Genomic DNA, 144,179 nt, shown 5'->3' with positions numbered 1-144,179 from the left:
ATAGGATATAATTATACAGATGTTATGATGATTAGGGTCATCCAAGTTGGTAGATGGATTTGCAAATCCAGGAAGTTTTGCTCCAGTGACAACAATTTCTTCCCCCTCCATCTTGCCTCCTAGACAGCACAGCCCTCAGAGCGCCTAGAGGGAGACGACCTTGGAAGTCCCTGTGCTCCTCCTAATGATAAGAGGGGTTGTACCAGCACTGATGCAACTTGTTTGGATGCTCAGGGCAGGCTCAGCCCCCAACAGCACTCAGGCAGTCTGAAGGGAGGCTGCTTTTCCAGGGGTGGGGAGTGGGGAGCAGGAGAGATGTTATTTATGGAGGGGGCTGGCACTGATCCACTGATCCAGAGGTTTGCAAGTAGAAGTTTCTATCACCCACTCTCTATGCAAAGAGACTTGTACCACCATCAGTGGCAGTCTGGCTGAACAAAGGCCCAAGGGCTGGGCTGGTGGAGGGAACATGTTGTTCAGTAGTGTGAAATGAATGTGGAGCTGAAAAAGTTGGTTTTGGGTGGAGCTGGGGTGGTCATGCTTCCAGTGGCTGTGGGTGATGCAGGCAGAGCCCTTCCCTCAAGCCCCACAAAAGCAAAACTGCAACACCGGGAGCTGAACTGGGAAAATTCATTTGTTTAACCCTTAAAATGCAGCTTCTAACTGGCTGCAGTTGCTCATAATCATCTCAGCTGAAGTGAATAATGACAAATTGTCCCATTTTTTATCTCCCCAGGACCAAACCTGTTTTCAGTACTTACAAGTGCTTTGGGGGATTGTGGTGTCAGGTGTTGACATTTCCCATACAAACATTTACCTCAGCAACCATAATTCTCAGTCAACCCAATACGACCTGAAATCCTAACACGAACACAGTCCTAGAGAGGAGACTAGTTCACATCCATCCAACAGCAGTGGAGGAGGAGGAAAAGGTCAGAAGACAGAGGCAGGCCAGGTTACTAAAACAGAAGGGAACTGAAAGAGTCTCACAAAACAAGGGCCAAGGAACGTGCCTGCTCTCCTCCTTCAAGCAACTGCACAGCAAGGTACTGACTGTAAAAACAAATACAGCGTTACAATGCAGAGGCAGGAAAAACCAAATCCCAATCACACAGAGGCAGAGAAGAAAAAAATTAATAAAGTAATGCCAAACCTAATAATAACATAGTCCTCACCATTAGCCTCCCCAAAAGAGAGGAAAGGAAAACAAAGGCGCTGACACATTAAACACAGGAATTAATGGAAAATATCAAGCAAATGTAAGAATAACAAGGAGTGCAAGACTGCACACTGGCCTCCATTTCCCTTTCCCCCATTATGCATACAGAGACAGAAAGGGAAAGCAAGCACCATTCCCAGCCATGGTAATCCTGAAGTTTGTAGTTAGGAAAATTATTTGTAAGCCAATTGAACTAATATAGCTGAATTTTCTTCTGAATGCTCTTGACTTGGTAGAGTCATTCTACTGAATTAGGTATGAAGTCAATGTGATTGTACTTGAATCCTGCTCTGAACCCTTGCAGAGAAGGACCTGCATTGCTGGAGCTCAGGAGCTCTCAGGGAAAAGCCTGAAGTGGAGCATGTTCCTCCCTGAATGGCATCCTCCAGCCAGGCATGGGGACAGCCTTGTGCAAAGCCAGGCTGTTGGGTCTGCTGTGTTTCATCCCACCCAGCACAGTGCTCAGGCTCAGGGCAACATTTTGCCATGTCTTTGGCACCAGTCCTGACTGAGAGATGGAATGCATTTCACCCAGCTGTGAATCTCTACAGGGGAGACATTTCCAGATGAAATTGTCACCTGAGGGATGCTCTTGGCATACAGTGCAGAGAAACAAGCCTTTATAAGGTGAGATTCATCTCACCTTAAACAAGGTGTCTAAAATAAATCAGGTGAGTCAGTCTCAACAAGTGCCAATTGCCCTCCACTGCCTATTAAGGGACCATAGGTGTCTAGTTCAGGTGAAGGTATATAGTTGTATGAGACTAATTCCATCTCTAGTTTATTTCCTATGCGCATATTCAGGGATGTATTTATTTATATTTAATTATATTTTCTTTCATAAGAGCAAGAGCACAGGAGTAAGCACATTCTCCTCAAGCAATGAGAACCACAACTCACATTTGCTTTCCCTTCTAGCTCCCAAGCCTCTTTCTGTGATATTTTTTTCCAACTTCAGCCACCCCACAACCCCATCATCCTTTTAGTCATGCAGTGATTCCTCCTAAATGGTCATTTTCCTCTTCAGTCCCTTCCCACTGGCTGTCCAGCCCACCCAGCCCAAGTTTCCCCAACCAGACCTCTCACTCAGCAATTCCAAAGCTTATCTTTGTTCCCCTTTGCAAGAGCATTGAGACTGCAAGAGAAGTCCTATCCCAATGTCTGTGTTTGGACATGGACATGATAGAGGAGGCAGTGGTCAGGCTGGGGGAAAACCCCTGTTCACTCAGTCGCTTCCCTCAGTTGCTCCTGCCATGCAGGAAGGAGCAAAGCTTTTATGGATGTAAGTCACAAAGCCAGTTATTTATAAAGGAATGAGAGTTTTACAAGGACTGGCAGATTTCCACACCGATACCAAGGTACATCCCTGATGCAAGACCACCATCCTGCCAAATTTTGAATCAGTGTCGCAGCGTGGGGGACACAAAAATTCTCAGAGAAAAGGCCAACAGAGCTTTTTAATACTGGTATTTATTTCCCCACTGTTCCTCTTGGAAATGGATGAGTCTGGCTGGGTTTTTTTTTCCCTTTCTCACATTCCTCACATCAATGTAAAACACTTGAGACAGGTGAGGAAATTCTGACATGGTTATGAAGCCTGTCTCCAGCAACTTCTGTAACAGTGGGGCTGTTCCCACTGGCTGTTCCCAACTAATAAAACACAGCATCATTTACTCACAAACTTCATTCAGCTCTTCAGCTCATATGACTGCTTCTAAAACTTCCCATGCCTGCTTTCCAATAGAAAAATTCTGCTCTCACAAAGAGATGGACTTTATAGACAGCCATGCCAAATCTTATATAAACAAGGTAAAAAATTTACCCACACTGGATCTTCATCTGGTTTATTCCTGGCCCTGATTCAGTAGATGTGAGTAAGCTGAAACACTGAGTCTATACAACCCATACCTTAAGGAAGTTCAGCTCAGTACTCACACACAGTGGTTTGTAACATGCCTTTCTCAAAGAAACCACAGCAATGTTCCTAAAACTTGTTCAGAGTACAAGGATGGCATGTAGAAAAAGGCTTTGAAAAGCTGGGGGGATAGCCTCATATACTTTTATGTTCTTCTTGTATGTGAGCATGTGAATGGGCTCCCTGTGTTCTGGTCCTCCACTATGGTCCAGATTCTGTTCACTTCCTATGCCTATAACTCTACACTCAGTGTCACATCAGCTATTTTTCTCACACAGAATCATTAAGCCAGTTATTAAGTTTCTCCAAAGCAAGCTCATCCCTATCTGCATACTTCTCTGTGTCCAACTTATACCAGAATTTGGGGATTCAGCTTTCCCCACACAATTTTCTCACTCTCCCCACCACGGAACTCACCGTGAATTTCCTTGCTTCTCTTTCAACCAAACCTTTCCCCATCATGGATGTGGAAAGCAGATGGTTTCCTTCCATTATACAACAGTCTTACAAATATCTGAAGGCCGTTATCATAGTCCCTAATTCCCAACCCACTTTCCATTAAATCAGGCCTCTCTTTCAGATTTTCTTCACAGCACAGGATTTCCAGATCATTGACCACTGGCATGGATCTCTTCTGAACTACCTTCCACAGGTTTATTCTTGCCATGGAGCCCAATTCCCACAGCCAGATATGTCATAGCTGAGGATCCACAAACAGTGGGCAGGATGGACAACTGATGGTGTGTGTCAGGCAAGACTTCTCCATGCACGTAGAATCATAGAATGGCTTGGGATGGAAGGGATCTTAAGGATCATCTAGTTCTAACTCCCCTGCCACAGGGACACCTTCCACTACACCAGGTTGCTCAGAGCTCCATCTTACCTGGCCTTGAACACCTTCTGGGATGAGGCACCCACAACTCTTCTGGACAATTTGTTCCAATGCCTCACCACCCTCACAGTAAAGAATTTCTTCCTAATATCTAATGTAAACCTACCCTCTTTCAGTTTGAACCCATTCCCCTTGTTGTGTCACTACGTGCCCTCATAAATCATCTCTCCAGCCTTTCTTACAGGCTCCCTTCAGGTACTGGAAAGCCACAGATGGATCACAGAGCATAGTTCATAGCAGGGGCCTTGCCATGAAGTTTGCATTGTTACCATGGTCCTTACAGCTCTATCAAGGCTGTATGGCAGAAATAGAGTTAGAATATTGACTGAGGCACTAAAATTAGCCTGCCCAGGTGGAAAAAGAAACAAGACATGCCATTCAGGAGGGGATGAATAGAATAGGCAGAGTGCATCCTGGAACAATGTCAGAAAGAGCTGACAAAGAGGCCCAAGGGTAGGACTTGTGATTAAATAGTGGGAGGACATTACTTTTGGCATGTAGAGTCAGTGCCCAGCAGACAGGACACCCCCTAGACTTCTCCTGGGAGCTGGTAATCCGCACCCAATGGCACCAGTCAGGCTCCTGCATCAGTACCACAAACCATAGAAGGGCACCTTGCCAAGTGTTTTTTTCAGGGTATCCATACACTTGGCATGGCTACACTCACCAGTTTTCAGCAGGCTTCGAGCCTTTCCTCGCATCATCCTCTCAAACCACAGAGCCTGGAATATCTCTACTTCTGCTTATATAATACTCCCAAATTGGCTTTCACATTCTCTGCGAACCACACACAAAACCTTTGCCTTAAAGTAAAACACCCTTCTCAAGCAACAAGGAACCAGAACAGGCACTGGGGTTACAGGACTGGATTCCCACTGCTCAGCGAAGGGCAGCCCCATGCCACATCATCCCCTGTGTGCAGGCCTTGGAGAGGTGTGTGAGAGGAAGCAGCTTTTCCCAAAACACCTGCTGCCCCCCAAAACTCCCCCGCCTCAACCTCAGCATGCATATAAATTGTTGCAACTATGTCAGAAGACCAGGAATGCATCACAGAAACCCTTCCCCTGTAACCATAGCTGGATTTAATGTTTGCAAGTGTAAAGCACTTATGTTTGTGCAACAGCGTTTCCGTACACTGTGTTCCACCTGGACCACGGGAAGAGGAGCTCGCCTTGACCCCGTCACAGCATCATATTTAGGCACGATCACACTCTGCTGCCATGAAGGAGGTGAGGGAGGGAGCGGGGAGCTGAAAACTCTCATTTAGTGCCAGCTGAAGCAGTAAGTGTAAGTGACAAAATTCAGGTTTCCACCCACTTTCTTCTAAATTTGACATTTTGCAGCTATCATTTTCCACAAATCTGAGGAAAACGTACTTTTAGGAATAGCAGCATGACTCCAGTCCATAAAACTCTTAGAATTCAAGTCACTTTACTGATAAATGTGCCAAACAGCAATGTAGGCAGTTAAGAGAGGACATCAGTAAGAGTACCGTAGAGGTCAGTGCAACAGGACTGCAGGAGGGACCACACAGCGACTGCCAGGTTGTCAACAAAAATACTCAGATGCACCTCAAAGTCTTTGTTTGAGGGTGAATTGGTTATCATTCCAAAAAAATATGCAATAAACTCCATTTCAGTAAGGGATATATATACCTCTATTTAATCTCCCCTTAAGCAGAGAGAAAGAATGCTTTTATTAGCTTGACTGTCTCTTTAGTGTAGCTACTACCTGGCACATGGCAAAGCAAATGGAGAAGAGACCAAGCAGCAAACAAGGCTGAGAACTTACCTGCCATTTGTCAATTTTGTAACACTCATGGAGGGCTTTTGAATAGAAAAAATGCAGTGGCAGAAAGGCAGGGAGTTAATGAAACTAATGAAAATGCTGCACAGATGGAGTGACCTGCAGTCAGGTGTTGTGTGGGGTTTGAGGCCAAGACATGCTCCACAGCCCTGGGGTCCTGGAAGAGCTATGAGGAGGTGTCCCCCAGTCTCCCACTGAACTGTGAAACGCTGGGTGCTCCATGGAAGGAAACAGGGCCTAGGGACTGACCATACAGCAGATCATTTAAGCTGGGGTAGAGGGATAAAGACAACATTTCACTGCTCCAGTTAATCACTCTGTGCAAAGGGCATCAGCCTAATCATAAGAAAAAGGGAAGAAACCATCTCAAAATGTTCAACAACCTGGAGACTGAAGGAACATTCAGGTCCCATAAGAAACCAAAGGAAGGTGTATCCAAATCTACTAGATGAAGAGTTGCATATTGCTTCCCCATCATTTTGTGTATCTTTCAAGGGAAAGTTTCCCATCACATCTGTTCCACTAATTTAAGTTAAATTTAAAGAATATTGGAGTCAACTCAAAACTACATTTCTCAATTATATTTTTTTTTCCACAAAAAAATAATACAAACAAGAAGGCGAAGGGAGAGGAAATGTGCAATCCCAACCTGCAGCTGCTGGAAACAGATGGAGCTGAAGATGGCTTCAAGGAGCAGAATCAGACCCTTCTGCTCTTGGGGAGCTCAGAAAAGTAGAGGCATTGTGGTAGTGTTCTACAATTGTTGCTTCACATGGCAGCAAGAGCTCATGGTCCCCCTGCTCTGCTGCAGCCCCAGCTGCAAAGGTGGGTGATACGGGACACATCTGCCAGGGCTCCATCAATGCTACCACAACTAATGATTGTGGGAAACACTTCCCATCCTTGCCAGAAGTAATTTTGGAAAGGTGTAGTTTGGAGTTTTGTCCTCCACTTGGCATTTATCCTGCCTCAAATGTAGTAAGATGTTTTTTAAATGTAAATATGTTTCCTCAGTTGACAAAAAAAAAAAATTAGAGGCTTTTACAAGCTTGTAGATGTTGCCAAACAAAGCCTTATAAAGATCACAAGATTTGTGTAGAATTTGTTGTTTGACTGCCCTGTGCTGTGGCCCCAATATATCTGGGGCCTCCAGATGCTCTGAAAATAAAATAATATACTTAAAATAGCAATATGTTTCAATAAAGTTACCAGTGTTACTAATTATATTGCTATTCTATCAATACTCCAACTAAATATCAGTACCATTAATTATGAAAGTAAAGTAATAATAAGCCCAACTGAAATAAAACTGAATTTTTTAAGTGGGGATTCCTGAAATCTCTTGCATTTTAAGCAGTTTGCTGAACAAATTAATGTTAGTCTGTGAAGAAGCAGCTCATTTGCTAACAAGTCATCAGAAAGGCTGACAAAAGTCAGTACACTGAGCATTATTATATTTGTAATCGTTCCAAAGGACAGTATCTGGATAAATATCTTTAAGCCTATCCTTGTAGTACCTTTTTACTGAAAAATAGATCAAAACTATCTCCTTCAGTAGCTAAAAGTAGGTGCTTTCTAGGGTTTAAAAATCGTAGTATTGACATAGACAGTCCAAATGTGAGTTAAAGTCAACACTGAGAGGGGCCCAAAGCAAAACCTCGGACCTAAATAACTCCAGTTTTAAGGAAGTTGTAAGTCTGGTTCATATAGATGCTTCACATAAGAGGGAGGTGCTCTCTGAGCTTCCCTTGTCCTGAGGACTTCCACAGTCCTGCCAATAGTGACATGCAGGTTGCATCTATATATCAGGGAACTCTCCCCATCACCTACACCACAAGGATGGTTCCTGGCTTGCTTTTGACTCTCAGCCACCAGCACTCAGGGCTGGCTCAAGAGCTGTGTCTGTGGTGTGCCTTGCATGGCAGGCACCTGTGTGTGTCCCCTGTGTCCCCCACCCATCTGTCACTGCAGAAATGAGCTCCATGATGTGAAGACCTGCTCAGACCTTCCCATCACTTGCAGCCCCAATGCTCACTTCAGCCTCCATCAGTCTTCTGTTTCTATTGTTGTTGCTTCTTTGGAGGAGTGTGGGAGAAGTCAACACTCATGTATGAAAACAGAACTCACTTTATGTTACATCAGTAGCCTATTGACATGGAACAGCACAGTAAGCTTTCTTGCTGATAAATAAAAATGATTAGTTTAACTGACGTTTGTATATTCATCATTCCTGATACCTGGCAAACATTCTGGTTGTCAAGCAGGTAATATCTGACACATCTGCCCCGTTGTTTGTCTCTCAGGCTACATTAACTCAAGCACCTCATTCTTGTCTTCATTCTTTGTGCACCCCCTCAAAAGGTCTGATGGATAGTACAGCTATATTTTCATATTTGTAATGTATTTTTTTGAATTCCGACAGTACTAGTCTAAGAGTGGATTTCTGAAAACTTATAAAATCTGCAGCTTACACTTAGTACCATTGTTAATTCTGACCATTTGCTACCTGCTAATATGATAAACACATGCTTAGGGTTATATTCAGACTACCTAAAATAGCCTTAATGCTCCAGCTTTGGAGCCAAAGTTCAGGGAGACAGGAGCAGTTTGGCTTGGCTCCCCACAGAGCCTTTGGAGACAAATGGTCACAGTGTCCACATTAGGCACTTTATAAGTACTGGTTAGAAAACACAGCCCCTATATCTCTGTTGGCTGGACAAAAAGCCAGCTGTGTAGCCCTGCAGAGCCAGTGGCTTTTTCAGCTCCCCATTCCCTTGAATTTACGATTTTTAACTGGCATGTAAGCACAACTCTAAGTTGAGGCTCTCTAAAAGGCTTAAAGAGTCCCATTCAGAAGGAGTAGAATTTTAGCTAAGTTTGTATCTAGAATCATTAAAGCCTGTCAGGCACTAATAAAACCTTTTCAGAGCAATTTAGAGAACTTACTCAAGGTACCAAGTGCCATCTTGCTATGTTATTGGCATAGATTCAGAAGCCAAACAGTTCTTATGTGATCATGACAATTTCTGATTAATTAAACTATGTTCTTTACATCCAAAGATGTCACATTTTTTGTCACTTTTACATGAAATCTGACTCTAATCCCAGCTTTCAGCTTTCACAATCAACAAGTACAAAATGGTGTTTCTTAACTCTTCCACCAAGATTTAATGAACTTCCTTTTGGAACTGTTAGAAACAAGAGCAGCAACTGAAATATCAACCTTATAATAAGATTGGTTTACACACTCATTACTTTAGCAAAAACTGGAAGGAACACATGCAAAAATAAAGAAGATTTTCTCTGCTGGGTCTCACTTGCAACTAGATCTCAGATTCCCAAAATTGATTCAATGCCATACACTTTGTGGTGGAATCATTATTTTTCTCAATTCTCCCCTCAAAATTGCCACAAGGTTATAACATTGCCCCAACCTAAACATGGAAAACAAAACACAGAGGAGAACACTGGCACTTTTGGGTGATGAGAGGACAACCAGTTGCACCAGTTCACAAGCAGCAGGGCTGCTGGGTAGACAGGAATAGACAAGGTTGTAGAGCCAAGAGGAGATAGATGGTCCCCACTGCTCCCCACAGAGGGGAGCACTGCAGGAGGAAGAGCACCATAATTGGCTGAGCTTTTTCATTTCATAAGTAGCAACTCTCATGTTATGTGATGCTTCACTGACCACGCAGCCCCTGCCTCTGACATGAGTGATTTCTACAAGTTGAAAATATGCAGATATGCACCCCTGTGGCTGAGCTCATGTCAGGCAGCTGCTCTGCACAAACCCCATGCTAGACCAGGACCCTGGGCCCTTGCTTACAGCTTGCCTACGTGGGTTCAGATCTCAAAGAAGCCAGGGAGTCTGAGTAGCATTGGAACCCATGTGTGGTGGGAAACCTTGCCCCCTCAAGCAAAGGGGAGGATGGAATTTTTTTTAATTCACTTATTGTTTTCTCACTGTAAAAAGTCCTGCCATTTCCTTTCCAAGGTTCTATCAAAAGTTCCCATGTCTTGATAACTGGACAGAATCAAGAGACAGTAATTGAAATGTGTAGAAAAATAGGAAGGACAACTGGGAATGAGAGAATTACAAAAAAGCCTGAGACTGGAGAAAGAGATGAGGGAAGTCCCTCACATCCCATGATTGACTACAAGATAGACAGCTGAGGGAAAGGGAATGGACAACCTGACAAAGGGCCATGTTGTACATGAGAACTGGGCAGATTCATCCTGTGCAAAACTTTGACATGAGACAAGCTGCCCCAGAAGGAGTTTGGCCCATGGAGCTAATCTGGAGAGATGACCAGGAGCACAAGTGAAGATGGGGAATAGCAAAAGAGAAGAACCCCTCAGCAAAGAGAAACGGATGACAAAATGAAAGTGATGCAGTGCCAAGTGGGAATCATAGAATGGTTTGGGTTGGAAGGGACCTTAAAAACAATTTAGTTCCAACCCCTCTGCCATGAACAGGGATATCTTCCACTAAACCTGGTTAGTTACAGTCAACTAGGGAATTTGCATTGGGAGGTCATTAGAGCACCTGCTGAATGAGGAAGCGGGAATTTAACAGGAGAGCTTATAGTGAGGAAAGGAAGCTGGCTGGTCATGGAGAAAAAGATTGGAACAAGCAGCCAGATTTGGCACAGAATGAGGCAGAAGTATGTGTTTATCCTGTACACTGAAGTAAGCAGTGCTTCTGAGCCCTTCATCAGACAGTTAAAGACTGTGCCAGGAAATAGACATAGAAAATTATTATTAAAGTAAAAATCCAAAAGGAGCCTTCACACTTGGCCTAATTTGGAAGAGCTGAATTTTGCAGCCTTGGAGTTCTTGTAACATACTTGGTGCATGTATATGTTTGTACTTAGAGCACCAGAGGGGTTCAATCTATTCCATGCTAGAAGCCAAGAGTGCAAAACCAGGGCTTTCCTTCTTTGTGATTTACGGCTTCTGACTCTTCAGCTGGAAAAGTTCATTGGCCTGTCTTGTTTGTGCTCCACATTACAGTACCTAATCTCACATCTGATCAGTTGTCAGACAAGGTTCATCAGAGCTGTCTCATCTCCATTACCTGCCCCCCATCCCAGTTTTTCAAGCTTACTAATGCACCAGTCTCTTGTTTCTGTGGGAGGAGACCTTGCATCACCTCTAAAGGACTGGCTTATTTTTACCTACATTGAATTTCATTGTGGTGTGTTTTCTACATATTTTAAACATTGATATATCTCTTACTTATTGTTTTTCTTTACCCAGTGGTACTCAGATAATCAGTTTGATTTCCTTGGGACATTTCACCATCATTCATGAGTCACCATTCAGCAGAGTCCTTAGCAGGCCACTCCTTGGGGGTGCAGCTCTGGGAGGCCACCAGATAGCCAGGTGTCACTGAAGTGGCAGGAGAACAGACCTGACAGCAGTACTGAGAGGAGGGCAACAGTACGTACAGCCCCGGCTTTCAGTCCTGCTTCACAAGCAACACCAAATTTCTTGTACAGCACCCAGTGGTGTGCAGACACATCCCAGCCTGAGCAGAGCACTTTCCCTAGGGCTCCAAGAAATTCCACATATATTAGGGGCAGCCAAGAAGGCTCATTGTTAACACCAAAACGTTCATGGCATAACAACCTTTTCCTCTCTCTTGCCTGATCTGGTGGAAGCCCTCTTCCTACCCTTCTTCAAAACCCACCTCCCCAAGACAAGACCCCCAGCCCATATGTAATAGGATTTCTGATTCCCCTATTTTCCAAACCCCATACAGCTTCACACACAACCTCAGTGCCTAAATTTCTTCTTCCCAGCTCTTCCTACAATTACTTCATAGATGAAGCACTCACTGCTGACTTCTTTCACAGCCCTTTTTCCTTACTTTCTGAGCCCATCCCTCTTCATCTTCATCTGAAAACATTGACTCCAACATTTTCTAAATTCTTCACCAGTGTGCTTCAGAGATGGCCGTAGAACAGATATCAGAGCCAAACTTGCCCTGTTACACAAGACCAAGTTACCACGTGTGAGTTGGTCCTTGCTCAGCTGTTACAGCTCCTTTGCTCACCCATATCATTGCTGCACAAGAATTTCTTCTCTATCACTACCTTCGTGTTCCTTAAGTCCACGTAGTCCTAAGAGACTAGGCAGGAGTAGCTGATATCTCCCAGCCACCTCAAAACTAAAACATATGGAGAGAATTGCTGATGCATTTTGAGACGTATTATGTGACAGGTGCTCTTGGCTCTGGTTATCTGAAATGAGGGGGAAGAGGTGGAAAGGGTCTCAGATGCAGAGTTTTCTAGTGGAGGTTTAAATATGCCTCGCCATGAATCATTCTTGTCTATGCTGACCACAGAGCATCACATCTGTTGTTTTTGTGGTCAAGAAAAATAAAAAAAGAAAATGACTAATACATCCTTATATAGACAAGCCACTTGAGTCAAGCCTAAAGCAGAGTCTGCTAATTGGACAAAACCATGGCTCATAATAGCATTTTAACATTTCTCCAGCTTACTGTTTGTCTTTTGGTTAGTTACTGAAGGGTGTTAACCTAGAAGTGGTCACCATGAGGGTTTGAAGTTACAGTAACACCCCATTAAGCAGTACGTGGCAAATTTACTTCACACCTGGCTTGTCAGTGGCAGCATTTCACACTCCAAAGGCTGCCAGCCAAGCCAAACAGCAGCACAGGCATCCATGCAGTGACTGGCAGTTTTACGGCCAGGAAAGCAGGCAACATTGTTCCATCTCTTGAAAAAAGCATAGGGGGTTTCAGGCACAGACTGTGGAGCAGACACATCCGTATCTACAGCTCAGATAGGTCTTCTCTGTCAGCACCCCTTGTACAGAAATATGTACACATGTGCTCCATCGTGGGCAAAGCTACCCACTGCGTGTGACAAGAACAACATCCTCATACACTGTCTGAAGTTCAGCACACAGAGTCATATCCCAGCAGGGATAAAAACACATAATAAAAGCACACAAAACACTGGAGCTGTGGAAATAGATCAAGTATTGGCTTGTAGAACTCAACCTCACCTTCCTTTGCTGTCACTAAGTTAGAGCCTATGAGGTTTCAATCATGCTCTGGGTAATACTTCTGTGCACCCCAGAGCAATCTTCATGGCTGGGTCTGTAGCTTTCGGTCCTCTTTGCCCTTATTCCCTACTGATACACTTAACAGATTACACTACTGTGGCCTCAAATCTCCTCTGCCACCGTTAGACCAGTGAACATACAGTAAAGGGAAAAAATATTTCTGTATTCCTGTAGTTCCCCAGTCTTAGTTCCCAAACTTCTTATGAAATTATGCCAGCTGCTTTACATAGGTGCTATTCATATTTTTATTTATGTATGAAAATGTATTTAACCTACAGGGTGGGGTTTGCTTCTTGTCCACCAAACAGTGCCATCTTCAAACATGCAAATTTGATCTGTTTGCAGCATCTAAAATAGAAGCATTGCACTAACAGTAATTAGATCAGAGTTTAAAAGGACCAGATCCTCATTAAGGCTTTTTCTTAAAGATTTTACAAGCTTAGAGCTTGAATCTAATCTTCAGTGTCAGCTGAAAGGGAAGCCAGAGGGGTTGATAGAGGGGAACAACAACCGTAGCTGGCATTGGTTGCTGTCAATGAAAAGTGCTGCAAATAGTTAAATCCATAAGATCTTTGAGGGACAGCCACATCCTGGAGGCTCTCCTAAGAATCCCTGCTTTCAACAAGACTTTGGTGTATTGTAAAGAAAAAAGCTGAAGTGCTGAGTGCCCTGACTTTCCCACGCTTCCTCTCCCTCCAAAGCAGATGTCACTGAAGGCAGCCACATTGAGTATGTGGAACATCTTTGGAGAAAAAATTAAAAATGAGAGTGCTGAACTAGCCAGATTTCCTCTGGCCTGCCATAATTCACTGTTCATGGAGCTTCATCCTCTCTTTTTTTTTCCTCTCTGTTTAATCTTGTTTGTTTCTCCCCTTCTTCCTGCCATACTGGTGTTCCTTCTTCCACATCCCGCTTCTAAATAGCACAAATGAGTCACAATAAAAACCTGGTGAGTTTGCAATGGTTTTATCATCCATGTTTTATAGAGAGAAAAGTGAGGGACAGAAATATTAGGTACCTGACCGAATCTGTTCTAAGAACTGTGTGTGTCAGGGCACAGACCCAAGCTACAAAATCATCTTTCCTGTCTCTATCCATTCATTCACACACAATACTTGCACAATGTGTTTCTTGTTTACTGTCCTTGCAACCAGCTTTCTTTTCTTGCTTCCTGCTGAAATCTTTAGTTTCATTACTCCTCTGCTCCTTAATGTTTTTATTTACTTCTTGATCTTTTGCTACTGTCCTCACTTCCATAGGTCTCTATTTGTTCCCCAAAACATCCCCTTAGCAGGGTTCAGTAGATTGTATCAAAGCTTTCCACACCCCAGGAAAACTTTACATGTAAAAAGTATGAAAGGCAGCAAAAAACTTAATAGACAATGGCAGATTTATTTCAAATATAGGGATGGATTTAAGATACAACTGATTGTTAGGGCCTGGGATTTAATATGGAAGACGAGATGGAAGAAATAATCCAATTGACCTAAGTCTTAAATGTGGCCCAGGTCTACTTGTAAATTAAAAGTAATTATTATGCATAACCTGTAAAAGAGTTTGATTTAATTTTAATGGCCTTTGCAAATTGCATTACTAGATAATTTGTTTACAAGATCAACAGACTAAAAAAATCTATTACCTCTTATCCTTCTTATCACATTGATTACGACAAGTTGTACAGGATATAAAACTGAGTGGAAATGCATCCACACATTTGACAATGATGAACTTCAAATTTCTGTCGTATAAAAAGAATACATTTCCTCTTCTAAAACCCAAGATCCTCTGGTCTAAATCTTACAGTTTTAAGAATTGTATTTGATGAATGATGTCAAAATGCTGGTACACAAATGAACGGATTATAAAGATTCATGAGACAAACTGCAGTCTATAGCCAGAGGATGCTGATCTACTATGAAGCCAGGATCAGAGCACTGTGCTCATGAGCTGCTATGTGTGATATTACCCATTGTCTTATCTCTTGACACTCCTCAAATAAGAAGGAAGAATCTAAAATATTTTTTCAGTGTTGCAACAGTGCTTCCACTGCATTGCATTTCACTTCCATTTATTAAGATGGATTATCCACTTCATGCTAAACCCTGACATCTTTTTAGTCACTAATTAGCTAAATTCCCATCAGACCTGCTGCTACACAGTTCTGAGATTTGTGTAGTCAGTTAGGCCTAGCCTAATCAGGGTGGTTTCATTGTACAATTAGACCTCAGAGGTATAAAAGTAAATCAAAAGGAAAAGAAAGAAAAAACAGAGTGTTACCTCATATTGATTTCAGTGAGCCAATGGGAGGTCTGAATAAAGACTGGGAAAGAGCCAAGGAAAGAACCTGAGATATAAGCACAATATAGATGACACTGTCACTTTATAGAAATGCTATTCCAGTAAATAAAAAGAGGGTCACCAACACTTTGGAGAGATATTTTAAGTGCCTCCAACTTGAAGAGAAGCAACAAATAAAAAGATTAAGTATTCTGTACAGAAGACCAAGGATCTAAGTTTTCAAAGCAAAATAACCACAGTGAAGAATTCTCTTGTTCAGTGGTCCTCATAATGGAGAAGGAGGGACTATCAAGACTTCACCCCTCACCCCTTTTTCCCTCTCTCTAACAGCCCTCTGAGGAGCAATCACAGAATCACAGAATATCATGAGCTAGAAGGCACCCACAAGGATCATTGAGTCCATCTCCTGGCCCTGCACAGGACCATCCCCAAGAGTCACACTCTGTGCCTGAGAGCAGTGTCCAAACACTTCCTGAACTCTGTCAGGATGGTGCTGTGACTTCCCTGGGGAGCCTGTTCCAGTGCTTGACAACTCGACAACTCTCTGGGTGAAGAACCTTTTCCTAATATCAAACCTAAACCTCCCCTGACACAACTTTAGGTCATTCCTGAAGGTCCTGTCACTGGTCACCACACAGAAGAGATCAATGCCTGCCCCTCCTCTTCCTCCCATGAGGAAGTTGCAGACTGCAACGAGGTCTCCCCTCAGTCTCCTTTTCTCCAGGCTGAACAGACCAAGTGACCTCAGCCACACCTCATACAGCTTTCACTCAAGGACCTTCACCATCTTGGTTGCCCTTTGGACACTCTCTAGTAGCTTCATATCTTTCTTATATTTCGGTGCACAGAACTGCACTCAAGGTGAGGCTGCCCCAGTGCAGAGCAGAGCGGGACAATCCCCTCCTGTCTTGGTTTGAAAGACAGGTGTCTGCCAAGGAAGGCAGGAATCTCCCTTGAAATGGAAAATGCAACCCCCTTCCCTCCAAATTATTATAATTTTGAAATTAAGGGGCTTTCAGGCAAAGATATGAGGAATAGGAATAACAGTTCTTTACTATTATATATTTATATGTGTATAACCAGTCAAACAAACAACAATATCTATGGCAGTAACAGCAAACAATCACAAACCTTCTCGGCTGTCTGGCCCTTTCCCCTCGGGTGCAGTTCCGCTCGCAGCCGGCAGGGGCGCTGGCGGCTCCCGGTGAGCAGGGCAGGTGCGATGGTTCCCCCGCGGCTGCAGGGGGCGCTCCGGAGCGAGCTCGGGGAGCATGCGGCACTGGCGGCCTGGGATCCTGGGAAGGGATGGAACAAAGGCTCCACAAACCCCTGGGCAGCCAATCCCGGTGTCCGGCCGGACCCTCGGGAACAGCAGGCTGGAACAGCAGGGACAAGCACAAATCCTGGGTGGCAGAGGAGATGTAACGAACTCCAGGGCTGCAGCGGGAACCCCCGGAGGTCTGGGCTGGCAGGACATGCGGAGCTACAGAGTAGCGAAGGCTTGAAGCAACAGCAGGGGCAGGGCGGCCGCAGCCCGGCTCCCAGCGGGACAGGGAAAGGTGGGCTTGGGAATCCCGGGGTTTCTTCCTGAGGCACCTGAGCAGATGGTGAACAGGTCCCTCTTTTAGTAAGGTGGGGTGTTAGGGTCCTGGTGCAACAGCTGCTCCAGCAACCAGGCTCCACTCACAGTAGAAGGAAGGCAGCCAAAAGCAGAAGCCTGAAGCGCTGACAAATTCCCTCCACAACAATGGGAGCCCTCCTCTCCCTCCGAACGCCAAGAACACCAGCCAGCCAGGGGCTGTACCCAACCCCCCTTTTTCCCAGTTCAAATCTCACGGCATCCCCTGCCCTACACAAGAAAACCTCAGGTGAAAGAGAGTAGCCAGTTGGAGCCCTCCTGCTATGGCCAGGTCTTTTGTTTTGCTTAAGCATCCAGTAATTTGTCCCCCTGGCAACATATATGGGAAAAATTCTTTTAAGAGAAAAAGAAAATAGAAGGAGAGCTCCTAAAACCCCAACACCTCCCTTGTCCAGCTGGTGATGCTGTGCCTGATGCCCCCCAGGACATGGTTGGTCCTCCTGGCTGCCAGGGCACTGCTGATTCATGTTCAACTTGCCATCAACCAGCACCCCCAGGTCCCTTTTCTCAGCGCTGCTTTCCAGCCCCTCATTCCCCAGTCCGTCCATACATCCAGGGCTGCCCCATCCCAGGTGCAGAATACAGCACTTTTCCATATTAAACTTGACATGATTGGTGATTGCCCAGCCCTCTAATTTGTCAGGGTTTCTCTGCAGGGCCTTTCTGTCTTTGAGGGAGTCAGCAGCTCCTCCCAGTTTATTGCCATTGGGAGTAGCTGAGCCTTGGGGAGCCAGAGGCAAGCACAGTGTGGATGCTGCACCCAGACCACGTACAAGTCCAGTCTCCCACCTTTCTGTGGGATCTGGGGCCAGGCCCACATAAGGATCTGCCAGGATCACTGCAGCAGGAGAAGGCAGTGTGTATAGACATTACTCACTGCTGGACTCAGAGGAAGGTAGAAAGTTTGGAGGAGGGGTTAGTGAGGCAGAGTAGAGGTTATGTCTCTGGGAACATGGGGTCTGGAGGTGGGTAAGAGAAAGGAAGACAAATTATTGAAATGGAAATTGTTATCCAATTAAACTATTACTGAATTTAAATAAATTCAGGTTTGTTTCTTTTTTATAATTGAAAGCTATGGAGAGGTAAAAAGAAAATCTGACTGAGAATTGCTGTACTGCTTTATAGATGTGACATTATACCTGCTGAGTGAAACCAAAAGGAATAGGACCATCACCTTATTCAAGATAAAAAATTCACCTGCTAAGTTAAACAGATGTCCTGTTCACACAGGCCAGCCAGGGCTCTGGGCCCAGATCCAACACATAACAGAAATAATAATGTCTTTTTGCTTCTTCTTCTTCTTATTTCACTTTTAAATTATGAACAAAAGTTTATACCTTTAGTTTGATCATTAATCTGGCCCCTTCAAATTAGGCCTTTTAGATTTAAAAAATCTGATATTTATACCCAAAAAAAGAAAGCAGTGATGTGAAAAAGAATAAAGAATCTGTGCAGTGAGACATTCTAATCTCAGAAATGCTGAGAGATTTTTGTCCCTGCTAATGAAACCATGCCCCTATCTGAACTACAATCCGGTACTTTGTTCAAATCCTTTCTGCTTGTCAAAAAAAAAGTCAATAGCAGTAAGGAGAGAGAGGTAGAGAAGTCTCATAGTCCAATATCTGCTTTCTAAAACAAGCGATGGCTCATCTGGACTTCTATCTGACTCGTAAGGAATGTCTTAGCTCAGGCTGTGGTTGCAAGTGAGCAGACACTGTAGCCAACATAAATATATCATCCAGTCAGAATGAGAAAGAAACCTTTCTGCATGCCAAAAATTATTTAGTAACTGAACAGAAACATACAGGTATCATGGACTACCTTGCATTAACCATGCAGATCCCCTCAGTGAGCATGTGAACATATTTGAAAGGAGTCAGATTTTGCCTTTCTCTCCTCATGAAGTTTTGCCACCTTCCTCCCCCAGCCACAGACATTGAATTTCATGCCTATTCCGGTTTGCTTGGGTGCAGCCACCCTGTCACCCATACATCTCTTCAGCATTCTGTGGCCTTCACACAAAACAAGCAACAGCAGCAACTACATAAAATTAAAAATTGAAGAAAATCTCCTCCTGAGCTGTGAAGACACATGTATTACACACATAACACAAACTGTGGTGTTTACTAAATGACTGTCCTTCACTTTGTCTTGTCTTTACATTATTTACACCCATATGTCCCAACCCTGATGCCAGATTACTTCAAATGCCACATAAACAGTCTCTGCTCTATTATTTCAAGATCACACTTTGGTGCCCTTTAGTTGTCAGAACCTGCTGGGATGCCACATAATGTTTTCTTTCTTTCACATATTTTGAATAAGGGGCTCCTGTATAGGAAGGTGTGAAATAAATTTCTGTCTCCATCATGCTGTATCTTAAATCATGGGTCTAAGGCTCTGGAACACAAAGTCCTCTATATCTGTAAGGTCTGGGTAAGAGGTGAAGGGCAGGTACTCCTGTGTAACTTAAATATACTTCAACAGACTATCTCAAAACACATTCTCCAATGCATATCTCTCCCTTAAGCACTATAAATGAAATCTCTAGACAGTAACTAGGCTTTCTCTAGTTGGTTTTTTTGGTTGCTTTTTCTGGAATTAGGATCCTTCACATTCACACCTAACTTCCTAGGTCTGTATCTTTGTACATGTCTCTCTAATGATTCAGATTTTTTTTTTAAATGAAGCATCATATATAAAGAATGCTTTTTATTTTACTTGTTCTTTTAATGTTACACAAACTATTGTTTCCAATTCTCTGGTTGTAATTTCTTGTTGATTGATTAATTGTTCAGCTACAAGCTCAGTGATCAAAATATTTAGAAGGCTTTCAGGAGGTCATCTAGTAGTGCCCAAAGGCAGAATTGACTATACATCAACTGTTCTTGGCAGCTGCTTGTCTAACCGGTTCTTAAAAACCTCCAGTGATGGAGATTTCATCATTTCCCTAGGCAACCTGTGCCAGAGCATAACTATCCTTATCATTAGAAAGTTTTTCTTCCCAGAAAGTAGGATCATCTACTGGAAGACATATCAGTCACTGAGAAATGCTTTGAGATAACGCTGTGCTGTCATCCAAATCCACCAGGTGCTTACTCAGGCTTAACATTTGGTAAGGAATATACCATCCTTGAAAGATATAGAAATGTTTTTGAGCCACTCCCAAGACAACAACTGATAGCAACTGATTCAGATTCGATTAGCCATTGGCTCCTTAGTGGCAATAAATATCTCAGTGGCTGCTCCTGGGTATCTTCCACACAATGAATAAGAAAGAAATGGGAACTACACTTCTCCAAAATACTTATTTCTTGAAGAATAGACATTAAAAGGGGGAAAATTGCCTGGATCAAATACTGAAAGCACCCAGCCTGTAATGAGATCCAGATGGCATTGTGAAACAGATCAGATTAGGCTGGATTAGGCCAAATATATATTCCAAGTTGTTTTGCCAATGAGCAAAAAGAAGAAGCTTCCAAGAGGGCCTACTGACTTTGCAATTTAAACTGGCACTCCCTGCAACATAATCAAACCACTTTAGCAATAGGCAGACTGGTGGATGTGTGCTTATTTCATGCATGGCTGTTCTAAAGCAAAAAAAAAAAAAAAAAAAAAAAAAAAAAAAAAAAAAAAAAAAAAAAAAAAGAGAGAGAGAGCAGTAAAAAAGAGAGAGCAGTTGTTTAATGACACAAGAGAAAGGGCATTTTCAATGGTGTTCTGGCTAGCAGCTCTTATTTGCTCTCCACATTTCAAGAAGGAAAATGGAGTCCAGGAGAAACCAATCCATTTTGGCTAGTCCAATTTTCAGTGCCTGAGATTCTTGACTTTAAAAGGAAAGAGACAGAGATGAATCTTATTTCTTCATTAAATTTTTTAAGAAAAATATTGAAGCTGTTCTCCTGTTCTATTGAAAAGGCTTTCCATGGAAACCAGATAATGAGAGTTAAAAACTAAAAAGAAATAGAAAAAAAGCCAAGCAGAATCTCCAAGTCTCAATCACAAACCCTCCATTAAAATTTTATTCTATTCAGATCCTATCATTCACTTGGTCCCCATCCAAATGATGGCTAAGCCACCTCCTTTTTTTACTTCCATTATCTGGCAAGAATATCTGCAAGCTTTGTGCTTGTGTGGAGGCTCAAACACGTGCAGAGGCTATGATGTAGAAGAAAATCCTACAACCCCTAGAATGAACCAGATGGCACATGAAACACTACAGATGTGAGAGCAGATGAACACTGGAGTAGTTTTCAGTGGTCCCACTCTGGACTTCCAGGGGGCTTGTACATGAATTCACCCCCTCTGGCTCAGGCACATAATTGAAGTGCCTCTTCACCCTTGGTCACCTCATTAGTCAGTGGAAGGAGACAAATGTTTCCAGCCCACTCAGGCCCTGTGTTGCTCTCAGAGATCTCACTCTTCCACCATTGTTGATGGCAGAAATTTGAAGCATTCAGGTTCCTGTATTAGATGCTTCCTTTAAGCGGCAAAAATTAGATAAGAATGTCATCAGAGTTTACAGTTCAGTGGAATGCCAATGGGGCATCTTATCCAGGCAACTTCATGCCTTGTGCAGTATGTGCGGGCATCTGAGGGACATGGGAACCTATGAAAGAGCAGGGAGGCCTGTAAGTTTTTCTAAAAAATAACCTCTGAGAAAATTTAGAGCTTGACTCCACAGTGCAGAAAGGGCTTTTCATCCCTTTGAGATGCTCCATGACATGGACAACATGGCAGTTCTGTCTCCTTGAGACTCAGTTGGAGAAAGGCAGTTCAAGAAACTAGAGTACTCCCTGTGGACACCAGAACCACATAGCAAGCCCTCCTCCAGTCTGAGGGCATTTCAGACCACTTCACCTACAAGACAGCTGTAATCACAAAGGCACGGAGCATCCAGAGGAACTTTGTATGATTTTGGTCATAAAGTCCCCATCTCGGCAGGCCAAGGGATCAGTTCATTTCTGTAGCTGTGATTAGAATATGTCAACAGCACAGGTCCTAGAGCAAAACTGAATATACCAAGCTGAAGGTCTGCTTTCTGGGTCTCTCTGTGTTTGTGCATATAGGCATGTGTGCATGTGACTTTCCCTGTGGATTCCTCACCAAGAACCAAGGGCCTAAAAAGCTGAAATCAAGATTGTCCAAAAATAATGCATCCGAGGTTTTAAATCAAGCATCTCATTTTCTGGCAGTAGGAACTTAGTATATTGTTAGGGTTTGCACATTGCAGACATGATCATTAAAAAAGGCTTAGGGTTTTCTGCAGCCCAGACTCCCTGTAAGACCCCTTCATTTTGCAGCACTGAGGCTGTGTCCTGGAGAGGCTGTGGCAGCATCCCCTAATCCTTTAAACTCAACCCTTCCGGACTACCAACAACAAGCAGGGTTGGTTATGGTTCAGCCTGTGGTTTTTCAGTGGCATGTTAGGCTACCTCTTGCTCACTGTGCCCAGCCTGAGGCTGGTATTTTTGGCTGCAGCATCTCTGGTGTTTACCTCACAGAAGGGCTGCCAGAAGGGCAGCGCTCCTCCTGCCCTGGAGCACTGTGGCCTGGGAGGAAGCAGGAGATCCACTTGCTCCTGCAGCCCTGAAGGAGCTGCCCCTGCCTGACTGGGGAGCAAGCACCTGACTGAGACAAAGGGCTTTCCCCACTCAGGCCCCCTAAGTCTGGGAGCACCTTACCTTTCATCTCCATCCTTTATCCCACAACAGTCACCTCTCCGAAGCATAAAAAGGAGCAGAAACTAGATGTGAATGTAGGGAAAGCAGGGTGTCCTCACCTCTCCACAGATAGATTTGCCAAAACTATTAAGTCTGTAAAAAGAAAAAAAAATATAAGAATTCTTTAATCCTAGTTTGGGCATGACTAGTAATTAAGTGTTTTATTACCTATCTGTACAGTGTCATGAGATTCAGTTTCTCAGTGAAGAACTAGAAATTATGCTTTGACAGAGATATTTAAATTTTATTGATTGAAAAATCTAGCTAAATATAACATAACTAATACATAAGCCTAGAGCTACCAATTGCTCTGTTTTCCATGCAACAGAAAAAATTGCCCTGGTACTAATGGCTGTGAAAAGAAGAAAAATAAATCACTCAAGTCATCTCTCTTTTCCCTTTCCACCATGAGGTCATGAAGAGCCATGCATTATTCTAATATGGGCTAGTTAATAACTCAGTTTAGAAATAATAAGTATGCACACTTTCATGTTGTGCCATGATTACTTGCTAATGATAAAAATAAATCTGATCAGGCAGGAACTTTGGAGGGTTCAGAGTGGCCAAAAAAAGTCATAATTTCCCAAAAGGGTATGTTGAACAACTAACATTAAGTTATTTTCCTAAGTTCTTGGTGAAAACTAGCCCAGCTGCTGGTCTGACACTTTGAGGTAGGTCAGAGCTCTATGGTCCCTTATGAATTAAGATATATCCAAATTATAAAATGTACATCCAAAGGGAAGCCTGACAAGTGGGAATTCAAAGATTAATTTATGGGTCTGGTAACTCTCAGCCTCCAGATTCCTCTCCTGCAGATACAAAATCTGTACAAATCAAAAATCCACTTCAGTATTCCATCCTCCCTTTGCTTCTCAATGAACACAGGTCAGATAAGCTTGTTCCATGTCAGACTACTTTGCTGTTTGATGTAAGGGGCTTATTTTGGTACCCCTGAATCAGGGATTCAAATTAAGCATTCATTGCCATCACAATCTTGACTCAACCAAAACTGTAGGGGTAGTTTTTCTTTACCATTAAAATTACAAATAGAGATGGTTTTATCCTTCTGGAAAGGACTTATCAGCAATGAAATACAAAAAACCAAACCTTTGATGTGTCAGCATCTTCCACCATTCCCTGCTGTGAAGCTTGAAAGGCCAGTAGGTTCCTGACAAAATGATATTCAAGCTTAGATTGGCTTTCAGGTGCTATAAAAAGTTTTATTCCTCAGTGATCAAACTGCTGTTGTGATTGGCTGGAATTTGTGTGTTTCCAAAATAAATGACTGACTATAGGGGGTGGTCTAATGGGTGGAGGCTGGTATCCAGTCATAAAGGAGTATCCATTTTAAAATAAAATTATATACTTGTAATTGTACTTTGGCTATTATTCACAATGGACCAAATCACAATAATTCTCAATAAGATATTCAGCCATCAACTACTGAGCCCTAAACAACTTTGGACCTCTGACTGAATTTGCCCTGAAGAATTAAGGTCACAAAATCACTTCTGCTAAGATGGGATGTTATGAAAATGTTTCGAAATACAAGCACTGGGACATAAGGTCAGCTTTGGGGCAATCTGCCAAGCAGGTTCTGCTTCCAAAGCCTTGCTTCCCACTCACCAAGCCAGGGAGGGTCCGATTTGGTGTAGATGTCACAGTTTATGCAATATCACCCAAAAATGCACGTGTCCCACACTGACTCAGAAGAGCAGGGCTACACGGATGTGGTCTGATGAGGAACGATCATGCACAAGCTCAGGTCACTGGCTCCCCTTTCACGGCCTTTCTCCTCCTAGGCAAACAGTCAGCAAGCTGGCAGCTACTCAGGATGTCATGTAGCCTACAGACAGGGCAGCACAGCAGATTTGGGAGCACCCAGTCACTACTGACCCCAAAGTGCACCTGTGGACATGGGGCCAACAGCCCAGACACCAGAGACCTCTTTGTGAGCTCAGGGATGCTGATGCATGTGAATCATATAATCCTCCTTCCCTCTTTCTGGGTTATTCCTTCCCTCCCCTAAACCCACTGTCCCCCTGCCTTCCCCCTGCACCCTGCTCTCACGAGACCCACATCACAAGAGGCATTTCTTAATCCTTTCTCATAGCCCCACTTCCTGCAGCTCCCAGCTATGATCTGTAATGTGTGAGTGCCAATTTTGACATTTCTGGTTTGTTATGAATTCATGCTCCTCTCTTCTTGAACTTGAGCTCAAAACTCAGCTGGTGGGAACAGCTGTCCTCTCTTTTTTCTTTTCAGTTACTTGCTGAGGGACCACCCTTCACATCTGACTCACCACCTCACAGGCAGACCCAGAAGGAGTTAACTTCCTTGTCACCCTGCTTTGAGGTTTCCTGCTTTGATACTGCAAAGAATGAAAAAGAAAAGGCAGACGGGGGGAAGCCCCTCTTGTTGTAACACCTGGCCACGATCTGCTTGCATGAATAGAAATTACACTCCTCTTTCTCTTGTGTGATCAGGACTATTTCCCTGCAACCAGAACTAAATAAGGATCCAGCCGGGCTGAGTGGGGAATGGCAAACTGCAGTTCAGTGTCTGACATGCAAGCTGCTATTGGCTTCAGCAGCTCTGCCTGTACACTGCAGGTGTGGGATGTACCAACCAGCCCACAGCCACAATGCTTTGGGACTAGCCCTCGATGGCAGAGGCACTCTATATTTAACAGCACATAGCCCTGGATCTCTTCCACTGTGGTCCATCATAACAGTATCAAACCCATAGAATCATAGAATATTTCGACTTTGAGTGGACCCATAAGGATCCAAATCCTTGATCCTCACAGGACTACCTAAAGCTAAATCATGTGACTAAAAGCATTTTCCAGATGGTCCTTGAACTCTTCACAGGCTTGGTGCCATGATGACTTCCCTGGGGAGCCTGCTCCAGTGATTGAGTATTATTAATTTTCATGCATTTCTTAAATGAAAATTTCTGAAGTAATGAGGATTTGGCTCTAGCCCAAGATATAGTGTCATGGCACTATGAGAGGGCCCATGTTGCATACTCCTGGGGTGACAAGAGGTCTGTGGGCACGGCTGAGGACACACAGCCCTCTGAAAGCACCGGTTGACTGTGCAGGGTGAAGGCACACACACCTGCTGCCCTCCTGGGGGACAACAGCAGCTGTTGTCAGAGCTCTGCTGGGACTGTGTCTTGGACTCAGCTCACTGAAAGATCTCAAAAGAGAGCCAGGGAATGAGTCAAGCTGAAGAGTCAATCATGGCTCCAGTGCCCACGATCCTTTCGTGGCCTTTTCTGTTTAACACTATGGACATACCCTGTGTGGCCAAGGGCATGGAGTGCCATGCAGACACACAGCCTGTCTGGGAATATCCACAGTGACCTGCGTGCAAGGCTTTTCTCACTGGGAAAGAGAAGCCAGCAAGGATGTAGGATCCACTTAACCCAAATGAGCTGATCCATGGCAGTTATGTATAAGTCTGTTTTCTGTCTGTAACAAATGCAAAGAGACCCTGTCTAAACCACAGTTACAGGGGGCTAAACTGTTCAGATTTCCTCCCATGTGCCAAAGGGCAGGAGCATGCACTCAGTTGCTGTGCCCCAGCTGATACTCAATATATTTATTGTGCTACAATATGCTGATCATATGTCTGAGCCTCGAGAAATGATTAACATTTCTGGTTTGATTAAGTGAAGGTCCCTTTTGAAGCTGCAAATGATGCCGCTACAATCTATCAAGCAAATATGTATTTATGAATATTTAAAAATGCTAGTTATGCAAATGTGCACTTAGGGAATTTAAAAATACATGTAATTAATCTCTTTGGGGTTGCTGTGATCTGTTGAGTGAATACATATCCAAGGAGAATAAGCAAGTCAATAAGCCAACAGTGACTGTTGCAGAAGGATACTCAGTTGTATCTCTCTTCTCCACAGATGATGGTAGTACACAGTGGTTCCAGAGCAGATGGTCATCTTGTTCTTCAGTCATTTCTCTATTAGGTTGCAATACCTCAGGCTGGCTGATGAAGCAATCAGTGCCACAGCCACACTTAATCAGGGTGTTAAGACTCATAACAAAATCATTGCTGAAAAAAAGAGAGTATGCAGCATCTTTTCTAGATTAAATGTTTGCGTTTATATCCTTCATTCCACCATTCACTTCAGACAAAGGTACTCAATTCTTATTTTTGTAATGTCTGACCCTACAGCTCCCCACTCCCTGGTGGAATCCTCATCCCCAAGTGCATGCAATTCCCAGGGAGCATGGATTATCTAAAGAAAGAGATCCTGGAAACCAGCCAGGCTGGGATTCACTTACGCTAGCAAAGACACAAAGGAAAGAGATGGTGCTTAAAGTATATAAGGGTTGTTTTCATTATCTAATAGCTCTGCTTCCATGCTTACTCTGTATCTTGGTCCTCTTGCACCCACACTGCATTTATATTTCTTCACACCAAAATCTCTTTTGTAGAATTCAACAAGATAAAACATCAACACAGTGATAGCAGGACAGGCATAGCCAAAATGCTGAATGGATCAGCAGCATGTGTCTCCTGGCCACTTAGCATTCCCACACTCTAGCTGCCCAGTTGCTCTCTCATGACTTCCACTAAGCCTGTAAGTCTGTCCTTGCGGAGCAAAAATGTGGCTCTAGGAGCCACACATGGTGTCCAGGCTATACAGTGTAAAGGACCATTGCAGAAATCTGGCATCCTTGAGATTTCTTTCCATTTGCTTAGTTTGATTGAAAATAGATAAAGGATTTAAAATTTATGGGGGGCTTGGGTGGGGAAAAGAGACAGCAAAAACATACATGATGCAGAATATATTCTCATAAGACTTTTGTATCATTTTCTCAGAAGACAGTATTTTAAAAACTATATTTGCACATAAATCTCCGTGGTTACTTACCTGGTGACTAAGTAGCAATCTAGAAATTGTTCTACCTGATTCATCTCCTCTTAAGCTTTCAGATATTCTGGGGTAGGCTTCTAGCTAGAGCTACATCACTTCTTCTTCCCTTATCCATGTCAGCTGGTAATTGGCTTCATAATCTGCTCAACAGGGCTTTCATTTGATGTACAAGAGATTGAGGATCAGATCCTCCTCATAACCCATTTGTACAGCAGTCAAAAACCAAGATTAAGAAAGCCTCACACCATAATTCTCCACAGATAACAGTTCACCTTGCTATCAAGGAGAATTTGAACCGAATGGAGGAAGCTTTTGACTGTCAGGGTTCCACTCTTTCTGCCTGTTGGACAAGTAGCCTTCACCAAGACATGGTCTGAGCACACACTTTAGGTTTGACTGGAGCCCATCTGCCACAATGACTGGAGCCAGTGCAGCACCCATCCTGTGTGCATGCTCATCATTTGATTTTCTGGATTCAGTCGCCATAATTGTCAAGACACCAAGAAAACTTTGTTGAAATACCTTTGGATTCAAGGCCTCATGCATAGTTGTGGTAATGGTGGGAAAGGCACACATCAAATACAGTTCTCTGACCTCCAGAGCTTTCATGCCATGCCTTACCTGCTTATTCAGTGACAGATCTCAGGTCCTTATAGGTCTCTTCCTTGAAATAGTCTCACATGGAAACATGCCCTTGCCACAAAGCTTGCAGAGGATTCAGTCTGCAGCAGGCACATATCCCTGGGGGCCACTGGCATCTACTGCTGGCCTGTCCATGAAGCCATCAGCCTGTACTGCCCACGTGCTCCAGCAAAGACACCCAAGAAACTGTACAACTATTTGGTCCTTACACTCAGACGATAACACTGAGCCCCAAATATTGCACACTGACAGCTCTATATAAGCAGCATAGCTAATTTTTATTTATTTCACGTATCAACTAAGACAAGCAGTCAATTTCCATCTGCAGACTTGCCATATAAAACAGAAAGCATAAAAAATCAGTTAAATTTTCAGTGACAAAATTGAGAATGCAGTACAGGTATTTAATTGCTTCAAAATCACAGGAGCTGGGTCCATTCTTTCTGGAAAGTGAAAAGTATATGAGAATCCTCCAAAAGGCATTGAACAGGCTACAGAGCTGAGATAGAGAGAGAGAGAAAGGGCAAAGTTGACTCTGTGGAGATGTCTACAGTAAATTTGGGCTGCTTTGAAGCCTACAGTCCACATAGTTCTGAGTACTGTCCATCACACGTATTGTAACACAAGCACTCTGCACTTATGGCAGCCACCCCACCCAGGAACAGTGCTGGTCCCAGGGCAGGCTCAGGAAAGGTAAGGGCAGCTGGGTACCAGTGCAGTGCAGCAGAGGAGAGTGGGGATGGTTACATTCACTCAGCAATTCTTTTCCAAAAGCATGTAAGCACAACACAGTCTTTCACAAAACTGATCATGAAATCTAGACCTAGGGCCAGGCTTGTGCAAAGAGGTGAAGCTCAGCCTTTAGGGAGCAGCATTAGCTTCACAGCTACCTTTATTAATTACATCTGAATCCATCACTACCACACTTGTGACTGCAGGAGCAGCACATGTACCTCTAAACCCTGCCTGGAAACCTGATCTGTGTGAACAGGACCAATGAACTGCAGCATAGTTCAGCAGAACTGACTAAAGCTTAGGAAATGGCAGCCTGTTTCTCATTTCAGACATCTGTGTGAAAAGACAAAATCAGAACCACCATGTTCAGCAATGCACTGACTGATACTTTCATATGCTAAGTTTCAGTAACAAAACCACATCTCTAGTGGAAATATTGACACAAATATGAACAGTGGCACTAAATACTTTTAGAAAAGCATTTTATTTCTGAGCTTAAGACTATTTCAAGTGGCCACAACTAGTAGTTCTCTTAAGCAAATTGGGTCCTATTATCTGATGTCTAAATTAGAATCCTCTCCCTCCTCAGCTCCATTTGCAGCAATTTTTAGCACAAGAGCAATAACAGTTAAACACACTTACCTAATTATAGATAATGATCTTTATAAAGAGCTGCTAGAATATGCTAAGCATCTTAGCATAAACATAGTCATTCATTCCTACAGCAAGATTATGGTAAAGCCTAGTGATCGTGGCAAATAGTACCCCTGTGGAAGCAGCCTGCTCAGTACAAGATACCATGTTAGTCAAATGACCTACCACCTCCCTTTCTTCCATCCCATCAGCTGCAGGTGTTCATTCTGAGCTCAGAGAGGAGATCTCAGCCCGTCCCTCACATCAGCAGTTTTGTGGAAAGCATCCTTTATTGCCTCTAATTTGTGACACTGTCTCTTACTGCTGCCATGAGGCAGGCCAGCTTGAAGACTCATTTTGTCCCAGACCTCACACTGCTCACACTGTTAGATAAAAATTAATGACCAAATTCTTCTGCCAGGGCAGATTAAAGTCACCATTTGTCACAAAAGGGCCAGATTTCCTCAGTATGACTGGGACAGTCAACATAATAGACCTCGAGTTCTGTCCAGTCTTCCTCCTTCCCTTCCTGATATTGCATCCTAGGAGCCCAGGAGCAAATGCTGCTGGTTCCCAAGATGGCCTTTCCCACATTTTTCACCCTTCCCTGCTTGACAAGACCAGTTTCATCTCACAGAGGGCAGCTACTGGAAAGACAAGCTTTCCTCCTGCCGCCATGAACTCCCATTGGCATGTCTCTGACAAACACCTATGCTGCTAATAGAGAACTATTAGGAGCTGAAACCCACCCCTTGTGTGAGCAGAAGCAGCTGCCAAGGCCCTGGGGTGATCCTTTGGCCAGTTTTGGAGGACCCAGATCCTATCATGCTCTCTGGAGCACACACACTTTTTTATGTCTGAGGACCAGGTCTACGAGCTCCGGAAAAGCAGCAGACGGCAGCAAGAGCATTTCCTCCCTTGCTGCCAGCAAACCTGAAAAACCACAAATTGTGGGGCTGGGAGGGACTGTGAGAGCAACCTCTTCACTGATCTAGCACCCACACTTGACACAAGAGCCTCCTGAGAGAGATTGTACTATCCAAAAGGTTTCTGCCAGAGTGCTCTTCCCTCTTGTAGCTTTGATAGCACTGGGCTCACTCCCCTGAGATTTTATTCCTGCTTTGTATCCCCATGAAATAACAAGAGAGGAAGCCTAGTGCAGCTCCTGGTCTGCAGTTCTGTGCTCCTGCCCATCAAATTGCCAGCAGCTGCCTTAGCACTTCAGGCAATAGGGGCAAGGCAGGGGCCTGCTGTAGCAAATTTTGTTATCCTGGTCAGAGCAGTGTCAGAAATTCCTGCACAGGACATTGATAGAAGCACCATATGGGACACTTAAAAGATGTGTTGCCATGAGATGTTAAGGGTCTGTATCTCTTGAGACTACGAATAAGCCACTTCTGTTAGAGGAAATACACAAGGAAAGCACCTTTGCAGCTGTCAGGAACAAAAGATGCAGCAATAAGAGAAAATTAGAAAATGGCCCCATTAAGGCATCAGCTGTTTGATGTTGCTAAATTACAAGGTCTAGTCAGAGAACAGCATGATACTGAAACAAAACTGCTTTGAGAGGCCAAACCCATGCTTGGGAAAAGCAGTAGAGATGAGCTAGTTACAAAAGAAGTGTGTCTGGTGAAGGACCTGCTTCTACGTGTGGTGTACTATCTGTGTGAACATCAGCACATCTGATGCCAGCTCCTGTGATAAGTTACTGTGCAAAACCTTTCGTAACCTGGAGGTGAGGTTGCAAGACTGCTAAGAACACCATCACAAACCTCAATACTGCAGGAAAATTTATCACATGGCTGCTGCTTGCAGCCTACAGCCCGACCCTCCCTGTGTCTCCACACTAAACAACCAAAAAATGTTATTTTAGGAAAGTCATACTAATAGTGTGCAGAGCAGATAAGTGTGTAGCTGGTGTGCCAGGTTCTGAAGACTTCCTGCCTCTTACCCAGGAAGGGCATGGTCAGCAGGTGTCATCTGAGGTGAAAAATAAAGTGCAGCTCCCAATGACTTATCCCTAGTTACTGCTTTGGCTTTCAAGGTCTTTGTTAGTGAGAGAAACCGAACTGTATTTAAATGGAAATACAAATGTCTAGAGAACACATGTGATAGTAGAAAAAAGAAGTACCATATTATTTCGGGCAGGCAGAGTGCAATTGCAGCTGCATGCACACAAAACCCCACTCTTTGCAGTGATAAAATGGACAGGCCTGTTTCAAACACCCGAGGATGTGTCTGCAGTGCCTTTGCATGACTGACCAGAAAGCAGAGACCCCAGGGTTGAGAGGGAGACTTTTCACCTCAGCCATCTGCGTGCCATAGAAGCTCTGTGAGAATCACCCAAGAACAACCTCAGCTGGGTGGATTTAACTGACAAGAAAACAGGCGCTTCCTGCTGGTATGAGCAACAGCACTGACTCTTTCCGGCACAAAAATTGATTTGTCCCATTTTACATTTAAGAAACAAAAAAACAGAAAAGGGCTGATTCACCTGACCTGAAGTTGGGCCTAGGACCCATCTGAATTGGCAAAGAGCTTGCACCGTCTGTTCCTGTGATTCAAGACTTTCTGTTCAAGGGAACACACCAGCAGAATCAATATTAATAGCATCAGCCAGGAGCTACTCTCTTTCAGTACCTGAAAGTGCAGATTTTCTACCAAATGAGCTCTGATAAGTGATCTGAAATACTCTGTCAAATACAATCTTGAATGGATTGATTGTTCCATAAAATACTTCCTTTGCATAACTAGGAAATGTGAAGGGCGTGTTCTCTTCTGCATACATAGGCCTCTTGCTGCATAGGTCCAATAGGCATCAACAATCCTAGTGTTGAAAATTACTTGCCATAGACCTAATCTGGAACAATAATTCTTGCAACTTCCTTGAATAGTTCCAACTGATTCATTACAAAGCTCATTCTTGACTTTCAATTGCTAATCTTTTTTTCTCCAGATAATCCTACACTTTGCAGAAAAGATGATGTGCCTAATTTGTGTTATTACTGCAAGAATTTATTAAAATTGAGCTTTAATAGGATCAAGGCACAGTGGGTCAGGTTCCCACCTCCAAGGCCAGAGCTGAAGAGCACAGTAATGTCTCTTTTATTAATCAGAATCTAAACTAGCAAGATGGTTTGGCAGCATTGTGAATGGGCATGGGACACTTTCTTTCTCTTATCCTGCCTTTTTCAAAAGAAAAGCAAACACAGCATGCTCTTCTAACTAGCTGAAAGAATAAGGAAGTTGTTCCATAGTGGGACACATCAATCAAGTGGGCACCATATTTCACCCAGGGACAGAGAATTTGGCTTTTTTACAACACTATCAGTGGAGAGGATTAAATCCTTTTATCTACTTCTAAGCACAGTTTTCGTCTGGTTTAGACAACAGATTAAATGGATGTAAAGGAGCAGAATCCACAGTGTTGTACAGACTGATGATGATATCAAATGTGATCGTTCAGAGCAAGAAGGTGTCTCTGGCTGAGTTGTACTCTCCTGTTACAATGCCCTCAGCATCCTTCAGGCCTCATTCCCTGGCAATGACCTACTCACCCAATCTCTGAAGATTCCTCAGCCTGGGAATAAGGAGCAAAGTGAGCATTTCCAGTGCTACACCAAGTGGAAAAGTTTGCAAGCACTCTTCTTTTTTTGTGCTCTCTGGTCACATCTGCCGTCACACAAGCATGTCCAACAGAGAGACAGAACCAAAAAAGACCACGCAAAGCTGTGCAGCTTATGGCACACTGCTGCACGAATATCTTGCAGCCCTGGAACCCCACGCCTTCCAGGCCTATGCAAAATATCTTTAGCACAAGCAAGACAGGATCACAGTGGAGCTACATCTTGAATACTGTGGCATATTTTAGCCCTACCATTTCAGAAAGTACATAGCAGATTTGGAAAGGGTAGAGTGAAGAATTGATACAAAGGCAAAAAATTGAAGCAACTTCCATATAGGCAATATTCAAAGATACAAGAACACTTTGGTCCAGAAACTACTTGGACTTGTGAAAAAATATTTGACACTGTCCCACATGGCATTCTTGTACCTAAACTGGAGAGACGTGGATTTGACAGATGGGCCACTCCATGGGTAAGGAATTGTCTGGATGGTTGCACTCATAGAGTTGTGGTCAGCGGCTCGATGTCCAGGTGGAGACCACTAATGAGTACCATTCCTCAGGGATCAGTATTGTGAGCAGGGCTGTTTAACACTTCCATTGGTGGCATGGACAGTAGGATTGAGTGCTCCTTCAGCAAGTTTGCTGATGAGACAGAGCTGTGTGTGGTGAGGTTGACATGCTGGAAGGAACCTGGGCAGGCTCGAGAGGTGGGCCTGTGAGAACCTCATGATGTTCAATGAAGCCAGGTGCAAAGTCCTGCACCTGGGGCGGGGCAATCCCTAGGACAAAGGCTGGGTGGAAAATGGATTGAGATCAGCCCTGAGGAGAAAGACTTGGGGGTATTGTTGGTGAGAATCTCAACATGAGATGACAGTGCGCACTTGCAGCCCAAAAAATCAACTGTCTCCTGGGCCACATCCAAAGCAACGTGACCAGCAGCTCGAGGGAGGTGATTCTGCCCATCTACTCTGCTCTTGTGAGATCCCACCTGTAGTGCTGCATCCAGCTCTGGGGTCCTCAGCACAAGAAGAACTGGGGATCTCTTGGAGGAAGTCCAGAAGAAGACCGTGAAGATGATTAGAGGGATGGAACACCTCTCTTGAAAAACTTGGGGTTGTTCAGCCTGGAGAAAAGAAAGCTCCAGGGAGACCTTGGAGCAGCCTTCTAGTACCTGAAGAGGGGCTAGAAGAAGGCTGGAGAGGGGCTTTTTACAAGGCTTTTTACATGCAGTGATGTGACAAGGAGGAATGGCTTTAAACTGACAGAGACTAGATTTAGATCAGGTATTAGGAAGAAATTCTTTACTATGAGGGTCATGAGGCACAGGTTGCCCAGAGAAGCTGTGGGTGCCCCATCCCTGGAAGTGTTCAAGGTCAGGTTGGATGGGGCTTTGAGAACCTGGTGTACTCAAAGGGGTCCATGGCAGGGGGGTTGGAACTAGATGGTCTGTAAGGTCCCTACCAAGCCAAACTATCCTCCGATTGTATGGAAGACAGGGACTGAGGGGAAATATGACATCACATATGTATCAAACACACATGTATACAATGTATACATTTATCAAACACACCTGCTTCAAATCTTGAGAGGTATGTAGGAAACAATGAGTTTTCCTGCATTTGTACCCTCACATGCAAAGAATTAGGGAGCCTTTTATTAAACTAGCAGATGGCAGATTCCAAACAAATGAAAGGACATAATTCACACACAGGGTTTAGCTGTGCTACTCACAACTGACTACTGTGGATATTAGATTCTTTAAAAGGTAACTGAACAATTTCACAACTTGTGAAAACTTTTAGAGCCTGGCAAAAAGAAATGATCTATTGATAGCTATTAAGTACAAGGTGATTCTCCTCTCTGTCAGCTGAGGAAGTACCTAGACAGATAACTGTTGGGAGTCAGGAAAATTTTCCCAGAAAAGTGTCGACTTGCCTTTTGTAGCCTCATCCTTAGGTATGCATTCTAAACCTGCTGGGGAGAATTACCTACCTGCTTTCAGTCTTACCCCTGCAGACACTCCTAGGGCGTTTCCCATGACACACAACTTTCTCTCTAGTGTCACACCCTCAGTGAGCTGCTCTGACCATGCCAAGGCAGCCCACCACCTTTGGCAGTCACCCAGGCCTGCAAGAAATCCCATACCCTCTTCTTCATCTGAAAGAGATATACATGAGAATCACAGTGTTGGGAAAGCCCTTTACAGACACCAGGGTGTCGCAGAGAGAATTGTCTTTGTGTCACAGTGGAGTACAAAGGGAAGAGAAGACAGTGCCAAATAAAGGGAAATGCTAAGGGACATTTATTACACAGCAGCCCACTAACAAGCAGGATCCCAGCCCTTCCATTTCATCCGGCAATAAATAGCAGGAATTACCCTTCGAGGAGAGGAGAGGAGAGGAGAGGAGAGGAGAGGAGAGGAGAGGAGAGGAGAGGAGAGGAGAGGAGAGGAGAGGAGAGGAGAGGAGAGGAGAGGAGAGGAGAGGAGAGGAGAGGAGAGGAGAGGAGAGGAGAGGAGAGGAGAGGAGAGGAGAGGAGAGGAGAGGAGAGGAGAGGAGAGGAGAGGAGAGGAGAGGAGAGGAGAGGAGAGGAGAGGAGAGGAGAGGAGAGGAGAGGAGAGGAGAGGAGAGGAGAGGAGAGGAGAGGAGAGGAGAGGAGAGGAGAGGAGAGGAGAGGAGAGGAGAGGAGAGGAGAGGAGAGGAGAGGAGAGGAGAGGAGAGGAGAGGAGAGGAGTGCTGGGGCAGCACTTGAGGGCAGTTCATGTGTGGCCATTGTTTCTCTGATTATGGCTCAAGCATGTTGAGAGACTATGTCTGTTCTAAAGTTCTCTATTTATTTCCTAATTGAAATGATCTTGATGTGTAAACCTTATGTATTACCTTACGTGCAAGATTTATTTTTGCGCCGGCTTGCAAAGTTTGTTTCCGTTAGATGTCACTTCCCTCTGAGGTGCTGAACTTCATCTCCTTTAATCCATTTAGGAGTTGAGCTGCAATTCACAATGAGATGGAGGTGATGGTAACTGCATAAACATCAGGAAGAGTGTGTTTTCTTTCCAGCACAAATCACTTCACTTGGCTAGGTCTCTGTCAGCCTCATTTACAGAGGTGAAAATATTTAGCCTCTTTGGAAATCTACAAACACAAAAGCATGAGATAAGTGCTAAGTATTAGCTGAGGGATTGTAACACTTCAAAGAGACATTGCCACCATGATGGAATTTCCTTAGCCATGAAGAAAAGATATTGCTTAGAGGAAGAAAATAGAATTCCTTCTTGTTCACTCATTGAATGCATAATTTTAAGTCAGCCTTGACCAGAGATGACACGAGAGGAAGAAATGCTGTTCCTAAAGTTGCTTAGAAATCAGTGTCCCTAGCACTGACTGCTCCCAACAGTTGTTTTTTAGCTGGGGACAGTAAAATTACAGTCCCTGTCATGCACACCAGCAGTGACAGATAATGTAACTAAACAGCTTCTATTCTGCAAATTAAATGCAAAATTAAATGCAAGTACTCTCAAAGGGATGGGTTTATACTCATTCAATGAATAGCCACAGGCAATTGATTACCAAGTGCATACATTAGAAAAATTCCCTTTCTCTGCAAGCAGGTGGTTTCACCCTATAGACCCTGTACTGCTACTAGAAGGTGCACACCCTAAGAGCTGTGGTGTTCTGTCCGTTTCTGCCAATGGGAAGTCTATCCAATTATAATCAGTGTGCTTATCATTGTTGGAGGCTCTGTAAAACACACACACACACATACCACGGGTTGGAGGAAATTACAAGTGAGCCATTATAATGATTAAGTAACCGAGCAACCTCTTGATAAGTTCCAAGTAATTTAGTTTTCCCTGGAGCCACACCGTTGTCCATAGAGAGAGCAGTGCCAGCAAGACAGTGAGGGTCTGGCTGGGAGGGAAGCCATCCTGCAGCTCTGCTCGTGCACGCAAACAGAGTTTCTGGAACATTCACCTCCTTAATCACGCGTCTACTGAGCTCACTTTTTAAAGCTACAATTATGTTACACACTCCTGCCAAAAAAGCAGCTGACATGTGATGAAATTTTAAAGGATTCTATTTCCTCTCTGACTACAGCACCTGTCCTGCCCCACATTATTTTTCTTGACAACTTCGTAGAAAGGCATTCAGTTCCCATAAATAAAGACTTGGGGAGTGAGCACCTGGATGGCAAATCCCAGGTCTGCCAACTTTCTTCTTTTAGAACACTAATTTTCAAGAAACAGGGAATGTTCTGCTGAGACAAAGAGAGACACTGACAGACTTCTTTATATTAAAACTACTTCTTAGCCCAGTCTTGGTGATTAAGAAACAAAGTCTTAAAGGTGGATTGCAATTTAGCTAGGAGGAAGCCTGAAGGAGAGGTACAGGGATATAAGCTTCTAGAAAATACTGGCTCAGAATCTGGAAGTGTCTACAGTTCCTCGGACACAAACCCATAAAACACCAGTGTCCAAGTAGCACTACTCCATATGCACAAAAATAACTGCATAGGACCTACACACAGACCTCTGAGACAATTTCAAATGTCTCTCACCACACAAAGAAGCACCCAAAAGGTTGGAAGGAAGGAAGTGGATATCAAAGCATAGGAGGGGCTTCCTGCTCAGTGAAATCAGGTCCTTGGAACCATCATCTCCAGTACTCAAGTGCACCTTCAGGCGCCAGATACTTCTGCAACTCTGATCCTAAACAAACTTCAGTTGCTGGGGAATGACATCTTCACAAGTGTTGTCCTCATCTTCATCTGCAAAATAATCAGAATCTGGTCACTCTTTTTTTGAGGGTTAGATGTCCTAAAGACCTCTTACCTTGCAGGAATATAGCACCATCCCTGTAACTTACTTCACATTATATGGAACCGTAGCAATGAGATAGCAAAACATTCTGGTTTTAACAACAGCCCACCAGTTAATATTACATAGGCAAACATAGTTCAGAGGCAAATGAAGTTTTAATCAAAGGTGATGAGTGTCACTGTGTCATTTTTCTAAATGGGAGAGAAGTGAACATCAAAATCCTAAACGAATGCAATTTTCCATGTTTTTCATGAAAGAAAACAAATATTTGGCTATAAAAGTAGATCTGCTCTTTCAAAAAAAATTTATGAGTGGCATTTTTTGTGATATTATTCTGGCCCATCGCCATCATCATTGAAGTCAAAGGTATGGGGAGACAGCAGCTGATTTCAGTAGAGCGAGGTTAAACTTCTACTGTCTGCCTTTAAAGACAGAGGGTCCTCCACATGCAGAGGCTGGGCAAAATCAGGGCCCAAATAGCAGAACTTCAAGCAGGAAGGAAGTAGGTGAAGAAGAGACTGAAGTGAATTTTGATGAAAGGGGAACTATCAGTCTGTGGAAAAGCTACTAACAGAAATACTCAGGGAGCAGCCCTGGGTCTGTCTTCTTTAATGTTTTTGCAAGTGACCTTGATATGCAAAGCAAGTGTGCTGCTGGTATTTTCTCATAGCATAAAGGAGACAGGCCCCATTTTTCTAGGAGAGGCTTGCAAAGCCAGGAACTGGAGGAGCAAGGTGACAGGAGACACTAAAACGGGATGAAATTCAAAGCTACTCAACACAAGATCATGTATTTGTGGAGTAATAGTGAGAACTGCTACCATAAGCTGAGAGCTCATTAACTGGAGATGACTGAGGAGAAGAAGCAGGGAGCATTAGTTAATTACAGGATGACAAACTGCCAGGTGACGCAACTATGAGAAAAAGCAAATGTGATCCTAGGATATGTCAGCCAAGATATTCCCAGAGAAGACAGGTAGTGTTTGTCATGACATAAAGCAGTGATGCAACAAGGAATGGTAATAACATAAAAGTGGCTGTACTAGCTCAGGCCAAGGCTTCTCCTAGCCCATTGCCCTTTCTTCAGCTGTGGCCAGAGTAAGAACAGGAAGAATAAGACAAGCGCATCTAAGACTTCCTTCTGATACTCTCACAGCCTTGAAACGTTTTCAGCTAAGGGGATTTCCTTTCTTAATTGTCATTTGACTATTAAGCAATCCACAATGGATTTTTCTGCTAAATGATTCTCAACCTACTCATGAACCAGTGTAAATTTCTTGAATCCACTTTGTCCTTCTGTAAGGACTTCCTTACATTTACTGCTTATCACATGAATAATCACTCCCTTTTTTATGTTTTGAGCCTACTTTTAAATAATTTCATAATGTTTCCCCTAATTCTTCTGCAGGATGTAACACAGAGCAGTCAATCCCCATCAACCTTTTCCCAAATTTTATAATCTTCCTGTCATAAGTTCTCAAGACACTTCTCTCTTTCAGGCCAAACAGGTCCCATGTATTCAGTCAGCTCATATTCCTGATCATTCCTGCTGCCCTGCTCTCAGACTAAGTAGACCATTTCTAAGCTAAGGAGAGCAGGACAGCTTTCAAGGTTGGTTAAGTCACAGGTTAAGTCATGAAGATATGTCCTCTTTCTTCTCCTAATACTTCCTGTATTTGATGTGTACGGGTGTTTTTATTTTGCTTTCTGATGGGTATAAATCTAGTGTTAATATGCCTAATCCAGTCATCCATGCCCAAGAAATATTAGCTTCACCTTGAAGAGAAACTGAAGTACAAAATCAAACAAAGATAATGAGTGACATGAAGAGTCTGTTGTATGAGTTGAGTTTAAAAGAAAAGTTATGATTCTTCTCTGTGCAAAGCACTGAAAACACCAGGAAAGGAGCAGAGTTTTTGAAAATGAAAGGCAGTGTTGGGACAAAGATGTAAATTCGGTTTGGATGTAAATGAGGCTTGGATATAATTAGACTGTTGATTAGAACAAAGCCTGGAGACTCTGAAACAGCCTCTCAACAGAAAAGAGGGTAAAAACTAAAATTAGTTGCAGGATGAGGCAGAGTCAGTTTGTGGAAGGTTGGTTACCTGCAGTACTGGGAGATTCATAACACAGGAAGGCCCCACCTAGGTATGCATTTAATAACATATGAGGTGCTTCACACCAGCTCCCTCTGCGGCTGTATTTAAGCCTTCCCAAGGGTGATGCTGCTTGCTTTCCTTTTAAGACAGAGTACAATTCTTTGCACATAGACATCCAGAAATCTGCCAAAAGCATTCACAGAGAAGTAAAGGCAGAGAAAGCATGGAAGGCTGTAAAGCTTGCTGCTGGTTAGTGTTACAAGCCGTTATGAGATGAAGAATTAGCTTGAGCAGATATATGGGAGTAAGAAACCCACATTAATCCTACTGCAGAGCAATGTGGTGGGAGGATCAGGCTACATAATCCCTAACCATTTAAATAATTCAATACTCACTAAATAGTTAAATAATTTAAGCAATTATTTATGGATTGACTAATCCCCTCATTTATTGTTCCTTGTGTAGACAATCTTCGAGTAACCATTACTGCAAATACCAGAGCTTGTAACAGGTCAGATAACAGAAGTGTGTAACTAGGCACCAGATAGACAAAAAAAAAAAAAACTGTTTTGGTTTGGAATAAGGGGCTTTTTGATCGTTTTCAGGTCCTTTTTTTTCACTAGTCTCAGTATTTATAAAACCTCAGACTACCACCACACTAATGAGAAGAAAAAAAAAAGACAGAGCTGCCAGAATTCTTCAGGATCACTGTTTGCCTTATCACTGGATTTATCATTAAAACACTAGAGGATACATGCTGGAAAGCCAACTAGCCAAAGGTATTATTGTATACACTGGCATAACACAGGCACATTTCAGAGAGGTGTAAAGCAACTTTAAGACATTTCTCTTGGGAAGTCAGAAAACTGGGAGGATCATTTCCATATGCTCAAAGACATCCTGTCTCACAGGCAGGGAAAGTAAAAGTCTTCTTTACTAAATTGCCACTAAAGGTGGCAACCCTGATTCAAAAGAGTAAGACTAGTGCCGTGAAACTCTACCTCTGCTGCCAAACAGCCACCAGGCTCTTTAATGCCAAAAGATTCAGCCTAGCGACATTGGTCATAATGCTATGCTTTAGTGCCAAAGTCACCCAGGCAAAACCTACTGTCCAGAAGGACAAAGATTAGAACAGGTAGATCTTTTTAAATAATCTTACAACATGAAAATATGAAATATGAAAAAATAATGTCAGTTTTCTATAAGGTGCATGGAAAAAATGTATGTAAAAGTTGTTTAAAATTATTTTTACTTTTGTGTATATAGGCCATGGACAAATCATCCTTTTCTCAACAAAAATATACTTTTCCTATCACAGAAGCACGCAAATGTGGGTCTGATAATCACTCTGTAGTTTTTCTTTCAAGGCTAAAGGAGGAGTGTATCACAAAGGCAGCTGCAGAGTTGCAGAGGTAAAGATTCACACCACCCACCTACAGACACCTCCCAAATGCACATGCATGGAGATCAGCAGAGCACAATGCAACCTCTCTAAAACACAGTCCCAGTATATTAAAATTCTTGAACTCTTGTTTGGATAAAAAAACAAACAACAACAACAACAAAAAACCCCTCACAATTTCTGTTCTATTCCCAATGGGGTTGTGTCATCTCATCATGAAGAATAACAATAAAATCAATTCATTACATTCCATTGAAGGCAGCCTCAGGAGAGAGATCAAAGAATAAGAGGAAATGAAAGCTGACCGGCTTTATCACCTTTGGAGTCAGTCCCAAAGATCTCAAATTAATTTAGATTGGTGGGGCAGTGCATAAAAGCTGGCAAGTTCTTTTGCCAGTGCAGAGCCTCTATACAAACCAGTGAAGTGCTGCTGTCTCTGGGGCTTTTCAGTGAGCCAAACGTTTTTGTGAGCACTAAGTACTTTTTCCTTTGGCCATTTCAAGTTTATTATCATATACAGGAGGAATAATTTCATGTTTTCCTCTTGAATTCTGCAGGGAGACATCTGTCTCTCCTGAAAGACCCAGTTGTGACATTTCTGCATGAAAACTCTTTCCCCGTGGGCTGGTTGGCCCCTTCAGCTCCCAGCAGCAGCCCTGAGTAGTTGGCCACCCTGGAACACCATCCCAAGCAGACAATGGTGCCCACAGCAAACCTTCCTCCCTGCTCAAGAGAGCAAAGCAATTCTCCAAAGCTGCAAGGCACAGGGAATTCACCAGGGTTGCTGCAGCACAGAAACTCTCTGGAAAGGGCCTGTGACCCAAGGGGGCTGGTCACATGGGGAGCATGGATCCCCCCCTCCACTGGTTACAGTGGGCAGCACAAAACCTGACTCCAACCTCTCTCCCCTCATCCACAACATGTCCCAGAGATTCCTCACCCTGCCATTTATTTTTGGCTCTTTCCTATGTATTTGATTTCAGATGCTTGAGAACAGCCTTCTGAGCACTAGTTTTCCCTCCAGACTTTCCTTGCCATGCCTTATTGTATCTCATTTTCAAACCAGATCACTAATTTCTTTTCAGCCTTTCTTTTAACAACCAGGCCCTAGACAACCAGACATGAGACTGGCTCTGTGCAACTTCTGTCTTATCCCAGGCCAAATTTCACAGCATCTGTGGCACCACATGCCACAGAGAGAGAGATTCTTATAGACACCTTCCCTTCCATCACTTCCTTGGCAAATAGCTGCCTCTAGGAAACACCCAGTTAGTCAGTGGATCCCATTAGCCCTGGTGATTCAAAGTTGTGTAATCTGCAGCTGCAGACAGGCACTGCCTTTTTCCTTTCCACTGTGTGCAGCTGTCCGGATGGCATGAAGGTATTTAGCATCTCTGACCTGATTTCTTAGCAGCCAGCAAAGTGGAGCCTAAGACTACAAGGCTGCAGCATCCTCTTCAAAAAAGAGATGTGCTTGATGTCTTAACACCGTCTGCATGAGCTGTAGAATGCTTTGAACTGTGTGTTTTAGAGAGGCTTCCAGGTACCTAGGCATTGCTCACTGTGTGATCAAGCCTCACCACGGAAACCAGGGCCCTATGAAAGGACTCTCTTTTCAGCTACTCATGGAATATCCAAAAAAAAAAATATTTCCTTCATTTAGCTTCAGTTCTACATTCAGTGGGAAATAAAACCTCATAAAAAATTGTATTTTATGGAATAGTTCCTGATCTTCCAATTTGACTTCTTAACTTAGCACCTGAGGACTCCCACAGGGGAATCCCACAGTACAAACTTTACATATCTTACTTTATAAGCCAATTTCTAAGGCTCATGAAAGAAAGCTGCTCTAAAGAGCTAAGAAAAGGTGAATTTACTGCCGTCAGAAACCTACACTCTTCACAATCAGTTTGAAAACCAACACTTTCTTTCGCTAGCTCCTCACCATGTTGCCTCACTGGAGAGCAGCTAATATTTGTGGAGGTTCTCCTTGCCTGGTATTTAGCATGGTGGAAATACATCATGAATAAGCTTCAGCATGAACTGTGTGCTCCAAAAAGTGAAACTCTGTCCTAAGTCCATCTTTTGATCCACAGGCATTCAAACTTGTGTGCGAATAAAAAATAAAAACGTTGGGGGTTTTTTTGACTGTCTGACAGCTGTTCCTGGACTTGAATGCGAGGAGTCATTTGTCCCAGTGTAACTTCTGATGGATAGATCCACATGATCAAAACCACTTTCAAAAGCAAAGTATAGTCAGGCTGCTGGCAAGCTTAGAGGACAGAAGGAAAGAGAGACAGAAGGACTTTTCAGCTGCTTTTCCTGGTGGTCAGTTCAGCTGAGTGTCAAAGTACAGCAATAGTCTAAAGCAGAGATGCTGTCACAGGCGCAGGCCAGCCTTGCCTGTAAATAAATAAAAGGCATCATTTTCCTCTGCTATGAATCTGGCACTTTGCACCAACACTAAATTGATTTAAAACCTTCCAAAGGAAAAGCCTCAATGTTTAATTTCTCTGGTTAGCCTTAGATTCTTGGCCCTACTTTTATTTTCCATAACATCCAGTTTATTTCTTTTGACATTTGTTATCCTTCAAAAATGCTATTGTAATTAGATCATGACACTCTACAACTATCTCCAAACTTAAATATTCCCTTTCATTTAAGAAACTTTATGTGTAAATTTCATGAGGTTTTGAACAATGTTATCTTGAAAGTACACTGTGTTCAGAGCCAGGGTGAAAGAAAAATAAACTCATAGAAAATAAAAAGCAATTCAAACTTCTACCCCAAAACTTAAATTAAAGTCTTTTGATCCTCCAGAATAACATACTTGATTTTATTTATTTTCCCATTCTTCTTTGCTTCCTCTGTTCAGACTGGGAGGGAAATACTGAAATACTGCATGAAAAAAAAACCCTACTTTTTACTGCATTTTCAGCTCAGCAAGGACTGGAAAATTAATGAGAAAGCAGTGTGGCCTGAAAGTAATCTCTGTTCATTCACCTCAGGGAAGTTGTCTAAGGGCTGTTATGTAATAAATTATCTGAAATATGGATCTGTCCATTTCAAAGTGGTGTGATTCCACAGACTTGCCTAAGGTCACTCAGTGGTACTGCCAAACTTGTTGCTCCCCAAATTACTTTGAGTTCTGCCTCACATAGTCCACCATCAAATAGTTCTCTCTTCTCTTTTTTCCAGAGTGGCTGTGCCCTAAACCAGAAGACTGTTTTCTTTTCCCAATGAAATTCATCTGCTGAGGAAACCTCTCCAAAAAGCAAGCAAACTAAATAGCAGTTGGCTTTTAAAGATGAGAGTTTCATGCTCAGTCTCTGTCTCCAGGTGCACATGACAGCTTGGGAGTTTGGTTGGAACCTCTTTCTAACTGCTGGCTACCAGCCTTGAGGGCCCCTTTCCACACCAGCATCCAGGGATTCATCCATACATTTCCTCTCCATGTCTATGTATGGGCCAGAAGCAGGTGCTGGCCTTGACTTGGCAAAGCTTCATGACCGATCGCATAAACACACCTTCAAGATGCTGAGTACAAGAGCAAATGGATGCCAGGGGAGGAATCTCTGAGTTGCTCTCAAGCAAGGCCGAAGAAAGAAAAGGCAGAAAAATAAAAAAGCATGCAAGAAAAAATATTAGAACCAGCTCCAACAATGTTCACACCTCCTTTGTATACTAAGGGCACGAAATTTCTGTAAACCAGTGATCCCATCAAAACAGGGTAGTGTTACACAGAGATCCCAAACAGCAAGACAAGCAACTGAGTCCCAGAGGTGGTTCCTTTTACCACAGACACATTATGGGGTCCAACCACAATCACCCACAGACCATCTGACCTACCTGATCCTGCTGCTCACAATAGCCCACTGTGCTGGATTATGACTCAGATTTTGTGTTCATGCTATGGGTATAGAATCTCCACCTAACCTGCTCAAACTGGCATCTAAATCACATTTGCCTTGTTGGCCTTGGTTTCCTTGAAGTTTCAGACTACAGTCAGGCTCCCAACTCCCTCATCCCCATGTCAACCACTCCATCCCATAACAAGGCATCTAAAGTCAGTATTTCTAGATGCTAAAAGGACATCAAGTACGTTTCTTAACATGCTGAGGAGAGAAGAGACTTTTTTTACCATTGATATTCTCAACATTTAGGAGCCCAAACCAAGCTCCTGGGACTTTTAAAACTGCAGAGGGTTTAAGGCGCTTGGCTTTAGATCAATTGCCAAAGAAATCTGTTAATTTGGTGATTTGTTTTGTATTGATTGGTAGATTTCAAAGCAGATGGAAGTAACACACCTTTTTGGCACATTTCATAGGTGAAAAGCCTGCCTGTGAGTTTGTCCTTCCCCTTTCAAACTGACTGCCTTTAACATCCAGTCACTGGGGCGCCTTGCCCAAACCATCAGCTGTCCCTCTGAAGCTGCTGCTTCTCCCTGGTCTCTGCATTCCCCTAGTCCAACAGGCATGTTCTGGAGAGTAGCCCTGCAACAAAGAGCTAATGAAAGCCCTGGAGGGCTCACAGGATCCACATGAACCCACTCAATCTCCCCACAGTGAAACACCTACAGTGTCTCAGTGCTCCATGCAGTGGCCTCCAGCGGCTCTCACACAATAGCCTTGTTTTTAGACACACTACCTAGTGCTCATGCTCATGTTTCTTAAACCTGTGGGAAATGTGGATTCAGCCTGTACTTAATGTAAAATTTCTTAGAATATTAAAAAAGAATCCTCAAGCATGTCATCTAATAATTAAGAAAACTATTTCAGGCAATTTTGGGGTCCTTTTCCTTGAGATTCGGGTGGCCCCACAGGGCCAGTTGGCTTCAGAAATGAAGGCTCAGTTCAGGATCTTTAGGATAAAGTTGTAACTGAAATCCACAGGCATTTTTTCTCAAGGGTCAAAAGGAGTGACCACTGTAAGGCTATTCTGAAGGTCTCCCCTTTAAAACCTCCTTTTCTTAATCCAGTCTAGTCTCCAGAAGCAAACACATGGTAATATCATTAATACCCTTTTCTGCCAAACAGGTTTGTTTCCTTCCTCTGCTGATATCCAGTACAACTCACAGCATCAATTCACCACTAGAAGGAAAGGCTGTGAATGAGCAGGAGTTCCAGAGGTTTCAGCTCGTTTCACCTTTTAGGGCACTGGAGGAATCCTCAAACATGGTTCCACACCTCTCAGTCTGAATGCCCATCAGAGGGAATCTGATCTCCTCTTGTACTTCTCCTCTTCTGAAACAAAACAGTTCATACTGGGAGGAAATTCATCCAGGCTTAATTCCCCCAGTACAAAAGTTGATGACTTTTTGGGTGTTCAATGAGCAGATCGGAGGGACTAACTGTGTGCTTTGTACAATTCAACTAAGTGCAATTCAGGTTTAAAAAATGTGTGAAAACAATAGAAGTGCAAAGTTCCTGGGAATGAAACTGACCTCTTTCATCTACTGTTGAGGGAATTAAAGGGGATGCTCTTTCCAATTAACAACAGTAGTACAGTCAGTATGTCCCAGGGTTAAAATGCTCCTCCAGTTTCCACATGTACAAGATGGAAAGAATTTCATGAGACATTATCAGAAAGAATTCACAGTGAGATAAACACTTACTTCTTCCATTTGTTTTCATTCAGGCTTGACTTGTCACTAGTAATTATGACAGAGGATGTGATAAATGTCCGTTCAACATTTGTAAGAACAATATACTTTACCTAAACATGAGAACACACAGGAAAAAAAGACTAATCATAAGCTAATTACTTCTTTCACTAATTGTTACTGCTCTGAGTCACTGTTTCTATGAATTGCCTCACTTTTTTTTTCCTTCAGGAATGAAGCAAAGGGATATTTCAACCTTATCATGTTTATTACCTTGAATCTTTTTCTTTTAAGGTTATTTATTTTATTTCTCCTTGACAAGAGCTTGTTGATGTTCCAAAACCTACACTTGAATTTTCCAGCTTTCCTAAATCTATTTAATGGATAAGAAGAGGTAAAATACCAAAATGCTGTGTTTTCTTTCATCCAAATGTCCTTCCTGTGGATCTACACTCTTTTCATGGAGTTGGATGGAGCTTGAATTACAATATAGACTTTTAATTTAGATGCTTTACTCCTCTTTCACCTGCTACTTTTTCAGGGGGTGGAAGAGCTCTTCTGACACAGACGTAGAACCTGTTCTGCTTTGCTTTCATACATTAGCAATGGGTGAAACATCTTGAGCAGACCACCTTCTTACCATTCCTGAAGGAAAAATAAATATGATAGTTTCAAAGTCTTGACACTTCCCACTGCCAGGAGAATAAAAATCACACCAACAACCCTGGAGAGCAGGTGCCATAGGTAGGTGGTGAGGAAAATGACACAGGCTCTGTTGGAAGACTACAATTGATGAACCAGATACATTTAGAAAAGCTGACATTTCACTGAGTTGAACATTTCCATCATGAACTGTTGTGGTTCTTTCATCAAAATGTCTGTGTAAAATAACAAAACTGAACAAACATTTTGGAGTCTTGTAATTACCGAGGGAGTTCTACAGACACAGACACTTGTGCTGCTTCTGGGTACATTCTGTAGAGCCACATGGGCTCTCAAACCCACTGTCACACTGGATCCATGTATCATGCTGGACATTTTCAGGGGTTTGTGCTGCTGCATAGGGTTTCTACTTACCTTATTATTTCATTTTAAATGGCAAAGTCTAGATTCTTCAGGTAACTGTGTAACTCCTGTGGTACTGAGTGTTCTCCCATTCTCATGGCTTCCTAAAAAGTGCAGGATTCTCAGTGTTTTACAGTAGATCCTAAGCAACTGGATTTACCCCTTGATAAAAATGGGCTGTTTCTTAAGTAGGAAACTCAGGTCTGTCATTTACTTAACATTTGAGAAATATGAGAAGTATATTCCACAATTTCTGGGGAAAAGAAGGAAAAAACCCACCAACTATCAACAAATGAGCAGGGGCAAAATAAACAAATTGCTCTTTAGAAGCTGCACAGTTACATAGCAATGTGGAGTTATTGTCAACAACCCTATCGCCTTGGAGACTGCCTGACGCTGCAGAGAAATATTAGATGGGAAATTAAGGTTAACAAAGGGTTTCCTACTGTTGTTCCTAGTAATATAAGCACTTTACACATCAGTTCTAATTCTGTTAAATTCGGAAAAAGGAAATGGGAGAAGAAAATTTAAACAGGGACCACCCATTAAAATTAGAGGTACCCCGTTCTCAATTAACTCACTTTCCCACCAGAAAATCACTGCTGCAGCCTTACTTCACCTTGGCTGACTTGTTCGGAGCCAATTTTTTGATTGCAGTTGCTTTAAAGTTCCATGATTTTGCCATTAACCCAAGCTCAGTAGCTGTTTTTCAGCATGGTCGTGCTTCTGTTCAGGTAGAAACATGACACGGCAATGCCCTCAAAGACAGGACAAATTGTTTATCCGAAAGCTGTCTCAGGCCTGATGCCGAGAGGCAATGTGCGAGCCTGACAAGCAGTGCCATTGATGCAATGCTGTCTCAGCACTGCTCACCCCCGTGCACACCAAATGTTCCAACTGAATATGAACTCCAGTCTCTTGATAACAGCTGTGTTGTGTTTTGCTTTCCAGCAAGACTCTGACGTGAATCAAGTGAAAGACAAAAATTCCCAATTCTCTTACACATGCATCAGCAGTAATGAAAATATTTCAAGAGGTCTAGAAATTCATTTCCAGTCAAAGACTGCCTTTTCTTTTCTGCTCTTTTCCCCAAGTACTGTAATGCTGCCATCTTGCACTGAGAAACCCTCAGGTGTTCAGAGATCATACAGCAAAATCCACATTAGTATGAGTGGTTATGGTTCTCCATGTTCCCACGTGCTTGGGAAAAACAAGTTGGTTACATTGAAGTAGAAGCAGCACAGGGCATTTTTCATGCCTGCTTAGGGCATTTTTCATCAGGACCCTGAGAAGGAGCGAACATTTCCAGGTCAGGATCCTGTCTGAAGAGAAAAGCCTCTCACCCTTTTCATTCACATGGAGAAGAACATACCCAGCCTCAGACACTGAACTTCACTGATTACAGTTTTCCTTGTTCAGTCAGCCCCTCTCCTTCTCTACAGCCACAGAGGTGATGCTAGCTGTCTTCCCACACACCTTCCTCTTTGCTAAATCCTTCGTCCACTTACACTGAATTTCTCAGCTTCCCAACACTGTTTCTCTCCCCTCTTGCCACCTTGACCTGCTGAGCTCCATATAAACCTCCCCATATTTCGAAGACAGCTTTCTCCTCCATACTACTGTGGCATCAGGAAAAGATCATGCACAGCAGAGCTGTTCTCTCCATTCTGTTCTCACTTCCAGCAGCTGTCCATAGCAGTTCAAGACACCATCACAGGAGATGCTTTCCAGCCCACCACAGACACAGATGCTCTGCAGGGGTGGAGTCTGCACACAAGGACATTTCCAGGGCTGGAAGTCGGCCAGTCAGGAAGGTGTCTTCAGGAGATTTGAATTCTAAAAAGACCTGCAAGCTTCTACCGTGCAAATTTGTGCAAAATGCATATTTCACATGACTGTAACTTGAATATACATGGAGAGATTTTCAGAGGGATGGAAAAGAGCCATTTTTTATAGAAAAGCAACAATTTCCTACAGTATTTTGAATCTTTCCTACAGAGGGAAGAATGAAAATGAGAGCATTAAGAAACCACTAGAGTGATAATAAATTTCAATTTGTTTTTAATTTTACCTTGAACTCTTCTTTGGGGGGTGGAAAAAAAGCCATTCTGGCCTCATTTGCCTGTTACATTTACCTTATGGCAGCACACTGCATTGGAAACTTCAGCCTGCCTGGTTGAGCCTTGAGAACGTGAGTAATAATTAAAAGCATAATATTGAGCTGCCAGGTATCACATGACTTTAATGATAACCAAAGTTACCAGCCCCACCTATAATCACATCTTTGAAAGAACAGAAATGAACCAGCTGTTTCTAAAGTCCTTATGTTCACTATTGCTATGCCTTTATTTTTTTCCTACCTGCCACTCATCTCCAGCTCCTCCCATCCCAGCCTGAGTACAATGTAAAAAGACCAGTCAGAGCCTGAGGGCTATGATTGTTTACTAGGACATGTACACGGAAGGCTTCACTACATCTGGCCATTTAATGCCCCAGCACATTGTACAGTAACATCATCATAAACTGTGTAATGCTCCATTCTTTCTGAATCAGTCAAGAGTTTCATTATCTAAATCCATGTGAGAACACAGGAAGCTGTGTTTCCCCAACTCCTGAAATATCTGCCTCAGGAAGGAAGGTATATTGTCTTTTTGATGCCCCTGTTTTGCTTGTGAGGTGGTTCTGTGTGCCTGTTTTGCAACAGCACTATAAAAGCAAACTAATTCAAATCTTCTATGGAAATGCCATGTTTGCTAGACACAGTTTGCATCCTTTTAACTCAAGGGTGACTAGATCTTGAGCATATCTCTAAAGTTATCAAAATCTCTATGACCTGAGGAGCTCCAAAGTATGATTGCTGCAGTGTGAGCTGCAGCATGAAATTAAAAATATGAAAATGATACCCTGCATTTCAATCACCCCATGTTTTTGTTTTAAGAAAGGGAAACATACTTCCTGAAAATCTTAGGCTAAGTCCAGGACCAAAAAGAAAAAAACCAAAACAAAACAACAACAACAAAAACAACAACAACAAAAAAGCCCTACTTTAATCTTTTTTTTTAGTGTGTGTAAAGTAATATCTGTGGCAAGGGATGATTTTTATGACCTCTGAAGGCATGAAAGCAGAGCTGAAATAATAATGATTATCCAGACTTCAATCTTCCTAACTCTTTGGCTACACAAATCCCACTCCAGGCACCAGGATTTTGATCTAACTAATAAAAACTAAAGACACAGAGATTCAGCACAGTTAGGAAAGCAATACAAAGCAAGTGCAAGTTGCTGACATGATAAATCTCAATTCACAAGTGTAAATCATCATATTTCTGTGAAGTTAAATTTCTTGGACTTAAAAGGAGGCTAGCTTTATAAGGCTTCAAAATAGTTTTTGGAAATTATGCTCCTTTTTTTACTCTCTGGTCTTCCTTCCCTACCAACAAGAGACACAGTTCAGAGAATCACTTACACATGTACAAGACACTACCAAGTCCCACTAGTGTCAGCTGGGAACTGCATTGGAATTTTCACCACCCTAAATTACCCCTTTGACTGTTTGGGTTTAGACCTGGGAAGAGCATCGCAAGCCAGGCAAGGGAGGGGATTGTCCCACTCTGCTCTGCACTGGGGTGGCCTCAGCTCAAGTCCTGGGGACAGTTTTGGGTGACACAATAGAAACAAGACATTAAACTATTAGTGTTCAAAGGAGGGCAACAAAGATGGTGATGGGCCTTGAGAGGAAGCTGTGCGAGGAGCAGCTGAGGTCACTTGATCTGCTCAGCCTGGAGAAGAGACTGGGGTGATACCTCACCATAGTCTACAACTTCCTCATGAGGGGAAGAGGAGGGGCAGGCACTGATCTCTTCACTCTAACAACCAGTGACAGCAGCCGAGGGAATGTCCTGAAGTTGTGTCAGGGGAGGTTTAGGTTGGATATTAGGGAAAGGTTCTTCACCCAGAGGGTGTTTGGGCACTGGAACAGGCTCCCCAGGGAAGTGGTCACAGCACCATCCTGACAGGGTTCAAGAGCATTTGGACAATTCTGTCAGGTACATGGTGTGACTCTTGGGGATGGTGCTGTGCAGGGCTGGGAGTTGGATTTGATGATCCTTGTGGGTCCCTTCCTACTCAGAATATTCTGCAATTCTGTGATACTATTAATTACCATGAGTGCAGGCAGAGACAAGCAAGCTTTGAGAGAGCTGTCAGCGACTCCCCTTCTGAGCATCGCTTTGGTCACTAGGGAGTAGCAAGAGGGACAGAGATGTGACCAAGAAGCAGCACAAAGCAGGTAACTGTCTCCACCAAGGAGACATCTCCCATGACAAAGAGGGATGTGGTCAGAAAGAAGTCAATAATCAGGAAGAATCTTTATACAAATAAAAGGAGCTCTGGGGATCCAGAACCCTGTGCAGCCTGCCACGCAGATTGGCACTTATTCCTGCGGTGACAACACAAGACAGCTGTAAGCAACAGCTTAGCCTAGTGCTCATCAGTAATTCAGGAAATTTCATATTCACCACATCTACTGTTCTCATATTTACTGGTGTGGGAGAGCTGGCATGTTCTAGCAAGGCTAGTGGAAAGGGATAATGCTAGAAAAGGTGAAAAAGGGGGTTTTCTTCTTGGGCTCATAAATAAATGTTTTTAGAAAGGCAAGATGTTACTTAAGTTTACAGGATAACTTCTCCCCCTACTAGTCATTAGACTGGATAAACATTTCCCAGCAACAAAATAAAGTCTAGAAATTGCCCCAGCGGGCTCTGGTAGTCCGTATCACATGTTACTCTGTCAGCTTGCAAATACAACTTGATTGTTTTAAAAATTTCTCATATCCATCTTTATACATAGTCAGCATTGGTCTACTGGTATAAAATAGGGAACAAAAACCCTGAAATGTTAAATATAGTGCATTTGGTCCACATATATGATCAACTCAGAAATCCCCAACAACAATCTATGGTAAAAAAGGCAGAAGAAAAACACAAAAAGGCTGCTGAATGAGATAGAACAGTCATTTGGGACTCCTTAATATATTCTCCTATGGATATATTTGTACTTTATAATTCAGTTTCTCCACTGTCTAATTATCAACAGACAATTTAGTCTTGGGTAGACTATAATAGGTTCTGCTTCAGCTCAGCCAAGACAGAATCACAGATGGTTGGTACAAGGCTAGCAGCAAAGGAGTAGAAGACTGCTGAACTATGTTCAGGGTCACTTCTTATTCTAACCTTCCTACACTGTGTCCAAGCATAAAGTAATCTTACCTTTTATGTTCAGCACATATTCAGGTCTGAGGCAGAAGTTTTTACTTTCCTGCTTAACTCAAACATCTTTGAGATGTGAATAATTACCAGCTCATTGCTTGTGCAGGGTCCAGATATAGCCTGCCTTCCCACCCTCTGTCCTTGTAATATCACTGGTTCTGTCCTTTTTTCAAGATCAGATGCTACAGACAATGCTTTCTACTGACCAACTTACCTGGTGTACAATTAAGCATAAGAGCTTGGTTTTCACTACTTTCCTTCAACCTCTTTACTTAGGAGGACCAGAACTTGGGGAAAAATTCTCTTTAAGTGCTTTTGAAAATGACAAGTCTACACTCCACAGTTCAACCAGTGAGATACTGCTTGTGCCTGGGAATATACTGAAAGAGGGATAAACTGAATGCTAGGAGACCTCCATTATTACAGTGCATTAACACCACAGACTTTAAATCCTCTGTAATTCTTACATGCAGCTTCCTGTAATGTTATAAAGTCCCTATTGTCTTGAACAGAACAGAGTCTGGTACTTTCCTCCTTTTTATAACATACTTGACATTTATACTACCATCAAAAGCTTTGAGGTTTTCTTACAGAAGCTCTCAAAGCCTTGCTTCCTGTTCTGATCTACAGGCAGACATAAAATTTACAGCAGAGCAATATGTGCACCAGCAAGCTCTCAGTTTCGAAAGTGTTTCTGTGTTTTAGAGTTGGCTTTTTTTTCATTTTGCCTCTCCCAATGTGGAACTATTGGCTGATATTCTATTTGAAAATCAGCATCAAGGTGGTCTTAAGCTTTTCTTCGGGCGAAGGTAGACTTTCAAAGTATTACCTGCCAGGCACCAACACACACTTCAAAGGAGATTCTTGGAGGCCCTGTATGACCTTTCCATTGCCTGGTTTGCTTTTTCCATCACCTCTTCACCAGAGCTAAAATCTGCTTTGGGGTGTTGATGTGGCAATCAACATTCTACATTGTGAGCTGGAAGAGACCCAGATGGTGCAAGTTCTCTCCCTAAACCCAAAGGTTCTCCCTGATCCCTCAATCTTTCTGCCAAACCACGGGAAGAGTCCACCTGATTCACATACACAACACAAGTCCAACTTCAGTGGCTTCACTCCAGACTTGGAGTCCCTGGCTGGCAAGAACATCCTGCTGTGTAGGTGTTCAGGGTGACATGAGCTTTAGCTCTTGCCAGCAGAGACACGCCTGGATCCTCCCACAGAGAGCACCCAAGCTGTTCACAAACAACTATCCTGGAGAGTAAATGTTCCATTCCCTCTACAGGTTTCTCGACATTTTTGAATTTCCTATTGTTCCCAGAGAAGTAACTCCTGGATTATAGCCCTGCTTGGTGGAGCACCTTTCCCTAGAGCTAGGAATATGTTGATTGTGTGAATAATAGAAGGACCTTGGCAATAGCTTCCACCGGATAATATCCATTTCCTCCCACTAAACAACTCCATTTCCATCAAAAAATATCCTTAGAAGGATATTTTTCATTTAGATATTTGTGCTGTCTCCAAGATCAACCAGTCAGACAGGTCTATAGGTTTATTCCTTTTGCTAAAATTTTTTTTTAGCCGGATACATCCTTATAACCCAAAGGCACAACTGAAAGCCAATATCCTCAACATCATTAAATCCTTTGCAAAGGATTTAAATTCAAGACAATAAAGTAATGTAGTCAGTGGGCTAACATAAGCTAGGTTAGTTTTCACTATCTAGCTTCTGGCAGAGACTCTGCCAAATTTATTTGGACTGTTTACATTGTAGATGGCCCCTTAATTACCTGTACAAAAATCTAGCAGCACATCTTGGTCCACACCCTTTTTTTACAGCAAAAAGCAATGCCTTTCAATGCCTCTGAGTGACTGCAATAATTAAGCCTGTTTTGCAGGAGTCTCTGGACTGCAAACATAAGGACACTCAACTCGTTCTAGTTCATCCATAGGTCCTAATACAACCACAGAGCAAACCTAGGTCCCTGGATGTTTGGGTTTTTTTCCCATGGACTATTTCAGAGTCATGAGGAGTTTAGCAGCAGAGTCCATCATATCTGGTGGTCTGAGGAGTATTTCAGAAAAGAAGTTAGTATGCTGTGATCCTGTTCACAGTGGGAGATTGTGATCAAAGGGGTTGAAGAAGGTGGACTACTCCCAGTTCACAGAAGTGAAGATGTCTCATTGCAAGTGGCAAATCTGATGTGCCAGTGAAATACAAAGGATACTTACCATGGCCTCACAGATCATTAAGATCCACAAACTGCAAGTTAAGAACTGCTAACTTAGGCTTTAATAATACAGACAGTCCATATATGGCTTAAAAAATTTTGTCTAAACTTTTCATTTTTATGGATCTGCAGACAAACACCAACTTTTCTCACAATCACTGTTCATATTCTAAAGCCAGATTTCCAAGCTTCCCACCCAGCATTTTCAGGTTACCAGAGGAAGAAAACCTCTAACACTACAATGAACCTATTATAGTCTACACTATTGCTCTTAAGCAATAAACATGTCTTTCAAGTAGGATAATCAAGACAGTCCAAATGCTTATATTTCTGATTCATTTGTACCGTAACTTCTACATGACTCCACTCAGAATATTAGTGCTGTGCTAAGCAAGCTACTAGGCAAGTAAAGACAGACATGCATCAGGATTTCAAAAACCCTCAGCACTCAAGGGTGAAAGAAAATTGGTAAAGAGGAAGAGCATGGACAAATTGTAATGTCAAATTAGTACCCCAGGCTAATGGATAAATAAATAGGTCAACCCCATTCTATCAGTCTGATGCTGGCCCTAGTAAAATATCAACCCAATTGACAAAAGGATGAGAACTATGTAGAATTATATATAGATAATGATAAACAACATATATTTATGGAAAATAACTCCTATGAAATAAATTGATGTCCTGTTATGACAGTTTTTTATAGCAGTGATAGGGGTGGTAGAACAGCTTAAATATATATAAAGGATTTTGATGGGCACCAACATTTGCACCAGAAAGACAGAAGATGAAGAGGTCAATAAAATGTGTGGTAAGTTTAATCAAAAAATATTGTCAAAATGTCAATGGCAATAGCCATCAAGCAACAGTCTTAAGGGATGCTCCACAGGCAGAGAATCCCCTCAGGCATCCATGGCTCTGACCAGTCATGGGTCATGATTTGATAGCAAACTTGCAGTGCTGCACTTCAGCCAAAACACAAATGCAAACTTTGGATCTATGAATAGATCTGTACTAAATCCATTGTGGGAATCATAGGACTAATGCTGCTTCAGTGCACCTACTTCTGATGTTGAGGGGAACACTGGAAATCAGAGAGGACCTCAAAGAATGGCCAAGGGGTTTTAAAGGTGTGCTTTATGAAGATTACAACCAATCACTCCAATTTTTTCCTCAAAAAGATAAAGAAATAAAACTTTACCAAGGAACAGGAATTTATCCACTCTGTCAGAAAACACAACGACAAGATTCACAGGCTGAAGGCAGAGACATGTGATGCAGCACCTTCAGCAGGGGTGGTTACTTTGGACTCTGTCTTTATTTTTCCCGAACCTGGTGGGGGAGGGGTGGTTGTGCCTTCTCTCAGAGTATATATTTCTAAATTTGGCCAAACTGGCACAGACTCCCATTATAGCCCACAGACAAAAATAGGCTCTTGCAGGATGCAGTTTATCTACACCCATTTTAGATATCTAACTTTGGATGAGATTAGTCATGGCCCAAAACTGCCCATGGTTCTTTCCTTACCAGAGAGAGAATCTGGGGTGGAGGGAAACAAGCTTGAATACCTCTCATGCAGAGATCTGAAGCTGGGAGGGAGATAACCCACCCAGCCTAACTGGAGGTCAGGTTCACTTTTGACTGCACTGGGACAATGCACCAAGACTCAGAGTAGATTTCCTCCAGAAAAGGCTTCTAAATCAGGGGCAGAAGGTGCGTTGCTGTTGTCCCATGGCCTGCATCATGCAGTCAGGCAGTGCTGCTGCAGTGCTTCCTTCTGGATTTCCATCAATATAACTTGGCCAAATTTCTTGCAAGGTGGCTTGAATTCTTCACATGAGCAATCCCATATACTTACACCATCAGTCTGGGTTCACTGACTACTGTCAGGTAACAATGTCTATACTACGCAGGCTTAAATGAGCACTGTACGTGTGCTTGGGTACACATATGTAAATATATAACACGCCTATGTTATACAAATATAGACTTTTTACATTTATGACCGGATCTTGATCCAGAAACGAGCCAGCAGGAGATACCTGTTCACTACAGTGTACTTGGATCGAGGCTGTTGGTGTCTTTCTGACAGTTTCTTTGATGACCAGCAGATCGAGGGAGGTGATTCTACCCTGCTGCCCTGCTCTAGTGAGATCCCATCTGGAGTGCTACATCCAGCTCTGGGGCCATCAACAAAAGAAGAATATGGGCCTGCTGGAGCAAGTCCAGAGGAGGGCCATGAAGATGATCAATCAGAGTGATGGAGGGAAGAACTACGAACGTGGACTAATTAGCTTGAGAAGTGAGGGATATAAGTACAAATAGGGGAGTTGAGTAATAATTAATAAAAAAGTTATGTAATCTGTAACCAATGAATGCTGATGCACTTGTTTAAATGTATAAATAGTGTAAAGTTTTGATGACTGGGGAGCCAATGCTTTGTGGGTTACCACCCAGCCCCCTACTTTGCACAAACTGGAATAAAAAGTTAAAATAGCTTGCCTTAGTGTGTGAGTTGGTGCCGTGCACTAGGCAACAGACACCCATGTTTGGGACAACACTTTGGGCTATTCAGCCTGGAAAAAACTCAGGAGAGATCTTATAGAGGGGCTAGAAGAAGGTTGGAGAGGGACTTCTGACAAAGGCATGCAGTGATAGAACAAGGGAGAATGGCTTTAAACTGAAAGAGGACAGGTTTGGATTAGATGTTAGGAAGAAATTCTTGTGAAGGTGGTGAGACACTGGCATGGGTTGCCCAGAGAAGTTGTGCGTGCCCCATCCCTGGAAGTTTTTAAGGCCAGACTGGATGGGGCTCTGAGAAACCTGGTCTAGTGGAAGGTGTCCCTGCCCATGGCAGAGGAGTTGGAACCTGACAATCTTTAAGGTCCTTTCAACCCAAACCATTCCATGACTTGGTGATTCTATGATTCACCAAGTAGATCCTTGCTTTAGCACAGCAGCAGTTTACATCAAGACACTTAGAGTGGTGAAGAGTCACCAGTTTGTTGACATAGTATTAAAAAAATTGGCAAAGTTAGTTGATACTCTTTACTGATCCCCAGTGAAGCAGTGACCATTTTCCTCAACCTAGAGGGACAGGAGCAACAGCAGAAACACATCAAAAAATACCATTTCAGTTGTTTTTCTCAGTAACTAGACATAAGGTCTTGCCAACAGTTCTTCTTGGTTTGTCCATGCTCCTGGCAAAAATGGAGATTTTTTAAGAAGATACATAAAAATGCTGGCCTAGCATCTCTAATGAAAACATTCACACCTGCTGCTTGTTTTTCTGCTCTTCCACCTTGGTGAGAAGCAGAGGCCAAATGACAGGCAGGAGTTACCTGGGCCGGTTCACATCTTGTGTTGCAACTTTATGGGAGGGAACGCTTGCTCTTGCTACTGTAAATTAGGGAGAATAATTCCCTCATCTCTGTCTGGGGTGGAGTTGCCACTGAATTGCACACCTTTGCTTTCTGAAATCCAGCCAAGGGCTATTACAGTCCCATATGTGACCAAGAAGTAAACAATCATCTTAACCTGTCCATGCTAGTTTGGGTCTGGGACTCTCACTATCCTGGCAGCCCTAGGAACAAAGATAATAGAGCAATAGGAAAAGAAATAGAAAGTGACATGGCTATTTTCAGACTATCAAGTGAAATCTGTTCTTCAGTCCAGCAGAAAACTCAGATTTGTTGGGTCACTGTTAAACCAAATAAGAACAGCTGCCTAACAAGAATCCCATCCACTGACAAATGGCCAAGCTGACACATGGAGAGAGGATAGTGTTACTAAGAAAAGTTGCTCAGAGGACATCTGGTCACTTTCTCTCGTGCCAGGTGACAAAACAAAACCAAAAAAAAAAAAAGATTGCAAGACAAGGAGTTTTTTAGGTACTTTTCTAACCCTGTGTTTGCTCTGATTCCAAAACTTCAAGTTAGCTTAAGCACCTGCTGTGTTTACCAGCCCAGTTCCTCAAAAGTATCAAGGGATGGCCAAAGGGCTTCTCCAGTTTTCCCATGCAAGGCTCTTGTACATACAGACCTCCATTTTATGGTGTGCACAGAGGTGACAGGGAAGCTCTGGCCTAAGTAAACACCCTCTGTAAAAACAACATTTAGGCATTCATATGTATTTTCCTCTGAAAAACTCAAAATATTTATAAGCTGTCATTAACTAACCTCCTAACATCTCCTGTGAAATAGGTAGGCAGCTCCACAGGTTTGGGGACATGGTATAGAAGTTCTGGAGTAATTTTTTTTTTTTTTTTTTTTTTTTTTAACCAGCCCGTTTCAGTTAAAAGTGAGATGGCTGGAAGCTAAACAAATTCTGAAGCTGAGATCTTAAAATTGGAACACATTTCTGGATTTAGCAGCTTAAATTTTCCAACAAATGCAGTTTTATAGCATGAAGTCTCCAAAGCTGAACATCTCAGCCTTAAAGACATCAGGCTTAACCTATGCTTAAAGGTCCCTCAGCACCTGATAGTCTTCGCAGCTGCTGAGTTTTATTGCTAGAACCAGACAGTTCAAACTGGGGACATCAGCCAGTTTAATAAAAGCACAGCAAAATATCTCAACTGTGACCTATTTCAAGTATCATGTGTTATGGGCATGCTCATGCCTTATCACAAAGCCACGAAAGCCAAAGTTTGGACAGGATGTTGGACTGGAAACAGCAGCTTGCTACACCTGGTTGTGAAACCCTTGTCCATTACAAGGAGAAGCCCAACTCTCTGACAGTGAAATCCTCAGTATACCAACCACAGGCTCAAAAAATTCTAACAACATTGCACAGATGAAAACCAAAGGAAAGTAATGGGAGAAGGAAAAAGTCTCAACCTTCTCCTCCAAACAGACTTTTTTCTTCAAAATTATTATGAGGAGCTAAGAGTAAACTTGAGCATCAGACTGTGGTACAGACAGCCTTACTTTGCACGGATCCATCCATGTCTAAAAGTAAAGGGCCTCCTAGAAATCTTTCTATACTGCAAATTAGGCATGTGTTGGTTTCTCCTAGTTTCTGTAGGGGCCTAAACTGAGAAGCAGAGCTACCAGAGGGGGGGAGAGTGGGTAGAGAGGGTATGTCAATTGTCAAGAACTCTCTCAAATAAATGAGAATGTGTTGGCTAGAATCATAAATGGGGCTAGACCTCTCAGACCAGAATTGGAAAAAGAAGCACTGGGGACTTTCCATGCCAGGAATAAGATTAGACCCCAAGTCTGACACGCCTTACTGCATTTGTTGGAAAATTTAAGCTGCTAAATCCACAACCATGTTCCAGTTTTAAGGTTTTGTCTTCAGCATTTGTTTAGCTGCAGCCAGGTCACTCTCAACCGAACCAGGTTGGCAACAGGATAAAAAGATGAAATTATACCAAAGTTTCTAGTGCCGAAGCATTGTTTGCAGTTCTGTAAATCAAATGGACCTGGCTTTGCAGAGAAAAAAAATTGAACTGACATGGAAGAAATAATATTTAAAGCATGATCCTTCAGGGCTTTCACAAAAGTGAAAACTTTCTTGCTTGGCCAGTGCTCTCTATCACTTGTGTTCACAGGCAGTCAGTGGTGTAGGTCTCAACATCTGCCTTTTAGGCTGGATAGTAATGCCTGGGTTTCCCTGTGCCTTTCTTTGGAGGGAGCTGACCTAGCACAGCTCCATCTCTTAGCCACAGCTGCTAACTCTGTCATTTCCAAGACCTCTTTTCTGGCATGTTATGTTTTGGCTGAATCAGCTCCCTGGGCCAGTTCCTGAGCAGCTCCCCTGCATGGTCAGCAAAAGGGTCAGGACAAGTAGCCAGAGTCTCCGAGGCTCTGTAGTCACTAACGTGTGGAGCCACGGACGGTGTTGGGTTTGGCTGGAGCTGAAAGGTGTGTCTCAGCGGTTTGTTTTTGCAGGTGACTGCTGGTTAGCAGACAACTAACAGCCTTGTCCCAAAACTCAGCCCTTGGCTAGATGAATCCCATTTCCAGTTTCCCTAAAGAAAACCAGCCTTGACAACAGGTCTTTGAGGTGTGCATGCACCCACCATTTTCTTGAGACTGTCTACCTAGACACCACAAATTCATCTGCTCCACCCCAACCCTGTGTGCAAATAGGCGATAGATTTAGAAGCTGATAGAGCAAGCAAAGATGTATTCAGCAGAAACTGAGAACAGATTCGATGTCTTAGAAACAAAGCCCAGGGTATATGCCTGCTTGTAGCCCTAGGGATTCAGGAAACATTTTGTCTTTTGAACACTGCTTTTCATTCTGAAAAACCTCCATCTCCATTGACATCCACCTCATTTTGATTCCACTGGTTCCAAGCTTGCACAGACAATGTCTCTACCAGATGTCAGACTCTCGCAATGACTGACAATGTGCTCACGTTTATGGTTCACACCTGATCAGCTACACGAATTCCATTAATGACTCCTCAAGGAGCTGTTTCCCAGCAGCCTGGTGGCCAAATACTCTCCATATGTAGTCCAGACAAGTCATTTTATACAAGACCTTAAATACACTCCACAGTATTACACAGTTATTCATTTAGCTATGAATAACTCAGTCAAGCTCACTGCTTTGGCTTTATCAGCTTTGGCAGAAAGACCACACACTGTCACATTGCACAAAGGGGCCGAGAAGCTGCTTTGCCTGGATGTGTGACTGAGAACATGCTCTCCCAGCAATTTTTGCTGGCTCTCTGCACTGTAGCGACTCTCAGACCAGGTACATCTTGCCCAGCCACTGGTTCAAATGACTGATAACTCTCCCTGTCTCTCTGTTGTGCACTGACCAGCAACTGAGTCTGTCCTTTGCCATTTCTTTCTCCACCTGGCCCTTACCCCTCCTCTCCCAATCTCCTTTCATTTACTTTCCTTCCTTTCTGTAACTCATGTCCTTTTGGTTTTCCTTCCCCTTAGCTTATTTCTTACTAAACCCATCAAAATCAAATATGAAAGACTTGGATCGTAACACTGATTGCCAGTATGCTATTCCATCCATTTATTTGTTTCCCCTTTTCCCAGCCTGTTTCCCTTTTCACAACAAAGACCATAGAGACTGCAAAGCAGAAATTACTTCCTGGAGAAGCTTTTTCCAATACTCAGTCAGGTGGGACCCCATTCTGCCACATACAGTGCTGATAAGCAGGAGTATAAAACTCTTTGAAGAGTCAAGGACCATAGGAATGTACTAAAAAACAGGTACCCAGAAGCCCAGCCCTCCTTGGTTTCCATCATCTGTCAAGGAGTATGTTTACATCTATGCTCTACAACATTTGATTTCTTTAGGACTGTGTCGTATTAAAAGCAAGTTGAGTATTTCTCCACACAAACCTGGAGACTAAGATGTGCCTTGTTCAAATGTATAGATAAAATGTGTTTCAGAGTTTTCAATAAGCTAAAAGAGCATGAAGGAATAGAGATTATATTTTTTTTTAATTCACTGATCAGAGCAATTTTTCTCTTGCCTTGAAAAAAAAAAGTCAAAATATGTCATTAAGTATGTTCCTATTGGTATATCAGAATCCCTTCTCAAGTGAGAAATAAGCAAATAATTTCCAAATATGGTTAATGTATCTTGACCATAAAAGAAATCACACTTAGGAATTTTTAAAACACTACTGCTGTAAAAAACATGCCAGTCCCCTAGAGAACTGGATCATCTTTTCAACAGATAGAGAACACCCCTCGTAAACACAGATGATGTCTTCCTATGGTTTCCAGTACCACTGAAGTTAGAGGTTGCTCTTGCAGCTGCTGAGCACAATTTATTATGTCTGCACCACTAAAGCCTCTAAGAACCTGAACACACAGAATCAGAGATCATCCTCCCTACATCCTCCCTTTTATGAGTATTTTCCAAGCGGGTAAACCAAACCCTTAAAACTCCCCATAAAACCAGTGCCACTGTGAGCCCCACACGCAGCTATCAGCAGGGAGGGCTCAGGGCTCTCCGTGGGCAGCTCACAGGCGCTTGTGAAGCAGCAGCAACTTACCTAAAGCACAGCAGCCTTCAGAGCTAGGGGCAGCCATGGGTTTGGCAATGGGATAGACAAGCCTTGGCTGGCCAGGGTTCGTGCTCTCCCCTTGTGCCATGGGTAGGAGTCACATTCCAGCAATTAGCACAGCAGCCCCAGGAACGCAGAGCGTGCAGGGCTGACTGAGACCCTGCGCCAGCAGATCTGCCAGCTGGATTTTATCCCCTTGGCTGCCAGAAACAGCTTTGTATCATCACTCAGTTAACTAATGCGCAAAAGGCAACTGTGATGTTGGTATGCAATTACCTCTTAAATTATGGAATTATGAGGCCTTCCTCAAATTATGAGGATGCACAGTAACAGTGAATAAGGGAGCTGTCATGGTCAGCTATGTTCTGGGTTCCCTTTACCGCCCCCCGCCAAAGGTGCAAAAAGTCATAACTCCTCCACAAAGCTGCAGTAAGTGACTGAGTAAATACCAGCAGATCATTGCATATGAGGGGGAAAAAAAAAATTCAAAAAAAGTAGTTGATACACATCACCTCCTAATTAACTTTATTCAGAGGTGGTAGGCTCACGTTTCACTTTGCATTTGCAACAGCCACAGAGTATCTGCGCAGCTTCTGGAGTAGGCGGCAGAGAACTTCCTGAAGTTCTCATAATGACCTCAACACATCTTAACGTTGCCAGTGGCTAATGCAGTCAAAACAGGGCTCAGGACAAACTAGGAAAATTTTAGGAGAGACATAGAAGCCTTCAGAACCAGTCATACAAAACTCTTGCTTACTACAAATTATCAGTTGCAAGCTTCTTCAGAAACAGGATTATTTTCATCCTGTTTGGAAAGTGCTCCACACCTTGCAAACACTGCTAATCAAAGCACACAAAAGAAGAGCTGCTAAGTAAGAGCTGATGCCAATACAAACAGGAAGGAGCTCTGGATGCCCAGATGCTGACATTGCACCCATGATTTGTGTGTCCCTAAACCATTGCCAAACCTATCACCAAGGAGAAGGTGAGGGAGAAAAGACAAGGAAGAGGGAATGGATCTGCTTGATAATAAAGCCTAACAGTGCTTTATAAAATGCATGGTTCTGTACTATTCAATTTGAAATACATTAAAAAGTCCAGATTTCAGTCGGTTGAGGTACCAAACATTAAGTTAATTTAATCACCTTACAGTTTGCCTTAATGGAGGTTTAGGTATCTCCCTTTCCTTTTAAAAGTGGAAATTTAGAGAAAATAAACACTCAGTCTTGAAGAGGAACATACAGAGGTGACAGCTTTCTTAAAAATTCTTTTTGAATGTTTTGAGAACAGTCAGCATTGATCAGACTTCACATTTCAAAGCTTCACAGAGGAAGCAGCTTTGGACACAGATCTAAGGAAAGAAAGCTACGTTTGCAATGCATATGGTAGTCCATTAGCATTATATTTTCAACACTTGAGTGAAGTCTGTGATTTCCTGCATGTTGACTGGTGAGCTACAGCATAAATTCACTCTCACACAGTATTTATAGCTGCTGGCATTCAAGACTCAGTTGCAATGTCTACTCAGTGTCTCTTCACATGAAGTCCTATAATGGGATGGTTTGGCTCCGGGCAGGGTAAGACTTACCTTCCCTTCATCTTTAGTTCAGCATTTCTTAATTACTCACTGTCAGTTAACAAGTCTGGTGTCATTCTCTTAACATCCAAAGGAAAGAGCTCAAACTATGGATCTGGCAAGAAAATGCTGTTCTGTCCTCCACTGGAATTCCATTCTACATCATTTAGATCTTTAAAAAGCAGCAAAACTGCACATTTCACACACATTTCTCTTCTGGCTGACCGTGGCTATCAGCACTGGAGAACCTCCTGCCACTGCCACATGACTACTTCTAGACCAGTGCTGCTTGGCTCACTGTCCAGCATCACTGTTGAGTACCTTTGAAAGGCTTTCAAATGCCCACATGAATGACTTTAACCCCTTACTGGCCAACAAAGTAAAAAAAGTAGTGCTCTAGTCATGGGTGTGGGAGAGAGGATGGATTTGAAACACACAGTCTTATCCCTGCCCTTAAAACAGCCTCCATACAGTTGCTAGGGAAGAGCTGCTTGGGATAAACAGAGATTTTGTTTCCCCCTGCTATGTCTTCCTCTGACAAATATCTGTGCAATTTTTTCTGCCCTAAAGTTTAAAACTCTAACTAGGTATTTTGCATTTATTACATCACAGATTATTATGTTGAGAGCATAATCTCAGTTGATGCCTCCTGGTGAGAGGTATCAAGCAAGACACCCAACACAATGTCCATGACCACTGCCAGAGAATTGGAAAGGGACTCGTGGATGTTTGAAACCTCCTCACAGAAGGGTGTCAGGCATCTGTTTCTGGCCGTACTTATTCCCAGCACAATTAAGACTCTGAAGACAATCCTTGTAAGATCAGATCAAATCTGACCTTACAACAATATCCAGTCACTAATAGTGGCCAGCAGCAGATGCAGAGGAGAAAATAGCATAATGGATGGGCCACAGACTGAGTAGTCCCTTCCCTGGTACATGCTCCAAGCTTCCAGCAACTGGCCATTTAGAGACTTCCTGAGCATCCGGACCATTGTGTTTAGTAGCCACTCATGGACATATCTTCTATTAATCTGTATAATCTTTTTTTGAATCCATTTATACTTTTGGCCTCCACCACATCCCATGGCAAAGAGTTCCAAATTTTAATAATGTACTGTGTGAAGAAGTACTTCCTCTTGTTTGTTTTGAACCTGCTGCCTGATCATTTCATTGGGTGTCTCCAATTGTGTCACAAGAAATACTGATTAATCACTTCCCATTCACCTTCTCCACAGCACTCAGTTTTACAAACCCCTATCACCTCATCTATACCCACCCTCACTCATCCTTTCTGCTATTTAATCTCTGCTATGGACTGTGCAAGTCCTACTATTATTTCTCCTGCAGGTTTTTTTGTCCACAGCTAATTGTGAGCTGAGACTTGCAAGAAATCCTTTCAATGACACTAAGATCCTTCTCACGCCTCAAGCACAGTTCACTACGGATCCATATGTGCTAGACTCACTTTCCCCTTCTCCCAGTGCACTATTCCACATTTATCAACACTTAATCATCTGCTGGCTTGTCAGCTAGTCACAAAATATGCTGACACCTCTTGCAAAGACCAGCATCATAATTTTTTTAACTTAATACATCTGGACCTATTTGAGCAGCAGGACCCCAGCAGCTAGAGTCCAGCATATTCAATATAATTAGTCACTACTAGCCCTATCTGCCTGGCATTCTTCTCAGTCAACAGCAGGCTCTTGCCCTTCTCTACCTACCACACCAGGACCATGGAGATGGAGACAGCTGCTCAAGGAGTCTGTAGGAAAGAGTGCTCTATTTCTTATTTTATACTGAAAATAAACTTCCAGACAGATGTGCTTATACCAGAAGGGTTTTCCCACAGCAGAACAAGACGTGGAAACCCTACTCAGAAAGCCCTCTTGTGAAAGCCTTACCTTGCAGACCAACAAGGGTCAGTGACAGGGTTACAGGATGCTGAGGCTGGGTGAGACAGGGCCAGCAGTGAAACAGTGAATGGCTCCAAGACAAGCCCCCTTCCTAGGGACTCCCCTGTCATCTCCAGGCTATTTTCAATTCAGAAGCCCCCCAGTAGGAGAGCTACAAGCAGACAAAACTTGCCACCTCAAAGGGCTCCTGGAATCATCCAGGAATGGATGATGGCTCCTGGGAATGAACTTTGGCTTTGGGGGTCATTTGGGTGTTAAATTGAGAGATCTGTTTTATGGGCTGAGAAAGGAGGAGGAAAAGAACTTCCTTAGCACAGCTCAGGCATCACTGTGGGGAATGAAAGAGGGACACAGTCTTGCCTAGTCCAACTTCTCTGAGCAGGGTGAATAAAAAAACCCCAACCAAACAGGAACACTCAACTGCTGTAAGTTGGTGGGGGGAAGGAGGACAAAAGGGAGGAGCAGGAAGTGGTAACTTATTTGGACTCCTGAAATGAAACTCCAGTACTCACAGGGTTTCACAGCTCACCACTTGTTTTCACCTGGTCAAAAAAACTGAAGCAACAGCTCAGGCCAGGATTTTGTCCTGTCTGTGGTTGCTACTGGACACAACTTCAAAATTCAACAAAAAGAAATCCTCTTTTATTTGCAACATTAGCCCTTTCCCCAGAGAAATCCAGTCTTATTCATCCTTTAAAGCAACCACTTAACATGCTTCACCATCCCAGAATTTCTCATCTCTCCCCACTCCTTCCAATGCATATACACTTTCAGAATGGGCTTTTCCATGAACTCTGCTGACTTGACTGATGTTGATAGAGTATTTCAGAAACAATTTAGACATTCCTGCCAAATATAGTTCCCTGGAAACCCAGCAAGGCTCTTGTGCAAGGTCTGGGCTGTTGCTTGCTCAGGTAGTATCACTCTAGGGTACTGAGAAAGAAACACAACCATAGAATCATTTAGGTTGGAAGAGAGCTTTAAGATCATCAAGCCCAACCATTAACTCAGCACTGCCAAGTCGACCACTAAACCACGTCCCTAAGTAACTCATCTACACGGCTTTTAAATACCTCCAGGGATAGTGACTCAACCACTTCCCTGGACAGCCTGTTCCAATGCTTGACAACCTTTTGGTGAAGAAATTTTTCCTACTATCCAAACTAAATCTCCCCTGTGGCAACTTGAGGCCATTTCCTCTTTTTTCTTGTTATTTAGGAGAAGAGACCAACACTCAACTCCTCTTGCTTGGAAAAGCCTCTTCATTTAAGGATGGTATGAGCAACTGCAGATGAGCAGACAGGAAGGATGTAAAATGTTCCAAGTTATGAAAGAGCTCATTGTCTGATTCTTCCCTCCACAGCCCTATTATACCCACCAGAAGCTTCCTGCAATGCTCCTCCAGTTGTACTGCACGAAGACCTCATCCCTTTTCCCATCATCTCAGTAATAAACACCCCCACAAGAAGTTTACTTGCAAAAAATACATGCAAAATTTCTGCATGCCCGAGGGTCCAACAGCAAGTAGAAGAACATAAAATAAGATGGGGTTCTGTCCCTGCCTCCTCATTCTAGCTGTCATTTTGGCACATGCCAGAACATTACCCCAAGCAAAACATAATCAGGTAATGAACAGGGATTTGCATGCAATTGCAGCAGTGGGCATGACCACAGGCACTGATCACTGCAAGTTATTCCTTCCAAGGATCTTCACAGATCCCATCTTTGCACACCAGCTGCACAGTAAATGGCTGCAAGACCTAATGTCATTTGTAGTTTTAACTGGATTTTCAACTGAGGTGACATAGTAGTTGATGTTTCTGCACAAAAACATGTTTATTACAATGATGTACAACTGACTGAGAGCACAAAGATGCTTTGAGGTTTTCCTGCTTGATCAGCAGATTCAAATCCCTTGTTGCCAGATTGGCATAAATTGCTAGCCAGTCCCTTCCCAAGAGACAAGCTTTGACTATCTCTCCTGACAGCAGTAACTAGTCATGTACCAAATAGATGTACATCCTTTCCAAAAACAGAGTCATGAACGCCCAAATAGAGTATCTTTGGATCTTACAACCCTCTCATTCCAGAAGTCAGGCTTTTGAAAATGTCAGGAAAGATATCCTCAGCTTCCCCTGACATGCAAAAAACCCTTCCAAAACGTACACTGAAGAAAAAAGGGCAAACCTAAAATAAAGATGGAACTGCAAAGTACAAGCAGAAATTATATTTTAGCTATCTTTAAATATTTCTATTTTTACATGCAATTAGTTCTTTCATGTTCTTTACGTCTACCTCTGCTCACTTTAAGATCAAACTGGATTTTTTTTGCCAGCAATTCATTTAGAGCCTGCTCTCTGCCACCCCTCTCCCTCCCCACCTGCAGGCAAGCAGGGATCTGGGCCTCATAAGACAACTGTGGCGTGGGTGTTATTGGCTGTCTGCTTTGGCAGCCTCCCATCCTTTCTTCCAGCTCTGTTTTGAAACACAATCTAAATTTAAAAAAAAATTAAAAAAAAAAAATTAGACATTCCTGCTCTCCCTACTCACATCAGCAGCGCTCCCATTGCCACAGCCTAAAGCATGGCTGCAAAAGGAGCAGCGCCAGGCAGGCTGGCAAATGTTCAGCAAGGAAAAAACTTACTCTGAGAAAAGGTACAGACTTCAGGAGGGGCAGAGGCAAAAAACAGGGGAAAGAGGGCCAAGAGGGCTTGGACCCACTCTCTCCCACATTTAATAGCATTAGGTTCTAACATGTAATTTGGACTAAAAGTCTAATTCTTTCCTGCGGTTTGATGGATGTTAACATCCCCTTTTTTTTATTATTCTTTAATAATGTATTACATAACATTCTGATACACTAATTACCATCTCATGTCATAGCAATTTTATTAAGAGCTTATACTTACAAATACCCATTCTGAAACGATTTCATGACTTTTTGTCATTTTCTCTGAACTACGCTTGTTGAAGCACTGGCAACATGGTCTGATGCTGCTTCGTGCAGCTTCCAGTAACAACACATCTCTACACAAAGATGTCTCGTGAGCCCTGGGAGTCAGGCACGGATTCTTCTTGCGGTTAGTCTCAAAGACTTGTAAACAAGTTACTTTTAGCACACTAGGTTGTGATTAAACACTGGTAACACAGCCCTATTAGGTTCCTGTACCTGCTACAGTTCCAAATCCAGAAGCAATGCCGAGAGAGAAAAATTCCTTTATACCAAGTAATGGAAAATTTGTCAACTATTCTGCAGTTAGTGTTTGCTCATTAATATGTTATCATCTCGCCAGGCAAGACTTGGTACCATGAGGTATTTTTCTGTATAAAATTGCTAATGCCATCAGGATTGTCCAAACGGGATCATCACCATTAAAAAGGTTACACGGTGAGGAAAGTGATTACAACAACAATCTCAGTAGAAGGATTACTAATCACAAGTAGAATCCTGGTACAAATCTCATTCTCTGTATACAAGAAAGGACACAAAACCTTTTTAACATAATTTATATACATTTATGGCTTTATACAACAAACTGTCAGGGATTGTTCTCATGTGTCTGTAGAAGTACATCAGGCACTTTTTCTGAAAATATCCACGTATGAATTTTAATTTTGCAATGTGACTAAGTCAGAGCAGTGAAGCGTTGAAGAGCTGTCACACCACTCGCAAATAGAACTAGCAGTATGTACATGCCAATCTCTCAGATATTGCTGGTTTGTGGAACACCTTCAAAAAAGAGGCCAGTTTTCATGTCGAATAATTTGCTTTTTTTGCTTGCATAAACCATGCTGCATCTTACATTATGATTACCAAAATAATAATAATAACAATAATAATAATAATAATAATGAGAATACCTTATTTAAAATCAGTCATAAATTAAGAATCCTAGCAATTTCATAATGAAAATAGGAATTTCAAATCAGTAAAAAAATAAAAAAATACTAACATACATCCAGTGGTTTAACAAGTGCAAATTTTATACTGTTTTATAATTGGTCCAATTTTTACTTCTCAGGGATGCTCTGTTGACTTAAGCCAATAATAAGCAATATCATTTTTGCTTATAAGTGTAGGCAAACTGTCAGTTTATCAAAGCAGAGCTTTCCAATTAATGCATCTACTACCTAAACATGTATCATATAGCTATATTATGGAAACAATACATCTTTATATTTAAAATATCTGAACAGCTCTATAATACAATAAACTTTTAATAACAGTACAAACCAGAGAAAAGTCAAAAACAAGGCTGCATAGGTAAGATCATCTGCACAATTCACAAACCAATCATTTACAACAATTCTGACAAACTAAGTTACTCCAAAAACTTGGTACTTTTACTGAAAAAGGATTTATAACTAGAGGTCACATAATGTTTGTTTTCAAGGCAGACAACATGCTCCTTCACCAATTTCACAGTATTCCAGAATTAAAATTGCAAAACATTAGAATGGCACCACAAAAAAAACCCCAAAAACAAAAAAAAAACCAAAAAACCTCAAAATTTTAAAAAAAAACCCAACCCCCAAAAAATGCCAAATTGACCATGCAGCCCAAATCTCTGATTACCTACAACCGTTTTCTCGTAATAATTAAAAGGGCTTTTTACAGACTGTAGTAATTAAGGAAAGGCTACATTTATGTTATTCATAGTTATAAAAGGAAATGAATAAAATATCTGTTTACAGGAAGTTATACAGTAGCAGTAAATAATAAACAGGAGGTATATTGTTAAATATAGCATGTTCAGCTGCATCCCCATCGAGTGTAGCATTGATTACTGCTTTCTTTGCATGCAGAGGTGATTTTATGACTACTTTGGCCTATGTGTATCAGTGCCTACTTGGGAGCAAACATTTTTGCACATGCAGCAGACAGAATGATCTTCAGAAACCCCTATATGAGCCCTCCACTTGCTCCACTGCCAGGATTTACGATCACGTTTCAGAGACTATGCATTTGATGGTGAAGATGCTACTAGAGATAATTGCCTGTAAAAGCAGGTGGCTTCATTGAGGCTTTGGCACTAAGAACATTTGATTTTGCTCAGAACAAGTTCAAAGACCAATTTCACGCTGGGGAAGATCCTGCATCACATCCGCCTCTGGAACTGCCTGACAACCGCAATAGCATATCTAAAAAAGTAGGACCAGCTGTAATTAGTAGTGATTTAAACCCAACAGGGAGCTAAATGCTAGCACATCAATAAATACATTGCAGAGCCTTAGGAAAGTCATAACAGGATCATTAAATATATGGCTTGTTACTAAACTTCATTTACTTGGCAAATCCCATTTCCTTCTCCACCACACGCCATCACTACAGGGAAGATGAGTTTCAATTAAGACATTTTGCAGTTGTGAGCTGTTTAGACAAAAGAAAAATCAGTGTAAAAATATTTGTTTCTCCCCTCTTCATAACAGCCAGCTTCAGCAAAAAAGCTGTTAATTCTGCCAGTGCATAAAAAAGCTCCAAGAATTTCTGTAACACAAATGTTGTGTAGCAACCAGTGAAAAGACAGGTGAGGCCTGTTATTCACACATCCATGAAAACTGCATCATGCTATTACAAAAAATCAGAAATCATTTATTCCAAGAGCCACTCCTGAAAATGCTCAGGTCGCTGTCAGTATGCCTACTCCAAAAAGAGCAGGTTTTTCCACAGAAACAAGATCTCTGTTATTAATGCTCTCCCCTACCCTAAACCTCATGCATTTGTGTAACTTTGCCACTTACTTTATCTTTCTTTTGGAAAAAAAAAAGTAATATTGTCCTGCAATAAGGTCAAAGTTTTAGTTTCCCACTCAAAAGTAGCATTTTTGCCTCTTCAAATCTACTGCTTTACAACAGAAACTCTGATGAACCCTAAAACTAGTGCTAATTAAGACAAATGACAATTTTATCATTAATTTTACTACAATTACAAATTTTCCGCAAAAAGTCCTGCTCTTGAGTGCACAAACATTATGAGACCTCCATGAAATAAATATAAATGTGAAGCATTGTACAAGCATCTTAACAATGAATACTTAACACTTCGTGGTAGTCAGAGTTAAAATGATAATAGAAGCAGATGACATTTCTAAAAATGCATATATAAAACTGATTAAATATTTCTAAACATAAAGTTGTCTATATTTATACATCACACAACAAAAAAAGGGACAGAAATGTTTTGTATTCGAGATCCTTATTAAGCTTTTCCTTTATTAGCACTTCCAAGTGCTAGGGAAATTTATAAAAACATGTACTTAATCCAGTTAAAATACTGTACAAAATGAGGAGGTTATGAATGCTGCCAGATCTCAGATTTATTCTTTTTTAAAGTTGCCTATGTAACAAAAGTAGATTTTAATTATAAGAAAAATAGCTTGGAAAGTATTCCAAAAATTATCTTAAGCCCAACAATAAAGTGATTAATTTGACAATGAAATCCAGATATATTCTTGCATAAATTTACACGAATACAGGTAACTTATCAAATGGCATTTAACCTACTGTTTGCTTTGAATAGTCAGTGAGTTTAGTAGGATCATATTTAACAGGCTATTCCATTCTCATATGAAATGTGTGGCAATTTTGAGTAAAATAATGCAGTTCATACTGCTGCAAGGCAAGTCCACAGTTATCTCAATTCATCAAAACACAGGTAACATCAACAAAGGTTAAACTTACTTAGGGCATGAGATCATCACAGTATTCTTACAAAAGTTTATAAACTTTTCTTGGACCAAAACAGATAGTCTTAAAAAACAATTCTTCTTCTAGAGATCATACTGTACAAAACTGAAAGCACAACATGATGTAGGTAAGAGTCTTTGCTGTGATTATATGGTGTAGTGAATTTGGCACTTCAGAGTAATGAAATTTCCAATGGCACAGTTCTTATCTACAGCAGCACATAACCTGCAAACCTTGGGCAAACATCCTGTACAGGAAAATACTCTCTGCTGCCAACTCTGACAAAAGGAAGAAAAAAGAAAAGTAAAAAAAAAAAAAAAAAAAAAAAAAAAAAAAAAAAAAAAAGACCCCAAAAAAAGTTAGTGCATGTGCACAGCTTTGTCAAGAAAATGAAAAGGAAAGGTGAAGGACATCTTTGTACTGCTTTTCTCAGCTCCTGCTGTCAGACAAGTCTGGAGAATTTAACCATAGCCTAGGAAGAAAGAAAAAACAACAAAAAGAACAAATTAACATTCACAACAGATGAATAAATCTATTAAAATATGCTCAAGCTAGCTTTAAGATACCTTAAATGGGGAAAAAAAATGTATTCATTACTGGCTAGTAACCAGCAAGCTTTTTGTTTAAAACATCAATGACAAAACATTAGTGCTCCACATGAAGTAAGAGAAGCCGATACTTGACAGTCCTAATGCACCAGTGCAAACCTGATTCTCAAACTAACAAAGGACTGGAAAGTGACTGACTGTTACTGAGGGAGTTCACATGCCAACACAGAAAAACTCCCAGATTTTAAGCATCTTGACATTTCTTTCTTTTCCCTTTAGTTGTTTTGCAGATTTATTATAAAAAGCACAGCTTACCTCCTACTACATCCTAGCCTGACACCCAACTGTGTGTGGTTGTCTTTACGCTGTGCTGAAAACTTTGGTTAGGCAATACACTGTCAAAGTTAAAATCTAACGTTTCTCCATCCATAAGGTCATTACGGATAATCGACTCCATGTCACAGTCCAACCGTTCAATTAACATGTCATCTAAGTCACTGGGAAGCTTCTCCTGGTGGAGGGAAACAATGCCCACCCTCCCGTAGCCATTGCAACTGTTAACAGGGGCATACGGATTCATGGCATTCATCTGCATTGGGTGACTCATAGGCACTTGTAGCGAAGTCTTCACTGTTGACAGGCGATTTAGCCCTGATGTGTGTGACATGGTGTTCACTGTGTGTGACAAGGCACGGCCATTGACTGCAGGTGCTGGCTGGTTATGTCCCTGGTGAGGGCGGGCATTAGGGTTCATCATTTTGTTGTGGGGTGGCTGGCTGCCGTAATTCGGCATCACTGAGTTGGCGACCATCAGCACACTTTGGCCCAGCGCCCTGCCGCCAGCCTGGGAAACACCAGTGTCCACTGATGCCAAGATATCATTGTGTGGCGGAGAATCGGAAGTCAGTAACTCCTTCAGAAGTCCCGCAGGACAGTTATATTGGCTCATCGATCCATAGCTTGATTTACTGTCTTGGAGAGTCTGCATAGGAATCTGGGACAAAGAGTTCATGCTAGCTTGAGCATAAGTGAATTTCCTGTAGTCAGGATTTGGTGAACCTATACTTGTGGTCGAGGATGCAAATGAGTAACCTGGTGTTTGCTGCATCAGGGTGGCAGATGAAGACTGGGTTGACACAGTCATTGATGTATTAGGTGACAAGAGATTGAGATTATCCAAAAGATTTTCCATGTTCTCAGAATTACTCATCTCTGAAAGGCTGGGTAGAGTAGAAGTCATTTTGGTGGCTGATGATGGGTATACCATGGAGTGCACATCCCCATCTCCAAGATCATCTTGCTCTGGCAAAATAGGAGAAAGTCTTCCACTAATTGTGCTAGCATTAGAGCTCGTTCTAGGTCGAAATGTACTCCAGTTATCAAAGTCATCATTACTGTGAGAGCTGGGACTTGCAGGCCACTTTGAGAACTGTGATCCCGGGCTGTCACCACTTCCCTCTTGACCAGACTGAAGGGCTGCTTTTTTCTTGGCAGCTCTGCCTCTGCTTTTGGCAAACTTGCTATTGTTATCCATGGATGCTGCTCGCCTCCTAGGAGATTTGCCACTCTTCCCCCCTTCAGGATTGAGCATCCACCAGGAACTCTTCCCCGTTCCCTCATTCTGCACTCTGATGAACTTGCTGTGCAGAGACAGGTTGTGACGGATTGAGTTCTGAAAAACAGAATAGCATGTAAGAAATGGAGAAGACATGCATCTTTTATGGCATACCTAATACCTGCTTCTGTAAGCATACTCTCATTTTGTTAGAAAACACAGAGGTAATCATTAAATAAGAAAACATGCCAGCCTGGAAACATCTTTTATCAGCTCGCTGCTCTGAACTGGCTAAAACAAGCTTGCAAAGAGTCGCCAGGCCAATTTGTCTGTCATCTGCCTCGAGCACATCTGACATTATAAAAAGTTAAATAAAACTGCAGTGACTGTTCTGAAATAAAAATTCCACATAAAAGAGACAAAAGTCAGAAGATCAAGAAGGTGCCTGAAGACCTCATTATCAGTTTCACTCTAATGAGTGAACCTGACTGTATTTACGGATTTTTTTAAATTATTGTTTTATGCAAAGTTCAGGAATGGTAGATCCTGTTCTGTGGTCTTCAAAGGATTCTCATCCTGCACATCCCAAAACCCTACAGACATGCGACACACAAACTGTCACTATTGCCACTGAGCATTAGTGAGGTTTATATCACTTGTGTTATATGAGAAAATACATACAGAAAACCAGTTGAGGATTAAGTTCTAATTTTTATAAATAAACACAAAAATTGCCTAAGAAATCATGGAGACAAAGGAATGTAAACAGCTTAGACAAAATTGTAATGAAACCCTCGGTCTTAAAATCATCTTTCTTTCTTTCAAAATCAACATTTTAATATGCAAAATTGACTCTTCAGGTACCGGAGGGCACCAGATTCCTTGTGCCAAGACTGATCAGAGGTACTGGAGTGCTTTTTTTTACTTCCTCAGCCATGAGTAATGTTTCATGTTTTGTTCTTAAATACAGACAAAGAATTAAAAAAAAATTTTAAATGGAAGACCACAGGCTGACCTGTTAATAAGAGACTAATCTGTGCATTACCAAGCTGTAGATAAACCTATTTTTCTTTATATAATTTTCTGCTGAGCACATGTAAAAAACATTGTATCAACAGAAAAGTTTTCCTGTATCTTGACACAATTGCTAACAAAAGGCCACAAGTTCAAACAGTGCTGCAACAGGCAGCCATAGATGTTAATAGAAGGGTGAGACAGTACCACGATCTATGCTGGGATTCCAATTCATGCAGAACAAAGAGGAGGGAACCACAAAACAACACACGAAATGAATGTGTAAACCAGAAATTAAACCTTGGTGGCAGAGAAATCAGTAATTCACTACCTGCCTTCTATTCACAGTAATTTTTAGCAACTTGTCTGAAGAAACTTCTGGGGGAGCCAAAATGAAAAGATTGTTCCTAGAAAGCACTAGAGTTAAGGCTGATCTTCACCCAAATGCCAGCAGACCAGTTATTTCAAAACACTAAATGGCAGCCTGACCTACAAAAGCATTGTTCTTTATTTCCTGTCTTCCTATCTTTTAACTCCCATCTATCTTCTCTCAAGTTTTTAACCTGACATCCAACACCCACTACAGCACCAAACCATGAGGATGGTACAGTTCATGGAGCATGCTTTGTGAGGAAAAACAGAGGATGATGGACACAGTCACTGCTCTGGTCTCTGGCTGCTCTTGCTGAATTTCCCAGCCCAGAGTGCTGCCTGTGACAGCAGCAGCTTCAAAAATGTCCTCCTTCACCTTCACTTCTCTACATCTGCTTTCTAAGACGCACGTCTTTCCCCATTCCCTATACGTCTGACAGACAGAACAAAAGGAGCAAAGATCCTAAGTAGGCATGCCAGGATCGTAAATAGGCATGCCAGGCGCAAGCAGTCATCTCATGGCTTAAACCAGAGACAACGGGCTCAAATTCCCTGCAAGAGCCATGATATGTTTTGGACCATGGAAAGTCAAAAAGACAAAGCAGCATTGGCCACCTGCAGAGCTCAATACAAGTGGCTACTCTGGGATCTAAGAGGAGACCTTCAGTAGATGAGGGCAGCAAGAGGTGTTACAGTGCTGCAATACCTTACAGGAGCTACTGACTTGAGACTATGCCCCCAGAACAGCAGCTGCACCCCGAACAGGGGCACAAGACACTCCCTAACACCAGAATATGGCAGAGCACGGCCTCAAGGCACTGGCTGTGCAACCAGCACAGCAATGAGTCAAACCATGGGCCTAAACTTAGAAGCCTTTCCAACCTCTCCTCCAAAGAACCATCTTTACAAGTTATCCCAGTTAAACAAACACCATCAACAATTTCTCATCCCTTGGCAGTATTCAAGGCCAAGCTAGATGGGGCTTGGAGCCACCTGGTCTAGTGGAAAGCATCCCTGCCCACGGCAGGAAGGATTGGAACTAGATGATCTTTAAGGTGTCTTTCAACCCAAAGCATTCTATGATTCTATGTTGACTCTGTGATTTGAGTATTTCCTTACTCAATTTCAAAAGGAAGCCATTCTCCTAGAAACTATAAAGTAGGACTGTAGCTCTTCACTTTTGATTTCCTACTATCAAAATACCATCTTTGATCTAGCAACAGGGTGCTAAGGAAGGCCTTAGAATTTTATTTGCACCAGGTGCAGCTAACGCAGAGGGAGGGTAAGCCTGGAAATCCATCTTTGGACTTGCCCACAGCCCCAGGGGCTGGCTGAGAAGCCTCGTGAGGCCGGCCTGGCGCAGCCTGTTGTTTTCACTCAAGGGCCACAGCCGAATCTGTGGCTGACACAAGTCCAGCTCTAGAAATGTCGCAAGAAAGTTGCTCTGCACGGCTGTTGATTAAAAAACCTCCTGCGCCAGTTCATTCTTTTACTGTATTTTGTAAACATACTCAGTTGGCTCAGGATCACAGTTTACTATCAAAATAGGCATATCAAACATACAAAACATTGGTCAGGGAAAACACCACGGTGAGGCTCAGCTCCCTCTTCTCTGCTACACAAGCGTTAAATATTTAAGAATCACTGCTATTCCTTAGTCATCAAAAATGTTATAATCTGGTATTATTGTACCGAGGACATTTGAGGTCGCTCTTTGAGTAACAGAGCTGTCTCCTAACTCTGCCAGCAATGAAAAAAAATTTTCCTAACAGGAAAAGGTTTGCGGCCCAGAGCTTGTTACATAAATTCCTGTTTTTCACGCAGCCAGCAGGACATTAAAGAAGCTATGATTTACTAACTTGGAAAAAGTGTTGAAGAGGTAAATCTTGTGAAAATATGCACTGCTGTTAATGATGTTGTGTCTACAAATCCTTGCCAGATGCAAACATGACCTGATAAAAAAGTATAGTTTCAGCAGTGGATCTTGGCAGCCAGAGGAATGGCGCAGCTGTCAGTGGCGGGGGCATGCAGCGGCACCACCAGCCCCGGCACACTGCAGAGATGCCTTCAGCCACAGGTTTCACCTGGACTTCGAAGCAAAGCCTCCCAAAACCTGGTCTGAATGACTCCAAAAGCAAGTATCCGCATTTTGAGGCAGGTCTTCAGGCAGTGGCAGCTCATGACAGATTGCACTGCGCGTAACTGCGCTGGAATTTTATCAAAATCTGGGTCAGGATGGCAGCAGGGCTGCTTGCCACCTGCGGAGTGCTTCCTGGGATTGAGTTTTTGCCTCTGAGATAAGTAAACTTACTTCGGCATTCAGACCAGGAACTGTGGATATGCTAGTTGCTACTTTCTGATTTAAGACTCAAAATATGCAAAACCAGTATCAGCTACGTGCAATGTGAAGAGCACATCCCGGCTAATAAAATTCATGAAGCCAAGAAAATTTTTCCTTTGAATCTACATATTTATATCATTCAGCTGTATTTCTAAGATCTCCAACAGCTCCACTGATACCCAATACTGCATTTAAACCCAAGATATAAATAGCAAAACACACAACTTAAGTTCAACTTGACTAATTGCTGAAAAAAATTGCATCCCTATCACAACTGAAGTTGAGATATTTAATTCTTTTTTTAGTAAAATGGGATTGGTGTTTTACTGAACAACTGAAGACACAGTTGCTCTGTTAAACTTGACAAATCATACTTACTGAAGTGAGACCATACAGCGACACTGGCCGTCTTTCTTCTACCCCAGCCCTTGGAGCACCAAAAGCAGAGAGAAGCAGAGCTCTTTAACCCAGCTGCAAACCTCTTCAAGAGGGACCTAACTGTGGATCTGTAATTGTCTGGGGAGCTGCAAGACCCCAAATTTGTAAAAGCACCTACAAGTACTCATGGTCTCTCCTCTACTTTCATCCATGGGCACAGGCAGCATTTATGCAGCCACGGTGCCATGACAGCCACCAAAAGGGAGAGTGAGGAATGGATGTGACAGCCAATACACTTTACAAAAACACATGTATTTGCTATCAAGGTGCATATGCTGACAGGATTGCAATAAAGCATGCCATGGCATCTCAGGGAGATTCACAAGTAACTAGTAACAAAGGTAGGAAAGAGTTGGCCTCTGGAAGCAGATGCAGTTGTAACAAACTGGGAGACCATAGGAGCAACAATGCTGCCATAATACACAGGTCAAGGATTTCCATTAAAATTTACAGTCTAATGACTGCCCACTAAGTTTCCATTCAGATGACATCCCAGGAGTCTGCTGCTTTCTACACCTCATCCAAGGGGATGCTCTACGCAAGTTGCCAGCTTGTTCTACCATCAGCTGAAATGACTGCAAATACATACTGAAGTTCTCAGATCTCTTCAAACAGTATCTGAAACAGATTCGCAAGCTAGAAAGAAACTTTCAGGGAATACAATACTCAAGATTGCTTTTGCAGAAGAGTGGAAGCTTCTTATTTATTAATTTTATCTGACAGTTGGGAGGACACTGCAATAGGAACATGCTCAGGAAAAGAAAGTCAGGGTTGAGGACTGGTAGGAGAAAAGGCCCTACAGCTAACATCACTGCTGTTGGGAGATGTCTGCTGTGATCACTGGTGGCTGGCACATGAGCCAGCTGTGGTAGCATGTCCTGTTACTGACAGCTAACAACAGGATTCTGAACCAGCACAATCTCCTTGTGGCAACAACACCAAAGCAAAAGTTTTGCAGCAGAGAAGTGAAGACCCTAGGATTTCCATATGCTCTTAGAGAAGACATTCGACCTGTCTCTCCAGGTCATTGTATAGGGACTCTACAGCAGGTCCAGATGTCCACATCATCCTCCTCTTGGAGCCTCAGTGGCAAGCACCACTCTAAAAAGAAGTCATTAACACTCCTAGGAAAGTGTGCAGAGGCCAGGACGTTCTCCAGCACATTTGCTCATGGCTCGTTCAGCCTTAACAGCCGGACAGCAGCAGCAGGGGCTATCCAGGGCAAGTGGCACCATGTGGCATCTATCCAAGGCTAAGTTAGATCATGCCTGGCAAAACAGGCAGGTTTGCCTGCAACAGCTACACCGCCTGCACCCGTTTTGCTGTGGTTTCCAACCATGCTGCCAAGTTTGCATGGGCTAGATCAAGAGGCCGAGGAGGAAAGAAAACATTGTTAACTCCAGACCTACCAGAATTTCCTTTGGTACAACAGTCTGGTGTAAGGCAATCCTGTTTGCCTTACCTAATAGCTATGAAATACAAAAAATTCATATGCCAATGCTGCACCCGAAACTTGGATTTGCCTCAGAGCTAGTGCTGGACAGTCATAAGCATTTGGCCTACAGACAGCACACATTTCTCTCTCAGAAAGGTTCCTGACACTACGATGTTCACCAACACAACCACACATCAGGCTGCAGTGTCAGAGGCCTCGAACACTAATGAAACAGATAATTTTGCCACCCAGTTGTGGTATATTTTTTGTTACAGCTAAGAAACCTTCTCTGTTGCCCAATAAGAGTATGGACAAAAATCATGTCACTTAGCCACACATCAGAGTCATATTTAGAAGATGCTGGAAATTTGCCACCTGCAGCTGCATGAAGGTGGAAGGGCAGGATTTCCTCCCAAACAGGTCATGCTTTTTTGGGTCCTTTGTTCCTGGGGAGGTGCTTTTTTTTTTACTTCATTTTTTCTCCTTTACTGTTAAACAGTTAAGAAGTATCAGCTGGAAAAAGTGAAGAAATACTTCTCTCTTCCTAGAGGGACTTTGCACTGTTTCTCTGTGCTTTCCATTACATGGGGTGGCATAGTGAGAGTCTTTTCCAGACCACCATGAAACACCACCTCCAAACATGGAGAAGACACTTCCATAAACTGTTCCATGTGGTAAGATTTCAGCAATACATCCCTTTTTCCATGCATGAATGTACAAGAACAGGATGGACTGCATGTTATTGCTATATGGTTGCTATACACATCTCCTGAACACAGAGGGGCTTCCTGTGGCCTTATATCAGTGGCATTAATCTAAGTTCTGTACATTCTGCATTCAGGTTCACAGATTTATACTATCCTGTGCTTCCTTCTCACAGCTGTCAAATACTAAAAAATTTTGAACACTGAAGGTGCTTGGCCATCCTCCAGGTTGCATCCTGCTGCCACCAGGCAGTGGAGGGGATTTGTCAACCACTGGAGTTTTCTTCTCTGGATCATGGTAATATGTAGGAACAGAAAATGCATACCCAGCTTCAGACACTGATATTTAAGGCTTGGCTATGCCTGCTTACATGTCAGAGTGGGCAACTCTGCTGACATGTATTTGAATAACTCCCAACTGCTATACCCTATATCCTCTTTCTCATTCTCGGCAGGCTCCTTGGAAGCACTTTTCCGTAATGGCAGTTTGGACATTTCTAATGAGATGATAACACTGCCTACTTTCCCTACATGGGCATTTAGAAAGAATGAGTGTAAAAACCATGAACAAGATTCACAGTATGTCAAGTGTGCACACAGGGCAAGCACACACCTGGATACTGTTCCACATATGATGACCCCAACCAAAACTTCTAACCACTCTTAGGTTTTCTGTACCTCCAAGAGTGAGACCACAAGGCCACAGAGGGCCACAGCCAGGTTAACTATCACCTTTATCAGTGCCAATACTGTGTTTTATAACAACATTTATTTCTATGAGCACAATACAGGCACGATGTACCATCAACACAGAGTACACCAAATATATAGACATTTGCTAGGATTTCAAAACCAAAGAAACTATGTGACACTGGCTAGGAAAAACAAAGAGACAAAAATGTACATGAAAAACATGAGATTTTTAAATGAAGTTTGTTGAATGGACCTTCGTCCCTCTGGTAAAATTATCTGGGAAACCAAGATAGCCAGCAGGTTTGTCTAAAATCTATCCATTTTACCACAGTGTTATTAAAAAAAAAAAAAAAAAAGGCAAATAGCCATCAGGATAAATGATAGCTTCATTTATCAACTTCATTTATCACAATGTTAAAAGTTGTGTAGAAAATAAGGGAAGAAACAAATATCAGATCAAAAAATTCAGAGATAGCTGGGATAACTATTTTTGGTGATCCAGACAAATTCTAATACTACTTTACAAAACTGATGCTGCAAGCTTTCTATTCCAACAGATGGAAAACAAGTGTTTGACAAATATAAGGGTTCCATATTTGTAAATAAACATTTCTGTTTTCCACAAATATGAAACATATATATGCGTATGCACACATACAGCTCATGATGAAGAAGCATTTCCCAAGTTCACCAGGGACACACATGAGGCCAACAGGGAGGCCTCACTGAAGAGGAATGTTTCAAAGTCAGGATGCCCTTAAAACTAGGGCTTCTGCTCTGCTCTCCTTAAGCACTCTCAGACCTCTGGCCTTCACAAGAAGCCTGTGCAATCACATCAGTAACGCAAAACCAGCAAAGCAGGAGGACTCATGAAAATCTGAGTAACCTAACGGCAGACCCAGGTGCTATCACAGAAGAGCTGGTAAAGCTTGCAATTAATAAAACATCAGAGGTCAGGGAAATAAGCAGACTTTCAAACCAGTCCCACAAAATATTGCACGTACAAAAGCCTACATATTTTGTTCACAGAAGGCGAAGGAACACCCGCATTATGCCACTGCCAGACCGAATGAATGACAGTGCAGCCAAGGTGAGCACCACGTACCGCTGCTATGGTGTGCTCATCAAAGGGATGAAAAGCACTGGAATCATCTGTAGTGCAGCAAGCCCTGAGGAAGGCTGCTGTGATTCGTGGCGGGCAGGTAGCCCTTTTACAATTACTCACTGTGGGCTCTAATGCAGTGACCAGGAATGCAACTCTGCAGGGACGCAGGCACCACGCAGCCATAACGGTCTGAGGAAAAGCTGTCCTCAAATGCAGAGCAAGAGCAGGTTATTGAAAGGAAAACATGAATCACAATTATAGGCAAAGTTTATTAAACTGAAAAAAAACCAAAATTTGGAGTAATAAAGTAGCAGTTCATCCATACAATGCCAGAATGACTAATAGCTCAAAATTTCATTCTGCAGCTATAGTAAAGAGAGACTAAGGGGTGTGTATTTTTTTTTCAGCCAGTGGGAATAATTACGATCAGTAGGACAAAAAATGTTAATCACTCGTTTCCTGTTTAACAGACAGCCGGCTTCACCTCTGCCACTCTCCACTGGTACACCCAATTCATCACAGACTACAGCACTGTTTATAGAAAGCTTTCCCCCCCAGCTTTTTTTCTTCCTAAAACTAAGCTGTCTTTTATTGACATTTGTTAGCTCTAATGAAGAGGTTCAAATGTGTATACATGCTAAATACATCAATGCTAATTAGACCAGCAGATCATCTTAAAAGAACACTGGAAATATATTCTTACCAATTAGAAGCAATAAGGTCAGAAGTAGGCCAAGTGTTTAAGCACAAATTGCAGAGGTGAAAACACATTGTAGTCTGAAAATAGGGTTGAGTTTTTGCATTGGCCTTTGAGTCCACACAAAAAACTTCCAAAAAACTTCCAAAATCAAAAACCTCAGATATGATTACTGAAAAAGCTTTAACTGGTTAAGTGAAACAACTGTAAAGATCCCTGCCTGAGAAGCCACATAAATTTTACAGACTAAAATCCCTGCATAATGACCAAAGCAGACCTTTGCCACTTGTCTAGGTAAAGGCACAAGCAAACCTAGACCTACATGTTTGGTTTCAGCTGTATACTTTACTAGGAAGCCGCAGATCTTCATTTTCATGAATTAAGACTACTTGCTTCCACAAAACCACCAATAACCTAAAGGGTTGGAATGATCATCAGCACCTGATGGATTTACAAGCAATGTGCAGCCCACAACAGTTGAAAATGAGTTAAAACTGAGGCAGGTAAAGCAAAGCAGGACGTACTGGAGACAGGGGCTAAGTCCATGACACTTGCCCCATCCACTGTGCTGCCCGTGGGCTGGCCATGCCTGGAGAAGCTCGAGGGCTGTCTGTATTTCTTACCTTGGGAAGCAACATACCAAAGGGGATGTACAGATCCAACAGTATAAAAAGTTGTGTTGACTGAGCCTTTGCATAGAATATAAAAAAAAAAAAAGGAAATGCATCTCCTTATTACACTTGTATTAGCATAGCAGAGGCAGTCTTTTCATTTAGCAAGGAAGGACTGAAGGACTCACATTCTGTGGTCATGGATGTCACTGAATACCAGTTTTTCAGAAACAAAGAGTCAATGAAAGCAGCAAGCTTCCTCTGCAGCAGGGTTAGCTGTGCCCCACAGGAAATCCCTGACTTGAGGAAACTGCAAGTCTTGTGAAAAGAAGGGCAAAGCCTTTTATTTACAAGCTGCAGGATATCTTAGGCTACATCTCAATGTGCATTTGGTCTTCATTTTGACTACAGCAAGTATAAGGATATACTAGCAAAATTTTAGTACAGTCCCCAAAACTACAAAAAGAAAACTAAAACAAGAGTTAAGTGGATTTTTTTATTTGGTTTAGGGCATCTTTAGAAACTATTTAGTGCATCTAGTGGTTAAGATGCTGAATGTTTCATATTTGTAAGGGGACAGTGTCAGCTTAAAAATAACAACCATCCTATGGATTTCACCTAGTGTTGTAAATATCTAATGCTGATGTGGTAAACAAGAGAAACTGAGGAAAGAATAAAGGGACATTTCTCTTTGCCTTAGTTTCTTTTGCATCTGAGTACAGTCCAGTACCCACAATCACTGTTTTACTATTTATGTTTCCTCTATCCAATTTACCTTTATCTGTCTCATACATAAAAAGAAAATAAAATACAATTTTCCTGTTAACAAAGTAGTAGCAGAAAAGAATTGTTTTCTTATGTTTTTATTAAAATAGCTTAAATGGGATCATACTCAAGTTCTCTTTAAACTCCTGCATATCTGCAAATATGTAAAGGTATTGCTTTATACAGTCAATATTTGTTAATTTTTCTTTGTGTTCTCTTTTTATACTCCAAATTCACAAGAAGCAGTTATATATTTTCAATTATTCCTCTTTGTACATCCCAAAGAGGCACCACATAAACTAGGTACTATATTTCTCCCCAGCTTCTTAAACACAGTTTGCCTTGGTACTTATTCTCCTGCACCACAGAAGCAGGTCAGACCACCAGCACACTCTCTTCAGGAGAGCTCTTTCCAATTCAAGTTTGCTCCCACAGCCTAGCAGATTTTATGTAACACAATTTACTACTCCAAAGCCAGCAAAAAACCCTCATCCAAATTTCAATACAGCCTTTGGCTATATTCGAGCGTGCACTGCCCCTCCCCAACTGCCAGTTGCAGTCACCCTCTTTCAAAAGGTGAGGTTTAAACTTAAAAGGGATTTTAGTTGATTTTCTTGGGACTCAGAGGACTCCTGATGGGTGGTTGCACTGTTCATGCCAGCATCTTCCTCTCAGACTCTGCATTCTGTGATGTTCTTCAGGCTGCAGTTCAAGAAACGTTGGCACTCATCACTGGTTTTTATGACATCTGTTCAATATTATAAAGCCAGAGTAGTCCAGTCTTGCAAAACATGTAGCACCAACTCTGAACAGTTACCCCCAGACACGCTCACGGTTTTCAGTAGGCTATGGGGGGCAGAGTACCATTTCTCAGAGCAAGATGGGCACCCAGAGGAGGGAAATCTAAAGGGCAATTTCTTCCCTCACTCCCATTTTGGAAGCATTCCTAGTCCCTCACTACTGTAGGCTGTGCTCTGTACTTAACAGACCCTTATTAAATCAAAGAACTATTTACAATCTACATACTGGCAAGTCCACATTCCCATAGAATGTCATCTGGCAACAGTGACTTAGACCATCATGTCTGTATTTATTTGCTTTCCTCCTTCACAAACAAGAAAAGTAAAAAGGACAAGAAAAAGCCATGTTTTTAATGACAAGAATTAACAGAGTAAAGCCCAAGAGCTCTGATGCACCAGCACTCATTGCAATACCCAAACATAGGGGTCTCTTTTTATGCAGTAAAATATTACAATGAGGACAATGAAAAGAAAAATTAGCAGCACCATCGTGGCTTGAGATCTTTTATATACACACCTGCTGCTAGAGGTGCAGGACCACACTGGACACAAAATAACACAGCTTCCAGAATGGGACACCGGTGCAAAAATGAGCTTTGCTAGACATTTTGGGTGCTAGATTTCTCCTGCCAACTAGGTCTAATTAATCACCCCTCATTACTATTTCTTTCCATTTGACATACACAAGGAAACTGGCCTTACCATGGCTGCTCAGAGATCAGACTTCATTCATTCACCCACTGCCCTGGGCACAAGGTGGCTTTTACCAGGTGGAACAGGAGGTGTCCCAGGAAGGACATTGTATCACTCTTATCAGTTCAGAAAAACAAACACTGTTTTTGAAAAGCCTCCCCTCCTCTATGCTAATCCCTTAACCTCAAAAAGCTCTTATCAACTTCCAGATTAGGCTCCCTCCTCCTGGAGGTCACAGTCTTCACATGGTGCAAACTTCACCATCATCACCCCAATCCCTCTCAAGGAGAAGCCCATGTTTAACTGGGCAGCCCGAGCCTGCCAGCCTCAACATTCAGATTTAAGGACTGCAATAGTCAGATTCCCAGTCACGAAGCCTGCCACGGGCCTCCCATCCCTCCTATGCTTTTGCTCAAAGATGAGGAAGGATCTTCCCTCCAGCTTTCCCCAGATATGCATTAAAGCACATTAAGGCAAAAGCACAGCTGACACCGGGAGATAAAATGCCCTAAATCAAGTCAAAGGGGTGCAACAAGGAAGTCCCTCCACAGGGACTTGCTCAGTATTTGTCTCCTGACAGCTTTTGCTTCTTTCAAGTACTGCAGTTTAGTTCTTCCTCCTGCAGACAAGTGAGAGACAGAAGCAACACAGCCCCCTGAGCAGGTCCAAAGATGTGCAAACTCTTTAACTGGTCAGAATAGGGCACCCGTTTCAAAAAAATAAACAAAAAAATAAAATGTACAGGACATTAACTTAGATTAAAAATAGCAGGAATGTCAGCAGTAGGAACTGTCATTTGCAATAGCTATCAAGACACAGGAAGTTACTTATTCTGTGGGTCACCTAAAGCCCTCTTTAAAACAGGGATGAAACAGAAAAAAGAAAGCATGTTTACTGAAGCATGTTTTCCAATATTATTTATCTAACCAATTTTGTTTATGAAATTTTATAATAATTTGTCATTGCTACGTATTTGGGTTTATGTCCACAGATCTGTTAAACTGCTGGCAACTGCAGGAGACACTGAAGCCTTCACAGCTAGTGCTCAATTTTTTGGATTATTTTCAGTTTTGAAGATATTGCAGGGAATTTTCCCACATTTTCATTTGGTTTTAAAAAGAAATTAAAGTCTTCCCCCGGAAATTCAGGTGTTTTCAAGTATTTTGTTTGTTGATTATTCATGTAATCATAAATTATGCAGCGTATTTGGCAGGCCATGCCTTTCTCTGTTAAAACATTTTTTTTTACTTTTTCAGTTATTGTTTAGATCCTGGTCATAACATGCTCCAGGTTGTTTTGAACAGCAAAGAGGAAATAAGCAATATTTTAACTTATATCACACTGTAACAACATTAAATGCCTACACAGCAATATGCTGCCTATTCACTATTTTCCACTTTCTTCCTGTCCACTGCTGGCTTACAACAGCAAGATAATTCACAATTTTACAGTTTTGCAGCCTGTAAAACACAGACTCACAAGCATGCTCAGAACAAAACACAAAAAGGAGCAAGAAATAGGATGTCAAAAGAAAAAAAAAGAAAAAAGAGGGGCCAAATATAAAGTAAACATATTTGCTGAAGGCTGGTTTTGAAATCATAGGTAAGCCAACAAAGCTCTTCTGAAGTCCGTTCACATGCACCCAGGCATTGCAGGTGACACAGTTGGATGAGGCAGAGCCCCAGCAAGGTACTGTTTGCCTACATTCACCCTGACACCACAGCAGTGAGTTAGGAAAGAGACTTTGAACTACGTGCCATCACTGCTGCTCAGCAGGATCACAGTCTGTAGTGGATGTGATTACTAAACTCATCATGACCCCTAAGAAAATGCCCTCTGGATTAGAAAAAAGAGAGCAATCATTCCAAACACCACATAATTCATACAAAACGTCCCTGTGACAAAGTAGAAATTACAGAACTACATTTCAAAAATTTCTCAAGGCTTTTTTTTCTATAGGTTTAACTTAAACATTATATTTCAAGCATTCAATTATCATGGAGAAGGATTTCCATCTCTCCTCTGTTAGCGAAGTCTTAGGAATTCCTCATTTACCTAGGAAGGAGAGGGAGATGAAGGAAAGAAGAACATTTCTTCCAAGACTGGCTTTGTAAAAAAGGGACTTGCAATTTTAAGGAAGTTTAATAGCTCTTAGACAGTCTTTTTAATGAAATTCTCAAGGCATCAGAGATGTTTAGGACCTACCACTTTAAAACACATTCCTCAAATAATGGAAACTGGCAAAGCAGCCATGAGCTCAATCCTCCTTTTTCCTCCTCTGTCAATTATTCAAGGACCCCACATTCACTCATCCACTGCTGTCTACTTCCTTCAATGCCAAGCATTTCTGGGGCATCTGATAAGGAAGTGCAGAGTTCTCTTGCTCAAAGTTTTCGTAACAACAGCAACCATCCCACACACACACATATATCTATTCAACACGTTTGACTGATTTTCCAAGGAGGGTAGTAGCTGAGTAATTTTGACAAGGAAAAAATACAATTCTCTGTGTTCCACATCTCTTTTTAAAAATTAAGTAATATTTTAAACTGAAAAGATTGGGGTTTTTTCTAATTCTCACCTATTTCTGTCTACTTTTGTGTTAAATTTTTCAAGTGAGAACATTCAAGACTGAGTGTAATCAACCAAAATATTAAGATACGTATTCACCTCTAAGGAGAACTGGAGAGAAGCCTGTGATTTGTACAAATGCCCTGGCAGTGATTTCTGTGCAGTGTGGTTGGCTAACAAACACCACAGAAATGCTGTTTAAAGCTGATTTAAAGGCCTTTTTACCTTAAGAAAGAATTTGCCAGAGAGCAGCAGTGGCAAGGCACTTGCTTCCTGTCACAGCTAAAGGCACACCACAACTTTTGCATCAGCTTGCTTGACTTCTCTACACTGCCTTAGAGGCTTGCCTGCTTCTCAAACAGCCCAGACCATGTGGATTTCCCATTTTTTTAATCAAGTCTATTGACAAACTCACATCCTTTCTACTGTAGCTGTTCGCAGTTTGTAGCCCACATACTCCTCAGGGCTCCAAAATACTTTTAAAATCCTTCAGAAGGCAGCCAGGGGAGGTAGTGGCAGTCAAATGTCCTCTGTCTGTTTGCACTGGCTTTCCTGTAATCCTGGCTTAAACACACGTGCACCACAGGAAGAAACTAGACAATTTTAAGTTGCTGACTCTAGAAAAAGAAAGAACCATCTACGATTAAACCTGGCCCCCAGACTTTGTCAAAAGGCTGACTTAAAGAATAAGTCCAGAGAAGATTAACTCAAGTACGATGCCAAAGTACACTCAAACAGCAATAGCTTCTTGACAAACACTGAGGGGTTGTAAAAACCACAACATTTAAGAGGAGGATTCATAACCCTGCAGTCTGTGCCTGAAGGAAAGCTCTCCCAACCCAAGTTCTGGCACCTGGTAAACGGCAGCAAATAGTTCTGGCTGTAGTGATGCAGCACAACTCACTGAGCCTATAACCAGAAATGCAGACAATCCAGGTGACTGCAGAGTTAAAAAATCCTCCACAAGACACGCTGTCCAAAGCAGAAGGTGGCATTGCCATTCTTCCATGCACTATGGGACCAGCCAGTTTTCCTTTCATCTGACAGCAGTCAGGGAGAGATGCAGTAGCAAAGAAGTGCACAGTTCATCCATCAGCAATGTTAGCAAGGTACAGGGAATGAGATGGATGCTTTGGCTGCCTCCTCTCACTCCTACTATGAGGAGCAAAAGGCTCTGGGGATTATTCCTATGAAAAACCTATCAGCTCCTCACACTGATGGACCAAACAAGAACAGATCACAGGTCAAGAAGCTCTATCAGTTTGTGGCTGTCCTCCCAAGAGAGTGAAAAGACATGATGGGAATAACCCCAATACTGTTAACAGAGCTTTAAAGACCGTGGCTTGTATTGTATAGCAATTTTATCACAGCTGCTTGATAAGCCACTGTAGATACCAGTCACTTAGAGGGAAGGAGTATTGACTGCCAAACCAGGAAATGCTTCCCTGAACACTCTGGGCAGTCCAGCTCCTCTGAGGCAGGCAGTCATAGGCTTATGGGGTGGTAGGAGCACCTGCTTCTGGTAGGGAGTCTGCCAGTCAAGCTGTTTCTGCTCCAGATGAAATGAAGAACTTGCAACTCAGCAGCAGCTTGAAAATAGGAAAGCTGCAGCTTCAAACAGACAACCAGAGAGCACCCCTTGAGAGCTTCAGCTGCACACAGTCCCAATTCCCAAGCACCACCCCCTAAGAAACTTGGCCAATGCGACGACAGCTTCCCCATACAGAAGACACTGCTCCACACCTCAATCTGCCATCCCCTCAATCTGCCCGCTACTGGCCTCAAGCCCATCACTGACCAAAATTTTCCTCCTCTTTCTCCTCCTGCCCATACCAAATTTAGCTTATTTCGACTGGAATGATGACATCCCCAACATCAAGACTGAACATTGGCACTTTTCTCAGTGAAAGAATAAATTCCCCCACACCAAAATGCTGCCAGTAAACAGGTTTCAATGACTCAATATACAGACAAAACTTACCCGACTCAAGTCAACAGAAACCTAACATTTATTTCTCTGTGTTCAATACACATTCTTCTATTGATGGCATTAAAATACTAAAATTAATGCTGCTAGTTAGAAAAGGCTCCAGGGAGGCATCATTGCAGCATTTCAGTACCTAAAGGGAGCTTTTAAAAAAGGTGGAGAGTGACATTTTACGCAAGCAGATAGTGGTAAAACAAGGGGGAACAGTTTTAAACTAAGAGGAGAGATTTAGATTAGATGTCAGGAAGAAATTCTTTACCCAGAGGGTGGTTAGGCTCTAGAACAGGTTGCGCAGGAAAACTGTGGATGCCCCATCCCTGAAGCGTTCAAGGCCAGACTGGATGGTGCCCTGGGCAACCTGATCTACTGGGTAGCATCCATGCTGAGGGCAGGGGTGGTTGGAACTAGAGGAGCATTAAGGTCCTTTCCAACCCTTCTATGATTCTATGACAGTTCTACCATATGAAGATTTGCTCTGCTTCGGTGCAATTTTCCTTTGCCTACATTATGCTTACATCACGTTGTTTCCTTTTTTTTTTCCCCCCGAAGATTAGTTTATTATCCATTCTACAAGCCCCAAGGTAAGAGAAAAGGCAGTAAAAGCAATATAAAGAGTACCTGTGAAGATTACAGACCATCATGACAATGGCAAGTCACACACACAGAGGAGGCTGACACCCTCACTAATGTTTTGGTTTCCCTCCCAGATGCAGCTCTCCACAATGAGTTGGGACACAAAACCTGTGACACACAGTAAGCTGCCCTCCTGTATCTACAGCACCACTGGAAACAGGCACTCCCACCAGCTTGGTGCCTGCTTGAGGGTGGAAAGCTGGAAGGAGAAGAGAAGGGAGATGAAGAGGTGCCTGGCACCTTTGTTAGAGGTTCGGAAAACACCGTTTTCTCTTGGGCACAGAAGGAAGCAAACAGCAAGCGACATCACTCAGCCATGGCAGCATGCACGCACATGCACACGCATTTCCTCCGGCTTCACAAAAACAAAGAAGTGTGGGGAGCCTGGCTCTTATATGAAGCACACACGGGCTATATATAAAATAAGGAAAGCAGCTGCTTCAAAAGCTCAGTCACGGTTTTATCAACAGGGCTTTAATTAGTACCCATCTGCTTCCTGTTTTACACTACAGAACCAACTTTCACCTGTTTCAGCAAAACACCCCTTCCCCCAAATGGAAGTGTGCACACACACACACACGAACACACACGAGAAGTTCACAAACACCTTCTGCTTAAGTAATTAACATCTGAAATCCTTGTTCTGAGTGTGTGGGCTACATAATTGCTTTTTAAAAAAAAAAATTAGGCCTTGCCAGAGCTATCAGATTTTACAGCCAACACCTTTAAATCACACACCTTATATGTTTTACCATTTATTTTAACTCATTGGCACTTGGGGACCCAAAGGACACTAGAGCCCTGCTGTACTGGCACTGCACTACAGAGAGGCTGCCCAGAGAGCTCACAGTGGAAGTGTGGGCTTTTCCTGAGGTCCGTCACACACATGAAAGGATTTAAATAAACAATGGCAAGGCTGATAGTTTGAATCCATTCTAAACTCACCCCATTGTTTGAAGAAAAGAAACAACACGTAGAAGAAAAATATTACTGAGGGAGGAAATAGCTTCACCTTTGAATTTCCTGACATTTTTCCTCCCACGCTTTTCCCCTTCACACGTCAATTATTTATTTATTTTGCAGGGAGAAGACAAGTGAAAGTTAAGTACACCAGCACAGCTACGTGCTGTCAGACCTGCCCACCTCTCCTGCACAAAGGAGCTACCAGCGCTTGAAAGTTTGCCAGGAGGGAGGTATCCAGAGAGCAAAACAAGAGGAAGCAGAGCACTAGGAGGATGAATTCCTTGCCAATGACTGAGCAAGGAGCACCACTTGTGTGCTCCTAGGTCCAGATATAGGAATGGGAAGAGGGGCAAGTGCCGAAAGGAGCAGTATTCATAAGGCCTCTACACGAATTTTTTGAGTATGCAAAGCCTTCTCAAACTCATAGCTGCTCATCACAGAAAAGCAGCTTTTAGCTGATGCTAAAGGTGTGCTTTTCTTAGCACATCTTTATCATCAGCCACCACCTACAATGCTTATTTTGCCAAAATAAACCTGGCAACCACACGACTCATGCTCCAGTTTTAGAGTGGGAGGAGATCATTCTCTCTTTACAGTTAGAAACCTCATCTGCAACAGCTGTCCCAGAGGCACAAAGCTGACCTAACTCAAATTAAGAGTTTTCTTCCACAGCATCTTGGAGCTGCTTCCTGAGTGTTTGGATCTGTCTGTCTTCAGGGTTCATGAGATTCACCAAAGACTGAAAAGTAAGAAAAAAAAGTCATTCCAGCAAGCAGAATTACAGCCGTTACCCCTTTGATGTAGCCATTCATGGTGGGAGCATGAGCAACCAGCCTACAGCATCCTCCTGTGCCCCGTACATGATCACCCAAGGGGAGACCACAGTGCTGGCAACACCAGAAGGGGCAACACTTACAACAAACACTTGATTGTAAGACTCAGTATTCATGGGAGCCTACAGTAAAGATGGAGAAAGATGATTTACAAGGCTATGTAGTGACAGGACAAAGGGGAACAACTTCAAACTCAATAAAAAGATATTAGGAAGAAAATCTTTACTGTGAGGGTGGTGCAGCACTGGAACACGCTGCCCAGAGAAGTTGCATCTGTGGCAGTGTTCAAGGCCAGGTTGGATGGGGCTCTGAGCAACCTGATGTAGTGGAAGGTGTCCCTGACCACAGCAGGGGCTTTGGAACTAGATGATCTTTATGGTCCCTTCCAACCCAAACCATTCTAAGATTCTGCATGGGTACCCTAGGAAAGGTATATGTAGTATACATATATGCCATTTGCTACTGAAACAGCACACCAAAGTACCATCTATCTCTGTATACATGAAGAGATTTGTGCAGCATCACACAAATCTGATAAACAATAAAAATTGCCAATCAAAAGTAAAGATCAAGCCTTGGTTTTAAATCTCCAACTTCTAAAAGTTCTCATCAACTCTTCTGCTACCTCACTGTTCAAGCAAAAGCAGGATTTTGTACACACACTAATGGAGGTACTAGTGAAGGGAATGAGCTCTGTTGCTAGAGGAAAAAAAATCAAATGAAAACACACAGGCTTCCAAGCACAATGAGTGCTCTGAGCATGTAAAATAGGTGAGAAGGAATGGAGCAAAATGAGCACCAAATGTGAGAACTCCAAATACTTCTCAGAAAAGTAAAGGTGGCTCACTTCTAACTCAATTGCTTCAAGGACGGAAAAAATAGATGCACTGATCTCTTGGGTTGTGTTTTGTTTCGTTGTTTAGTTTAGACTTTATTAATTGATAAACCTGAATAATCAATTTTTTCCTCAAAAAATGAAAAGAATTCTTAACCTTGTGTTTTCACTTAGAAGATTACACCACCACTTAGATATTTTTCCATGATATCTCAAGCAACATATTACAAAACTTCATCCAGGACTGAAACAACAGATTGTCTCAAGAGCAAATGACAAAATATTTGTACCAGAAATCCTGGCAACGTTGCATGCAGATGGGTTTTCTGAAAAATGGGGTTCCAAGAATAAGTCACCCATGGTTCCAAAAATAAGAGTTAAATTCAAACAAAAACTGGTTGTTCACTTTGCAGGGTACTGCAGGCCCTTCCCAGGGTCCCACCCTCGCCACACACAAGACACTTGCTAACCACAAGCCTCTGAAGTCTGAGCTTCAGCTAAACACACGAGGCTGGGGAAATGCAACCAAGGCCAACGTCCTGGCTGCATAACCCAGAAACAGCATGCTATGGGGAGGTGGTCAGCCATCCCACTACCAATGGACTCACACCTGAGATTCAGGGCAGCCCCAAAATCCATGCCCACCATCTGCAGGGGTCTGAGCTGCAGCAGGAGGAGGATCATTCTATCATGAAGGGCCAGGAACATGTCTGCCTGCAGCTGGAATATGGGCATGCTGGTCAGGTCTCTCAGCCTGCCAAGGCACAGCTCAGATGGTCTCCAAAACACTCTCCCTCCCCAAAGCAGCGGGACAGGCACCTTGTGTGCGGAGCACAGAGACGCGTCACGCTTCGGTGGGGGGCACCAGAGCATGACTGCACCACAGCAGAAACAGATGTCTGAGACTGCTCTCATAAACAGGGATGGAGAAACTTAAAACCCGCACATTACTGCTCCACCTCCCCTTTTATAAGGGGAATCAAAAGCGAAGTTCATTGGAGGGTAGTGACCTTCCTTTAAGTGATTCCTGGGCATTGGGACACACTGCTTCCACACTGCTTTTTTTGGTTTTGAGAACCTTACTCAGCCAGACAACCATGTTTACTCTATTTTTTTGTTGTTTTTATGGCCAGTACCTACTGACCTGATACAGAATTCCAGGATATTCTGCAGTAAGAGGAAGAAAAGAGATCCCTGATTTAAAAGACATATTTAGTCAATATATTTCTGATCCCTGGGATCTAGGGCCTTCAACAAACTTTTCACCATTAGCTTGTCCTCCTTAGCAATGGCCAACTTCATACAGGTAAGTACTGTTCATAAAGGCTATGCAAAGCTAGTGGTGTTTGGCAGGAGACAGGCACACATGAACAGTTCTAGCCTGAGATGAAAAAGCTAATAAATTTTTTTTTAAATTCGGAACCCATCCGAGACCAAACTTTTCCGTTAAGATGACTAAACAACTGGCTTGAACTGATTTGCATAAAAGACTTAAAAAATGTAATATGGATATGGGGGAAGGAGAAGTGAAACAAGAATGGGATAATGACACTTTATGATAACAGAGAGCATTACAGTCTGGTGCACATAAGAAAACGGTGTCCTCCCTTTCCTTTCTTCCTCTCCACATTTCTCCCTGTATATGAAGTTAACAAAACTTTTTCTAAGCATAGAAATCAGGGCTTAAACTTAAAGCTCAGTCATACACTATAGTCCAAAGGAATATGGTAAGAGGAATAGAAAACAAACTCAGCACCTCATCAGCAGATACAGTACATATCTATATTTTTGGTTATAATAATTAAAAAGCCACACACTGAAGTTTGTTCATTCTTTAACATAGCATAAATTTCCAATTTACAATCTTGAGTTTTCAAGAAAAATCCAAGCTGTTCGTGTTACCAGAGCAGCCATGCAGAGTATACACAATTCTCAACATATAATTAGTTCAAATGGCAATTACACCAAAACTTATTTTCTGAACCCCAAAAAGCCAACAAGTCATCAAGCTGATGACTTTAGAAATTCAACCGCTTTCCAGCATTTAACTGGCTCTCCATCATGTTCATCTTCGACCAAATACGTTTACTTGTGTTGGACAGTCGTGTCATTTTTGTTGCTTCAACACATTTAAGACATTTTTAAGCCACAGCGCAAATGTATCTTTAAAAAAAGACACACACAAGAAAGCCTGCATTAATGCTCATCCAATATAAATTTGTTTTGAGCAGGTCAAATCATGGGGCATCTGGGCATTGCAATAAGAATAAAAAACTAACAAGAACAAATACAGTTATTAGAAATTCCAGCCTTTTAAAAATACTAGGTATATTAAAACCAGAATTTCAGAGCCATCAGTGTAACAGTAATCTCAGGGATGAAACACTATTAATCCTCAATTCAGTTATTCCATAATGGAGAGCACCCTTAAAAAAAGGGCTCAGATATTCAAAGCCAGCATTTAACTGTCGCTGTGTCCCAACGACTGCTATCATATCCCAAAGTTTGATTTACCACTAGTAAAACTCTTAAGCACAGTTGTGATGAGAGATCTTTCTGCATCCAGTTATAAAGATATTCTTATTTTTAAATGGATTCATTTAACTTCAGTGTCATTTACTTCTGTAGTATCTCAGTCGTGGCAAGAAGATGCTTCTGCTTTAGGCCACAGACAGATGGAGAAGAAGGAAGAAAGAAAAATTAATTTTCTCTATTAATGCAAGAAGACCTTTCATTTTTTTCTATATAGTGATGTTACCTATATTACACCTCTCAAAAGGGGGGAAAAAAGCATGTTCTAGAAACTTTGTAACAGGAATCACTGGACTCACAGCCACCGAATCTTGCCAGCTGGTGGCTGCTTTGTATTACAAACACAACCACAGACAAGACAGGGTAACACCAGTGGTGCCCAGATTAGGCTGGTCATGTCACCAAAGCCAACAGGACCACACCAACCCACCAGCAACTACATCACTTCTCCCTGCCTCCAACCCAGCCACCAGCAGCTTCTTGCCACCACAAGCACAAGGATGATTTGGGCAGTGTATTCCCCAAAAGTCAGGGATGGAGTACACTGGAGTAGAGACACAGAGAGTTATGCCAAAATTTGCAGCAACCAAACTTGCTCCAGTTTATTTTCTGTGGGCTTCATCTGCATGATCTTTCTTGATAACCCTGCCTAAACTGATGCAGAGCACCTTTGCAAAAAACAAATCATCCCACAACTGTTACCCCCCACACAAACCACACCCAGGCTATGTAAGAGTTCAGGTCTCTTCATCTAACAAAGGTCAGCTTACAAGACTGCATAAGATTTTTCTGCTATCTCCTTTTATATGTTTTCACTTTAGTACTTAAACTTGATTGCACCCTTTGGACCACAGGGCTCCCTGTACAAGGGAGCTGTTCATCCAAGTTCACCTACAGAACAAATCAGATCTCAACATCATAGATCCACCATAATTTTCTTGTGTTGTGGATTATCCTGTCAATCCAGGGACTTCATCCCATTCTAGCAGGCCTTCTGCAGAGGAGGAAAACCAGCAGCCTCTCAGTCAAGATGCTACAATCTGACATAGAAGAATACAGGAACAGACAACCAGTGGGGGCATTATAATGTTGAACCAATGAGGGAACGTGCATCTGCAGGGGCGTAGCTTGAGCACACAAGCAGCCCAGCCTGTCACCAAAGTCTTTAAAACATTACAAAGAGATGAAATAGGCTTTTGAATGAGGAAAATTAAACAGTTTTGTGGAAGGTTTCTCTCCAAAAAGAGACCACGAAATAGGTTTTGTACAGGTGCATCAAGTAGGCGATGGAGACAGATACTGCAGGCACACTAGAGGCTGGTGTGAACATCCCAGGAGTGAGTATAAGTGGAAGGGAAAACAACAACAGGTTTAATGAGGCCCTGAAAGTGAGTATGAGACATTCACATCAGATGTGACAGACAGGGGAGGGTGGAGGAGGTGGTTAGGAAGGATGCAGCATGGCCCAGTTAGGAATATGGGGTGTTGACTCTGCAACCACATTGTGAATGGATACAAGCATGGCACTTTTCTCATGGCTAGAGGCAGAGTTCAAACACAAAGCAGCTTCTGACTTCTCAACAGTGATCTCCAATTTGTTTGAAATGTGCTTCAGATCCTTTAGCAAAACAGAAAGCAGTCATCTGCTTTTGTAACCTGCCTCACCAGGTCTCTGGCACTATCTCCACTTTTCCCTAGGGGATCACCATTTCTGTGTTTCGAGAAAAGAAACACCTTTACTGTGACGGTGGTCAAGCAGTGGCAAAAGTTGCTCAGGGAGGCTGTGGAGTCTCTACCCTTGGAGATATTCAGAACCCAGCTGGATCTGGTCCTGAGCACAGCCTCAGCAGATCCAGCTGTGGGCAAGGGGCTGAACCCGACAATCTCCCAGAGGTACTTTCCTGCCTCCATTACCCTTTAATTCTGTGGTGCCTCCCTTTGCCTGTCTCCACTGCTGGTCATCTTATATAGCCTGGAGGCCCTACACTGCCATGGGAGGGATGGCCATTTACCCTGTTTTAAACATCACTTTGATCCACACTGCCTTTCTGCTCCTTTGACAACTTGGCCCACAGCAATGCCAAAGGAATTGCACTGTATTTTATGAAAAGCACAAAAGATTTTCAAATATTTAAACGGAAGATTACAGGGGGGCCTCATGTTCCCAAACTACCTTGGACACTGACTCATCACTGTCAGAGCTTTCCAAAATCATGTCACTGCTGGTCCAATGTACTCTATCCACCCCTTGAAACAGAGCTGGCCCAACACAACTTTGGTTTACACCGCTCTGGAGCAAGCTTTGGTGAGACAGTGGAATCTCCCTGCAGAATAGAGTCATCAAACAATGACTTCTCCCTAGAACAGATGGGTTAAGGAGATATTACTGTTTCTCTACTTTGGAAAACAATGTACAGATGCAGTCACTGCAAGCTGTAGTTCAGCTACTGTATGTTTAAATCACCCTTAACAGGCCCAGAGCATCCCCAGAGCACGCATCTGAGGAGGTCTGCTCAAAACAGCAGGAAGCCTCTCCTCACTCCCTCTGTACCCTCAGGGACCTCCATCAGCCATAAGGCTACTCTGAAAGGATCAGTAGTGTCCAACTCTTCCAGCTTCAACGTGCAAGGACACTGTTGGGAGGCATCTGGAGGCAGGGTAACAATGTTCATGGTACTCTGGAGCTGCAGGACAGCTTTATGGTCAGAGGCTCTCAGGCTGGCAAAAGAAAGGCTGCAGAGAAAGGAATACACAGGTCAAAATTAAGTCACCGGCAAAGCAACTAGTGCTTTGAGTAAGGGAAGGTTACTTAAAACTGTATCAAAGATTGCAAGTACTAATGTTCTTGATGTCTCTACTTTTAAACTTCTATTGGCCTGTGAAATTCTCTCCTCAAGAAATTACACAGGCACAACAAACAGAATTAGTACAAAGTAATACCCATCAATAAAGACAGCTAAGCAGTTTCCTTGAAATTAATTTGCATTAAGCATTCTGAAAGCATTTCTGTTTCTGAAGAAAATGTTCAGTATAAATTCTAATTCATTTTCAGCTCATTACCTCCTGATGCATTCAAATGCCATCGACAAATAAAGACAAGAGAGAAGAAATATCATCTCCCTCTTCTCTCATTCCTCATTATGGAAGTTTGGTACAAAGTCTGCCCTTACAGGAAAAAAAAAAAAGGAGAGGAGAAGAAAAAAGGAAGGGCAAACAAACGCCACAAGCTGTAGCAGTCCCCCAGAAGATAATACAATTCTTAATGAAAAGAAGGCCAACAGCTGTCCTAGTAGACAGCTTTCACAATAGACTAATTTATTAATTTATTTTTAAAACAAGAGCATAGGAGAGAAAAAAAATTCAACAGTGAAATGCATCTATATATCATTTTGATGACCCACAACTAAGACTGTACAGTATTGCTACAGATTCCTGAAAGAAAATTCCAAGCACATACACAAAAATCAGACTATTTTGATTTTTTGCCAAACAGGCTACCTTCCAAGAATAAAAGTGTGGGAAAATATGTTAGTACAGTGACAGAACAACATCCTTATTTCTCACTCCTAAAAAAGAGACAATCTGAAGATAAAATGAAAAGGTTGACAACTACTTGGTGGATCTTAAAGCTCCAGTATTCCAAGAACCAAGGTGCAATAATAAGTGATGTCATCTGGAGAAAAGGGATGAAAAGATGAAAAAGAGTGCCTACGAAAGCACCAGGATCTTCCTGAGTGTTTATCAACAGCAAACACTAGAGGTAATCAAATTTATTGGTAAAGGCATTTTTCTGTTAATTACTCAGAAGGAAAAAGTACTGATAAACTTTAAACCATTGTTTTATTGCCAAGAATTTATTTTTTCTTGTGGGGAGGGTCTGACAAATTTACTTCTCCCCTATTTCTTTTTTTCCATGGACAATGCAGAGACATCTTTAATATGCAAACTATGTAGGTTCCACCAATCTACAATAAACGTTTTTAAGTGTAATCAAATTAACATGGTCTCAAGCATATCAAGTCCATAAATTTTGAATTTGCTATAAAGCAAGAGGCACTTAATGCAAGTTTCTGTTTGTAAGGAACCGGGCAGTACTCGATGGTGTAAACACGGCCACCTGTCTCTCTCTAGAGCCTTCACGTACTGCGCAAGAGCCAGTGTGAACATTTGTTCGCCTAAAATGCTCGGCATATGGTTGAACTGACAATTTAATAATATCTTGATAAGGATTCTGCCAGATTTTTGGCGGGAGATAAGCATGTTTTATCATTAAATATTTGTACTGCAGTAGCACCCAGAGACCTTGAGCAGAAAGGGCCTCACTGTGCCAGGAGCAGAGGGTAGCCGAGTCAGTGACCCACAGAGCTGACAACCCTGGACAATCAGGCTACAAAAAAAGACTGAGCAGAGTAAGTACCACATGTACTACGCTGGAAACAAGTCTTCCTCCTAAATTCACCTACACCTATTTCTTAAGGCTTCTACACGTCACAATTGATCCGCAGACATAAACTGGGAGGATCTACTCTGCACCAACTTCCCACCACACTGAGAAACCGCAGTGACATTCATGGAGGAGAGGATTTGTTCATCTCTGAAAACCAGGATTTTGAGGCAAAATCCACGTGTGCATTAGTTTTCTGGCTATAACAGCTAAAGGCTTCATTAACAGCACCACATGTTGAAGCTCCCCACACAGCTTCCTTTGAAGAGCTGCATGTAAACACTGCTCTCCCATTGCAGATCATTCCATCTGCAAAATTTATAGCTTACTCTTACCTGTGATCCAGCAAAAATCCCTCTTCCTACCTACAATTCCATGAATGCTTTTTTTGTTGTTTTCAGAATATCTTCTATCCTTAACAAACAAACCAAAAGCAAATAGACGAAACGGATTATGCATGAAATCAGGTCTTGGGATACCTTCACTCCATCCACACTGCTAAAGCCGAGATAGTTTACGTACACATTACCAGAAGTTTCCCCAGGCTACACATTAAATCTAGTGGCAACCCTGTAAAAACAGAAAACAATCCCCTGTATGCTGCAGCTGTCTAAGTCTTATCCTTCAACCAGTATTTCCTACTCAGTTACTTCCTATAAAAAATGGGCTTTATTAAACCATGTGCAGGGAGAATCAAAATAACTATGACCCGTAGTACAGAGAAAATGAGAGAAACAGAAGTTTCTATTTAAAAAGAAACTGTATATATGGAAACTAAGCAGTAAGACTATAACAATGGAAGACCTCATTACAAGTAGAAATGTCTCACGTCTGATTCATCTAAATCCTTGGACAATGGCACAACACTTTTGCTCCAGCTTGAAAACCACAGCATGAAAATAGCTGCTGCAGAAATAGGATTTGAGCACATAGGTGCATCTTCCTTTGCAGCAGCACCGTTACTTGGGTATTGGCCATTTTACGTGGTTCTGTTTTTTTTAAACATAGACACATCATACACAAATTAGCGACAGAAACACTGTTTTTGAAATATTCACATTTATAGGTGTGTACAATATATATATATATGTATTTCCTTATATATGTGTGTGTATATATAATCCTTAGATGTTAAGATGAGGCAACCCTCATGTTAATGTAAGATGAGGCAGTCTTACATTGCAAAACAGCTGGTAGCACCTCTTCCATAGCTCCACTCCCAAAGGAATAAGCAGAGGCAGGTTCACATAACATACTTTCATCCAATGCTCATACCAACACACAAATTCTTGAATATTTTTGCCTAGTATGTGTTTTCAATTGCTTTTTGTGTATCACATTTGCCCTGACTTCATATTTAACCAGAGGTTTAACTTAAATAACCCTTAGTATTTTAATGTGCCTTTAAAAGCCCCGTTCACAGCTGACAGTGAACTCTGTCCTTACTGCTATCTGCAGACATGTCTGCACATGCAAGTTAGCCTCACTGCCTTCTTACTTCTAGGACTTGGGGTAGTATGCAAAACACATCATTTCTAAGGCGGCTTGTAATGGTTTTAGTGAAAGTTATTCTAAAAGACCAGAGACCCTTACTGCATTTTTTGAGGTAGTCAACGGGATTCACACTTGTATTTAATAACTTTTTTTTTCTGCCTCTTAGCAAGAAATATGACTGAAAGCTTCAACAGCAGCAAGTACCTTCTTGATGAAGATTCTCAGCTTGCAAATCTTAGTAAGTATTTTATGCACACAGATAACAGTAATGCTACATCATATTTTAGGAGCCTGATGTGACAGCAATAGCATTATTTCTTATTCATTTAATTTAACATGACCAATTTAAAAAATGAAAATGTACTATTTATGAAGATATATGCACAAATTGAAAATTCAGTGTCCCAATTATCCATCTACTTTAAGTCACAGGTACATGCTTTCAACAAAATAAATTCAAAGCCCTTGCTTGAACATGAAGGTGTTCCACTGGATGGATGGATGTCTTCATCTAATTGGAATAGATCCCAGGCAGAGAAAAGACTGGAGTACAAGGATCTTAGGCCTAATTTCCAAAAGGCCAGTTTTATATTCTGAAATTCACTTTTAAAACATCATTTGACTGCGGTCAGGTAGTGAACAGAGCCTGCAGGCAGTGCTAAATGCATTCATATTAATTGGTTTTAATCCTGACATTAGGCCTGATGGGTCAAATATCCCCTGTTCTTGCCAGCTACATCTCATGGATCCCCTGCCATGGGGTACTGCCTGCCTCCTCCCTGTACATCCTCCTTCCCCAGCAGGTGAAAAAGCCAGGCACAGCTTTCCCTGGACAGACAGCAATACTAAGGGGGGGAGAAATCCTTTTACAACTGTAGCTCCTTCCCACTCCTTCCTCCCTGCCTTCGCTCATTGTGCTCTAAAACAAACTGGAAGGGAGATGTCGGGATAACAATCACAGGAAGAGAGTTTGTGACAGCCTGGCTGCAGAGTTATGGTGCCCCGAGATGAGAGGGCAAAGGTTCATGCAGGAAACGATGCCGAGACCAGGACCCTGCCCCGGCTGGCAACAGACCTCTCAGGGCTACACGGTTTGGGAGGAGGAAATGTATTTTGCTCTTTACCATTTTAAAGAGCCACTGCACAGTACAGGCTGCAGGATGCTTGCATATACAGAAGGTCTCAAGGATTTGCACTTAGGAAAGCCCACTGTGAGTGGCTCTGCACTGCAGCACAGCTCACAGCATGCTCCGCAGCACCGGAGCACCATGCAAGGAATTCAAGCATCTCTCTCACTCGACTCAGGAAAAATTTCAGCACCTCCTCCCAGAGAAGAAGGACTTCTCTGGTTCCCAAGATGCCTTCCAACAGTGGCAACAAGTTAGTCCGTTACAGAAAAGCATCTGCCAAACCAAAACACAGACTTGTGGCTTCCAAGGGACTTGGGTGCATTTGAGAGCTGCTGCAGCTTCCAACACCATTAAACACTGACTGCAACAGAAATCACGCACTAAGGAACTAGAAAGTGTCTTTGAAAAATAAGTAAGTTTCTTTTAGATGATTCAGAGTACTCTGTGCTCTAAGTTAAAAAACTCCCTGTGAAAGGATTTCAGATTATAGTTATACTCCCTTCTTTCTAGTGACTCCCCCCTCACCTTCTGCTGGAGGAGAAACAACAACATCACATGCTGTGCTGCAGGTCTGGGACAGGATAGATGTTCATAAACACTTGGTCATGTGTCTATCCTGTTTTCCATGTTTGTAACTTTATGCCATTTATTTATATGTTTTGAAATTCCAATATAAACATAAGTTTAAGATCCCCTAAAAGCTGCCCTTAACGGCAATAGCAGAGTTTCTAATTTGTTTACCTAGATATATATACTGAATAAAAATACAACTTTCACTTGTGTTTCTCTACCCCATTTCAGTCAAAATTCCCATTTGGGCATTCACAGCAGAAAGACTGGGCTTTGGCTGTGCATATTCTCATACTTCTGGTAACAGCTTCCTTTATATTTCACAGCCCCACCAGTGTGTTACTGCAGCCAGTGACTCCAAAGCTGTTTTTCGAACTCGGCCTCCCCACATAAATGCCTCTTTTAGAAGCTCTAGCCTGGCACCAATTTCATGCTGATGCATGTGATAGAGGCCAAAGTCTCAAAGCTATAAAACCCGGCAAGTTCAATCACCCACGGGAGCATGAGGCACAGCATTCTGCCCACACACTGCTGTAGAAAAAAGCATACCCAGACGTCCTGATCCGATTAGCAATTCTGGCATCAAATCCTCACCCAGACAAAATACGTGTGACTGATACTTGCCTAGGACCAGCTCAAGGTTTCTCAACAGCGTAGGCAAAACTGAATCTGGTGGCATTACCAGGTTTGTAAGTGGGAAGCTGAGAACAGTCCCAAAAAGGTGTTTTCCACTCCCTGCAGCATGACCTCCTCCATCCTTCTACCTCACACACACTCCCACTGCAGCACGCCCATCCTCTATCTTCTCAAACCCAGACTCAACTAACCAGATCCATCCAAGCCTCATTCCTTCTAAAAAAGCTATTAATCCTCCACCTTGTTGAGCCGTGATCCTGAATTGTGGTCAGGCAAATTTCAGGCTGCTGCAGAAGGGAAGGAAGCACCAGGCAAGGTGCACCTTGGGGAAAGGAGGCAATGGAATGGGGCAAAACGACATGGACTGAGGCCTGGGCTTTCTTCTTTTCCCACAGTCCTACAAGGCTAGAATGATGACTGATGCTGCTAAAGAGAGCTTCCCTCCCACAAAAATGTGGACTGCTCCTCCCAATGCAGCAGAGGGCTGTGTGAAGGGGAATTAAAACAAGCCATCTGGGCACCACATCAGTCCTCTCAGCCTCTGGTCCAAGCAGCACTGGCTGCCGTCACCCTGCCAGCTTCACACACACCATAACGTTCCCCGACACCCTCATGTGACGTGCACAAGGGCTGGAGTTCAAGGATGCAGGAAGGTGTTTTCACCCCAGCTCTGCAGAAACCATCATTAGAAGGTCCCTTCCCAATATGTGTAAAGAAAAAGCCACTAGATGCCACACAGAACCTCTTTCTGGGAGCAACTATTTTGTAACAGAGGAAAGGTAAAATGAACAATCTAACAAGGAAGAATAAACCATTTTAAAATTTAAAAAATAAAAAGGATGGGACCTAGTTGTACAAAGCAATGGAGAGCAAGAAAAACTCTGTGTGCAGGTAATGCACTTTAAAAAAAGGATTTTTTCCATCTCCCAGAAAGGAAGAATACTCAAAAACACACCTAATTACTTCCTACAATGCAACAGCTTAAAACTTCTTTGCTGCGTTCTCTGACTTTTCACTGTTAGTACCTTGGGAGGCAGGGGTTTCTTGGCCAGATACTTAGTGTTAGGTTCACAAAGGAGGCAATGGCTCAAAGAAATGAGATGAGTGGAGACCAAAAGGCAGTAAGGATCACACCATGGTTTCTGACATGCTAGGGAATGGGTTTTCTCTGCAGTGTGAGTTTACTATCATCTTTTAAATAAATAGTATGCTTCCTAGAAAGACCCTTGCTATTAAATATTTGGGATAACTACCACAAATAGGCTCTAATACTTCTCACACAAGTCTTTTAGCATCTATGTATGTAGAGCAAATTTAGAAGTCATCCAGTTATAAGTACTTGCTCTTCAAAAATTGCTCATGAAAAATTCAAATTTTTACTAGTGCATGTTCTCAAGTTTTCCTCAAAAATTTAGGATAAAATATATACATATATCCAGTTGGAGTTTTTCAACAAAAACTCTTATCATAAAGCAAATTATGAGGGAGGCACACATACTTGAGCTTAATACAAATCCAGCTTGATAAAGTGATGAAAATATGGAGTTAGTAGGATTTAATTAATTCTTAGCCTTAAACCACTTTTGATACTAAGTGTGAAGCTAATAATACTAAATAACTGTAGTAGAAAGATGTTTGGCATGTGTAGAGTTAACCACCTGTACATTCCTGGTTTATGATTACTAAGATGCTCATTATCCAGCATTGTGCATCTAAGGGGACATGTAACCACTCTATGTTTCTTTACTAACTTGGAGGTAAGTACCTAGACTTTAGTCCTGCAACTCTCATTTTTATTTCATCACTTTTTCTCCCATGTGCAGTAACATCTTTTCTATTTCATAGATAATTATTTGCCTGAGTCTTTTTAAGTTTAAAAGAAAGCATGAAGCAGAAAACTCTGTCAGCTGGAGACCTGGCTTGCCTAGAAAAAGGCTTGTGTTAACTAACACCCAACGCAGTGCTACCGCCAGACCAAGCAACAACACAGAAAATACAAAGTATTTTGTCAACACAAAAATCTCACTAAAAAAAGCTATCTTGTAACTCCCAAGGAACAGCTACTTGTACTTTCTCTGTTGATAGACATACAAAGGTAATTCCTTACTATATAATATCAGGCAGCTCTTCCTACTTACAGTCACATGACCCCAATGAAAGCACAGATCGACTACAGTCCTATCTCCAAACCTGCTACCTGTCTCTCCACAGGAGCTTCAGGGCCATTCACATGTTAAGCCTGTTCTGGGAGGAGCTCTCTGGTTCTGCAAACAACATCGTCAAAGTCTGTTCAAAACCTGTGCCTTCCAGTTTTTCCTTGAAAACAAGTTCAGGCCAGATTGAAACGAAAAACAAAAACAAAACAAAAACCAGTCATTAAAGGAACATGGTCTATATGATAAATAAGGGGTTCATAATACAAATTCTCCCTTGGACTTACACTGTCTTTCAACTTCTGTACTTTGCACCACATCTTTACATACTGTTACTTTTAAGATTAGATATGTTGCTATTTTAGCCTAGAATCTTGTATTTCCTCTGCATCTTGGAAGACCTGTGCAGACCTATGAGAGCTGACAAGCCTACAGGAAACCAGGTAAAATTTTGGAACCTTGGATGATTTAAGGAGGACCACACTGGTTGAGTACTTTAGGTTTTTCTACATGCAAATATGCAAAGATTTATGAAGATGCAGCTTAATATATACACAGCAAGTCATGAAGCCTGGCATTAACATTTACTTATTAAGAAAACTGCACGTTCACCATCAGACTTTTTTCCCAGAAGGTCTATGCCTTCAGCCATCATACATTCTTTACACACACTGGAGCTTCAGCACAGCTGGTGAAATTCCTGAGCTCCTACAATGAACTGCTTGTAAACCTGATTTTGCCATTTCCAAGGAGCCTGAAGCCATCAGACTCTCGATTCTAAGTTTTAAACCATGTGCTTTCTTACACCCTGATTGTGACAACACATTAAGTAACACATACTCCCTAAACATAATTTAAAAACAAAACACCAAGCAAAATTTTCTATGCAAACAGTTTTTGGAAGCAGTTTTTGCGATCCTTTGCTCAAATCACTCTGCACAGCTAAATGGGCAACCTACATTGGTAAAGAAACCAATTATTCTGACTCTCCAAGTATCAGATTTTGAATAGATGTGATATTGGAAGACAGAAATGCTGCAACACCAGTGCACTTTCTGAGCAACCAGGGAGGGAAGAGACAAAACAGTCATATATGCGTTGAACAGAGGAGCAGGCTTCAAGAAGACAATGATGAGTAGTCCCCTCATCAAGAAGAGGTGGGAATATGCATCGAAAGGGCAGTTTAAGAGCGGATCATGCAAAACCCAACTTCTTTGGGAGAACAAATGGCAAAAAGTTAGCTCTTATATGTATAGTAAGAGTCATGGAATCTTGACTTAGTATTTGTACTCAAACATGTACTCAGTATCTGGCAACAAAAAGATTATACATATTATACAAAAGATTAACTCAACAGCAAACCTTATCATAAGCTTAACTCTGAGGTTAACTTCTCCATCTTCCTCACAAAAAAGCAATTCAACTCCTGTGCACCCCACAGAAAGTCAAGACAAGAGGCCAAGATCTTCAGCCGTTCTGCCTGCGGTTTGTCTCTTGCAAGTAACTTTTGCATGTGTTAAATGTGGAAGGGCATATCTGAATCACACTCCATTTGTCATTCACTGACAAAAATCAAGTCAACACAAGGGTCTATCAGCTAGCAGCTCAGGGAACATGTAGCCACACTTCAGATTAAACCAAATCAGCAGCATAAACCAACCTATATAATCACCAGTGACCTCCACTCTCAGGAGCACAAGACCTCAAGTCTCTGCTGTTAGAGGAAAGAGCAATGAAATACTGGCAGAGCTCCGGGGTGTGGAAGGAGCTGCAGTACTCCCCTGCAAGCAGGACTGGTCCCTCTCACTGAGCAAGCCAGCCTTCCTCCCAGCATGGGGAGATGAGGCTGTCTGAACACCAATACCCAGAGCAGAGCACTGGCTACGCTCTTATTTTTGAAGACTGTCAAAGTAGACATGATTTTCTGACCTACCTTCCTACTGCTCTGATTTACTCTGTGGGTTTGAGCAGACTAGAGACATCCAGCCACCATTTGCCTACTGTGCTGCTTATCAAAGAGCAAGAGACCACCTACTGTGCTTAAATAGCTACATGGGAGGAGTCTTAGCTTATCTGCTAAAGAGGATCTCAGTATTCCCTCCCCAGTCATCTTTCAACACCTAGCTATCACACGGCTCTGAACTTCACAGATGCCCTCATTCATCAGTAAATGCAATAAATAGGCTCTTACTGAAAAAGTAGAGTACAAGATGATGTCACACATGTCACAGTAAAAGAAGCATTTTAGGCGCTGGCTTGGCCAATCAAACACCCAAATTCTGGTTATTTTTATTCCCAGGACATACACAAGCATCGAAGATGATGGGATAGATGCCTTTATGAATGCAAAGAACGAAAGCCAGGACTTATCATCCAAAAATGCACCCAAGCATTTCTCAGGCTATGCACAAGTGCAAGGTCAAAGCCACTCACCCGATGGCAAAACAGTTACCTCTAAGGTACGGTGAAGCCGCGACTTCGCTTCAACACCACCGGATTGTTTACAAGAAGGGAAATGGAGCTCAACTTCTCCAGCTGAAGCTGTAGAGGAATTCAAGGCAGCCAGAAAGTAATTATTCAGCTGGAGTTTGTCCAGGACACTGGAGTTAGCACTGCTGCTCTCAAAGACTGTGTCAGGGGACTGTGCAGTGACCACCAGCACCGTCTGTTATCATCAACGCTGCTTCCCGCAGAGCCCAGGCTCTCCTTGGAAATCTCCCATTTCTGGATTGAGCAAGCCCAGCCCCAGTCAGTTTGGGAACAACGTAGGACAAGGAGGAAGGGTGAGAAGTATAACTATTAGTGTTACTTTCAAGAGCAGTAAATTTTACATGGATTAAAGGGATGAAATCTTTATATATAGCAAAAAGGATAATTATAATGAAGGCATCTGTCTAGCTGGCACCACCTACAGCAAGACCTGCAAGCAGTAATTGTACAATAACAAAGTGATGTTTAGTGTGAGGTTTAGGACATTCTGCCAGAAAACCTTAAGTATCCAGGTTGTAAAACAGTGTAATAAGTAGGTAATCCCCAGCCTGGCGTCCAAGTTACTGCCCTAACCTGTTCCTTATGATTATAAAATGTCTCGGTGTCAGCAGGTTCACTGTGAGTCAGAGCTGAAATAATAAATGGCTTATTCTCCATCCTGATGGAGGAAATACATCACGGCTCATTGTGGCTCACTTACTGAGGCTTTTTTTTTTAAACAGGAAAATGTAAAAATAACCAACTCATTCTGCGTTATTGCACTTATTTTTGATTAACAAAGCCCTTATTACAATCAAATTAGAAAAGAAAAAACAGCATGTTTTCAACATGGCCTACAAAAACAATACCTTAGGAAAAAATACAGAAGAAAAAATACTGCACAAACAGCTGAAGAACACAAAATTTGTGACAAATAGTCTCTCTGCCAAAGCGATTCCAACACTTGGCTCCTGTAAACAACAGGTTGCCTGAGCTGAGGTAAAGGTCTAGGCTCTAACCTTGAGGCACTTTTGCTCCCAAAAAGCTGTCTTTAGTCAGGTCCCAGTGTTCACAACACGCTGACAACTCAAGTGGCGTGTTTGCACACTCAAGACCTCTAGCTGTGAACTCCAGAGGAAAGATGCCATCTCTTGCTTCGCACATTGTTGGCAAGCAAACAGTGCCCTACTTCTGTCAGGTCTGCCCCAACACTACACACAAACCACACAAAACGTCCCCTTGAAAGCTGTTAAGAGACCCATGAGACACCAGCAACTCAAAAAAACTCACCCTTTACTTAGCACAGAAATATATAACAGCAGGAGTATTGTAAGCAAGGTGCAATCAGGCCTTTAAGCTTTTTGCAAACTGGAAGGACAGTAACAAGTGGAAGAAAATAAGCATCATTATTTTACAGACTTAGACAAAAAGTACAGATGAATTAAGACGATTATTTCAAGCTCAAATTTGGAGCACATGTATTTTTATGCACACAAGAGTGGCCTACATACGTAGAATACTTAAAACAACAGAATAATATCTAAAAACCAGAAAAATAAAGGAAAATTTATAAGCAAACTATTAAATTTTTAAGTAACACCCATTCTCAAAAAATAAATAAAAGTACCTAAAATAGTAGAAAATACAAATAGAGAGTATTTGCAGAAACTATTAAGGAAAAAAAAATGGGAGTGAATATCACAAACACAGCCCTCATTGTTTTCAGAGAAATATCTGTCCAAAAGGATTGCAAGTTCTATGACTCTGCATATTTGAAAGACACAGTAATTGACATTAGACTCACAAAGAATACAAAATTCCATGAATTAAAATAACATGCTCTAAGAAAATAAAATTTCTCCAACATTTTATTATAGGGGAAAAAAATCCTCCCATCTTTCTGCTTTATATGTAGAACAACAAATTATAAATTAATAATTTAGACTGGAGTAGGAAAAACAAATGTTAATTCCCAGAGTACTACTGCTAATGAACTGATAATCAATAACTAAGTTATTTATGACCAATACTATACCAAAATTGCAGATTAAAGTATAAAATTACTTTTAGAGTGGTGTCTCTTGAATGAAATTTTTTTTAATGTACGGTTTTAATGTACAAATGAACTATTTCCACTTCTTGCATATCCTTTCTGCAGCTTCTTATGCATGCTTTGGTAGCTCAATTTTATTATGACCTTTAAAACACCAACGTCCTGTGGGTAGCAGTGGCCAGGGCGCAGAGCTACAACTGCAGCAGGACAGGCATTTTCATCCTATGCACGTTTTGCCACACCAGAGTTTGCCTGTGAGACACTGCAGTGCTGGTTTCCACCCCATGCTGTTTTCTAGCTGAAAAGCCCGAATAATTTGAGTTCTGTTCTGGTGCTATCCATCAGCCCTAATTCTTGGCAGCTACTTAAAAGGGCTAATGATCTTGCAATGGAGTGAGTCATGGGACTTTGACTCATGGTCCCAGATTCAGCTCCAGGTTCCACCACCAGCCCCCACACTGCTCCAGGCCTGTGCTCCTCCTCAGCTGCCCCACCACCACCAGCAGGGACACTGAAACCCCTCTCCTCCTGGGCCTGTCCCTAGGCTTCACACCATTCTGTGATAGTTTCTGACACATTCAAGGTGTCCCCCTTGCAATTGCTCCTCTCCATTGCCATTCAACAGAAGTGCATGCCAAAATAAGTGAAAATATTGGCATGTGAAGCTATGCAAGCACAACAAACCATGTCATGGTCTCCTGCAGATCAACCCACACCATCACCCCCCCATAACATGTAACCCACAGCTTCCCATGGGTATAACCTCAATCCCACAATCTGTACCCCATCCCCAACTTCACTACTTTCACTCCTTTATCTTTAGCAGCCCCCAAATACTGCAAGCCCCAACTGAAAGGCCCCCAAACTCCACAGCATCCTTCAGCCCCTCCTAAACAATGTTCCTTGGGGCATCCGCCAGGTCCATAAAAGAGCTTGGACTGGCCAGCAAGCTGCTACCCACCAGGAAGAAAACAGGCAAACCCAAGCATGGTTACTTAACTCTTGAACCGAACCTTTTCTTTTTTATGATGTTTTATGGCATCCATAATAATGAGTATTCCAGCGATGAGCACAGAAGCTGGATTCGTTACTGCCTTGTGACTCATTAAGGGTTTTTTCTAAACTGAGCAAAGTTTCCATATTTTTTGGGCCACATCTCACATCAGAGCTACACTTCAAGGAAGTGTTACAAATCAAAACAACTTCGATGACAACACTACAGAGAAGAACAAAACACTCAGCAATTGGAATGGTAAGAAACTGGGGTTTATAAATATCCCCCAGATACATTTAGAATTTTTAATCCCTTTCACACTTTGGACTTCAACCCTTAAAAATGCAGGAAGGATGGTTCATTTTAAGCTTCTGGACTTTTTAAATTTTATTTCCATTTTGGCTTGTGATGTGAACAGATATGTTCAGTGACATTACACAGCACTGTGTCTGAAAACAAAAGTCTGCTCTTTTCTATCCTGCACCAGTAAGAGAAAAAAATTCCTTCCTTCTGACCCAAAGATAACAGAAAAGAATATATTTGTCTAAAGACAAGATTTGCAGACAGTTGTCATACCTTGTACTGAACAACAAAGTTGGAAAAAGCACACAAGCTTTGAATTACACAAGCTTTTCCTTTAACTCTTTTTATTAATTTTCTAAATGGGTATATTTATTTCTTGAAATATAACTCATAGCAAGTTATCTTCCTTATTAATTGCAGCTTCTTTTTGACATGCATCTAATTCTGTATCTTTTTCTTTTATTCTTATCTGCATTTACAATGTTAATGAAGAGTTCATGCTTCCAGGTAATGATTGTTTTTTTGAACTGATAGGAAATCCTATAAGGTCTTACGGTTGCAGATTTTCTCCATAACAAACCCTTCCATTACGTTTCAGATTACATACCTTTAAGATATTCCTTTTCTTTGTGACACATATTGTCTTCTCTTTAGAAAGTAAAACTTTCCTAACTAAGCCTCAATGACAGAAAGCAGGATTTTACAGAGGAAAAAAAACAGAAAAACATAACAACTCATGGCACTCGTGATTTAACTCATTTCAAAGTCTTTCTCATTTCCTCTCACCTTTTCTTACAAACACCACAACCAGAACACATTTGTTTGCTTTGATTTTCAAAACTCTACTACTCCCTAACACGAGAAAATGTCTCTGCAACCCTCTGAGGTTACCAGCATGTTACAGTTTTTGTTCCTATATCAAGACCATCCAGCCTTTGCAGACTTTCTAGAAAGCACAGAACTACTTGCAGTTCAGATATGCCCTACATCCGTCCTGGAAGGAGGCAGGCCCAAGACTGATGGATGTCATGGCCATCTCTGGCTCAAAGAACATAACTCATCATATGCAACCGGGACACATCATACTGCTGTGTACCCCTGGTCTTGCTTTCAAAAGGGAAAAGGGTGACAAACCTCTTGGACCGCATATGCATGGAAGTTATGCTATTTATCTGGAAAAAAACCCCACCTCTGCTGTGTGTGAATTGTGTGGTTGTGCTCAGTATTTAGGAGACCAGAGTTAAGGCTTCCATGCTGGCAAGCAGGGAGTTAGGTGTGGGTTAAATCCCATGTATGGCTGTCACCTTTCTACCTCCTTGGAGGAGCATACTGTCACTATCCTAAGTGAAACCTGGGATTTCTCTACAGACTAGAAGATACTTGCTTTTTTAATCCTTCTTACAGAACCTTCTTTCCAGTCCTTTATTGGCCACTGTGGTATGAGCAAGAAGATATTCAGATCTTGGTTTCCAAATCAGTTTGCCAAACTATAGCCTGTACAGAGAAAAACCCAGAGGTTCCTAAACTCTCAGTGTCTGGACAACATGTCAAATTGGGCCAGTCCCCTCTGGAGTCAAAATGCAAAATCTGCACGTGAGCTGGAAACAACATGGTCCAAGATACCATCTTAGTCCCATGCACTTGGGACTACAGGTCTGAATCTGATTACATTATTTTGTCAACACTTGAAGCTGTCCCTTGGCCTCTTCCCTAAGCTAATGGTGTCTCAAAATTTGAGTCTAAAAAGACCTCTATGTATGGAAGGTCACAAGGGCTGCCTCCTTTCTCAGGAATTACCCTGCCTGATGAAGTTCTTCCTTGTGAACACTTAGAACAGGAACCTATTCCCCTCCACCAACTACCAATCCCACACAGACCAGCCTTCTAAGATAAAAGCAAGACTACACAACCCTCTTCACACCCAGCTATCTTCTTTCCCTTCTACAGCTACCCAAGGGCTTTCCTTGCAACACCAACAGGTACTTCGAATCACAAAAGTCAACAAATGGATAGGAAGCACTACACTTGAATAAAGGTTCCTTCCTAACTGGAAGGAACATGCAGGAAGCCTCACACATTGTTCAGAAAGGGACTGTGGTGTCCACACCAGCTCATCTGTCGGGGAAGCTTTGCTGCTGCAGAGGAACCTCAGAACTTACTGTACTCTCCCACAACTGGTTCACATCAGCAGTTACACACGTGACCCTCAGGCTGCCAGTACGAGATGAAGTCAAACCTTAAACAGTAAGCAAAATCTATTTTTCTTATTGGTGTTGCCTATGTGAACATTAACACATGGTTTACACGGCAGAGAGGGAATATTCAATAGAGATATGCTTTGCTTCTCTATTTCTATTCCTCACATAATAAAATTTAGTGTAGGTGGTAGTCTAGCAAATCAGCAGCACTACCAATAAACTTGGTTAGACGTTTCTGACTATAAAAGCATTCCAGCCTCTGGGATTTTTCCTTAAATTTGGAAAGAAGTTTAATAGTTCTGTATAATTCAGTCCATGTTAAAGACATTTCTAGGAAAAGGCACATATCCCACAGCAAAGCTCATTTAACAGTCACTTACTAGTAACAAACTTAAAGCCTTTATTGGCAATTTCAATTTCTGCTGTGCATGATTCATTTATCCCTGGGATAGGCCTGAGCAAGGGATTCTCCCAGCAGAAGACAGACTAATCAAACTATTTCAAGTCAGTCAGGTATTCATTTTATGCCATCCGGCCCCGATGGCAAAATCACTTGTAATAGCAGATCTCCCAATGTTAAAGGAAATAATATCTTCACGGGCTAAACACTGGCTTAATCAGAGCCAAGAGACAAAGCTCCTACAGTCAGAAACACATAAATGTTACCACTGTCTCATTCTCACTCCTAACCTTTCACACTGCCCTAGGAAGTGGTTTTTATACATATACATAAAGGTCTTTTCCAGCCTGAACAATTCTGTGTTTCTATGACATGCACCCTCATTTCAGACACACACCAGACAGAACACGAAATTACCCTCACACACAAGGCAGCACTGCTACATTGCATGCCAGCGGCTGGCACGGAGAGGACAGATTTTTGCAAGATGCTGAAAGATCCCAGGACTGAGCAACAAACCAAAGCTTGAGGCTCTCCACCCCTCGTTCTGGGCGCATTGTATTTCATGCGTCCATCATGTGCTGGTACTTTTACATATCATGCCTAGCTAAAGACACCTAACCTGGTAAGCAATTTTTGGTGTCAGTTACTTCTTACCTCTGTCTCACCCTGGATGATAACTTGATAATTAAGAGGTTTGGTGCACTTTCACTCCAGCCTGGTTACTGCAGGACGGGCTGCAGCATCAGTTTTTCTGCTGAGCACCTGCACTGCACGGCATGGCAGCTAGTTGGCAATGGAAGGTACAGGAAATACCAGCTCTTGCCCCAGGAGTAGGCAGGAAACAGGGGTAAAAGATGAGCAATGATAGCAATAACTGTGCAGGTTTTTCTCTTCCTCTGCTCCTACCAACCTCTCTAAACTCCAACAGCTTTCATCCCTCTCACTTAGGAAAGCCATTCAGGCCTCTGCCTCCCCTGGTGTCCCTTCTCTACACCTGCCAATGATGTTCTTGCTCTCATCATCTTTGGAAATGGAAATATTTCTTCTTGGCCATATAGTTTTTGATGTTGACAGCTTTTATTTCACACAGGAAGAACCTCCTGCACACCTGAAAGCTTGCCAGCCTTTCCCCCATGGCAGCCTTAGCTCTAAGAAAAGGCACTGCCTCCTTTAAGAGCATCGTGATGCCACCGCCACCACTATTTTCCTATGTTCTCAAATCCAATGCAGAGGGCAGTCACGTGCTCCTGTTTAGACATCCCCTAATACAAGGCTGCTATTTATCAATAAATGCCTTGAGGCACAGAGCAAAGCCCAAGCTAATAGAAATCTGCTGGGATTATCTGCTGATTCACATCAGCAACAGCAATGGCCAGGGAAAACTGAAGGGGAATTGAAGATGCAGCAGAGAGCATACAAAGAGTAAAAAGGAAAGAAAGGGGATGATGCAGGTATTTGAAGAGTTGGGGAATAAAGATGGAGGAAAGGCAACAGAAAGAGAGGCCCAACTTTTTTTCTTTGTCTTTGACTTTTTTATTTTAAACTTGAATCCAAGGCATTAAAGAATGACTTAAAATATACACAGGCAAACAGATACTATGTTTTGCTCAGTAAATAACTAACCATTGGAACCCATGGCTGCAGGATAACTGCTGGAAAAATGACTTGCAGTGATTAAAGAAGGATTAAATGGGTTTTATAAGCAACAGTATCTGTTGTTAAACATGCTAAAATAAAATTACAAGAGTTAATAATCTGTTTGCTTCAGGGCATAAACTAATCCTCATCTAAGGGTAGCAGAGATATGCTTGCATGTCAGCTCGATATTCGGTGCAACAACTCCTCTCCATTGGCAAGGAGTCCTTGCTTTTGATTCCTGGCATTTAAAAATTGTCCCTCTCGCCTGAAAAAGAAGCATGCTATTGCTCAAGCCTTCAACTGACCTCACATAATTAAGTGGAGTTTACCAGACGTATCATTCCCTTGAGGAGCAGGAGTGAAACGCATGAAAAGAGAAGAAAACAGTTTAATTGCTCCACATTTCAGTATTCTGCTCTCAATTTCTTTAAATACAGTTGTCAGGGCACTAAAACCAAGCACATGAGTTGAAACAGTTAGAAAAAGCCTAAAGATGTGAACAAAGCACACAATCTATTAGTACTTTTCAGTGCAAATGGTTCATCAGCCAAATCATTTTATGAGAAAATAAGATCTTTGGAACAGCCAGCAAGGGAAGATTTTTAATATATTAGAACAGAAGAATTTACTCTGCCTGGTTATAGTTAAAGCATTATCTAATATCACAGCCTGGTTCTCAAAGATGACATAGGGTTGACATACAACTCCTCAAGCTTATGATTCCAGCCCTCTCCAAACCCAAACCCATGAAACTTAGTAACAGATTGGCTAGTTTCCCAAATAATTGCCTCTGGACAAAACACAACATGGAACGCGACACATCCAATGTGGTTATGAACTTTCAGTTTCAAGCACCAGTTTGCACTTTCTCTCAGGTAGGATGGCTGCACGCTGGGGACACTCCTCCCCTGGCTCAGGAGAACATGAGCCCCACAGGACTTACTCCACAAGCAACCTTTCCTTACAAACTCCCAGGCTAAACCCACAAGTTCTACTGCTTTATTAATTTTTTTATTATTATCTTTTGTTTTTAGCGGGGTGCAAATTCTAGCTGGCTCAATTTGGAAACCCAAATGCTCAACATTTGAACTGTATTTTCAAAAAAGGACTTTGCAATAGTCCTCATTAACTCACTAGCAACTCAAATCAAGCATGTCTAGAGTGCTTCTGCAAAGTTTGGCACTGACCACCCAACAGATCAGTATCAGTGCTGGAACCCCATGTTAAACTCATAGCCAAAGCAAGAAATATAAAGTGCCTGGTAGGAAAAAAACAAAAACAAAAACACACACACAAAAAAATCCAAACAAGCAAAAAAAAGCACAACAACAACAAAAAAACACCTTTGAAACTTAAATTGGTTTTAGAGAGAATGCAAACATACTGTTTCAAACTACTGTATGTATATCTTCTCTCTCCTCCCCTACTGCTGAAACAGCAAAGCACGCATGGCAGATGGCATGATTCATCTGAAAATTACTCTAGCAGCACTCTATTAGCCTCTAAGGAGTAAACTAGGATAAAAATATTCTGAATGTTAACTAAAAGTAGGCAGTTGTCATGAAGAGTCGTCAGGTCAGTCTACTTGCTTAGTTTGCAGAATTTTCTTTTCAATCAGCAACAAGCACTACACATGAAGATAACATCACTGACTGGTTCTACCTAGCAGGAATTATTGCAGAAGCAAGGGAAGCAACTGGGGCACAAGAAGGATTGTTTTCCCACACATAAGTAAAAATGTACTGGCCACAGTCAGGACAAGAGCGACAGGACACCATGTTAACAACAGCCTCAGCCATTTCAGGTGAGATGGGAGAGGTTCGGTTTCTAGAGACTGCACATCTTAGCTAGGAGAACAACTTTCCACATGCCCAGTAGCTGAATGCAAATCTGCTCAGTGGAAAACACGGAAGAAGGGACCTCAGGAAGTCTGTCCTTGCCCTAAGGTATCAGTAATTATGCCCATCAGCCGACATGGCACACAGAGTAACTTGCCAGGGAAGTGACAAAACAAATGGCTGCATCACATTCAGCATTAGGGCAGCCTTACTAAGCAGCCTGCCTCAAAAATGCAATAAAAGCACCATGCCATGAGTCCCCCTGCTTCACACAAAAGACAAGAGTCAGCAGTGCTGCATGTCTTCTTCCAGAGAAATTAAAAACTATAGGAAGCAAGGAATTGGGTTCCCAGATGCAAGGAATGCCGAGCACTCGCTCAACGACCTACTGGAGTAGCACAGGATTTCGCCAACTGAAATGCCATCACTCATTTGAAAAAAAGGAAAAAAAAAACACACTCTTAGGTGGTTCAGATTATGTTGACAGTAAAAAACACTACAGTGCAGCACACTGCCCCAGGACTGAGTAGTCTTGATTGCCTGGGCTCTGGGCCCCAAGCTAAAAAACTCCTTCCCAAATAAACAGTCCACAAGAACTGATTTATTTTTCTGCTCCATCAACAATAATCCTCAGTCAACAGAAGCTGAGTATTTGGTGTGCTTTGATATGCAAGTTAACCAGGTGAAGCCAGTAATGCAGTTGCCCTCATCTTTGGGGAGAAGGTGGTGAAACCGTGCTTAATGTCATCTCTTCAAAAAGGCATTTTCTACACATGTATATGTACCACGTCAGCCTCATTGCATAACCAGGTTGTGCAATCATTGCACATTCATTTACATCTTCTGTTCCAGAGCTCCAGAAGTGGGAAAGAGGGATCACTGTCAAGGGAAAACATGGATTTTGCAGGAGTGGTCTCCTTGGCCACACGAGGATGGTCCGAAGAGAGGTCGAAGGCAGCGGGGAGGGCACCAGGACTCCTTCCCTAATGCCTCTACTGCTCACTCAGAGCAGACATTTGGAACAGAGTTTTAGTTAGAAACCTCAAAGCAAAGAATGACTTCATAGCATCAGGGGATGACTAGCGTTGGCTTGGGCTGCAAGCAGAGAAGATTATGGTTTCTCCTTTTAATGGCTTATGACTATGTCATTGCCACAGAACTGTAAAGAAGAAATAGGCAAGAGCATAGTATCAGGTTTTCATAGACTGTACAAACTGGATTATTCAAGAGTGACTCAAGTTTCCTAACAAGCATGGAGAAGCCTGCATTAAGATAGCATCTCTTGATTTTTCCCAAAATCAATTGCAACAGGCTTCACTTTAAAATACTGCTCTGAACTCCCATCTTCATTTGTATTTCAAGGCTGCATTTAGTGGATTTACCACACTTGTGCATAAGAAGGACACAAAACACAAACAGTACCAGGGACCAGACCCTAGATCAGCACTAAAACCCCACCAGCCAGAATATACACTCACACAATGCCAGGAGAGATGCTCAGCTCCCACCACAAAGGTAGACCCTCAGCCATAAAAACCTGACACCATAGTTTTACTCAGAGGCTGCACATACTCATCAAGGAAAAAAGGAGAAAAAAGCAATAAAATTAATCCCCCAAACTAAACCAAAAGAGAAAGCTCCTGGTTCAGCCATCTCCATCCATCTATGAGGTTTCCAAGCATCTAAAACACTGAAGTGGCTTCCAGCTCTGCCTTAATACCATCCCAATGATGGCAGGACCAAGATACCATAACAACTATAAAAAAGTAAAGCTGCTCTAAGTTAAACATGCAGCCACACTCTGGGTTTTCACATCCAAAAAAAAAAAAAAGTAAATAAATTGGGGTTTTTTTGGTATATCTTCCTCCACTATATATTTCTAGACACTAATCAAAATCTAAATATATCTGGATAGATAGAAATGTGTAGTGCATTTTTAATTATGTTTAATTTATGTAACACAATTTGATCAGATCACACATGAGGCTGCATCCTCATCCTGAATTTCAAATAGCTTCTGGTTAGAGCTGCAGACCCATCAGCTCAGCTCAAAGAAGCAGGGCTGAAGCAGGGTAAGCGTAGGAGCAGCTGCAAATATATGAGCCTGACCTGGCTCTGGCAATTTAACCTTCCTTAAAACCAACCACATCATTTTAAAAAATTAGTAGTAATAATAATCAACCTAAAAACAATGAGTAGTAATAATAATGAATTTAATCAATAAACATTATTTACCTTAAAACAACACTTCGTAGAATCATAAAATGGTTTGGGATGGATTAAAAATAATCATGTTCCAACCCCACCACCACAGGCAGGAACACTTTCCACTAGACCAGGCTGCTCAAAGTCCCTGGCCTTGAATACTCCCAGGGATAGGACATCCACAACTTCTCTGGGCAAACTGTGCCAGTGCTTCACCACCCTAACAGTAAAAAATTTCTTCCTAATATCTAATCTAAATCTACTCTCTTTCCGTTTAAATCTTGCACGTTAGCACAAGCATTGCTGTCCTCACCTAAACCTCCAGAGATGTTGAAAGATCTTACTGAGGAGCAAAGGCAGCGGCGTGGTATCCCCTGGAGTGGGCAAGTTTAACTGAGCTAAGTAGTGAGAAATCTATTCAGTGAATCACTACAAACTTCTCTGGTAACTGCAAAGAGGAAATATAATTACTTTCCCTGACCTCCTCTTCACACCTGAGCAGTAAGCAGAAAAGTACCCACAAACTGGCCTGGGACACAGAAGCGTTTCAGCAGGACTCAACCGGTGGGCTCTGCTCCTGCGCGAGGCAGCTGCCAGGTCACAGCTCAAACACTCCCTGAAATCTGCACAGCAGCACCCTGCCAGCATTGGGGCAGAAGCCAGGCTCCAAGCTTCCCCACGCAGCCTTGTGCTCATACCTCTCTACACCTTCCAACGCTGGCACCCGTGAGGATGGCGGCCAGGGGCACGTGGGAGCAGCCCTCAGCCCCACAGTGCTCAGACACTGGAGCCTTGTAGGGCAGTCCTGCAGGGGAACGGTGTGAAGGGGCAAGGAAAGAAGAGAAGATCTAACCAAACGCTTACGAATTACACCTGCTAATTGCGCCTTCCCAGGCGTACACAACAGCACATAGAATCCCTCTTGCCTCAGAGCACCACCATGATGCCTTAAGAGAGCCAGGTTTTCTGGGAGAAGAGGTTGGGGGGTGGCAAATAATTACATTGAACTTGAAGGTTCAGATTTGAAGAGAATATTTTTGGAAAGAGAAATCAACACGTTTAACAGTGAGCAGGAGCACAGCGTACATAATCCTTTCACATCGTGACAGGGTAGAACTGCGGAGGCCTGCTATGAAGCATGTCTGAATAACAGCATCTTCATTTTTTGAATATCTAATTAGGAGTTTCTATATATTGCGAAGCATTGCTATAAGATATAATTTAGTTGGCAAACACTAAAGATCTCAGTCTGTAAGTATGCTTTAGGCAATCAAAATTCAAATCTGGATATATACCCGAGATATGTATGGTACCGGTAGTTTTTTTTTTTTAAATTCTAACAATTACAATCAAATTAGCAGATTAACTCATATCAGTTTTAAGCAAATGCAAGCTACAGGCAAATGAGCCTACACCACCACCACCACAACAGTGTATTTTTGGATTGTTAGTATCCTTACTCCCATTAGCGACTTCACATATATTTAACACATATTAAAGGGCAGTAAAAATCTAAGAAGGCTACGGATGCCAGAACTTAGCACCGACTTAAAACTCACATATGCCAAAAAAACACTTGCAACTGCGCTAATTCCCACTGTGGGACTGAAAGGCAGATTCATGTAACACAATGGGCAACAAATCCATTCCTTTAATTTCAGTCGCCAAATTTTAATTAATTTTCATCCAGGCAAACACCAAGCATTTCTGCTGATCTTGCAGGATGTAAGCTCATTTGCACAATAAATGCGGTTTAACAAGTCACCACATTTATAGCAAGTTGCTTCAGTCTTATCTAACTGCACAGTTTGAAAAGTCAGTGATGGGTAAGTGAAACCCCACCCACGTCCCAGTTTCTGAAGTTAAGCACAAGAAAACTGAAGGAGTTGCCACCTTTCCACGGCAAGTGAGACCGCCACCAGTATATTGACAGAGTCCCCATTCTGAATTATGTGTACACCCCTTATGCGGGAAGGGAAAAAAGCATGCACTTCACACTTCTGAGTTTCTCCTACAAAATTAATGGCTATACTCCAACGCCCCCCAGAGCTCCCCTTTAAAAAAAAAAAAAGCAAAAGCAACGACCCTCCTTTGCTGTATAAATTCCAACAGGTCACATATAGACTAAAGGGCCCAATGTCCTGCCTATGCTGGGGGGCACAAAGCAGAGACCATCAGCAGGGGGTTCTGCCAGCAGAATCGGCAAGTGGGGCTGCCCAGGAGCTGCTGCCCATCCACACAGGGCTAGCTCCAGCATGGAAATTTACAACCACCTCCAGGTGACCAGGAGTGGTGTAGGACTCTCCCAGATACAGCACTTTTGCTCACTTGTCACCCTCTTCTGCAGCATCAACAGAGGAATGAGAGCGGCACCAATACTGCTTGGCTATGGAAGTTGCAGGTCAGCCTCACCAGCAAGCAGCTGCCTCTGCATCTCCTGCCTCATACACTTTCAACTTTCCCCAGAACCACAGTTTCCACGGACAGCACAAAGGCTGCCCACACATATCACTCCGACATGTATATACACCGCTCATTTCATTAAAAAAAGGTTTTAATTTCCTCATTTCCGCATATGATAAAAACCTCATTCTGGTAGCAACTGAATTAAAGGAGGGGCATCTGTAACATTTTCTAAGAGAGACATCAGCATGCATGCAAGAAGCAGAGTGCAGCCCACTTCGTCATTTCACATCCTGGTGCAGAAGCAGCAAGGAGGCCTGGAACTAACTGGCCTCTGAGAAAGATACCAAAAAATAATTAGGATGCTAATAAAATAAGAATTCTTGCATATTACAGAGCACAGCTACAAGATACCATTTAGTCAGTAAATATTATGGTTAAGGGCACCTCTGCTTGCAAGCACTTTTCCAGTAATCAGTCCAAATTTAAATATGAAATGTACTATTTCAGAGACTATGACCCCAGTACAGTCTCCCAAGTACGCATGTGCCAGGCCCCAGAACCTTCACCCTGTAGACCTATGTAGCAATAGCCTTGACAAAACTAAAAAGGAGTCCCACATGCTCACACCAACATAAGCCTACATTGCACACACCAGTAAAGCACTTGGAGAAACATGGGCTACTTAGAAATGCAATCACAGCCATCCCTGGCATGCTGTCTTAAAGCAGCAACAGGACTGAATGCACTTCCAGCTGCATGGATTCCTAGCATCCCCATAAACTAGGTTTCTAAGACTAGAACAAGAGAAGACTTGTACCTTTAACTAACTTTAGAGTAAGACATATTTTCAGACAGAACTATAACATCATTGATACTGTGCAGTGATGCAAGATGCCTTTAACAATGCAGTAAGTTGTCCAAGCAAACCGAGTGCTGCCTTCCACTCCTCCAGCAATTCCTAATCTCTGTCTGACGCAGCAGCTGTAAGAGTCCCAGGAGGTTTTGAGTGACTATATTTTTTAAAGCTAGAGCCACTTCTGGTCCCATGTACCACAAACCAAAGCATTGCTAAACCTTTACCATTCATTACAGAAGTGCTTCAAAACTTAACACATGTGCCTCCTTAGGTATCATTTTAAGCAATCTAGTAAAGACCGGTACCCACTACTGAAACCTAGAACAAGCATGAGGCTTAATGAAGTTCTTAGAATATAAAACTCAATCCAGTAAAAGCATCTTAGCTCTTTTTATTCCTTCTCCGTTAGGAAAGGAGACCAACCAAGAAACCTCATGATGCTGCACTGCTCACGTAAGACATCTGCATATCACAAACTACAGCGCAGGAATGATGCACCTTTGTTTGAGGAACACACATGATTAGTATTTACTGAGTAGATTTAGAAATAATACTTAAATGTGAATAGCACTTATCGTCACAGATCAATTCAATTCATGCTGAAGTTCTCTATGGAGCAGCAGAGATGCTGTTCTTCAAAATGTGACTCTTTCCAGTGCACTTAAGTTCTGAAGTGCAACCTATATCACCAAGAGCAGTGTTTCCCCAATACTTAAGACCCATTTTAGCAACCAGAATGACAAACAAAATGCTACAAAATTCATTAAAGTATTAGCATGCACTACCATATGCTTAAATATGACTAGCTGCAGCCAGCATCAGTGATTTGAAGTTCCTTCCTCACAAGAGCTGACAATGAAGTAAATATATCCATCTTTTACATATTTCTGAAAGAGGAAAACAATAAGCTATTTATCAGGTTATCTTTACTATGTCTTACTTTACTATTCATTACTCAAGGTTATAAAAACATTTCCATTAGAAATTCTTGTTTCATATTATGAACTTTTTCCCAAAACAGAAGGGGCTGAGGGTTGAATCTCTCTAGCCACAGCCCTACATATTTCACAAATGTGTGGCTGCAAAATATATCTGCATTTTTATTCCAGAAGCCAAGCACTTATTCTACAAAATGATTCTCCAGTTGAGTAAACAGAAACACACGTATTTAGGGAGCATCATGCTTTGGAAATCGAAAAGATCTCAGCAGACATCTCAATACTACAGAATTTCTGGAGCCTTATTGAAAAATCCAAACCACCAAAAGTATTTCCTATATTATTGTTGACCATTGTATTAAAAAGAAAAAAGGAAAGAGATAAATAGAGAAAAAGAAAACAATCTCACATACCTCATTCAAACATCTTTATCTCCTTGCACCACACTGCTTCCCCTTTCCATCACAGGCAGCAAAAAGCTCCAGTTCCCCAAACGACCAACTTCACCAACAACTTGTAAAACCATGTGATATGAAAATAATGATAATAAGAAGGCAGCCGAGCGTGCCATAAAAAATACGGCAGCAGAGAGCAGTTATCTCGTCTTTGTAGTGAAGTTCTTTAAAGTCAGGCACTTCAGGAAAACTCAGTTCATTATGTCAGTATACAAAGCCACTCACACGTTTTGTTGTTTAGTCTTACCTATAATCATGCGAGTAGCTGAACAGATACCACAGCAAACAGAAAACAGGCAAAGAAAATTAAGATAAAATTAAAACATAATTCAAGGCCCTGATGGGAAGCTCAAAACCACTGATGCAGCTTCGCCATGAGTTATTCAGGCACAGGTGAGGAGAGCACCTTGCACCTGCAAAGATTAAGCTGAACTTTCACACCTGAAACTAAGCAAAATGCAAGGTGACTCACAGACAACGTAGACTGCTACAAGATGCATTTTGGTGGCAGTGAGCAGGTATGCAAGACACTACATAGTTTTCTCACAACAGGGTGGGTTGAGGCCAGGTGTCATGGCAGAGCAGACTCTACTGCAGCTCTTGAGGCTATCTGCCAGATGTAAAAAGGTATGACTGTATAGCATTTACCCTGACAGAATCCACAGACAGAAAGCCAAACACACACACTTCTACCTGCATATGCATGTGTGTGTGCTGTATGAATGTGTAACACAATGCATGATGCTGGGGGTCCACAAATCACCTGGGGAAGCATCTTAAGGGACAGAGGTAAATGCCCACAGGTATGTAACCAGTACTGAGGGAATACACAGTCTGAGTTAAAGGCGATCTTCAATTGTGATCTTTCCATCTAAAAAAAAAAGTAAAAGAAATGCAAAATAAAAACCTCACAAAGATGATCTTTAAGACCCCTTCCAATCCAAACTGTTTCATGATTCTGTGATTCTATATACTCATTCCACTTTAAATAAATAATTTAAATTTCCACAATTTAAACTGTTCACTGATCTAGATGCAAAAGCTTTGAACAACTTCTGTGAAGATTATTCTTGATTTTTCAGTCCTTCTAATATTTTTTACTACCTGTGATTTTCAAACCAAATACAACAGAATCAGAACAACCCAGAATTTCATTTCAGGCATGGAGACCGATTCATTACAAAATAGTGCTGACCACAGAGAACTCCTAAGATAAGGCCACCCAAAGCACCTGTCCTATGCCTGTTTTGTCCTCAGGCTTTCAGGCTTACATCCATTCATCCTTCTCCAGCTAGATACCTATTCTCATTCCTTCGACAATGGTAGCAAATAAATTTAGGTGAACAAGCTTCCTTGGGACTAGAAGTCCAGGAGGTGTATGTGCCCATGGGACCTTAACACTTGCCACTAAGAAAAATCAACAACACATCCACCTCCAGATGAGTAACACCAAAACTCCATGTCTCCTGTTCAAGAAAGTTACAGGGTTTTATTTGAACCCATTTTCAAAAGCAGACTGAAAGGATAAGACCATTCAAGGAAGCTTAACTGTGACAGCTCCTTTACAATAAATCTCAACACTTGCCATAACGCAAAGACATCATGAAATATGCACATCACAGAGATGTTTTATATTTTATATATGACGATTAGCCAAAAAGCAATCATATTTGTGTCAAAAAATTGTTATCTACAGCTGCGGTGGAGTTCTTGTCTCTTCTGTCTTAAGCCTTGCGTCTCCCACTATCACAGGTAAGGAAAAATGTTGCTTTTACTTGACTGCTATACTACGAGAGAAGTTTCATTCTTCCCTGCAACCTTCACAACAATTTGTTATCTCTGAAGCAGATCTTGTTCTTGCTTCGACTTTCTCTGAGCAACACCAGTCACTATCAGCACTCATTCACAACCAACAATGCAGCAAGTCTGGCAGAGCACATCCCAAGTGCTTCTTTCAAGGCAGCCACCCCATGGGGGGTCATGGGGACTTTGCTCCCTTAGAGTTCAACAGGGGATTTGTTCATAAAGCAGAGTTTGTGACAAGAAAGTCTGGAATAAACTACTCTGTATGTATAACTGAGAACAATTTTATCTACTTAAATAATTTTATGTTACTGATAATTTAATGTTAATACCTTTGGCTTATAGCCTTATTTTACAAGCCATTTTTATTTTACTGTTTTTATTCAGAAGAGCTTGCATGACGTTTTGAGCTCCTAACAGATAATGCTGACACCTCTGAACTCTCTTCAGTGAAAAATGAAAAAGCAGCTCGACATCACGTATTAAATCAGGGCAGTACATATTCACAAGCATTAGAGCAGTTAGCCCTCAACTTCTGGCTGAGAAACACAGCCTTGCCACTATGCAGAAAGTGCACGTTCTTTTTCAGTTCTTGTGTGCTTCATACACTTTGTGAAGAATCTGAAAGGTGCCTTATTGCACTTGTAAACCCCAACAAGACCAAGTGTCTCGAAGCCTTACTTAAGGGGAAAAAAAATTACCCCCCTGTTTCTCAGCCTGCGTCAGCAGTGCACAATGTACTCCCAAGCCCTAAGCCAGTGCCAGGCTCTGAGGCGAACCCACACTGCCTCTGTCAGCAGAAAAGTCGGTCGCTAATCTGTGCTCATCTCTGGAGCGATGTTCCTCCTCTGCGGGGCCCTCGGCTGACTCAGGCTTCGCTCCCAGCCCTACGCCTGCACCTACAGCAGGTCCACAGACCACGGGCAAACCAACAGCTCCCAAACTGGAAAAAAATAAAAGTAATCTTACTCAAGCTGAGCCGCGGAGAATCGGTGATAAACAAGGCAAACGGGCTGCACGCCTCAGCCGGGTCAGTTACAGGGTTGACACCCGGTGGCTGCTGGTAACTAAACTTGAAAGTGTGCCTAAGAAACTCTGCTCTTCCTTGGCTCAAGCGGTAAAACCTGCAAGCCTGCAACTTCCAGAGCAGCCCGGCAGTTATGCAGCCAAAGGGACGGGGGCAACACGTGCCTGATGCACAACACAGTGACTGTTCAATTATGGAAGGAGAGTACATGTGTATTCACCCACCAGCAGTGGCAGGGTATGCACTGCACTCTACCAGAGAGTACTGCAGCCAAAAAATACATCAGTAGCAGTTCTTCCTGTCACAGCAGAGGTATGTGGGCATAGGATGTGCTCAGTCTGTTAGAGGGAGGTGTGCGAGACTTCTTCCTTGCTGAAGCACCACAGGACGAGCAGTAATAAAATAGGAAGCACCTAGTAAGTTACACAGTTTTCTTATTTCAGCGTTTCTTATTTGCTCGCTTGAATTTGGGAGCTCTTTGATTTTATTTTGGTTTGTTTGGATTTTAGTTCTCTTCTACTCATTCTGAAAAGGCACTTAAGGAGACTAAAATACCACTGGAAAAAAACCCAGCATTTTCAAGTGACAAGTTACCTTATTTAAAAGTTGTCAGCTATCAGTCACTTACTTCACTCCTATTGAAATTTTTCATGACAGATGGCTTCAGACAATTATCCTTTAAATTTTTTAGTCAAACACATCAACAGAAACTAACAAACTACTTCTAAAAGCCCTAAAAGCTTTCAGCTAAAAATGCGTTACAGATTAGTCTGCATTTCCTTAGCAGGATGTTGCCTACCTCTAGGAAAACAGAAATTTACAAAAATCCGATGTAACAAACATTCCTAGCGGTGCAATTAAAAATACATAAATACAGGATTTAAGTTTACACTTAAAAAAAAAAAAAAAAAGACAGATAATACAAATACTAGAAAGCGAAGCAAATACTTTGACTGGCCCTAACTAGAACTAAGTCCCGAACACACCACAGCGCGCCGATGCCGCGCTAGGTGCGCGCACCTCACGCATTTATTGCCATCATTTAATCCCTCACAGGGCGGAGGAGGCTCTGCCTGCACGCTGATGGCACAAGCTCGTTCTGACAATGCTCTCACGCAACAGTGTCACGAAACCCGGCGGAGCCTTCGCCGCGCACGGGGACACGGGTGGGTGACACTTTCTGGACAAAGGCCTCGGAGAGAGAGAATTTATTCGCAGCAGCGCTAAGCCTTTATCACCCACGGGGATGCAAAGCTGGAGGGTACCATCGGCCTGGCGCTGCCACCCCGGCCACACAGCCCCAAGCACAGCTTTGCCTGGCTCGCCCCGCAGCTGTCCGGGAGGCAGCCGGTGCCCGCGGGTCCCCCGGGACCAAGCGAGCGGGTGTCCCGGGCGCTGGGGTGGCAGCGCCGCAGCCGATCCCACCGCGGGGCTCCGAGCAGCACCGGCTGCGGCCGGCGTGGGGCTGAGCACAAATCCCGGCCGCCAACAGGTTGCTCCCACCGCTCCGGTGAGACGGCAGGGACTGCGCTGCGGGAGGCAGGGAACGAGGGAGCTCCGTCCCACAACGTAACACGAGAAAGACGCTCCCGCAACTCGAGTTTAACAAAGCCATCAGGACAAATACTGCGGCTTACTCATTAAACACACCGTATTTCTGCAACCCTTGTTCTGCCTCCGCTCTTTCCCCACCCCTGTTTGCCTCTGTCCCCGCTCCGCCGCCCGACGGCAAAGCCCCGCCGCGCCGGGGCGGACGGCGGCACGGACCGCCCCCGTTCCCAGCCCGGCTCCGGGCAGTGCGGCGTGCAAACCCCGGGCCCCGCCGGACGCCCCGTAGGAGCAAGAGGCCGCGGCGCTCCCGCCGGCTTTGCCGAGGGACGGCGCCGTGACACCGCGTGAACTTTTGCTTTCGGCGGGGCAGGGCTGGGGGGGCGGAGAGCGGGGGGGCGGCCCCGGTTCCTCCAGCGCCCCACCGGCGGGAGGGCTAGAAAGCTTTTCTCCCTTAGAGGTTCTCTCTTTGGAAGGGTGAAAAAAAGTAGAAATGTGAGGTTAAACTGCAAGCGCGGAGCCGGAGCACTGCAGGCTGCGCGGCGGGCATCATGCAGCCGGGGAGGGCGGCGTGGCCAGCCGCCTGCAGCGCCGCGGCTCCTGCCCGGGGGCGGCGGAGCCTCCCGGGACCCCGCTCGGACGGGGCGTCCCCGACCACCCGCCTCTTACCTTCCAGCCGGCTGAGCTGTTGCTGTCGCCCTTATCCTTGAAGTAGGGGACGCTCTTGACCATCCACTCGTAGATCTGGGAGAGGGTGAGCCGCTTCTCGGGGGAGCTCTCGATGGCCTTGGTGATGAGGTCCGCGTAGGACAGGTTGCCCCACGCGTTGCGCCGCGACGAGCTGCTCTTGCGGGGCTGCCCGGCCACGGGGCCCGGTGACAGACCGGCCACGGGCGGCGGCACCGGCGGCACCGGCGGCGGTCCCGGCGGGTGGAGGCGGCAGCCGGCCTCGGGCGCCGGGAAGTCCCCGCAGCGGCAGGCGGCAGCCTCCGGGGGGGCGGCGGCGGGGGGCAGCGGCGCGAAGTCCTCGCTCTCCTCTAGCAGGCTGAGGTTGCTGATGAAGTCGGCGCTCAGCGCTCCCGAGGCGGCAGCCCCGGCCCCAGCCGCGGCTCCGGCCGCCCCATCGGGCTGCCCGCCGCACGACGGCGCCGGGCTGGAGGTGGCCGAGCTGGGGGGGTTGAACTCCGGCCGCGGCAGAGGCCAGGTGCAGGAGCGGGGCCGCGGCAGCGGCTCGAAGTCGGGGTCGATGTCCACCAGCTGCGGTGCTTCGGCCATGGCGGGGCCGGGGCGGGAGCGCGGCGGCGGCGGCGGCAGCAGCGGGGCGGCTTGGGCTCAGCGCCGCCGCCCCATGCAGGCTCCGGGCGCGGATCGGCGCGGCCCCGACGGCGCAACCACTACCTCTCCTGGTCCCGCTGCCCTAAACCTCCGGCCTGACCTCCCGGCCCCGCCGCCCTAAACCCTGCCCCTGCCCGGCTCCCGGCTCCCTGCCCTCCGCGGCAACTGCAACAGCGGCCACCCGGCCGCCCGGCGCGCACCGACTGGAGCGACCGCCCCGCGCGGGCCCGCCTCCAGCCTCCCTCCTCCTCCTCCTCCTCCTCCTCCTGCCGGCGGGGAGGGACGGCCCGCGCCGCGCCAATGGCAGCGCCGCGCCGCCGCCCGCCTCCCGCCGCGGGGCCGGTTTGGCAGGAGGGTGCCGGTGCCCCCGTGCTGCTTCTGGGTGGTTTTTGTTTCCCGGCGGCGCAGCGGGGAGAGAAGCGGCGAGCGGGCAGCCCGCGGTGCCCGCCGCGGCCGGGGCTGCCCAAAGGCAGTAAGTGCTCTCACGGCGATCCGCGGGGGGATGGCCACGGAAAGTGCCCCCGCGAGGGTTTCTACCTCAGTCGCTACCGGCGGGGTCCTGCCGCCCGCATCGACGGGCCCGGTGCGTGTCGCCGCCGGGGATGAGCGGGGACCTGGGAGCATCCCTCGGCTGCAGCGGGGCGGCTGGGGGAGTGCGCGGGAGCGGGAAGCGTCTCCCCGTTCCCACCAGCATCCCGGCATCGCTGGCTCCGTAAGGAGCGCTGCTGCCGCCCGGCCCGCGGGGGCCCTGGCAGCCCCGCACATCGGACCGGGGGCTGCGACAGCTGCCCTGCCTCGCTCCCCCTCTCCCTCCCTCCTTCCCTGGCCGGCTCCTCGCCAAAAAGTGTCTGCACCTCCCTAATTGATAAATCTCCCCTTCGGCTGAGCGTGTTTTTATTCCGTGAGCTGGTTTTATTCCGTGAGCAGGCACGAAGCACGGGATAATTTCATTTTAAGTCAACTATTGGACATACTTTATATTTTTTCCGGCAAACCCCAGGGCTGCTCAATTCATTAAGGCTTGTATTCCTCCCTTCCAAAGAGGCAGCAGTTACAGGACACATCGCCTCTGCCTCCCCTGCCCATCAATATACAAAGATACATATAGATAAATGTTTGACTTAACACAGAAGTGTTATTCCGTTTAAACTTAAAAAGAAGACATTTGCTTAAGCAAGAGAAATCATCCCAAGGATGAGACACATTTCAACACCTTGTTCAAACTGGCAAACCCTACATTTTAGAAAATCTGTTTTGTTTTCAGTAGGAGGAGAGCTTTTAAAAAACATGCTTCAGACATGGCTTCGTAAGTCACAAAATTCACAACCAGCCATGGCATTTGACATTGCCTGTCAAAGAGCCACCGGAGCTGGGTAACTGTCAAAGCTGAGCCAGAAAATGTGTTACCCTTCCATCCTCTCTGCATCAAGGCAGAAAGTGTTAATGTTGTTTAAATGCAGTTCGTTGTTCCTATAAAAATATTTTCTGAAAATGAGTAACATTAATGAAGGCAAGAGAGTACAAGACTGGATTTAGGCCATGGCATGTAATTTGGTGTCAGATCATACATCTAGATACTCATGCTGACTATTATGAAAACACTTTTTAAGACAGGCGGTGACACCTAACTGTATAGTTTGTGCAAAATATGCATAAGTGCATAGTAACTGATCACATTTTAAAGCACCATTTTTGTCATGTTTATTTTACCAAATGCCAAAGGTGAATATACCTTATTAAAGGTTGGCTACTCATCAGATTTCAGAGTTGCTTTGCCTTTAAGTCATTTCTGTGTTTTGTAAGTCCTTTAAGGGATTCAACCCACAAATTTGTATTGTTTAGTCTATGGATCTTAGAAAATACCTTTTTTAATTGGTTTTTTTTTCAGTTAAAAAGAAAAGAAAAGAAAAGAAAGCAAAGTAGTCCCAGTTCAACCTAATAACTTGCATGCCACGTTTCAGCTTGGAACAGCTTTATGTGGCAGTGTTACACAACTCAGCTGCAGCAGTTGCCCTACAATAAGGGAGAGCACCCTGCCTTGGAGAAGCAGAGGTTATATAATGGTGAGAAGCAGCCAGGGACGCGCAGCGAATGGATGTGTTTAAATGGGAGCCAAAACAAAAGAAGTGCTTGAGAACACAGAAACATTTTCTTTCCTTGGTGTCTGAGAAAAAAAAAAAAAAAAAGAGATCTAAGAGCCAGACTGGCACCCATTCTGCTAAAGGAAGTGGATTTATTACCCAGGCTTTCTTCTAAGGAGTTTTTTTAAATCTTGCAGTCCTTGCTCTTCTATTTTGTCAAAAGTAGAAATGCTATTCCCTGAACTCTATTGCTATACACAGATGTTGAAAAAAAAAGCTTTCTTTGTCAGATGCCAACTGTGAAAACAGGGAAGAAAGCTACTGTTGGGGGATTTTAGGAAGCCCTGGTGCATTTGTAGTTCAGTCCACGTCATTCTGCAGGATAGAGGTTGTATTCCCCTTTCCTGGCCCTACCTGACATTGCTGTCGCTCCCCTCACCTTCTTGGCAGGGCTCTGCCACCTTTGTGCCCCATGTCACTGATGTTCTTGCAGCTCAAAAGTTAGCAGTGAATACAGAGAGTGCAGACAGCAGTTTGCAATGAGTTGTGAGGGACATGGAGGTGGAGAGGATAAAACCAGAAGCTTCCAAATGCTGCATTTGCTCAGCAAGTGGGCCCCCGTGACTCACAATGCAACAGGCAGAGCTGAGCTGCAGGGATTTTGACTATTGCATGCCAACAGCTGGGACCGGGTCTGCTGAGGGTTGGAGGAAGGATGAAGGCCAGTAAGACAATGCTGTGCACTTTCCTGGGATGAGTAATCCTGGTAGTTCACTCTGACTCTGGCAGAACCACCCAGGTGAGTGAGTTCTTCTTAGGGCCCCAGTCCACACATATGCACTCTGCCACTTTTCTTTTTAGAATTTCTTCTCTCCATCAAATATTTGGAGATTGAATCAACAGATTTTAGAGTCAAAGCAACACATGCCATGCACAATAAAAGTGTCTAACCCTGTCTGCACTGCTGTCCTAGTGCACTCCAACACTACTGACCACCCTTAGGCGATGCCACGTGAACAAATCCACCCATTCAGCTGCTGAGGGGAGCTCCCTGCTCCTAAAACAGCTCAGGACAGTGATGGCTCAGTACAAGAAATTTTACTGCATCTACAAAATTGACGGCATTAGGTTTATCTCATCTCCCACAATGCTGAAATGCTGATGGATGCACCACAATTCATTTTCTACTCCCACCCTCCTCCTCCTACACTCCACCTTTTCATTTCTCTACTCCTACTCCTGCTCCCATTTTCTACTCCTCTACAATACAATATCTCCTATCAACCTTAGCATCAACTTGTATTTTTTTTTCGAATTTAAGACCTGAAGATTGCCTATTATCATCACTGAAATAAAGCAGAGCCTTCTATTCATATTCTGGGTTTGAAGCAGCCAAAATAAAGGATCTGTGCTGTCTTTTTACTACTGTCTGTATAATTCACGTTCCGAGGTTTTGATCAAATTCAGCAGGAGATTACATGAAGTTGAAAGCTCTCGTAGTCTATGTACTGCTCTTTTTTTCTACACATATGTGCATGGTGAGAGAGTACAAATGTTTTAACAGCATAAAAAGCAGCAATGAAATACCAAGTTGTGTCTGGTATCATCTTATTTTCTGAGGAAGTATGAGGAAGTTCAGCACCCTCAATTTCCTCCCCTGTCCCTCAGAGGGGACATGATTTGCAGTGCATGTTTCTGAGCAGCCCAAGTTACCAGAAAGCTGGCATGGCACCTCACTCACATCCCCTCCCAGCCCAGGGCAGCTGAGGGCTGCACCATACAGAAGGGTTTGGACATGTCCTGGTTGAACAAGGCATTTACACTGCCCTGACAAGCGAGTTTAAAGGGTCTGATGCTCTCCCAACCATCTGAGGCTTCTTACAGAGCCACTGGAGAAAAGCAGTCCTTCTTGCACGACATTTCAGAGCAGGAGCTTCACCACTGTGAGTGACTTCCTGGGGCTGCACATCTCTCCCCACCAATAGCACAAACCACAGATGGAATTTAAAGATCTGCCGATCCCTCACCACAACGTGGTGAGCCCACTCCCTTTCCCACCTGCCCTTTGCCTCCCGCCTCAGACAGGAGCACCCAAAGGCAGGTCAGGGTCTGTCTGACCCAGGGAGAGGTGGGTGTCACATTTAGGGTCACTCCATGGTCAGTGGAGAGAAACATGTTCTCCCTGTGGGTGATTCACCACCCCAGATGGTGGAGCTGATCGGACCTTGAGATGCCAGGCTCTTACTCCAGGTTGTTCACACTTTCAGCTAGCTGACTTTAGGCCAGCAAATCCCATTCATCCCACTTTATAGTACCTGGAAAATACATAGTCTCTGACCCCTCTGCCATTGCATCAACAGTGAGGAAAAGGCTGTGCACACAAAGGCTTTCAGGGTATCAGGGCACTGCAGAGAGATGGCAAAACAAAGGCAAAATGACTCATCCTGCTTTGCAGGGGGGGAAGCTGCCCACCATGAATTCACATAGTGTGCAGAGGGCTTCACAGAGGATGCATAGGCAGGGACCAACTTTTGTCCAGGTCCTTAAAATAAAAAACTTCATGTCATCACAGAGTTGTCAGGGTACTTACTGGTGAGGGGTCTGAAGTTGTCTTGGTTTAGGCCCTTGTCCTTCTACACATGGGGAAAAATCCTGAATGCTCCCATAGAGGCAGCAAGGCACTTCTGGTTTCACATCCACACAGCTGGAACTGGGACCACGTGCTGACTGCACTGGCTGCCCACCTCACTGGACATATTTCAGAGTTGAGAACTGACAGATCTTCACATGATGTGGTGCAACTCCAGCCTCCAGAAAGCCTTCAGGCAGCTCACCCCTTCTTCTCAGGAGATGAGGAACTGTGGTTGGTGATGGCAGAGCTGCCCAAACAGCCAAACCTTAATCTCCCCATGGACTGCTGCAGGGAGCTGGGCTGGTGTGGCCGGGGTTCACACAGCTGCTGCTGCATCCCCCTCCTCCTCCTCCTTCTCCTCACTCTCCTTCTCCTCCTCCTCCTCTTCCTCTTCTTCACCACCAGCAGTTGACAGTGAGTCTTCAGACCAGACAGCAACAACCCACAGCCACCTCCTTCCTCCTCCCCAATTTCTCTGTAGCAGCTTTGGTGGCAGAGAGCGGCCAGAGGGCTTGCCAGGAGGAAGGGTGAGAAGGAGTTGTCAAGTGGGACAAAAGTGGGGTTGTGCTTCCCAGGCTAGGAGATGGGGCTGCAGGGTGTTGGGCTACCAAAATCTTGGGGCAGACCTAATGGCTGCTGACGTTGGACCACCCTGGCTTAAAAGAAGTGCTGCTATAATTATTTATTTACATGAATTTTTAAAATATTTTTTTTCCTAAAAATAGATAGCAAAAATATGTACTATGTGTTTTTGAGCCGTTTCCTTTGATGTTGTTCATACCTCATTTGTTCTCAATATCTGCAAAAATGTAAACAATTAAGATTTGAGGGCAAGGTTTCATGGAACCATTTCTAAGCGGCAATTTTATAAGGAATCAGAACTTAATTTTAAATTCTGTCATGCTAGCTCTTATGCCAGAATTGCTTGCATGTTTTTCCAATCAAAGAGAAGAAATAATAAGAAAACTTTACTGGTTGGTGCGATTAAAGCAGCTCAAATTTCTACTAAACATGATTCTTAACATTTGGACAAAAGCATATTCACTGAATGAGCTCAAATGAGGCATAAGTTACTGGGAACCAGAGTCTGCTGTCACAGTTTGTAAACAGAAGCTAAACAGAAGAAAATATTTCACACAAGCTCTTCTCTCAACTCACAATCCAGGCTCAAGACCTCCCATTTAAACATACATCCTCTGGCACCTACATACACACACCCATAAGGGAAAGACTGAAGTACAGCATGACCAAGGAATGATCCGTAGCAGGATCGATACAATAAATACCAAAGGTAGTGTCTGCATAGCGGTACATCTTCCTAATGTGTCATGTGCAATCACTGGCTGTGATGTAAAAACAGAAGGCAAGGGTTTATCAGGTTTCAGATTCAGCTGAATCACCCGGCCCACCCCTATGCAAAGGCCAATGTGCCTGGAAGTAAACACAGTTCAAGTGTGTTTTCCAAGGTGTTGAGTTTCTGTTTTGTCGTAAATATGATTTATTACAATATTCTCCAACACTCTACTGCAATGTTTCAACATTTTCTGGTGCATTTCTCATACTTTGTTTTCCTCTCTATATTGCTGAAGGAAAAACTGACTGGCTCCATATGATAGCTTTTGTATATTAAATAATTTTATTGTGTTTGAGCAACAAACTAAAAACAGGACACTTGACAGTTACGATATAATTCAGTGGCTTCTTTTCAGCCCGTAGGAAGGAAAATTCATGGCATGGTACTATGCAATGCTTGACAACTATTTCATCTTCTTTTCCTTTGTTTCCCTGAAAAACTGATAGCTACCTGTTATCAACAAGAAAAATAATTCACAGGCAGAATCAGCATGAAGGCATAATAAAGGCTTCCTTTTAAAAGCAAATATTTTTTCCATTGTTGAAGCAATTCATGCTTGAAAAGCATGTTTACTTATGGATATAACTGTATTTGCATACAAAGAGGTGATTATGTACATGCTACACAAATACATATGCATGATAACATTATAAGCATTTTGTGCTAGATTTATATAGATGCAAACTTGCCTAGACAATAATAGTAAGACAGTATTTTGACACACATGCATATGTTCCTATACTGCTGGTGACTAGCACACCCCAGAAGGCAGTGCTAGGGCAGAACACTCAGTGGGTAAGGTCTGTAGAGAACAAATACTGTCCATAGGGTAAATGCCCATAGCCCATGGACAACAACCCCAGACAGCATCACTGTTCCACCTCGCTGTAAAATGGGTATAAAAAAATATCTACCCATTGCAACCCTGATGGTTAGCTGTGTAAGTGCTTTGAGATCTGGTGCTGCAGGCATCACCCTTGCTCGTGCCTGGCCTGTGAGGGAGGAGAATATACTGATGAAACTGAAAGCAGCACGGTCCCAGTGGCAGGTTCTGCCTAGAGGCAGCGGCACACCACGCACCGGCCTGCAAACAGATGAGAAGAGCAACAAGTAGTTTCAATTTTACAATTACATCTGCCAAGCCCTAAACAGTGAACCTCAACCACCATCAGACAAGTTCCTGCCACATGACCCATAATGGGAAGGCACATGCTGGGCAGCAGTTTGGTGGCTTCTCTTTTTATCCTTAAAGGAGATGGGGATCTCCAATGAGATTTAGGAGGGGATTGAGACAGAGAAAGGCATGGGGGGCAAAGGACCAAATGGTGGGGCTATTCAGATCCATCCACCCACACATCACAGAAATGCTGCTGCAGCTGCATGGAACTCAGCAGTGGCTCCCTGAGAGCCACCCACTTTCACTCTTCACTCCCATTGTGGCTATGAACCTTGCTGGCTGATGAAGCATCTTGCAACAACAAAAAAAAAAAATCCAAAACCTCAAAAAAAAAAAAAAAAAAAAAGACAGAAGCAAACAAAAACCGACTCTAAGACAGAAACTGGACTCTCTAGTATTTCTTTGCTGGGGTGGGGAACTGTTCATTGAGGCATTCACAGGGGATACTCTGTCCTCTCCAATAGGTACCAGAGCCATTGGAAAATGGGAAATATAGTGAAGAAAAAGGGTGAGAACAGAGAAAAAAAAGGAAGAAGGAAAGGGTGGAGGGGAAATAAGGAAGTCACAAAAATAAGTCACAATGAGGGAAAAACCATCAAGAAAAAAAAGGAAAAAAAAAACCAGAAAGGAGGAAAATGAGCATGGAACAAGGAGAGAAATGTCCATTGTATGAAGAAAGAGGATGTGTATCAGAGCACCACGAATTGAAACTTTTGCAAAACAAAAAAAAACCAACAAAACTAAAAAAAATTAAAAGATGATGAAGGGCTGTAATTCCAGAGCTCCAAGGGACAATAGGCAACCTCCCCAAGGTGTCCAGGGAAGGTCTGCATGGGTGTCCCCCAGAGGGCTCACCCAGGCCACATTCACATGCCCACCACAGGGTCCATTGTGATTTAGTGGGCAAATGGATCCAGCTTCTGCCCTTGGTGCAGTCAGAAGCAATTTTGCTTTTCCAAAGTCTACACTGCAGTGAAGTTCACATGGTTGAGTGTGTGCTGGGAAGCTGGTCCTGCCTCGCTTTCTGCCATTCATGAGCCGGTCAGCATTTCCTTTCCCTTTAATCCTGGGGCATGGCTGACGTGTCCCTGCGGCACTCACAAGCCGGGAGTAAGCACCCCCAGGCTACGATTCCCTGTGGTGTTCCAGCAAAGTCAGGCAGCGCTGCAAGAAGAGGCAAGATCTGGAGCTGACAAAGGAGCCCTTGCCCAGTGATGCTCCATCCTGGGCACAGGGCATAGCACATCGACTGAGGGGCTCAGGGACTGACAGCCTTGATGAAGTGTTGTATCAGGCAGCCAGCTGCTCTCCCCTTGATCCACCTGAATAAATGCCAAGGCACCCTCAGCAATTCTTGCAAGCCATATACCCAGGAGGACCCAGCAGAGATGGCCACTGAACGTGGATTCACACTTGAAGAAGAACTCAAGACTCAAAATAAAATAGACAAGGGATGGAAATGAATTTTAAAGAATTCCTTAATATATATGGGTTTGTTAAAAACTTGAGCCTTTCATAGTTCTGTTGTACAATTGCATTTTTACATTACAGGAAAGTGAGTGCAGAAAAGCAGGACTCCTTTTTTACTTCCCAGACCTGTCAGATGTGTTTTCCTTTCAGCTGATATATTCCTATAATTTTTTTTTAAATGAAACCTTTTCTATTTTTTTACTTGCATACCTCATCTTACTCTCTGTAAAATGTCTATGGTGCAGTTACTTTGCAAACAAGCAAGAAGCACACTTTGCAAACAAGCCTCAAAAAGCATTACCCTCTCTACACATCAAACTTACTGCAAAACAAGACTTCTATAATGAAAAAGAAGAAATGCGATTCCAGATGCTGAAAGTGTTTAGGCTTTAACAGAGCCAGGCAGAGCTGCCTTCTCCTTTGTTCCTGAGCAAGCCTTTCCAGCCACTCGTGATGTCAGGAGGCGCCATTCAGACAAATAACTGCAACCCACATCTCTGTGGATTTTCCTCAGCCTCCATAAATAGACACTTTCTTTGCTGCTCCATCATGTGAATCTATTGAGGGGGGGTTTTTTGACATAGGAACTAAATCAGGAGTGCAAATACAGGCACCAGTCTGACCCTGTCTAGACCCTTCCTCCCCAAGACCCTGTTAGCAGAGGGGCAACCAGAATGTGAAGCAGATCTTCAGCCTCCTCCAGAGAAACACCCAAAATCCCGCCCAGCAGCGCATAACCCATTCAAAGTTCTCCAAACCATCAGGACTCCAAGCCTGAGCCTGCTGAAAAGCAGAGAGGAGAGCAAAGGACTCACCCTCTCCAGAGCCCCAAAGCTGTGGAGAAGGAAGCTGCAGAGGTAGAAGCCCAAGGCTGGGAGATGACTTGGTTTGCCACCAACAGTTCCACGTTTTTCACCCTGCAGACTGACAGATGGACAATAACTGAGTTTTACACCTCTTCTAGAATGGTACATCATCCAGACCCCTCCGGGGCACCAACTTCAACCAATACTGAATATCTGGCAGTTTGAAGAGCTGGAGAAAAGAGTGAAGAAGATGGTTTTCAGTAATCTTGTAGACGTCTCTGTGAAGGGTGGCAAGGACAAGAAAAGGAGAAGACAAGAAAGAGCGAGGACAAAGAGGGCAAAGAAGCCCGAAACGATGTCATCATGTTCCTAAAAAGCTATCAAAATCTGTTAGCTGAGCAGAGAGATTGTAAAACTCACCACTGAGTACACTGAATTTCTCTGCATCTGACTGGTTATCAAGGGTTGTAGTTTGAAAGCAGTTGTAGTTTGAAGGAAGTGACTGAATATTTCTGACTCACCAAACATCTCTTGGTTTTATTTGCTTTTCTGACAGGTCTTCAGGAACATGTCATTGTCCTCCTGCAGTTTTGCAGCATTACAGATTTGCATTTTAATCTTTCACTTCAATTCTTGTTTCTCCAGGGACAAGACAGTATTCTGTGGCCCAACATAGTCCAAAAGAAAGCCTCTGTAGAAGGAGTCACCCAGATCATTTTCCTCCCCTCTTTGTCTTCAGCTTGATCCAGCTGCAGGTGAGAAAGGAGACTTAGTGGTTGCTGGTGGTGTGAAATCAGCAGCCAGAATATCTCAGTGGCCAGATGAGCGGTTTGCAAAACATGAGCTGGGGATCACCAGCACATCAGTTACACAACTCCTCATCCCACACACCATTGTTACACCATGGGTAGTACTCCTCCTCCATGACCAGGATTTTCTTACAGTGGTCAGAAAAAACCATCTATTTGAGCAACATCTGTGAAGTCATGTAAACGGGTCTGCAAAAACACCTACACCACTAGATCCTTTCTTTGATATTTTAATCAAATTCGTGTGCCAATGTCAGATGAAATCAGCACATCTCTCCCTCAGCAGGGTTACGGCCTTAGCTGACAGATTGCAGCGTGTGCAGCAATGTCTGAGCCAGCCAACAAGATCTGCAGCTGAGCAAGGAAGTGGGTAAGTGCCATGGAGGTAAAGACAAGGTCAAGAAAATGGCTAGAGACAGAGTGCAAAGTGCTAAGCAGAGCAGTGACAGGCATCCAGAAGGGATTTTTCACAAGCATGCTGGCATGCTGTGCTGCACAGCTTGCTCTGCTCTGTAGGTTTCAAGCAAAAGCAGACTGTGACAAATATTTTGAGAGTGCTTCGTGGGAATCGAAGCTGCAAGATGTTGAATCTGCACTGGCAGAGCCAAGCAAAAAGTGGCGAGTGAACTTTTTCTTACACAGATTGCACCACAGAATAAGTTCCCTGATTTGCAGAGACTTTTTACACTTCTTGTCATAGGCAGCCCTGCTGTGAGAAAGTTTCTGGAAACCTCTTCTGCAACACCATGGTGGCATATCTTGTTTGAATCAACTGGGATGACAAATAGGTCAAAAATTTTGGATATGATTTCATATTATCGACCCACAAGAGCTGTTGAATGCTCACGTTGGGCATCGTCTTGCAGCAGATGAGGGGAGCAGCCTGGCAGCTGCTACGCTCAGCACGGTAGCGGTGCCGTGTTGTTCCCTTGTGGATGATTCACAAGGGTTTGGTAGGGGAAGCAGGAAATTCGTGACGGGGATTTCTTCTAATGCAGTGAGTTTAGCTAAGAAACCAAAAGAGCAACCCAGGCCATTGGAAAC

General features: G+C 42.9%; 1 protein-coding gene across 1 annotated transcript; it reads right to left on the bottom strand.

Moving 5' to 3' along the window:
• Window positions 1–70,513: 70,513 nt before the first annotated feature.
• FOXO1 (forkhead box O1) lies at window positions 70,514–132,992 on the bottom strand. The gene is made up of 3 exons (XM_069011684.1): window positions 132,141–132,992; window positions 74,649–76,005; window positions 70,514–74,257 (listed from the first exon to the last, which is right to left on the bottom strand). The coding sequence occupies exons 1-2, from the start codon at window positions 132,744–132,746 to the stop codon at window positions 74,662–74,664; spliced, it is 1,950 nt and encodes a 649-aa protein (XP_068867785.1). The 5' UTR covers window positions 132,747–132,992; the 3' UTR covers window positions 70,514–74,257; window positions 74,649–74,661.
• Between the last annotated feature and the right edge of the window lie 11,187 nt (window positions 132,993–144,179).

This window comes from Aphelocoma coerulescens, chromosome 1 (genome assembly GCF_041296385.1).
Source record: "Aphelocoma coerulescens isolate FSJ_1873_10779 chromosome 1, UR_Acoe_1.0, whole genome shotgun sequence".
Taxonomy (NCBI): domain Eukaryota; kingdom Metazoa; phylum Chordata; class Aves; order Passeriformes; family Corvidae; genus Aphelocoma; species Aphelocoma coerulescens.
This window is presented reverse-complemented; position numbering and strand designations above follow the sequence as displayed.

Coding starts and splice junctions, on each gene's coding strand:
- FOXO1 (XM_069011684.1), bottom strand. CDS start 132,746: ATGGCCGAAGCACCGCAGCTGGTGGACATCGACCCCGACTTCGAGCCG. Junction 76,006..132,140: donor ACAGCTCAGCCGGCTGGAAG/GTAAGAGGCGGG, acceptor TCTGTTTTTCAG/AACTCAATCCGTCACAACCT.